This window comes from Pagrus major, chromosome 2 (genome assembly GCF_040436345.1).
Source record: "Pagrus major chromosome 2, Pma_NU_1.0".
In the NCBI taxonomy this organism is placed as follows: Eukaryota; Metazoa; Chordata; class Actinopteri; order Spariformes; family Sparidae; genus Pagrus; species Pagrus major.
Genome location: NC_133216.1, coordinates 30,078,835 through 30,217,335, shown reverse-complemented (window position 1 = coordinate 30,217,335; position 138,501 = coordinate 30,078,835). Strand labels below are relative to the sequence as shown.

The 138,501-nt window shown below is 40.7% G+C and overlaps 3 protein-coding genes and 2 pseudogenes across 3 annotated transcripts; 2 read left to right on the top strand and 3 right to left on the bottom strand.

The window, feature by feature from the left end:
* Window positions 1-41,565: 41,565 nt before the first annotated feature.
* Window positions 41,566-55,988, top strand: pou2af2 (POU class 2 homeobox associating factor 2). The gene is made up of 5 exons (XM_073462424.1): window positions 41,566-41,575; window positions 42,622-42,722; window positions 52,255-52,294; window positions 52,522-52,826; window positions 55,554-55,988. Exons 1-5 carry the CDS (start codon window positions 41,566-41,568, stop codon window positions 55,986-55,988), a joined length of 891 nt encoding a protein of 296 aa, XP_073318525.1.
* A 5,885-nt stretch (window positions 55,989-61,873) lies between these two features.
* Window positions 61,874-66,695, top strand: linc.pou2af1 (lnc RNA pou2af1). The gene is made up of 5 exons (XM_073495467.1): window positions 61,874-61,880; window positions 63,689-63,792; window positions 64,324-64,372; window positions 65,188-65,495; window positions 66,105-66,695. Exons 1-5 carry the CDS (start codon window positions 61,874-61,876, stop codon window positions 66,453-66,455), a joined length of 819 nt encoding a protein of 272 aa, XP_073351568.1. The 3' UTR covers window positions 66,456-66,695.
* Window positions 66,696-80,572: 13,877 nt separating this feature from the next.
* LOC141016468 (POU domain class 2-associating factor 1) lies at window positions 80,573-99,719 on the bottom strand. The gene is made up of 5 exons (XM_073490856.1): window positions 99,652-99,719; window positions 88,832-88,959; window positions 83,438-83,477; window positions 83,046-83,338; window positions 80,573-82,829 (listed from the first exon to the last, which is right to left on the bottom strand). The coding sequence occupies exons 1-5, from the start codon at window positions 99,665-99,667 to the stop codon at window positions 82,395-82,397; spliced, it is 912 nt and encodes a 303-aa protein (XP_073346957.1). The 5' UTR covers window positions 99,668-99,719; the 3' UTR covers window positions 80,573-82,394.
* A 22,560-nt stretch (window positions 99,720-122,279) lies between these two features.
* Window positions 122,280-124,910, bottom strand: LOC141020397 (uncharacterized; annotated as a pseudogene).
* An 8,748-nt stretch (window positions 124,911-133,658) lies between these two features.
* Window positions 133,659-136,253, bottom strand: LOC141020390 (uncharacterized; annotated as a pseudogene).
* Window positions 136,254-138,501: the final 2,248 nt, after the last annotated feature.

The following is a 138,501-nucleotide window of genomic DNA, read 5'->3' as shown; positions in this document are numbered from 1 at the left end:
TCCTCTGCATTTTTGTTGATGAAATTTGAGTTCTTTCTTTTGTCTGATTTGATGATGACTGCCGCCAGAGCCAACTACTGTGTTTTTCTTGCAGTTATAATAAAAACCACAGTCAGTGTCTCTGTAAACACAGACGGCATCAGTGCCTGTGTGGCTGAGGCACAAGCACACCATCAGAATATGTTCAGAACAGAAACTGGCTGGATGGAGCGGCTGAATATTTACAGTTTGGTAGTCAAGAGTAACAGAGGAGACGTTACGTGGATAGTAGATTGTTTCCTCATGTTTACATATTTGGTGAGTCAGTACCTGTGGCTCTCACCCTCAAAGGTAACAAGGCTGAAACAACAGCATATTAAATGGTTTCAGATGAACGGACCAGCTTTAAGGCTGCAGTATACTCAGAATGCCTGCTCACTTCACACATGCAAAAGGTACGTACATTTTTAGAATGGTGGCAATTTCAAAACTTGTTTTTCTTCACCAGATCACAAGTCATAAACACAGGAGAGAAAATTATTTTAATCAGAAAATGTCTCACTTGCCCGTCAGGGCTTCTGTACTTAGGGTATAAGGGTATAAATTGTTTTTTTTAATTCTTCAGAATAACTAGTGTCAAAGATTAAAATTCACAATTTGTCCTCCAGCAAAACCTTGGAAAAAATATGAAAATTTAATGACGTCTCCTGCAATAACTTACAGATCTCAACCTATAATCCAAAAATTCTAAGAAATATTTTTAAAGCGACATTCATCGCACAAACAACTGTGAGGAAATGTTCAGATGAGAGATGATCAACATGTCAGGCTCTGGTATAAATCTGTGTTTCGTTATCAACTTTCTTTTTATATTCCTGGAAATGTTTAGTGAAGAGTTGGCACAGATAGGTGGATGACCCTGTGGTTTTGGGTTGATGATGGGTAACATGAAGCTAATCTGTTCCATTTCACAGAGCCAGACTTTTGTTGATTTTAGTCTCCTCATCAGAGAAAATTCACCCCTCTACCTCGACTTGTGTTTTTTCAACGATGAAGGCAATCGAGGACAAAATGTGTTCATTTTAAAGTTTTTTTATCAGAAAAATGTATTTAATTTCAGAAAAGGCAGGTGGATGAATATGAATTACTGGGTGATGGAAGCCATCATTCACTCCCCCTTCTCCCTGCATGCCTCCACTACTACCCTCTTGCGTAACGCTGGGCTCTTACTTTGTGCCTTGTAAACTTTTACTGCAGAGCCAAAAATGTGTTTGCAGATGCATTTATGACTTGTTTACATTTTGGGCTTATCTGTTGGACGTGCACGGCCGGAGGGGGATTTTAGACAAACTGGAAACAGCAGTTTGCGAGGAGAGTGATAATGCTGGGGTAAGCCTGTCTGCCAGGAAAAATAAAACACACTGCATGACTAATACACATGTCATACATTCCCAATCAATGGAGGGGTTGGATTCAATGGAATATTCCACAAATCACATCCTTGCCAGGTTCATTAGGCTTTTGTATCCACAGAAAATAATAGTTAGACATTCAAAGTCTGTACTTGAAGAAGTGACCCAGGACCTGGGTAATGCTGCTGGCCGTTCTTGTGTCTGACGTCTTGCAGTTATGTAAAAATTGAATACATTTGCTCCCTTATTTTCCAAGTTTCAGGGACAGCGATGACAGGCGTCTGAAAAGTGTAGACCCTGGTTTCTCCCTTTTCCACAGCTCAGCTCATATCTGTCCACCAGTAGCTCTACTGTACCAAATACCTGCTAATAGAAGCAATAAGACATTCAGTTCATCCACCTACAGTATTATGTCAATTTCCATTCGTTTCTAATGAGCTCCTCAGACTTTATTATGATTCTTTCCACTACAGCTCAAAAGTTAATGTGCTCTCTAGTGTTGGAAAAACCTCAATTTAGCCAGACATGGAACATCCAGCCTTCATTCCAGTGTAAATTCCACTGAATCACGTGACGTCCCACAGTGCTGCGGGTGGAGGAAGGAAAAGGAGGTAAACATTTGAGAGGGTTGTCCAGAGGGCCCGTAGCAATTAACCAATGGTTCATACTGTGTCCTGCTGCTCCACCCTGTTTTTATAGCTTTTAATGACTGATAACCACACACATCCAACCACTCTGCTGCTGCTGAAGGCTCGTGCGATCACTGTTAGGAAAGCTATCCGACTGTCCAAATTGTCTCCGAGCCCATATTAACATTTCACTAGCCAAACCACAGCTTGTGTTGTATCACTTTCATTAGACAGGACTATGCATCAAAGTAATTTGCTTTGTCTTTTGGATTTCTAGTACCTCAAACGTCAGACTGACATCGACAGTAATGCCAACGCTCTGAGGACTATATTCCTAATTAAAACTGAGATCGAGCTTTCCTTGCTCACCGTCTGTGCACCGTGTCTGATCATGGTGTTCCAGACACTTCGCTCTGCCATACTAAATCATTTCTGAGTTGTTTTGACCAACGTGTCTGCAATCGGGTCATTACTGTGATGTTTTCACACTGCACCTCCCATCAATCAAGCAGCGATTCGGTTCTGTGATGCCTCTTTGTATCCTGTGTCTAGTATCAGCATTCATATTTGCACACCTCATGATTTTCGGTCATTGCCAACGCAGGTAGCAGCATGGAGTAAGCATGGAAATCATCACGCGGATGAGTTTGCGTCCTTTCACAGACAGGCAATTAATGTTCACTTTAGCTCTAGCCTTAGTCTTAGCAGTGCTGTATGGATGGCTGTTGGTTTGTCAGTTGGTCGGTCCACCAGTTTGGTCCAGACTGAAATAACTAATAATGAACATTACATACAGACATTCATGGTCTCCAGAGGGTGAATCCTACTGACTTTGGTGGACCCCTGACTTGTCCGTGCACACCACCAGCAGGTTGACAAGGTTTTGATTCATAGTGAAATGTCTTGACAGCTCTTGAATGGATTGCCATGACATTTGGAACAGATATTCATGGTGCCCGGAGAATGAATGATAATGATCCTTTGACTTTTCAACCAGTGCCACCAGCAGGTCAAAGCTTTTCCAATAAAATATCTCAGCATCTCACTGATGACCAGATGATGCATCCCATTGACTTAAAGGATCCCGTGACTTTGTGATTTTGAGTGAATTGTTTTGATGACTATCAGATGTGTGTCATGACATTTGGTACAGATTTCATGTCCACCACAGGATTATTTGTAATAACTTTCCGTGTTCAGTTTTTCCTCTAGCACCACTTAAAAACTTTGGTTTAATACTTAATACCTAGTCTCATTTGTATTTTGTGTTGGGTGCTAATTAGCAAATGTTAGATGGTGAACATGGTGAACATTACGTCTTGATTCCACCAGGCATGTCTCTATGATGTTGTCCTCCACAGGGCTTCATACCTCACCGGGAGCGTTTCAGAAGCGGTTGTTGTATCAGCATTAATAGCTTCACAGGTCCACTAATATGGCAGACTCAACTGTCACCACAATCTTCAAAACCTCAACCAAGTATTTTAGTTGCCTCATCTGAACCACTTCATCATCAGTTAATCATGATCTCTTGCTAACCTTAAAGCTGCCGTAAGCACTGCTTTTTAAGCTAACTTCCTGTCTGTTTTGCAGTTAACAACTCCCTCCCTCCTCTCTACGTCACCACATGAACAGGGAGCGGTGATCACCAGACATGGCAGCAGACTGATTGGATAAAGTGGCCAGGGATACCAGAAAATCTCTTCTCTCTTTTACTGCATGAGCAGGAGGAGGAGATGCATGGGTTACTGACCAAACACTGTAACAGTGATTACTGTTGGAATGTAGAGCTGTCAACACTTAGTTTAACAACAAGATAACACTTACAGCAGCTTAGTTTCCTTGCACATGTACTGTAGAAAGTAGTAGGCTTAATTTGAAAAATATTTTTTCAGAATCGTCCAATATGAGTGTCCTTGTCTGGTGATGGGGTTGCAGTGGTCTTTCTCTGTGAGCTGTCACTGCACCTCCTCCAAACAGAAGCACGTAGCACTGCAAAACGATTTCTTTATGCAAGGGAAAGACAAAATGGCTTGCATTTGCAACGGTGTAAAAGCTTTCAATTACTGTTGAGTGACAGTAAGCAGTAAAACATATTTATTTACATGAAAAGGTTCCAGACTTTGACTTGAAAAATTCTGTTTCCAAACTTTATCCGCCCACCTGTCTATCCCTCGGCCAGGAGCACATTTTCCAACAATATCAGCAAGCCTTCCAGTCAGTTACATAATAAAATCAAACTCTAATGCATGTCTTGGTCACTGTACAGCACGGTTGCAACCTTGACTTCCTATTTAAGTCCTGGGAAGGTGGCCTCCTGCCCTGATACTCATATGATTTTTATGAAAGGAGAACGGTCTCACACACGGAGCCATCAGAGCGGCGGCCCTGCTGTGTGATTCAGTGGCTGCTGCCTGCAGGCACGCTGCATATTTCTGCTTTAACTTATGTGACACGGATTTATTGTTTTAAAAGAATCAATTTGAAGCTGCTCTGCATGGAGCCTTTGTTGTAATTGACCCATACGACCAGGCTGTAAGTCTTTGTGTGGCTCTCGGGGCTTGACTGTTGTTTTTTTAAGGAAAATAGTTCCATGTGTTTCAGTGTTTTTACATAAGTCTTGGCAGACAGGAGCAGTTAGTCTGCAACATTAACTCTCCCAGCCTGTACTAGCTTCACTGTAGCTTTCATACTGGCCATTGTTCGTCCATTATTTGATCTTTTTTATGTTAAATCTGCTCTTTGTGTAGTAAATATTGTAAATAAATGAGTGATAACATAACCTAAGTGATACAGAAGTGTGCATGGTGACTGATATTAATGTGTTTCATCTCTAGTATTGTCAGCAATTCTTCAAAGCAACAGTCAACATCAAAACTGAAAAAGCAAATTTTTTGGCCAGTTGGGGCCAGCGCAACAAGTTCAGCCTCAACGTCTACATGCTGACATGGTGAACGTGTCAGCAAGCAAACTGTCTGTTTAGCAGCCAAATGCTCCGCTATGTTCACCAGCTAGATGCTAGCTTTTCTGTCAGCCTGTGGTGCTGAACAGGTTGTGTTGGGTTAAACAGCTGCCTGCTGCAGGTGAAAACTGATGAGAGTGAATCACAACAGTTTAAGGGACTCTATGTGAACATTTGTTACATGTATTAATGACTTTATTGGCTGTATGTGAGTGGACTGTAACATAATGTGAAAAAACGAGACCTTCCCGTCTCTCGGTTGTTTATACAAGCCTGTGGACGATGTGTTGAAGCTGTTTAATGCTGCTGGACTGTGGATTTCTTTGTGAAGGACTCGGGTCTGACTTCCCACGACAGTCCAAAGGATGTGACTTTCTGAACGTTCTCGAGTGCCTTGTCTCAGTGCCTCTTTCCTCTCTGCTAACAGAGAGCAACAGTAGCTAATGTTAGTTTAGACATGGAGTCTGCCAATGTTAGTTAATGAGCGGCTTCCAGCTGGTTACACCCCGCCTTTCCGAAACCCCACTGTTCCGAAAAAAGACTTCCATTCTTCGTAATGGCGGGGTTTCCCATTTTTTCTAAAGACCCCGCTATTCCGAAAAGGCTATTGGGGAACCCCTGACCCTAACCCTATTGGGAAGTACTTGGAACTTGTAAGTCGGATTCGGAACAGCGGTGTTTCGGAGTGGGGGTGTTTCGGAATGGAAGGCTGTCCCCCTCCCAGCTCAACACAGAAGTTCAACATTACATTGGAATTCGTTTTTAGTGTGATTTGCCCATTTGCACAAACGCTGCACATGAGTCAGAACAGTATCAGCACTCAAAGCTAAAGTAACCTGAACCAGAGACAGTAACACCTGGCTGTAACATGCTACACAAGACATATAACTTAGCAAGCAGCTAATATCACTGACTCTTCAACAGCAAGTCCAGCTGTCTGTCTGCAGCCTTTTATTTAGAGAAGCTGTCGCCAACGACTCAAAGCCAGTCTGAGATTTACTCTTGTCTCTTTTTCTCTCTCTGTTCCTCCATCAACTTCCTCTTTGGTCTCTTCACCTCTGTCATGATGTCTGTAGAGGCTCCTGAGTCTGATTCCTGCTCCAGTTCTGGTACACATTCCAGCCCTGGACCTCCATCTCCAGAGGGCCCTAAACTTCTGTGATGGTGGTGTGAACACTCCCTGATGGTGCTCTGAGCAGACTCAGCTAGCAGAGCTAACTTGTAGCCACAGTACGCAGCAGTTACAGGAAACTCAGTAAATCACAGAGAGTTGAGGCAGAGCAGCTGGAAAACATGAGAGCAACACCTGAAAACATTTTTCATAAAATATGATCCAGTTGTACCAAAATCACTAATAGTTGGTGCTGTGTGAGACGTAGTGCTATTAAGCAAAATGCTACCTGAAGTTACATAGTGCAGAAACAAGCAACAGAGTCCATTCACCCTGTGAGAAGTCTCTGTAACATTACAAATTATTTTAACATCTACATAATGTTGTTACCAACATAAAGGTATTGAGCCAGAAAACCAAAATATTTAGCGGAAATACACTAAAATGCTCGGTTAGTGTCACTTCTTTCATTTTACACACAGTCGTTTGGTCCACGTTAGTAGCAACACAGATTAGAGCATCTTGAAACATTGTTTAAAGATATAATATATAACATTTCTGTGTTAAAACCTCTAAAACCAACTAGAACTTCATTATATATTTTCTTGAGCTGTGTTCTTACATTATCACAAATGTTTCCAACAATGTTCAACTCAGAAATCTACAGGTTAACTCAAAATAACGGTCCGTTTGGTTTGGTCACCTGTTGCTATAACTTCAGGAGAGAGTCAGAGAGGAAGGAAGTCGGAGAATGAGACGAAACATAACGTGAAAAAAACTTTTAATACAAAGACATCTATGATGTCTCCGTCATGTTGGTCAGGGTGTTCTTTTCCATTTCTCCGTTTTGTCCTTCAGGCTGACAGAATATCGTCTAGTGTAATACCAAACTCTGCAGAGAAACCTGAAAACAGACATTAATGCTGTGATAAATGCCAAGGCTGGTGACTCTTACTGAGTACAGTGACAGCACGGCTGCAGTGTTGGAGAGGGCTTCAGCTTCATATGATACACTGGACGTCACTGCTGCTGCATCCGTCTTTGTTCAGCAGCTGTTTGGCAATTCAAGCGTCTTAAATGTCAGATATCTTTGGATCATTACGGTGATGTTCTTCCATCGTAGAGTAAGACATGCTTTATGAGGATGTCTAATAGCACTCCTAGGTACTTACGTAAGCTTGATTTATTAAGGAGGCATTTGGCTCTCAGGGCTCTCGGTTGGTGTAAAGTTCTGCTGTCACTGTACAGTACAGCGTGGTCAGCAGGACTGGGTCTTTAAAACAAAATTCATTTGAGTCAGGGCATCAACTTTATATGAAAGCGTGTGTTGAGTGTTTGGGTGACTTGCAGGGCCCCTTCGTCTCACTGCGGTGCATTCCTTCAGACTGCTGCCTTATATGGTCGCCCGGTTACAGGCTCATTGTCTGCCTGCCTGCCTGCCTGCCTGCTCCTTCACTTCGTACTCTACACTGTACAGGTTCACACAGTGAAAAGCATCAACATAAGAGCAGGGCAACACTTGGACAGGCTGCATGCTGCTCTATCTGTCAGTTATTGTTCCAGAAGCCTGCACAGAGTCAGGCCAGTGAAGCTGAACTGGAAGCGACGCTCTGTTTTGACGACTCTGGGTGTTCATTTGCAAATGTGTCACCAGGCATACACCAGATCTTCTCCTCATAAGGATGGGTCAAATGATTCTGCAGGCATGAGTAAACTTTGGCTAAAGCTTTATTTGGGTTTATGTGTGTATTTGTATGTGTGTCTACTCTACCCTAGCTCACTAGATATTTGTACAGGCCTACGTCAGGGCGCCTACAGTCTGAGTTAAAGTTGCTCTACAGACAGTCTCAGTGGAAACTCTGGAGAATGTCAGCAGTCTTTGTTAGTCTGTTGATTAATCTCATTCATCCTGACACATAATATCAAACTGTAAAGAAACCAATCACTGAGCATTAACCCAAATAGTTCAATCATTTACCTTAAAGATGGCCGTGCTGTGAGGATCCCGGCATTTAATGTAGACACTTACCAGTGTTGGATTTATAATGATAATATCTGTATTTCAGCTTAAAAAATGACATTGTGGCAGATATTAATGATCCTTTTTAGCATAAACACATAAGAGAAATGAACATTTTGATAGGGATTCTCCACACGTGAATTCAACTCAGCTCTTATTATTAAACCCATTGTATTCCTTTCTCCTGGTGTATGGGTACCTAATATGTTATGGGAAGGTTGTTATGGGAGAATATGTGAGGGCCTTTATTGAACAGTGACCTCCTGTCATGAGTAAAGTCTTTTACACCGATGCATGAGGGCAAACCCCATTTTTCCAGTATGGTGCTTGTTATCTACTGTGTAAGAAGAGCCTTTTCCAGTAAAACCTTCCCAACCTGCTCTGGAGTATCACTTACACTGAAGGAAAGAGTTGACATTTATACAGAATCATTTTATGGCCCAGCACTCTTTGTCCCAGCAGTGTACTCCATTAGTGCTAATGCTCCTGAACAGACGCTATGAGCTGGATCTGTGAGGGGAGGAGGCATGTGGTATCACACACTGACTACAGTAGGATATGCAGATGGCCTTTAGTGACCCACACAGACCTATCTAAAGATGGATTTTTAATTTCAAAGTCATTTCTGCCAGCAGAGTCCCCAGGAAGCTAACTGACATGGCGATATAAGACAGGCCTGTAGAGTATGAAGTCACCACACACTCTGAACGGTCACTTTTCTATGAATGCTCTTCATAGTTTGAGTAATGCAGTGCAAAGCTGCCTATTTTCCACAAGCCTGGTAGAGGTATTGCGTATTCTGAATAGAGTTAACTGATCTTGATCTTTCACTTATCCTGGCTGCCCACATAAAATGTGCAGTTTTTCAACCTTTTTCCATTCATTGACTTTTTTAATGGAGCACCCCGTCTATTTAAAACATGACCGTAGACACCAAGATGAGCTGACGGCTCAACTGAGTCTGCCTTGAGACATATGAGTGTGTGGCCACCTTATAGAGTACATATATATTATATATTAAGCATTATTATTTATTTTGGACACTTGGGGCCAAATACTCTGCATGTTAGCAAACAAATGGTAATGTATACACTCAGAAGGCAGAGAGCAACGTGAGCATCATTTGGAGTGAGTTGTTTTTTGGGTTGTTTTTTTTGCAACCTGATGAATTTAAATCTAATGTTCACTCTCCTTGTAGCTTTGCTTTTGTCTTCATTGACTCCTGTGGGAAATATCTTGCCAGATGCTTCACTATGAGCATCTGTCTGGTGTTGAGCAGGAAGTGTTTAGTGGGTTTATTGGAGCTTTTATGCTGACGACAGCTCCTTGCAGTGAAAATGTTTGTTAAGAGTGATTAGATTGAACCAAAATAGGAAAGTTGTGGGAAGTAAAAACCAAAACACTGAGCTGAAACAGAGAGCTATGTGATAATTCTATGTTGATTTGTCACTGAGCAACACCTTTCATACTACACAAGGTCATTTAAGCCATTATTAAAGAGGAAATAGACAACTTTTCAACTTTCCCTGTGGTGTTACTGTTTGTGCCACTGTTGCAAAGACAGCGTTAGCAACATTGCTATAGCTAGTAACAGAGTGTCAACGGGGGAACCAAATTTTACACTGGAGCACACCGGAGCGCTCTCCATCCAGTGAATGTCTGTCCGTTCACTCTTGTTTTACCTCGGTTTCTATCACTCTCCCTCTTCACCTTCTTTGCCTCCTCCATCAGCGGGCTTCTTTTTCTTTTGCAGTGTAGAGTTTCCATAGTTATTACAGTTGTTCCACTGTTACCTGGAGATCGTGACCAGGGAAAACAATACCTCTTCCTGTTTTGGTTGAGCAATGGCAGACAAGCATCCTTAGCACTGCAATTTGTCCCTTATAATGCATGAAAAATTCATCCGAGTGTCAGATTGAAAAGTGAAAGTGAGGTTTATATTGAACCGATCTGTACGAGGATGGTGTCATTTCTCTACAGACATCATCTGTGACATCAGTATTTACTGCAGAGTAGGTTAAAGCTACTGACTGGGGAAAACAATGACTCTTCCTCTTCAGAATCAGTATCAGAAATATTTTATTGATCCCAGAGGGCAGATGATTATGGCAGACGCTGCTCCTTCATGCCGAATAATTTGATTTTGTTTCTCAGGAAAAATTCCAGCCTGGTGACAGACTGAATATCAGAGTGAAAACGAGGTTTCTATTGAACCAATATATATGTGGATGGTGTCATTTCTCTACAGCCATCACACTGTGACATCAGTATTTACTGCAGAATGATAAGATAAAACATAAAAATTGTCTATTGCCAGTTTAACATAAAATGATTGGTTAGTGCAGCTTGAAGGTCTTTTTGTTGTTGCTCAAGTGAACAGCAGCACAGAGAGTTAAAGTTTTAAGAGTCCAGACAAGAAACAAATCCTGATGTGAAACATATTCATGTTTCTTTCTCCAAACTTCTTTGGCTTGTGATCCCTTAAAATGAAGCAATGTCTGTGTTGTATCCCTTTTCCTTACATGTGGACATGAGTTGTGAGCAGTTATGCCAAACATTCATTTTCCATTCTCAGATTTTAAAGGAATTTTAGAGGCCCAGAAAAGGTCAAAGTATCCAACAATTTCATCAGAAACAAAACAAAAAACAAAAACACACAGTTTTGTGTAATTCTGTGTCACAGAATGATGAGTTTATGTGTGTTATCCCTTTAATCATCTGTGTGCCATGTATTTATCCCCGGGGAACCACAGCCTCATAATGTTTGAATGCAGAAGAGAATCTTTATACGTTACAAACACATAAGGAAGAGGAATGTGACATTCCTCTCTCTGTAAATTAAAGGACATGGACAGGAGCCAACATTCCCCATTCTTGGTATAGTTTATTTTCTCCCAACATGTAAAAGCAGTGCATTGACAAAACATTGGTCAGCTTTGAGAAAACATGATGTGTTCATTGATTTACTGGATGAAGAGCTAGTATATAGGAATGGAAAGGCATACACAGAGTTTTGTTATAACTTAAAAACATTCATGGTGAGTGAAATCAGTTAGCTTAACTGTATTTTGGAGAGTATGAATCACATGTTTTCACTACAAGACAAAGCTGGCATGTGTCTGCACATGTGGGTATAAATCTCATGTATTAAATCACGTCCTCACTATGCAAAAGAAAAAGGCAATGACATTTATTTTCTCTCTCTGGCAACCTCCTCCGAAAAACATCATAGTTATGGAGATGCTCAGCATTTGAATAACTAATTCAGTAACCAGAGGGCGGCATTGATCATTTTTGTTAACTTTCCAGCAGCTGGGCCTCCAAATACAAAATTAAATCAAGGACCAAAGCTAAAAAGTCAAAAATAAAGGTAATGAAAACTGGATCCTGTTGTCACCGGTGAGGAGAAGCAAGTTTCCGACGGTGTGTGGGTAGCAAATAACATACAGTAACATAAGCTGAAGAGGAAAGGCTGTAGGCTGTAGTATAAAATGTGAGTATAAAAGTTTCACTGTTTCACTTCATGCCCTTTCAAGCCATCTGCTCACGTGGAAACACCATTAAATTCTTGCCTCATCTCGGTGATCAGGCCACTTGGTGTGAATAGAGAGCACACAAACAACAAACACACCTGAATATGCATCGGAGATCAGCCTGCAGGGATGTTCCAGATGTTCCTGCTGAGTAACACTGAGACCCTGCCATGTCTCAGGAGGCTTACTGATCAATACCAGTAACTCAGTGACTACTTGTCCAGGCTTGTAGAGATTTCCAGCTCTCAGAAACTCCCTCTGATTCAGTTTGAAGTAAAAAAATATACTGTACTGATTGAAGTCATCCAAGACATAGACGTTTGTGTATTACATATAAATATCTCATTTTCATTATTTTATTGTAAGTATGAACACTATTGCCTTTCCTCAGAAGTGTTGCAGCTACAGTATGAGTGTAAAGCCTCGATCTTGCTGAACTGACATCAGCTGTAAAGAAGTCCAATAAACAAGACAGACAGACAGTCAGACAGGTAGTAAACACACCTCCATGTTAGGACTATCCTCTCACTTGTTCAAACGCCTAAAAGGCCTCTCTATACCATTATCCACCAAAAACCTCGAGTGGCCATGTGAGTTATGAGCATTAACATTATAAAGCCACAGAAAGCCTGAAGGGAGGAGGTCCGACTGCATGACTGGGTCTGAAAGCCTGTGATTGTGAAGACAGTGACCCTGCTGCACTCACTCATACTCCATAGTTTACACTGTATACTTCGTTTGGACCTCATTTAGTTTCTATCCTTCCTATTTCAACTTTGACTGGGTCTACTTTTTGTCGGGGTGCACACACAGTTTTCCTTTGCGATCCAGGGTTTGTGGTGTGTCCACTTTCCTTTCCTTACTTTACATCACATTCATTTGGCAGATATATTTTTGTCCAAAGCATTCACAGTTTCCCAACTCAAGGACACTTTGACGCCTACACAGGTGGTGTTGGGGAGCAAAACACCAACCCTACAGCTTATACGTGGACAAAGTCTACCATCCCAACTGCTGGTGATCAGTTTTAACCATCTCGCCATATTTCCAGATGACAGCAATTATCCTGGTGAGTGCAGTGATTATATCTGATAATAATGATGGTTAAACATATAAACACCAGATTCAAGTAGTAATGAGCCTGAATTATGTTTGAAAAGGTCACATCATGGAACAAAAAATAGAAATAGGATGAGATCTTCTCTCTGTTTTTTTTCATGTCCTAATTTTCCTGAGAACAGAAGAGAGTGGGTTAATAAGCTTTTATTAAACTTACTGTAAATGGCATCACAACAGGCTTCCACTGAAGACAATAAAATCCATTATAGCCTATTTCACTAGAGTGGAACCTGTTAGCATTTTTCTCTGATCAGCAGAGGTTTCCAGTGCAGCGATGAAATCGATGACTCACTACTGAGCTATTCAAAGTCATTTCCAAGAATGTGTTATTCTTGTAACAATATTGGGATGAGGTTCTTGGCTGTGCTGCTTTCAAAATCGTCTTTGTGATCCATTGTTTTCCGCTGTTGCTAAGGACACTATCTCTGCTTGACACATGAGTCTGACGTCAAACAATGGTCTCATCTTCCCAAATAATCTTCCCAGAGATCTCAAAGGTGCTGCCTGGATCGTCTATCCAGCACAGACAAAGTGTATGACACAGCCAGGGCCTGTTTTTTCACTCGGCATCATCATCACCATCATTTCATTCACATTATGTGACGTGTTTACTTGCACAAGCTGTGAGTGATTCAACCTGTTCCCATATGTGCTGAAAGGAGGCCCTTACGATGACAGATTTGTGACATTAGGCACGTGCTGGAGGTATTAAAAGCATGCTTTCACTTTTTCCCTCATTAGCGTGCAGCCATTGTCTGCATTTCATTTTGAGACAAGGTTGAAATTTATATCAGACAAACAGGACCAATATTTGGAGCACATGAGGGATTTCTTTAAGTGATGCAGTGATTTCCAACCCACCAACCAACCATCAGAAAAGGGCCTGGAGCAGTTTTTTCCATTCTTTCATGGCAAAGTCTTTCCATTGCATTTCTGGGAAGTCATGGAAAAGCCGACCTGACAGCAGTGACAGTAAAACGCCTGTGACACCTGTGACATTTTCCAGTAGTCCTGGTGTCAGCCAGCATATGTGGCCAATTTGTGGAGGCCAGAACCTGCATGAGTTTCATGAGCTTCAGGGAACATGGAGGGATACTTTTCACCATGATATCCTTCTAGGAATGTATAAGGAGCTGCCCTGCATACTCATCACATGACTGAGTGAAACAAAACCTAAAGTGAATGACTTTGGATCCCTCTGTTGATTTTCCAGATGAATCTAATTCATCTTAATCAGCTTTAAAGATTGAATGGAACAAATCCATCATATCTTTAACGATGCAAAATCTGAAATGTTCATCTCATTTCTGTACATGTATTCAGATATTTTTCATATCTTTTTCCCATTCACATGAACGGGCAGTAACTTTTTGTTCATCTTTTAACTCTTCAATGTCCTCACACGTCTAAAAGTCGAAATGATCATTTCAAAACATTATTCAAACGTTAAACCCGTGTCCACCTCTTGTACTTTATCAGATTATTTCATCTTTTACAGGTCTTTCATATTTTTCATCAATTGCAGTTTAAGCTTCAGTCCTTCTTATTCTTTCTTTTTTTTTTTTTACATTGGTTTGTATATCATGGATTCAAACCTAGAGCAAACTTAAAGACTTCACCTTACTGACACTTTAAAGGAGACATATGTTAACTTTCACGCTCATCATGTTATCTTGGGTTACTACTAGAACAGGTTTACATGCTTTAGTGTTCAAAAAACACATCAGTTCTCATCCTGTCCAGTGCTGCAGCTCTGTGTTCACCCTCTGTCTGAATCGCTCTGTTTTAGCGCCTGTCTCTTTAAGGCCCGCCCTCCTGAATACCCAGTCTGCTCTGATTTGTCAGCTCAAACACGCCTGAGCCAGCACCGCTAACAACAACAAAGCAGCTGTGCTAAATCAATTCTAACATGGCAAACTTGCTGCTAGGCATAAATTATGCAAATGTGTGACATGGTGATGTAGTGTGATGTCACAAAGTCACAGAATTAAAGGCGGGACTACTGACGAGGTGCTCTGGGGCAGTGTTTTCTGTGGGAGAGAGGAGCTTCTGTTGGTGTGGTCTTTGACCTTTTTAACCTTCTCTTTAACCTGCACAAGAACAAATAACACACTGAAGGAAAGGACAAAACCAAAAAGCATAGTAAGTCTGCTTTGACTATTTACAGCACGCAGACTTCGACTACCTCGCCACGTCAACTTTGGAAGAAACGTTCAACTTCTTTCAGCCTACACATAAACTGGAATTAAAATACCTTTAGTGCTTCAGTGTAACTGACACTTTTAAAAGAACAATACACCCAAAAATGAAAATTCAGTCATTATCTTAAAGATTAGATTATCTTAAAAATGGTTTTATATGATGGTGATGACAATTTTAGCACAATTCTTACCGTAGATTTTACAACTGAGAGGAGTGTTTCAGCTCTGCTGCTACTGCATTTATTTTTAAGGTCAAACATCATGAAATGAGTCATGACTTCATACCACCTTAAATTCATCTGTTACAGAAAAAAGCTGAAAAGCTATTGAGAAGCTGGACCGCTGTAAAAAGAGGTGGTTTTGAATTTGTGGACTTTATCTGTGCAGTCCTAATTTTACTGATTGGAGGAATTAAGTGTGAAGATTATCAAAAAAAATGTTCATTCATCATCACAGCAAAACAGCATTGCATCATTCTCCTAAACAACTGAAGTAGCTGGGGACTTGTTTTAAAACGGACAAACAACCTTAAAAAAAAATCAAATGGCTCCGTACAGCTCGTCCAACGTAATCCAAGTCTGTGGAAGCCCCGAGATCCCACACTGATTTGAAAATACAATAAACCCTTTTCTGAAGCTGAAATCTTCACTGTAGCTGCTAAGATAAAAGTGTTAGCATACACTTGGTCTGGAGAGATCGACTGTGTGTACAGGGTTTAAATAATGTCTAGTGAAATCGATATGGGATCTCAGGTCTTCAGGGAAACCAGTTGTTAAGGAGAATGGTGTTTTACTGTGAAACTCCAGAAATGTTTTGTGGACTACGAAACTTCACCTGACTTTCCATCAGCATGGAGGGAGGAGATGATGACTGAGTTTATATTTTTGGGTTGGCTGCTCCTTTAAGTGCTTAAACAGCATCTCCTATTCAGCATCTCAGCGAACACATAACATTTTAAATATTGTAAAACGTTTACGATGTTTGCACCTGCAATTTTCAGTCTAGGCAAAAAAGTAGCCTTTAGTTTTCACACTGAACTTTGTTCAAAATATGCAGACGGTGTTATTCTACTTTTATATTCATTCATAGCTGTAATGTTGCAATTATAACTTTTTTTTCCCAGGTCACATAGATAGTGGAGGTATGTCGAAGGGGCTTTCTGAAACTATTTACAAGCAGATTTATAGGTCCTATAATGAGCACAATGAAAGTTTATGTTCCTAACAGCACTATGGAACGTGTTCAAGAGGGATGCAGTTGTGCAGCGGTGGGCAGGTAATTTAATGGAAGCTATCTTGTGTTTTTGAGCAAACAGTACTGTGGTTTTCCTCGCTGTGAAAGCAGCACCTCCTAATGATTTGTGGGAGAGAGGTGGAGGACACAGAGAACAGTGGAAAAGGGCTGAGCCGCAGCCGCGATATATTTCAAGAATAAAAACTGTTTGAAAGAATGAAAGGATGATTTTCTGTGGAATGAAAGGCTTCCTTTCGCCAAGACAGCTGTCTTCTAAGTGCTCACACTGCAAATGTTTTACATAATATGAGCCATTTTGAAAGTTTTCCATATCGCAAATAATTCACTGCTCTGACATTTTAGTATGTTTGTACCTGGGTTTATCTGTCAGCAGATGTACCTCATAAATAACACACTTTTTTTACTCCTCACGTGTCAGTCTGCGTTGGCTGTCGGACATTGAACTCACATAGTCGTAGTTGCAGAAAATGCACACTGTGTCATCCTTTGGCAGTCTTGAGTAAAAAAAAAGAAAAAAAAGAAGAAGACTTGTAAGTTTGCTCAAATTGATCCATCAATCAGCCTGTCTGCAGAGAGCTCTGCTTGTTGTCCTGGCTGATAAGTGCAGGGGGGAGGAGGAGGGGGAGCCAGTCTGCGTCTGGATCCCTCCTCATCTCAGGAATGCGTTCAGGTTCCTCTCCAAAAGTGCTGACGTCAGGAGTGGCCTTGGATTAAAAACAGCCGGTTTATAATAAAAGTGACGAGCAGACAGGCTGTGTTATACAGCTGATCTACTTAAAAGCTCAACTAAGGTATGTCCACTATGGCACAGCCATTTTTACGGTTTGAGAACATTCAAGTTTACCCTTTAATTGACTCTTTGTGTAAGTTTGTGATGAGTTAATGTTTTTGTAGGCCTGAATCAATGTCCTCATAAGTCAGTGTGTTTTATAGCAGCTTTAGATGGAGGGGAGCGATGTGATAGAAGATAGTTGCTGTTGTTACTGAGAAGTTTGGATTTTTCTGAAGAAACTGTCCATTAAATGTACTTGAAATGAGTAATTTAGTGATGTCCACTACATTGCACTGTTGATGTCTGCACTCCCACCCACTAATAAATGTGTCATTTCCCTTTTACTTCTATTTTCCGTCTAGTCGCCTTTCCCAGAATTCCTCAAGACCCCAGAGAACGACTGGGGCTCAGTTAACAGTTTTCTACTGAAAGGATGAGGCTGATGATATTTTGCATTTTTCTTATCATCAATACATAATTGCTATCCCATGAAAATAACACAATCCTCAATGAATTGCTCCTGACAAGCTGATACATCTTCTTCCTCTGTCTCAGATAGCTCAATTGTTGTCCAAAGCCGCCCGACCTCATCTGAAGAATGACAACTGTGAAATCAACTTATTGCGACCCATATTTATGTTTATTGTTAGGTGGCGACCTCTAATGGCCGTAGTAAGTATTACGGCAGCAGAAGGGGAGCAGTCATGTTGTTTTTGAGAGTCACTGGCAAGCGACCTATTCAGTGATTTCTTTGTGTCGTCAAAAAATGACTAAAAACACGTCAGTGACATCAGCAATGCTGTTGCACTGAGGGACACGTGAACATGAACATAGTTTATTTTTTACACTTTTTAAAGATAAAACTAATTGAGAGTTATATCTTCTGTAGCAGCAAATGTGCCTCGTACATACCGGATTGGAAAATTGTTGAAGACTTTTAATTAGAGTTGTTGACAATAAGAAAAAATATCCTGAAGGTTTGATAACCAAATGCCTGGACACAGAGTGGTTCTCAATGAAAATAACTGATAGTGAGTCACGTTGGTAATCTCATATAACAGGACTTTTTAAAAACAACACAAATTGAATTCGATTTAATTGCAATGTGATTGGTGTGTGTCATTGCAGTGTGTTGGCAGGTGTCGGAGGCAAATATCTCAAGCAGATAAAACCAAAACTGTATGGCAGGATATCATTAGTCATAAGTGAGAAAATGTTTTCTTAACTTTGGCCACTTTGTGTAATAAACACAATTAACTTGATTTCATTTTCACTTCCTCAATGTCTGCCACTGAAATTACGCATTTTCAATAGAACATAGGTATTGCAGGAATAATGACACCAACAACTGTCACACAGAGTGAGTGGGCAGGATATTGCCATGGTAATAATCTCATGTCCTTGAATGATCCAAACAAATAAAGAAGGGGATGATAGACTCGTATGACTCCCGCATGAGTGTATGTGTGATCACTCCTCGGTCTACTTAAAGCTGCAGCAGTCAATACTTTTAAAGCAATAATGGGACCAGAAAACTATGTGTGAAAGGTATCGTTGGAAGTAACAAACCCACAGAGAATTATCACTCAACTCTGTAGTTACAGAGCTCTGCGGACTGTTTTCACCTCTTTGAGCTCATTGATTTGGTTTCAATAGGTTTGGTTTATTGCAGGGGTGCCCAAACTCGGAGGGCCAAAACTGAAACTTCATAGTGAGCCTCAGCCAAAGGCAAACACCAACTGTATTGTATTGTATTGTTAAGATGTAAAATGGTATAGGATCCCAAGTTCCCTTGTTAACCCCAGTTAATGTGAGGGGTGAAAAGATCCAGTCTTAAACCTCCCAAACTGCTCCAGACTCGTCAGGGAGTCGCTAAACTCTGTGGAGTGTTAACATCACTGCAGAGTGTTAACGTCACTGTTAACATCACTGTTAACGTTACTGCAGAGTGTTAACGTCACTGTTAACATCACTGTTAACATTACTGCAGAGTGTTAACGGCACTGTTAATGTCACTGTGAAGTGTTATCGTCACTTAACATTACTGAAGAGTGTTAACATCACCGTTAACATTACTGCTGAGTGTTAACGTTACTGTTAACATTACTGCTGAGTGTTAATGTCACTGTTAACGTCCCTGCAGAGTGTTAATGTCACTGTTAACATTGCTGCTGAGTGTTAACGCCACTGCAGTGTTAACGTCATTGAAGTGTTAACGTCACTTAACATTACTGCAGAGTGTTAACGTCACTTAACATTACTGCAGAGTGTTAACGTCACTGTTAACATTACTGCAGAGTGTTAACGTTACTGTTAACATTACTGTAGAGTGTTAACGTTACTGTTAACATTACTGCTGAGTGTTAACGTCACTGTTAACATTACTGCAGAGTGTTAACGTTACTGTTAACATTACTGCAGAGTGTTAACGTTACTGTTAACATTACTGCAGAGTGTTAACGTTACTGTTAACATTACTGCTGAGTGTTAACGTTACTGTTAACATTACTGCTGAGTGTTAAGGTCACTGTTAACATTACTGCTGAGTGTTAATGTCACTGTTAACGTCCCTGCAGAGTGTTAATGTCACTGTTAACATTACTGCAGAGTGTTAATGTCACTGTTAGCATTACTGTAGAGTGTTAACGTCACTACAGAGTGTTAACGTCCCTGCAGAGTGTTAACGTCACTGTTAACATTACTGCAGAGTGTCAACGTCACTGTTAACATTACTGTAGAGTGTTAAAGTCACTGTTAACATCACTGTAGAGTGTTAATGTCACTACAGAGTGTTAACGTCCCTGCAGAGTGTTAACGTCACTGTTAACATTACTGCAGAGTGTCAACGTCACTGTTAACATTACTGTAGAGTGTTAAAGTCACTGTTAACATCACTGTAGAGTGTTAACGTCACTGTTAACATTACTGTAGAATGTTAACGTCACTGTTAACATTACTGTAGAGTGTTAACGTCACTACAGAGTGTTAATGTCACTGTTAACGTCCCTGCAGAGTGTTAATGTTACTGTTAACATTACTGCAGTGTTAACGTCACTGTTAACATTACTGTAGAGTGTTAACGTCACTACAGTGTGTTAACGTTACTGCAGTGTTAACGTCACTGTTAACATTACTGTAGTATGTTAACGTCACTACAGAGTGTTAACGTCACTGCAGTGTTAACGTCACTGTTAACATTACTGCAGAGTGTTAATGTCACTGTTAACGTCCCTGCAGAGTGTTAACGTCACTGTTAACATTACTGCAGAGTGTTAACGTCACTGTTAACATTACTGCAGAGTGTTAACGTCACTACAGAGTGTTAATGTCACTGTTAACGTCCCTGCAGAGTGTTAATGTCACTGTTAACATTACTGTAGAGTGTTAACGTCATTGTTAGCATTACTGTAGAGTGTTAACGCCACTGCAGTGTTAACGTCACCGAAGTGTTAACGTCACTTAACATTACTGCAGAGTGTTAACGTCACTGTTAACATTACTGCAGAGTGTTAACGCTACTGTTAACATTACTGTAGAGTGTTAACGTTACTGTTAACATTACTGCTGAGTGTTAACATCACTGTTAACATTACTGCAGAGTGTTGACGTTACTGTTAACATTACTGCAGAGTGTTAACGTTACTGTTAACATTACTGCTGAGTATTAACGTTACTGTTAACATTACTGCTGAGTGTTAAGGTCACTGTTAACATTACTGCTGAGTGTTAATGTCACTGTTAACGTCCCTGCAGAGTGTTAATGTCACTGTTAACATTACTGCAGAGTGTTAACGTCACTGTTAGCATTACTGTAGAGTGTTAACGTCACTACAGAGTGTTAACGTCCCTGCAGAGTGTTAACGTCACTGTTAACATTACTGCAGAGTGTCAACGTCACTGTTAACATTACTGTAGAGTGTTAAAGTCACTGTTAACATCACTGTAGAGTGTTAACGTCACTACAGAGTGTTAACGTCCCTGCAGAGTGTTAACGTCACTGTTAACATTACTGCAGAGTGTCAACGTCACTGTTAACATTACTGTGGAATGTTAATGTCACTGTTAACATTACTGTAGAGTGTTAACGTCACTACAGAGTGTTAATGTCACTGTTAACGTCCCTGCAGAGTGTTAATGTTACTGTTAACATTACTGCAGTGTTAACGTCACTGTTAACATTACTGTAGAGTGTTAACGTCACTACAGTGTGTTAACGTTACTGCAGTGTTAACGTCACTGTTAACATTACTGTAGTATGTTAACGTCACTACAGAGTGTTAACGTCACTGCAGTGTTAACGTCACTGTTAACATTACTGCAGAGTGTTAATGTCACTGTTAACGTCCCTGCAGAGTGTTAACGTCACTGTTAACATTACTGTAGAGTGTTAACGTCACTACAGAGTGTTAATGTCACTGTTAACGTCCCTGCAGAGTGTTAATGTTACTGTTAACATTACTGCAGTGTTAACGTCACTGTTAACATTACTGTAGAGTGTTAACGTCACTACAGTGTGTTAACGTTACTGCAGTGTTAACGTCACTGTTAACATTACTGTAGTATGTTAACGTCACTACAGAGTGTTAACGTCACTGCAGTGTTAACGTCACTGTTAACATTACTGCAGAGTGTTAATGTCACTGTTAACGTCCCTGCAGAGTGTTAATGTTACTGTTAACATTACTGCAGTGTTAACGTCACTGTTAACATCACTGTAGAGTGTTAACGTCACTGTTAACATTACTGTAGAATGTTAACGTCACTGTTAACATTACTGTAGAGTGTTAACGTCACTACAGAGTGTTAATGTCACTGTTAACGTCCCTGCAGAGTGTTAATGTTACTGTTAACATTACTGCAGTGTTAACGTCACTGTTAACATTACTGTAGAGTGTTAACGTCACTACAGTGTGTTAACGTTACTGCAGTGTTAACGTCACTGTTAACATTACTGTAGTATGTTAACGTCACTACAGAGTGTTAACGTCACTGCAGTGTTAACGTCACTGTTAACATTACTGTAGTATGTTAACGTCACTACAGAGTGTTAACGTTACTGCAGTGTTAACGTCACTGTTAACATTACTGTAGTATGTTAACGTCACTACAGAGTGTTAACGTCACTGCAGTGTTAACGTCACTGTTAACATTACTGCAGAGTGTTAATGTCACTGTTAACGTCCCTGCAGAGTGTTAACGTCACTGTTAACATTACTGCAGTGTTAACGTCACTGTTAACATTACTGCAGAGTGTTAACGTCACTACAGAGTGTTAATGTCACTGTTAACGTCCCTGCAGAGTGTTAATGTTACTGTTAACATTACTGCAGTGTTAACGTCACTGTTAACATTACTGTAGAGTGTTAATGTCACTACAGTGTGTTAACGTTACTGCAGTGTTAACGTCACTGTTAACATTACTGCAGAGTGTTAACGTCACTGTTAACATTACTGCAGAGTGTTAACATCACTGTTAACGTTACTGCAGTGTTAACGTCACTGTTAACATTACTGTAGTGTTAATGTCACTACAGTGTGTTAACGTTACTGCAGTGTTTACGTCACTGTTAACATTACTGTAGAGTGTTAACAACACTGCAGTGTTAACGTCACTTAACATTATTGCAGTGTTTACGTCACTGTTAACATTACTGTAGAGTGTTAATGTCACTGTTAATGTTACTGCAGAGTGTTAATGTCACTGTTTACGTTACTGTAGAGTGTTAATGTCACTGTTAATGTTACTGCAGAGTGTTAATGTCACTGTTAACGTTACTGCAGAGTGTTGATGTCACTGTTAACATTACTGCTGAGTGTTAACGTCCTGTTAAGATTACTGCTGAGTGTTAACGTCACTTAATATTACTGCAGAGTGCTATTGTCACTGTTACCATTACTGCTGAGTGTTAACGTCACTGTTAACGTTACTGCAGTGTTAACATCACTGTTAACATTACTGTACAGTGTTAATGTCACTACAGTGTGTTAACATTACTGCAGTGTTTACATCACTGTTAACATTACTGTAGAGTGTTAACGTCACTGCAGAGTGTTAACGTCACTGCAGTGTTAATGTCACTGTTAAAATTACTGTAGAGTGTTAACGTCACTACAGAGTGTTAACGTCACTGCAGTGTTAATGTCACTATTAACATTACTGTAGAGTGTTAACGTCACTACAGAGTGTTAACGTCACTGCAGAGTGTTAACGTCACTGTTAACATTACTGCAGAGTGTTATGATTATGAAAAACAATAATTCAGGATCCCACATATTTATAGAGCATTTTTAACTCACAATTTCTTTTTTAAAATGACATAAAAAGTGATTTATGTTATATATTTTCTTAAGGTTTACATTTTTTTCACTAGAAACATCTGCCGGGCCAAATTGAAATTTTGGGGGGAAATCGTCACCTTATGGCCCCACCTTTGGCAGGCCTGGTTTATTGTTTTCAGTGAAAAAGCTTTGAGAAACCCACCGTAGGCTACCTGCTTAGATAGACTTAGAGCATTTAGCAGCTGATGAACCAGATATGTTCATCAGATGTTGATGGAAACCAATATAGAGCTGAAAGCAGTGTGTGTAAATGTACAACTGTGTGTTAACAGGGTTATGTGTCAGGTTGTTTCTACTGACCCCAAGTGGCCAAAAACTCTGTACTTGCAGGTTTAAGCAATTAAAAGGCTAATGCTTTCACAAGTCAAGTTTTCATTAAATGTGTGAATATGTCTGGTTCTCTTAAAACTGAGCCTTTAAGGTGGCAGAACGAAGGAACAACGTAATTTTTTATGTCAGTAGCTTATTAACATTGATTTAAAGTAATCTTAAACTTTTCTCGGTTTGCTGAACTCTTTTTACATCCATACATTTGCTTCTGTTCAAGTAGGATTGAAGCAAAGAGCAGCTCTTTCACTCTTAGCAGCATGTTGGGAGCATTTCAATCAATTCACTGATGATATCATCTCTGAGAGCTGAGCAGCCAAACTGCCCCACCCGCTTAACACACACACATGCACACACGCACACACACACACAAACTGCTGTTATTTAAGTAAACAGGTCTAACACACACTGTACCAACCACAACTCTGGACCACAAAAGCACCTGTTGAGGAGCACTTGCAGGTCCACACAGGTGAGTAAACCAAACACACATATCTGGGCCCTGAGGGACGGCTCTGTACATACAGGAGTGATTCAAGCAAACTTTGGGTTCTGTTTTTCTTTTAATCCTTCGTGTCAGGTCATGCGAAGAGAAAAGTCGATTGACAGGCCCACCTCTCTGCGCTCATGCACAACAAATGAATTGAAGTTGTCAAGCCTGCTTCTGTCAGCCAAAAAGTTATGAAATACAGTCATTATGGGCCTTTATGTTTTCATTCATGAGGTCAGTTTGGAAAGCAAACAGACGATGTGCAGCGTATTGAAAAGTCACAGTTATCTAAGCTTGTGAATAAGGAGAGGGTTAATGATGCCTGCTGCAGTGAAAAGAGAAATACTTAGTGTACTGCGACTGAATCAACATTTGAGCTTCTTCAATCAAGAGTGCAGACAGCCAACGCCTGCCCCCACTGTGCAGACTCCTTACCTTACATAAGTCAGGGCCTGAAGACACATCTGGAAATCAACTCGTCCAACAACAGGCCTCAGAGTGCCCATGGCAAAAGGTTTCACAAATGGACCACACGTTGCACATCAATGTGGTTTGCACATATTCTTTTTCAATCTTGCAGGCCTCACTTCATATGTCATAGCTTTCCACATTTGATTTCTCGCCTGGCCAGCTGCTCTGCATAGCATCAAATGAACAGAACCTCATCTACAGACACGGAGCTGCTGACGACAGACTATTAGCTTCAATATTACCTCAGGTGTTCCAGCACTTAACATTCACAATTGCACACGAAGAGTGAAATCAAGACTTAAACATCTTCCCAGATGACTTCAGATAGTTATGTAATATTGGTAGTAGTAAAGATATCCCGGAAACAGTGAATAAAGGTAAAGAATGGGAGAGCTGCGACTGCTGGTCAAAAATGTTTTTGGGAAACTGAACCCCACATGGCTCCCAATGGCTCAGCGTGATGCTTTGGTTAGAAAGCACTGTATCGCTCCTTATAAGCAGGTCGGCACCTTGCGTAGCAGCCTCTGCCATCAGTGTTCGAATGTAGTATAGGTGAATGTGTGTATGTTGCATTTTAAAGTGATTTGGTCGGTGTAAATGCAAGTGAAAGTCCATTAGAACAAATGTTGAAAGCAATGTCCAAAAGATTGGACAACGAGCATGGCTGCATACCTGTCCATAACATCTGACATTTTAAAAAAAATCCCTATGCGAGAATCAAATGAGCACAGAGAAGATTTATGTTTTTCCTCTCTTTTGGGGGCAGCATAAATAGTTCAGAAACAGTGGCGTATTAGCATCTTATAAAGTTGCTCTGGCAAACGTTTTCACGAGCAGAGAAATATTAGCATTTAACTGGAGTCATGTTCATGTCCAGACTGTCGATTTAAGTACAAGTCCCTGTTGAAAGATCTGTCTGACCGTTAAACAGCTACATTTCTATTGTGTTTCTACATTGTCTTTGTTGCTGGGCTCATCTCACATAGCCAGACCTGTCTCCACAGACCTGTCTGTCTTCACAGACCTGTCTTCACAGACCTGTCTCCACAGACCTGTCAGCGCAGAAGAAAGGTCTGGCTGCATCGTTATCATTTTTCTTTGGGGAAAAAAATGCTTTGCTTTATTTGTATCTCTTTAAACTAGTTACAATGTGTTTGGGTGATGATAAGCCCAGGATGCACTGATGGTGTTCCTGCAGAACAGTTTTGGCGGAACTTGTTTTGCACGTGGGGAGGTGAGCCCTGGCATTTAAATGGCTAAATCCGTGCAAAAGAAAAGGTAAGAGTTGCTTGCTTGTTTAGGCCCGTACCATGAGCGAACATGTTAGTGTTAAAGTAAATGGCCATTCACCAACATGTAAGCTGCTAGCTCAGAGGTTTTTGTTTCACTTAGAAATGCAGAATTTGAAAACAGTAACAAGCAGATGGTGCAGGGAGATGAAAAAGGCTGACTGAAATAGTCAGCCAATGGCAGACTTCTACGAATACTATCTATCCAGTGAATCAGACTAGTGTTGGGCAGATAGTGAACAGCTTTTCACCTGAAAACAGACACCTGGTGCGTCTATAAATGAGTTTTATGACAGCAAAATTTTCATTTTACAGGGCGCAAAACCAAAACAATGTGCTAAAAGGCACTAAAATGCTTACTAGAACTGAAAAACTCAGATGGGTGATATGCTGTAGCATGCACATGCTTACACCTGGAGTACTATTTTTCCACAAATAAAGCAGAATAATTTTAAAGGTGGGGCTTCAAATAGTCAAAAATACATAGAGCTATCACAGAACTATGGAGCACTCCAGTCCGACAAAGACCTTGTGATCAGCTCATTAGTGAGGCTTCTTCACTTCTTTTCTATGTCTTCTCCGTCTGAGTGGACATTAGCGCAGGTTAACAGATCACGCTTGGCTTTGTTTTCAGGATCCACTCAAACACTGGACACTGGGTGGTCTGACAGATTAATGCACACACTATTCATACTACAGTCAGACCTCACAGCACTGTGAGTGTGTGTGTGTGTGTGTGTGTGTGCGTGTGTGTGTGTGCGCATCAGAACTTCAAAGCTCTACGTTCAGGGTGTGCAATTCCATTCAAGGAGACTGAAGCCGTCAAAGCTGCTTTGCCACAGAAACTAGGTGAAAGAGGCACACATTCACACATCAAGTGAAAAGGCAATTGATGGTGTGTGAGCGCACAGTGTACAGCCCTTCTACCCATCTGTTTCCCTCCCGCCCTTGTCCTCTTTCTTACTCACACAAGCACACACACCCAACACAATACACACCACCTCTCGCCCTTGAACACATTCCTACAGTTCTTATATTCATTCTGCTTGTGTCTTTTTGCTGAACCTGCAGCGTCTGCTGACGTCTAGCCACACCACATGCTGACCTCTGGGCCCGGCAGCACAGTGGCCTGTCTGTGAACTGAGGGCAGCTTCTGTCTGTGAGCTGGTGCACGGCTGGTACTGTACAGTGTGATCCAGACTGGAGGAGTCACGGGTTGAATGTAAATGTTTGCTTCTGCTCTTAATCCCCTAATTAGGCCAAATTGGGTGTAGGAGAATGTGACTGACCACAGGAATCTTCATGAGATGAGCAAAGTGTTCTAACACACGTGAGAAATGTATGGAGGGAGGACAGATTAGCATAGATACGAGAGGTCATGTTTCTTAATAGGGTGACGTTAAGACAGATTATAGGGAGAGTGGCTGTTGCATCTGAAAGCTGTATTTAACAAGTTTTGGTCACTAGGGAGCAGAAAAACTGACTGACAGCCTTAACTTATTATAACCTTATCGTGTTTTTATGAGTCGAGTGTTGGCACCAAATAAACTAGTCCTACAAAGCAGCATTGCGGTTTTATTTCTGTCCACCTGACACATGACAGTCCAGTACTCTCTCTGTTTAGCTTTGGCCTCTACCACCTCCTGAGAAAAGTATCTCGCTCTTTAGCTGCTAATTGCTCCACTGTGTTCACCAGCTAGTGTGTTTATCTGCCATGTGTTGCTATACAGGTAGTGAATAGTTGGCTTGTTTGAGCTTGTTTACTACCCAAGTAGATTTTTTTATTAGGGGTTGGTGACGGCAGTAAGGTCTCACCAACTCTCCATTTACAACCACTGCTCAGACTCAACCAGTCAGTCTATGTGCAGACCAGAGCCAGAACAAGTAGCTTAGAGGCTAAAAGTTGTTGAGTTGGGCAGCAGCCCTCAGGGGGTTTCACTTTGCCTGTTCATTTCATTCAGTTTTATTTAAAAAGATACTGTTGAGTGAAGCAGTAAAGTTACTTCTTGTCTGCAGAGTTCTGAACCAAGTTAAACAATATTCATACTGGCAATTTTAGTTCTTATTCTGGGGAGTGCGTGCACACAGCACTCCACTTGCAGAGGTCGTGCACCTGACCAGTTGCTGCATTCAGTGGGTGTGACTCACTTTTGAGAGACTGAGGTCAAACTGCTCTTGTTCGCCTAAAGTATCTCCTAAGATGGCTGCCAGGACTGGCCTGAAAAGGACTTTGATTTAATTCAAGACCGACCGGGTCAAATCGAAGACTCTTCCAAACCAAAAACCATGAGAAATTTAATTTGAGTAAATCTAGTTTAAAAAGCCATTTTAATCCAAAATTATACTTTACCCAGCGTTGCTCCCTGATATGTCACTTACAAAGCAGCTGGGAAGGGAAGCAGTTGTTCCTTCTGATAAAGCTTCTCTTTACCAGACGAACCAACAGCTCCTCATCCTTGATACCCTCTTTCTAAAACCTTGGTGTTGAAAACACTGTTAATAAAGCATTAATTACACCGTTGTGTCACATGTCCAAGTTTGTGTTTGAGTGTGGAATGGTCTCAACATTGCCTCCTGTGGCAACATTGAGAACTGCAACTGCAGCAGTAAGTGTTTTCTGCTCTCCAGCCACAGGGGGCGATGGGAGTTTATGTCCCATGTGTGGTTAGAGGTTTTTGATTTTTACTTTAAGACTCGTGAATATATTGTTTTCAGGTATTTAAAAGGTTATTTTCAGTGTCAGTTTGGTTAGGTTAAGACAACAAAACTACCTTGTTAGGCTTAGGGTTGTTTAGATTGGCTGGACTCCCAGCCTCTGCGACTAAACCATTGCAACGTATCCAGAAGCAGCGCACCTCGTTTTCAATCTACCCAAATTCTCCCATGTGACCCCCCTCCTCTATGACCTCCACTGGCTTACTGTTGCAGCCCAGATCCGATTCAAGACGATGGTCCTGGCCTTCAAGGCCGTCAACAGAACTGCACCCATCTACCTCCAAACACTGGTCAGACCACACGCTGTTCTGGCGCCTCAGTGGTGGAACGAACTCCCAACCAATGTCAGGACAGCAGAGTCACTCCCCATCCTCCGCAAAAGACTCAAGACTCACTTGTTCAGCCTTCACCTCGACCCCGCATAGCATGAACGTATATGAGCTTGTATGTTCTTACCTTTAGCACTTAAATCATAGCACTTATGTACTTAAGGTATCCTTGATAAATAGCAGCTACTATGCTCAGATGAGGGCTTGAAAATTGTTTCTATTTTTTCATTCTTACTTTATCAATGGTGATATGTTGTGGTGTCTTTCTTGTGACAAATGTACTTATTGTAAGTCGCTTTGGACAAAAGTGTCTGGTAAATGCTGTAAAATGTAAATGTAAATGTAAATAATAAGTCAATGTTCACTTTTGGTTTCACATGGAACATAAACAGCGATGATCATCTCTGGCTGAAGTTAGAAGTGATGAGACTCTCAGTGCGAGCCGATGAGAACGCGCAGCAGGCATAGCGCTCTGTGTAATGCAGGCTGTATGGTGCTGGCCCGGGCGAAATACCAAGTTTTAGGGAGTCCCACACATGATATAACAATGACTTACTCGGATGAGTAGCACCAAGGTGAGATTTAGGCTTTATCAGAAGTGTTTTGTAGCACCCAGTTACTGTTTTACAGGAGAGAAGGCTTCAAGGTCTTATTAACTTTCCCACCTCCAGTGAAGAGCAGCACAGCCTTCCTATGGGAAGAATACAGGGCCAGCCTTAACCCAAGTCTAGGAAAACCACACCAGAGGATTTTAACTTTAAAGTAACTAAATGCCCACTGAAAACACTTCTGCAGAGGTGGATCCTTTTAGACTGAATGACGTGCATGTTGTCTATGTCATGCTCCAGACTCTTCCTCTTGACGTCTGAAAGTATTGTGCAATGTTTTATTATGTCTTGCTCGACCGATGCAGCTGCACTTGGACGGCAGAAGGTTTGAACACACTGGACTTGCGTTTACCGCCTCAGGTAGCTGCTTTGCTTTTGTGATTAAATTGCTTCAGAGTTCAAATCCTTTTCCGTGAAATGTTGACATTACTTTGCCTCCACTTATTGTCACCACAAAGGCTTCCATGGAGGAAATAAAGTACAAACAGGCAGTAGCTCATAGTAGGGGTGGGGGATATCTGCACGTCATACTCGTCTCCATCGTGTAATCTCACCATATCTAATGGCATGGTGCAGCATTATTAATATTACCTCAGCAGGTTGATAAGGAGTGTCTGGTTTACCTCATATTTCCATCTCTTGCTTCATCCACTGAGGTCTCTGCCTAATGTGTCCTGCTCACTCTCACTCGTGCATTTTAAAAGAGAAATTGTTTATAAAGTGCTGAAGAGAAGGATTAGATTCCCTTCAACTTAATATGTTTCCATGTGCTTGTCCAAGAGTTGGGTACTGTAATATATCAGTACTTTTATGTAAGAGTACACCGCCTGTCTTTGGTTGCTGCAGTTCATTGGTTTTGTTTCATGAGTACATTTCCATTTTACTGTAATGTGACAGAATGTGTTATTGGTTGAGAAGTGCGACTTTAGCTAATCAGGGCTTGCTGACTCGTGTCTGTGGAGTCGGATCAGTGGCTCAATATGTCTGCACTTTTGATAAGACTGACGGGAGGATTCTTTCTCTTCCCCATATTTGGTGAAATTGGTCCCGTAGCCAGCGACAAGTTTAAATAAAAAACGCACAGATGGAAGATGACGTAGATCTTCATATTCTCCCCAAATGATCGAGCGTGGAAACAATAACACACGCTAGATCAAGTATTTCTCCAGGGGACAGATTCATGTGAGTTGTCCTTCTTGCGCCAAAGTGATGTGAATATCTGTGCAGGCAGGGCTTGAATAAACATTTATATTACCCCACTCAGCAAAACACATCTTCCAGACTCTCTGAAGAATTTAGAGTATTTCTCTCGAGTGTGACGAGGCACTATAATTTCCAAGAAAAAGCAAGTGGCCAGGGCTCAGAGACATACCAAAAATTTACAAGCTGGAATTTAGGTTTATGAGAATAATCCCTATATGTGCATGATACGCACAGGAACCCAGGAAGAATCCTCTCCAATACAGCTTCCTCCTCTGTCCGAGACAGAATACTCAGTCGTCTGGAAAATTCCTCTCAGCAGTCCAAGAGCATGTCCAGTGATAAGAAACATGTTATTCCTGATGGTGACGGAGAGAAAAACAGTTTGGGATTTGTCTTAAGAGGCTGAAAATCCAAAATGAGTTACAAAGTTTACTAAAAGTCACAGATATTTCTAATGTGGTTTAACTTTTCAGGTCCAAACTCTGAACAGACACACATTAAATTGACAGACGTCCTCTGGTCAGGTTTAGTCCAGACTGTTGCCTTCATAGGTGGTCAAGGACTGTTTTTTTTCTGATTGCACAATAGGAAAGTAATATTTTTAAATTTTCAGAAAGAAGTCAGACTTTTGGAGACAGACAGCAGGACTGTTGCTCCTCAACTTCAACTCATTCTTATGTAACAGGTAGCAGTGGAAAAAATGGGAGGACACTCGTAGGAGCATCTCTTTCTAACACGGGACTTAAGAATGTTGACAGTCTGATTCATATGATATAGGATTTGTGAAGGTGATATTAATATATCTGGAAAACCTTATCAATCCTTTCAGTTTGTATATCCCACTGGAGGAAAATGTGCTGAGACTGTTGATTTATCTAAAAGCAATGTAAAAATGTTCAGTTACAAGTTTCCCTCATAGTGATAAACCCATAGTTACAGCACTCAGGAGTATTTTAGCTCCTTTCAACTCATTGTTTTAGTTTTCCTGCCTAAAGGAGTGGTTGTGTGGACACTGAGTGCTGGAGCTTGATAGTGTGTGGGGGGTTATGTTATGCTACAGATCAACAGTAAAATTTCATGTTATTCTTATAATTTTATATTGATAAAATGAATTGAATTTGTATGATTAGTTAATATTAGTTAATAGTTGTAGTACAGGGCCTGGTATAATTGAAGCATTATAGCTGCAATATGTAAGAATTGGCCAGCTGTCAAATTCATACTCACAACAAACAGAGGGCAGCATATCACCAGAGTAACCAAAAACTGCTACTTACTGTAGCTGACATTAGCTAGTTAGCTCAGTTAGCCGTGCAGCTAGCGATCTGGACTGGGAGCTCGGAGAACTGGGGAAGTGTTGGAATTTACAACACTAGCACATGAGTTGTGGACCCGAGCTGGTTAGCACGCTAACCTCAGTAGATGCCTCTGCAACACAATACATAGACGTCCTAACGTCAAAACTGATATTTCTTTGCATCGTGTCGATAATTTCATTTAAACTAAAATTCTAACATGCTGCGCCTTTAAGCTGCATTTTAATGTCGCAGCATGTCATGGTGGAGTTGGCAGCTCTTACCTTTGGACAGAGCCATGCTTGTCATGTCCCCATGTTTAATGCTAAGCTAGCATTAAACAGCGGCACATTTTGTACACAGGCCTGGTATGCAGGGTATGGAGTGTTATCAAAATGGGCAACTTTGCCAACCATATTTGCTTCACATTACCAACTTAATTGTCATGATGTGTCAGTGTTGAGTTGTGTCGTGTCAGCACTGGAGAAAGGCCTGGCTGCATCATCATTCTGCTACAGGGGTAAAAGAGGTGACGTGTTTGTATGTCTTTAAAAACAATCACATTCGTCTCAGGTGGCACATCGCCAATGCAGTAATGGTGGCCCTGCAATATAGTGCTGGGGGATGGGGGGCATGTTCTGGTGGAAGATTTGCATGTGTGGAGGTGAGTCCTGCATTGAAATGGCTGAATCCCCACAAAAGAAAAGGTAACAGCTGCTAGCTTGTTTGGTTTGCAATGATAGCGGCTGAGTTGGTGTTAGGATAACTTGCCATTTTAGGGTGTAGGTTGCTAGCTCAGAGGTTGTTTTGTTGTTAGTCTGCCTGAAATAGGCAGCCAGTGGCAGGCTTAGACCCATAATCTAGAACGTCTGCTGCCCCCAAGTGGCAATGATTGCTGGTACAGCTGTTGTATTCAACGGTTCTTGCTGATTTATTGTGTTAAAGCCCTATCATCACATGTGGACCATCATTAGACATATAAATGGTCATACTTGGTGTTATTATTAGCATCAGAGGCAGTAGGAATATGATAATAATAACAGTAGCAGCACAAGCAGCGGCAGCTCTAGTCGTGGCAGCAGTTGTATGAGTAGACAGAGACTGGCTGATGTCCAGTTTCCAATAAAAAGCTGAGCCTGATATATCATCCTGACCTGTGCACAGTGTGTTCTTTGTTGACGGTGGAGACTAACAGCAGCACAGGAGATGTGAGATCAGACCCAGCCTGTGATAAATCATGACTCAGCAGTGTAGCATGATAAGCAAAAGCTGTTAGGACAAGCCCAGATGACAGAGAGATGAGAGAAACTGTATTTCTGCTCCTCCTACCTGTCTTCATGTCTATCTATGGACTGTCCCATCTAATGTGTCATCTGTTCCATTTACCTGACAGTCATATAATTGATTTTACCTTATTGTCCTGTGTTTATGTGTATTTCAGTCCACCGTTCACCTGCATGTTGCTGCTGTTTCAGACTGTTTACTGTAGTTAGTTGTCTCTTACTGCCCTCTAGTGGATGAACTGCAGAGTGCTTCAGCTGTTATGACTGAAGGAAACCACTGGAGGTCAGCTTAGACACACACAAGACTATCATTAACACTCACACATACTGTGCATTCAGTCATAACTTTACACTGGAGGGTAATCTGTAATAATTCCATTTCTATTTCTATTTCTATTTCTCATTTGTTCTGGAACCCTTCGGCTGGAGTCCATTGAGGCTGCTCCAATATGGAAGGAGTGGCTGGAGAATAAGCTGGGGGAAATCCCAGACAAGGTTAGAACCTGTCTGAAGTGGGAAAGAAACCGGGATTGGGTAGCCACTTCACCAGATTATGTGATGACTGAGGGGTTGGAAGGAGAAGCATTTTGAGATTTTCTGAACTGCAAATAATGTGCGAGCGGCTCGTATGGGCTTAGGTGCATGTCTAATTTGAAGTACATTATGGGAATTGGATTGCCTGTTTGGATGGTTTTGCATCGTTCAAGTGTGTAGACTGGACAGTCTTCTGAGATGCAGTGAAGGTCAAACATGAAGGGATGGAGATGAGGATTAGATTTAGCAGACGGTGTGGTGAACTCTGAGCACCAAAGGAAACCAAAGAAAGCAGATGCAACATCGATTCCAGTGCATCGGCTAGATGGTGAAGTAGGAGGCTGGAACGTAGGGTATTGAGGCAGCGGAACAAGAGACCAGGACTCGATGGAAGACAGCGAGGGGTTGAAGTTGGCGACTGGCACTGGAAGCATTTAAAGAGTGTTGAAAACTGGTTGAGCATGGAAGAAGACGGGGTACCTGTAATAAGTTTGGCGAAGAAATGTATTCCACTAAAGGTACACTTTGATGGTGGGGATGCAGGAATCTGCACTGAGGCATGCTGCAGCCGGATCCATTGAAGTTTTTGCAGATGGATCGACCTTCTAACTGCAGCACTGGTCTACCTTTTTGTCCATGCCTTGGGGTAAGGGTATGGAGGTGACAAAGCTTGTGGCTTTTGGAATAACATCTGGTGATGGAGTAGTGGAAGAGAGGCGAGTGAAAGGGGAAGCTGAGTTTGAGTTTGTGGTTTTATTTTAGAGGGGGTGGTTCGTGCAGTGGCGGGGTGAGCAAGGGGACCAGTTCAGAGTCAGGTTATCATCAAACTCCTGTCCAAGAGCTGCCTTCATGTCTGTCGAACGGTCTTGGTTGAGAAGTTTGGTCGAGGGAGGAAAGAGTAGTTCAGCTAGGTCAATGTATTTACAGGTGAGGATTTGTTGTAGAAGGTGTGCCAAGACGGGAGAGGGTTGAGGAGGAGGTTGCTAGATGGAGGGATCTCTGAAGCCAAAGAAAACCAAATGTTTCTTGTCTGCGCAATAAATGCGTAGGAGGAATTGTAGATGGGGCATTAAAGGATGGTTGGTGGGCTGTGGAGAGAAAAACTTGGGAGACAGGCTCTGACCTGCTAGGTGCCAACCCAGTGGCAGTAAGAAGCGGGAGAGGTTGCTGTAGAGGGGAAGGGAATTGACAACTCAGTGCCAGAAATTAGAGAATCCCTGTGTTCCAGTGCCCATACTACCATACTTTACTATGCCAGAAAAGATTTTAGTATGTCTCAATATGAAGTATGTGAAATGTAGTATGCCAAACATACTGGAAGAGTCAGCATACAGCTGAAAGGAGGGACAAAAGGAATTACGGAGGAGTGGATGCCGCTGACCGTGTGGTTGGATGCTGCTATTCAGGAGTCTTGTTTTCTGGACTGGAGGACGTGGTGAGCAGGGTTTCTGGAGAAACCGTGGTACTGTTGTTTTCCAGGCCTTGTTGCAGGCCCTAAAGGAGGTCCATGTTGGAGCGATCCATGGGTGAGTCCAAGTTTTTTAATGACTTGAGACTGCGATGTGGTTTTCTTACAAGCGATAGGGTTAGGGTTAGGAGAAACGAGAACAGACAGGTATGAAGCGGGGAGTGATTGAGGTGTGGCCCTGCTGCTGAATTTCAGATAAAACTTGATCTCCATTGATGGCATGTTTGTGCAACATTAAACACTACAGTAGCAGGATCTGTGAGGTCATCACTTTTAAGTTACAGACACACTAACAGAGTTTGCATACTCTCAATTGATCATGTCTCTGATCAGCCTATCACCTTTAATCACTAATTTGAATATTGTTAGGGTTGCTCTATCAGTGAAACGTATTATGTTTGTGTGCAGTTGTTGATCTTTGGGAGCCATCGAACCACAGAGGGGCACTGCAGTTGTGATTCGAGCATTCAACTCATGATACACTGTGTGGCTTGCTGTCATTTACCACGAACGTGTGATGAAATTCAAGCTTCTTGTGCTCATGTAAAGCAAGTTTAGCAATCATATCAACATGTTGTCTTTCAGCAACACCAACTGGTGCCAGCAGTCACATTGCAATGCCAGTTTGTCCGCCTGCAGTTTCCCTCAATTATTTTGATGCTCTGTTAAAAACAAAAGTGCAGTTTTGAGAACAGGTGACACAAGCTCCCATTAGCAAAACGACAAAATGCTGTGTTCTCCAAACTCTTCATACAATGCTCCAAGTCACATACTGCTGTGTAAAAATAAAAAACAAAACCTCAGTTGACTTAGTGCTGATGCTGATACCCTGAACTGTAAATGAAATCTGAATATTTTATTTTTGCTGCTTCGAATCTTTTCCCTGATTTCAGGACATCAAGTTTTATCGTCATCACACCTTCTGTCCTATTCTTTCAGGTCAGACACTGACATGACAACAGCAATGTCAGTGTCCAAAGTAAAATTTCAGTGTGTGCGACCTGGACGTGACTGTTTGTGTACACCGTGGCTGCTTTTTCTACTCCTCACTTCCTTTTGTTTATTTTTTTAAATCAAACACCAGGTAACCATCCCTGTCTTTTTACATCTGACTCCATTCTGATTATAGAGTCATTTTTATCTTTAAAAATCTGAACTTCTGCAAATCATGTTTTTTATGTGAAGATTGAGTGAAATCAAACTGATAGAACTGATATAATAACCCGAAATGATTAAGATCACTGCATTTTCAGTCTCAGAGAGCAGTTGCATCAAATCCGTGGAGAAAAACTGAAATGAACATAAAAAAAATAGATTAAAATGTCAAGAAACAGCTCTGTCCAGGATGCCCAGAGTCAACCCATGGGCAACCCATGGGCAACACAAAAGCATGGGTGCATGCCACTGGTGCCATTTGACCGTGTTTTTTGGTGGTTAAAAAAATACTGAATGCAAATGCAATTGGGCTTTTAAAAAAAAATCCAAAAGTTTAAAACATTTAAAGCATGTAAATTCATATTGTTGATATTAATTTATGTCTTTATTTCATAAGGTACTTAAGAGTATATACTCCCCACAGTACAGTCAGCCTTTGTGTTGCCAGGGATACCAAAGTGTAAACAGAAGGTAAACCACCAAAAGTCAACAGAGGAATTTCCCTGGAAAAAGATGACAGAGAAATTGAACCTCATTTACAATATCAAATGTACGAGCGTGACGGTCAGTCACCAGTGTGTCACATTAATTGATGTAAAATGTAGAGACATTGTGAGATCACATGTGGAGTGACATTACTCAGCCCCATGGTTTCACTGACAGAATGAGACAGTGTTCAGTGCAGCTCAGTCTGATCTTTTCCTTCCTCTTCTGTCCCAGGTGTCCGTTGAAGAGGAGACCTGTGCATCCCTCTTATCTCTGAGTCATTAACTGATAAAAACTCCACACAGCTCTCAGCACACATAACATCACCAGGTTACACAAGAACAGGGAGCCACAATACTGCTATTGACCAGGAAGTAAGCTCTCCTAGCCTAGTTCACAGTAAACACAGGCGGGACTCAAAGGTGCCCTGTTGAGTTGGAAACACTGTGGTGGACACTGCTGGTTGTTCCAGTAAAATCCCCTTCATTTTCCCTCTCTAGTATGAAAATGAGGTTCTCCTTAACTCACTGCACACAATGCTGAAGTAAACATGCCAGGACTCAAATATTTTACATTGTTTACTTTTAATATACACTTCTCACAATTAGTCAGGGATATTTTAGTATTTCACTTGATTGTTTATTCTGTGACATATCTGAATTTTTATTTGGTGTTTTGTGAATATTTTTGGTCCCCAAAAATAATGCAACACATTTCATTGGACTGTTATTGCATATCCATGCATTTGCTTTTATGCATCCATATCCTAATATCCCTAACTAATTATGAGTACTGTATTTTTGTTTATTTCTCACAAGATCATACAGCTGCACACTTCATACATATGCCACAGATAGTCTATGTTGTGTGTCTGACAGCTTAATAGTTTCTCAGGGGTTTGCCTTTTCCTTTAATAATTTGGTTAGCATTGTGTTTGGAAATGTGTAAGACAGCCTGATTTACCTCATATTTGTGCATCCATTCATCCATCCTATTCTCTAGTCAGCTGAGATATGTAATCTCTGCAGCAAGTTTTGGCTCAGCCCCAGGTCTCCTTAGAGTTGGACGTGCCCAGAAAACCTGCAAAGGGAGTCACCCAGGAAGCATTGTATTCAGATGCCCAAACCACCTCAGCTGGATCCCTTTGACATGAAGGAGCCGTGGTTCTACTCCAAGATCCTGAGCTCCCGATTCTCTCCAGGGAAGAATCGGCACCTTAATGTGTGTCCGTGTGATTCTGGGAACTCCAGGTACACTGTGAAGTCTGACTTTACTTAAGAAAATCGAGGAAACCTCAAAATTAACAAGTAAAATATTCATAATTTCAAGTTGTGAAAACGTTTTAGCTCCTACAACTTAAATGTAATAGTCTACTTTACTTTGTAATCATGAGGTAATCTGTTTCCTGAAATTTTTTTAAAGTAAAGTCAGCTTTTGACTGAAGAGTGACCCCATTTGAATCAGCAACAAAAGGGATGGAGCACCGCCCTTCTGGAGTCAGACCTGAGAGGGAGGCTATAGCCTGGTGGCTGAGGGTTAATCCATGGGGCTTGGCTGGGCACAACCCAACAACATGGAGCCTCCACCCTGCAGGCATTTGGTTTGGCTGCAATGAAAGCTCGGTGGAAGGCAAAGTCGGGGACCTGGACACTGTCAACACTACTATTGATATGATGGAGAAAGTTTTAATGTACCACTCCCTCAAAACTGAAAAAACTGAAAACAAAATTTCAAACATGCAGGTTTCACATTTACAGGCTTATCAACATGTTATTAATGATGCATCATGTTTCAAATACTGTCTATCATTCTGTCTGTCCTCTGAAACAGCACCTGTCGTACTCTCTCTGCGCAGAGCATTTCTTTTTATATCTTTACCCCATCAATGTATTGGAGAGGAGACCCAGGGTTCTGTTTTCGTGGGGAGGACACATAAAGATACCATAATGAACACCTGTAGCTTTGGTGTAGAGGCCTGCCTTTGTACAGGGTCCAGAGTTTTGTGCTACACCCCTGGCGCCATGGTCACTGCGTCGGGAGTGAAGCAAACATTTGGTAATTGTGTGGCCAGGCTCTCTTGGCTACAGGGTGGGATGAGATGAAAAACAACACATTTCATATATGTGGGTGTGAAAATCATGGCCAATCACTCGTTACTTTAATTCCCTTTAAACACAAACTGTCTGTGTGTCAACAAATGTTTTTTTTGCATTCTTTTTACAAACTTATTTTGAAAATTAATATAATCACTATCACACTCTCTATCTGTCACATCATGTTGCTCATCACAGCGACACATCTACAGACATGTGACAAGTTAAAGGAAAAACCTGAATAAAAGAAACGAGGAATTCAGATGCTTCCACACATTTGCTCTGCAAGGTACAATTAAGAAATCATCAACATGTACATCAGCATGTATATATCAGGAGCAGATGGTCCTGAGGGAGTAGTTATTGCTGAGTTTTAAATGATCAACAGTTTTTCGGGGGACAGTGTGAACTGCTTTCATCACGCCTGTTGATTTACAGTAGAAGCTGTCTAGAATAACAACATGTTACAGGTAACACATATATATTATTTTACAACAGTCTGCAGATCTGCTGCTGCAACATCACTCCAGTTAGAGAATACAGAGTAAAGGCTGTCAGTATAGTAATACTGCTCGTCTCCTGTCTTACTGTAGATGACAGATATTATTATTATTATAGATATCTATTATTTTTCCTTTTCAACACCAAATGTGTTCGTAAGTGAAGCTAGGCTACATACAGAACTGCCCCTTACATACAGAACTATGATGTTCAGGCTTATTAAAATGATAAAACTATACTGTCTTCTCCTGTATTGAAAACATATTGTTTTATTGACCTGTTTTATTCTAGTCAGTCAGGTGCAAGACACCACCATCAGTACTTCCTGTTCAGTAAAGCATCAGCTGACCATGTGGAGGCTCTTGATTCATGGCCACAGATGTAAACATGTAAACAGTCTCTCACAGGTGCTGATGTTCTGAAACCTGCTCTTCAATCAGTCCATGTATTAAAACCCGACAACAGAACAAAAGACTTTTTCAGTGCTTCAACTCTGGAGTCTCAGTCACTTAGTCAAATACAAAAGACTGGCAGCTGGCTATATTAATGGTTGTCCAGTATTGATTATCGTGAACACTACCGCATATGCACAGCAATGTATTTTCTTTGTTAATTATTAAGTGATTTTAGCCTCTGATGCTCTCAGTGTATTTCCTGCAGAGAACAGAGTCATATGCATCAGTTATTGTGTGTCCTGTCAGCTCCTGAGCTCAGTGTTTCCTGCTCTCCACTTCCAGTCTGTGGCTGCGTTGTGTTACTCTTTAAATCGTTAATGTTTATGTGTCAGTTTACTTATGACAGTATTTCTGCAAGTGGTCAGTGAAAGGTCAGATCATGATGTCAGTGGGCTTTTAAATGGGAGTGTGTTAAACATGCTTTAACATTCAGGCTCTCTGTTTGTAAGTATCACACCAAACTGCATGCAAATCCAAGTGGGCATAAACTGTGCCACTGTAATGTTTAGCTACTTTATCATACAGCTATCACTGCCATTATGAAGTCATGTGAGTCAAAAGTATAACCAGGTTCAATCTTTGTAATGTCACTATCACACTGGGTAACGTATGTAAATGTTCATTGACATTCATCATATTTAATGAACAAGAGTCACGATCTGAAGACAGAACACTGTGTGGTTCAGCCAGGAAACAATTAAAAAGAGCGTCATGTTAACGCCAGACACAAATTGTTTAGCAGAGCATGCCTCCAGCTATTCTTCCTCTCCTTTAAACACAAGGTTGAGATGACTCATTTGTTTGTAGTTCGCTCAAAGTCTTTTATACAAATTTCAGCACATCAATTTGAGTAGAATATTGCACAATAATATCCTTTCATGCAAAAAATGTCTCTTTTAACAAAAAAAAGAATTGTTTTTTGGCAGGAGGTATCAAAGTCTGTCATCAACTGTCTGATTCTAGATGCCAACAGTCAAACACAGACACAGGAGGATGCTTTGGTCCACTCTGAGCTGTGCTGCTCGGGAAAGGTTTTATTTATTCCAGAGAAGCCGAAGCTCAAACTGAAACAAAAACAGACTCCATCCCACAAACCAGCTTTATGAAAACTCCTGCAGCTACAAATCAAAATTTGGAAACAGTATATCCTTTTGAATTTGGATGATGAGTGGGGGCTTAGGGAGGAGTGACATGCTGCCTCCCGGCTGCTGTGCCATGCTCCCCATGCCTCCAACCCCTAATCTTGACTGCAGATGCAAATAGTCTCAAAAACGTCCCGACCTAACATTTGCATTTAAACAAATAGATAAAGGTCATTTTGAAAAGCAGCCTCCTCATGACTGCAGTGTGAGGTGGCATGTTCCATGTGTCCCTGCCCTCCTGACAGCGTAGTTAAAGCTCCCACCGTGGCACGCCACTCCAGTATGGTGCTGCACACTGGGATCCAGCTACTGTAGGCAAATACAGCAGAGGGAGAACAGAGAGGCCTCTCTGTGCGTGTGAGTGTGCGTGTCAGACAGCTCAGCAACATCATGGACACAGGTAGGACACAGTCATTCATATACAGGCTGACAGCTGCTCCTGCTCTCAATATTATTGTCATGTTTTCATATCTAATAGAGTTTGTGCTGCAAACATCTGATAAATATACAGTTTATTTCTTTGCCTGTTTTTGGAGCAATATGCATGGAACTATATTTAGTGGGATTTTTAAGCCTGGCTATTTTTTGATGACGTGTGCTTGTTTAATCAGTAGTTTCCTTTCTGGATATTGATTTGTCAAAGGAAATAGTTTGATTTAGTAGAAATATATGAAACAACTGAATAATAAGAAATGTGTGAACAAGGACAAAGTATGATGTCTTCATGTAATTCACACAAATCAGTGTTTAATATTTGAAAGATGCTTTTAATATCGAGCACTCGTAGGTTAACTAATGCTAATTAATAAGATTCATACTTTAACATATATTTAATATGGGATTACACCTGATAGGATGATTAATTTTTTTTCCTGGCAAAGGAATACATTTTTAATTTTTTTTTTTTATCTAATCCAAAGAACATTTCATATTTTCAAGAATACCATCTGCAGAGCAAAGTGGGGGCTTATCTAAAATATCCATTCAAAAAGCTGAGATCTTTTACATAAAGTTTTTTGCATGCAATTTCCGTTTGCATAATAAAGTTTGCATTTTCATTGAGTTTATGCTTCTGCTTCCCAGGAATGTCCCCAAATCACACCTGCACACATTTGAGATTTGTGAAGACCGATTCATTAGAAACATGAGCCTCTTTTATGATGCATGCATGAATTCTCTAATTTGGATCTGACGGTACGATTCTTAATAATAACTCCTCCAGCCGTCCTTCACTGTGAGCGTTTGTAGTAAATTGCCTCTTTTTAGCAGTGCATTTGCATTGACCAAACCAAAGGCGATTTCCATGACATTTACACAGTGATCCCAAAGAGTATATAAATAAAACTGTGAAACATTCAAATGAACACACATTTGTGGGGATGGGTGAAAATTTGTATGAAGTCAAACTGTTTCTGGATTCACACACTGTTCTTTTGCTCTGTCTAGAATATTCCAAACGAGTGTACCAGGGCGTCCGAGTCAAGCACACAGTGAAAGACCTGCTGGCGGAGAAACGATCCCGACAGACAAATGGACCCAGATACAGTGTAAGCACAATCTCCTCTAAACCGCTCTGCTTTTGTCCCATCCTGTCTCTCCCCACTTCATTTTTCTCTCAAACCAAACAGCGCAGCCACAGTTGACATTCTGTTGGTGGCACAATTAAGAGGTCGCCTTTTACAAATCTCCTCTCCTTGTTTACATTTTGACTTGTTTTGTGGACCAACGATCCATGGTTGATCCATTGACCACCTGTACCTCCCCCCTCTGTCTCTGCTCCCCTCCAGCGCTCGCAAAGCCAATCTGTAAATAGCTCAGCACGGTGTGTGTGGAAAGAGACACAAAGCTGACCTCACAAAAGAACACTGGCAACAATACTCGCAGTGAGCGTCGGCCATGATCTCCAGAAAAACTCCCCTGAGGTGGAGGTGGGGTGGGAAGGCTGAGGTGGACAGGTAACATAGAGACAGAAAAAGGGCCAGTGAAGGAGGCTGCCTATGCAAAGTTTGATCCGCGCACACCTGCCAGCCGACATTGTCCTCTGCCGTGTACAGGCCACAGACAAACCTCCTATTGTTGTCTCGGAAACACACACGCCAACACTCTCACACAGTCAGAGAAGTCAGGCTATGCTTTAGACGCCTGCATGCACGAGCAAGACTGGCTTTTCATTTCCCACAAACCGCCTGTCAAAAGCCTTTTACAGGACACCATTCACTGTTTGTTTTCTGTTTAGCATCGGCATGGCCAGTCTATAGATATGCAGGCTGCTAACGACTCGCGTAATGACGGGATTGTGTGAGAGACAAAAGAGAAGATATCAGCAGATGCCACAAAGAGAGACAGGTCAAAAAAAAAACCTTCTCTGATACAACTTTCAACTTGGACTTTTATTCCGTTGAGTAATTGTGGTGCATGTAGCAAAGAGATCACAACCGCTGGGGGGGGGGTTCAGAGTGGGAGGACACAGAGAACAGGAACCCTTGCTGGTCACAGAGTTTTATTTAAACACATTTTGCAGAGGCAGAGCTGCTCTGAAAGATGAAATATACATGTGGTTTAGTTCAGCCAAACAAACACAGTCTCAGGGTACATTTCTATTTTTGTATTTAGTGATCAGGCACAGCTTTTACACCTCCCAGCTGAAAACTACGAGACTATCACACTCTTCAGGTTCAAAGTGATGTTAGGAAACAGGTCGGGTCAGAGCTAGCTGGTTAGCATGCCAACTGATATCTCTGCAATGCAGTACATAGACATCTTTGACATGTCAACACTGTTATGTCTTCACATTCTGCAGATGATGTTAATTCATTTATCGAACAGTTTAAATTCTGGCCATACAAGTCGCCCCTTTAAAGGATAGGAGTAGCAATAATCTGTGTTCTGTGCTACAGAGCTCTGTTGTTGTCCAGAAACTACAGCTACATAAATTGCTCCTGTACAACGACCAAAACAGTTTCAACTTTGGCAGAAAACCTGTTCATAGAGGACCCCATCACTTGTACAACCCAATCACTGGAAGAAATGTTAGCTAAGTACGTTTCTACTAAACCACAGATAAGTTCAAACTGAACATTTCTTCATGTTGCTTCTTTACGTTTGTTTAGGTTGAATTTTCTATTTTGCTCTTGTCACAACTCTATGCTTATGATCTGGTAAGGTTTAAGCACAAAACCCACTTGGTTGGGTTAGGCAAACATCAGGGTTTGGCTTTAAAAATACCTGTTGCAGATGGTCTCTCTACTACTTAAAATACACCTGGTTTTGACACCACAAAAATGGATGGAAATGTCTCCAGATGTCCTTAAAAATATCAATTGGTGTGACTCGACCTCCGATCGTCCATTTGACAGCCTTATTGGCTGGTAGTAACACCACCACTTTCCCCTCCTAAATGGCTAATAGGAATAAATTGTGAATGTGATATGACATATCTGTGGTTTGCAGAAATATAACTGCTAACATTATATCCTGCAGAATTGGTTGCACTTGTACTTGAACTGAAAATGGTTTTCATGGTAGTTTATTTTGACTCAGTCCCAAGCTACAGACAGGGTGGAGACTTCATGAAGTATTGTGAGACAGGCTGACACATTATTGGTTTTAGTATTTTCAGTGGATTTGTTGACAATGCCTTTTTTACGCCAAAATTACTGGGTATATGCTTTTTCTTTTAAAAATGCAGGTAAACCTGCTAAAAATAGGTGATTGACTCCATTGTCAGGAGACAAGTTAGCCTTTCGACGTCACAAACGCTTTTTAGATATATTTTACTTTATTTCTCTTTCACACTCAGTGCTCACTAAACCAGTTTGAGGGCTGCTTGAACAGAGACAGATGGAAAAGTATTCACGCACCAACGTCCTTCACTATAACTTGTGTCATAGCATCGCACTGGAAAAGGGCAAAAATGAACATGTCCACCCAGTTGTCATGTTTCCATCACAGCTGATCGGAGCCAGAGGCCGATAACTAACTGTGTACCCTTTCCCACTGAAGACAAAAGCCAGGTGTCAGTGGGTGTTTGTGGGTTTCTTGTCTTGTGTGAACGGGTATAAGGGAAAAATTGATTACCATAAGCTGTATTCTTTAAATCAGCCTAAAAATATGATGTATTATTACAACTTGCATTATTTGACTGGGGCTGGGGTGGACACTGATGTTGTAAAAGCAGAACACATTGTCCAAACCGGACTATAAACTATGACCTGCAACATGTGGAGGCAGAAGTATGTTGAGGAGACCAGTGTCTCTTTCATGAGTCAGTGAGTCCACAGAGGACACGATAACAACGGTCTCCTGTCTCCTGCTCATCCAAATAACAAGCTTTCTAACTGTTGAAGCAAAGGTGTTGAAAGTTTGGTTCACTTTTATTTGAACTTATAAAAATCCAAAATTCCAAATTTTAAAAATTTAATTTGCATCCACAATGTTGACATTTATATTTGATATTGTCTCAAAATTAAGACTTATTCAGAACAAAATGAGGAATCCAGCATTAAAGCATAACTATGTAACTTTTGAAAGAAATATCCCATTCATACATACATTACAAATTAAAAGTTGAATGCATTAGTTAAGCGACACCTTTGCTCACTTCAATACACAGTCAGATTTGGTCTGGTATGACCAGTAGCTTGTGGTGGCTAATGTTAGCAAATCTGACTCCACTGAGTCAGTTCACTGACTTTATGATCCATGATCTTCTTATGATACTCTTACACTATGTTTTAGCATCAACCATTCTCCTGCCACCTGTCACCACAGTTCGGCTAAAGTGACATAAGTCTCACTTTAAGGCAATTTAACTGCTGTGGTTTCCATGAAAAATGAATACACTTTGTTATAACTATCATTGATTAATCCTACATTTATAGTCAATCAAATTCAAAAAACATTTCATTGTGTGTTAACAGTGAAATAACTTTTAACTACATTTAATTAACTACAAATTTACCATTTATTAATGATGGTTATTATAAAGTTCTTACCTACATTTTGAAGTAAATACGTGATTTATTAGTAAATATATAATGTAATATAATATAATATAATATAATATTTGTAAGTATTTTCACATTTCCAATGGAAGCCATACCTCCATCACACTGGGTTATATGTGGAGGTATCTGGTCTGCAGCTCAGCACCTTTACAATACGAGCGTTCCTTGTGTGTCTATAAATGACGCATGAGGCTCTAATGAAGCACAGAGACACACAGTAACTAAAGCCATGCATGTCCTTATGTTAGCTAATGCCGCCTTTTATCTGTGGGGATAAAAGGCCATTGAGAGTGACGAGCAAACTCTGACCACAGAGTCGTCCTGCTCATGTTGGAACACGGAGAGCCGCGGTGAAAATATAAAGATCTGACATCATCTGCTCCTCTTTTCTCACAACATTTCTACTGAGGCGCTGTGCCCAAACATGCTGCTATTACATACATGAAAAACCCCAGAAAAATAAGGGTAACTTTCAAATAAAATCTCGAAGAATTCGTACATGATAGATATAAAGTTAATAAAGGAACAGCAGTGAAGCACTGAGACTCGTTATCACACTCATAAATATTGTGAGATTATTTTTAAAGCATTAGCATACAACAGGTATTGGAATTACGAGAATATGTGAATGTTTTGCATAGGAAGGATCATCTTCTGGGAAATAATGTCAAATAAATCTATCATTATAATCCTCCACCACAAACATACACAAACACACACACACTGCCTGACGGTCGGAGCTTGAGCAAGCTGATTTCCATACGCAGCCTTCAGAGATGCACCGAGCCGTACCTGAGCCACATGAGGAAGTCTTGGCACTGGCAAATCACATTCAAATTCTGGCCTCAAAATTTGCTTGCCTCCCAGCCAACACAGGCTTAATATCAACTCTTTCATGTTGGCAATATGCAAAGAAGAGAGCCTATCCTGTCAAACCCCGTCTGTGTGTCCCTGCACTCTGAGTCTGCACGAAGCTGTAACTGCTGTCAGAGTAGAAACACACAGATGTATCCATGTTGTTGGTCAGCAAATCTATGCCTAAAACATTAAATAATAATTACATATCAGTTATGCCAATATTCGTAGGTGAACTAGCAAACAATAACAGGATCACAGGCTAGTAAACCATGACTAAGGGGAAATAAACTCTTTGGTTCTGCACCTGTAAAATCGTGCTGTGCAGACGAACTTTGTTCAAATAGAGATCCAAAGTTTTAAAGATCCCAGATATGAAACATCAGCTCCAACTTTTTTTTCAACAACTTGATGATCTCAAAAGAATTTCTATCTGGACTTGAGTTCTCAGTAGTTTTGTAAACTTCATCAGATGTTTTTTGAGCTTTTGGCCCTGCATGCACATCCTTTGTGCTTGTTTGAATGTTTCCTTCTATTTAGCCCTCTTCATTTTTTCAATATTACATTGGGAATAATATGGGAAAATATACATTAGTACTTCAATTTAATACAATCATTTAATTTATATTGTTACAATTACTTTATTGTAAAATAAATACAGATTTTGCAAATACACTTTTCTACCCTTTTCTATAAATCTACTGTGAGTTTATACATTTAAACAAAAGGAATCCACTGTTATTTCTTAATTTTGCACTTGTACTGTGTAAATACACAGAGAAATAAAGTAATTTTTCTGATGGAGAGTCCTGAGCTGAACCGTGTGGTGTGAATACATGTAAGGTTAACGTCACACTTATGTTATTAGCCTCAAATATTTATTAGCTATCTAATGTAGCAAACAAGCCCGTTGTCACAACAGAGTACGCTGTTTATTTACCTTCCAGCTCACTAACAAGCATGAGGTCAATACTGAACAGACTCCATGTGTTAACATGAGTTACCATTATCATTATTATTATTATTATTATTATTATTATTATTACCATTTTTGTGCTGTCTTACAGTTTTTACCATTAGTGAGGTATTTTTTCTTTCTTGCAGCTGTAAATTAGCACCATGGAACTGGCTTCTCTCCCCTGTGCTGAATGTCATGAGAGGGTTGACACTGAAAGCTACTTCTCGCAGATGCTGATGATGATATCCAGCTCTGTAACAGAGAGATCATCTGGATCAATAGTACATTAATAAAAAATAGTTTGTCGGTAGATCAACCAGAATCTACCTGTTTTTTTAGTATGCATTTTTAGTGCATTTAATGAGAATTGAAAAATGTAAACATTTAAAATACATAATGAGACTTCATTCAATGAACTTTCCTTATTCTAGTTCCTACTACTACTAAAATCTGTACTTTGACAGGCACATGTTGTCGATTGATTTAATAATTCTATGAAATAATAATAATAATAATAATGTTGAAAGGTAACAACCTTCAGATTATAGACTTTGAATGTATTTATGCAGTATTTACTTGATTTTGTTACATAGAGAGAGAGAGATGTTTTCTAACAATGAAAATGTGTAAGTCTACTAGAATTTGGCCAATTATGAAAAATACATACAAGGAAATTATCTACAGTAATTCATTGTGAAAATTAATAGTATTTTACTATAATTTTCTTTTTTACTTTTATATACAGTGTACTTCCTTCCTTCTTCCACTCCACTACATGTCAGAGAGGAATGTTCTTTTCTTCTCTACATTTATCTGACAGCTGTGGTTACTAATAACTTTTCAGATGAATTATTTACATATAAAATACATGACATGCTTATAAAATACAACACATAGTTAAAGATGAGAACCTCGTCTTTGTGACTTGTGTCTAGTTGTGGCTCGCTGTCACAAGTTTCCATCAGCTGTGAGCAGTTCCACCAGAGACATTTCTGCTCTAAACTTCTCACAGGGCTGCATTTAAACAACTGTTTTCATACCCATCATGATCCTATCACCTGTTACCAATGAACCTGTTCACCTGTGGAATGTTCCCAACAGGTGTTTTTGGAGCGTTCCAACTCTTGGCCCCGTCCCAACTTGTTTGAAACAAGTTGCTGGCATCAAACTCCCAATCAACATGTATTTACAGAAATCATTTGAGTTGATGAGGTAAAATATTAAATATATCTGTATGTCTTTGTACTGTTTTCAAAATGTCAAAAATAATATGATAAAAATCTCAGACAGGCTGCCTTGCCAGCGGGAAGTGGGAATGGGGTCAATAGGCGATCTTTCGGATGTAACTGCGTTTAAAACCCTGTGTAGACCTGCTAATTTTGGTGGAACAGCAGTATAACACTGACACATACCTTCAATTAAATAAGGGATTTTTTGTCCACTTGGTGGCAGCAGAAACAAGTTGTGAACAAAACATTGCCATACCATCACCTTTATAAGTTAATATGGCAAATGTGTTGCTAATTTACACATCCAGCAGATACACAAAGCAACATTAGCATCCATTCTGGGTCAAACAGCTAAAGAATAAGGTTAAAATCACAACAATGCTCCATTTAGCTGAGGGGAGCTGCAGATTCACGGGATAATTCTCTGTAGGTTCATCACTACGAGCTACTCCTTTATCATCTTCAACTGAAACATGCAACATGCAAAAAAGTCTAGTAGAGCCGCACGCTTAAATTATTTTATCCCCCCTTCAAGTTAGCCCGGTGCTAAACCAGAAGTTAACAGGCTCGGTTGGCAATCCAGGTATTTTCACAGCCGGGAAGTCGAGCTTTTTTGACTTCAAAACACCACTGAGCAGCTTTCATAGGAATGAACGGGGCTCCACCTCCAACACTGTGTCCAGTAATAAACTGTCCCTGAATAGACCACATCCCAAATTCCTTCCGTATTTATGTGCCACCGCCGGATGTTGATAACGCGTCATCACTTCTAAACGTAAGACTTTACCCGGGTCTTATGTTTAGATCAAAGCTGAGCCGAGGTGATAAAAACCTGTGTCTACTGCAGAGTCAACTGACCTGGGTGTAAATGCAGAGTGTACACATTCCCATTGCGCACAAAAGCCCGATCTTAGTAGGTTTAAGTGGGATGTTTGACCGGTGGAAAAGGTGTATAAATGATGTAGAAACCTGTCTGCACTGAAGTGAGACAGTGTGCTGTCCTACAGGAGAAGTGTCCCAACATGTTTGGCCTGTGTGACCCCGTAAAGCAAACCAATGTCTACCTGCAACCTGTCATTACTGGAAGGAGTGACTTTTTCTTTGTTTTATTCAAATATTTGAGAGTTTTGGAGAAGTAAAATGATCCAAGAGGCACAGAGGTAGAGCAGACAGAGTTTATGCTGCATTTTGTCTTTCCTGTCCTCCTGATCGTCTGACAACTCCTCAGATGAATCGTCCGGCCCTGCGTGAGCTTGGTTAAAGTCTCACTTGTTTCATGCGAGGCTTCACGTGGCTCTGAGTCTGTGTCACAGTATCAGGGAACTCTTCTTCTAACTGTCAACACATTTTTATCCACTTCTCTTCTTCAGACCACTAAATGCTGTATGTTGTGGTTTTTACCACATCTCTGTGCTGTCATCACCAGACTATATGTTTCTCTTTGATACATAAACATTTGACTGCTTCTACCTGATTCATAGATATTGATTTTTATGTTCTCTCTTTGTCTTGTATATATCTTGTATTTTTCTTGTCGTTTTACCTTTCACTGGCAGGCGGTGTTAGCTTGAAAAGTGCTCAACAAATAATAATAATGATAATAACAATAACAATAATATCATCATAAGAGTGCTCTTTCTGCCAATTTGACAAAAAGAATGACAGACTTGGGATTATAGGAGCCTCAAAAAGAAATAGGGTATACATCTACAAACTCTAATATTGTGATATTTCCTGTCCCAGTACCCTGACGGGGTAATGTTCAGAGGCTGTAAGGATGTAAGTCATCCTCTCTGATAGTGATGCATTAATTATTACTCTTTCTGTTATATTTTCTCTGTTATAAATACTTATTCCTGGGCATATACTCTTATTTCTTGTTATTGCTGATTAGTTTTTTTTTCTTTGCCTCCTGTGTGGATCACCGGCTGAAGTCCACACATCTCTGTATGTCCCTATTTATGTTCAACTTCATAACAAGAGAGCAACATAATGAGAGAGCATAGTCGCAGATTTTCTTCTGGCATTTCATGTTTATTATAACTGCTTTTCATTTAAATTAAACTGTGAAGAAAATCCTGTTGCTTATTGGTGAATGGAGGCTTCCTGAAGGACTTTTAGAGATTTAAAGGAGACCTATTATGCTTTATTAGTTTTTTTGTTCCTCTCCTGCAGTGTTATACAGCTGTGTTGTGCATGTAAAAGGGGCTTTAAAGAGACAGAGGGTGAGCACAGAGCTGCAGCACTGGACAGGACCAGACAACTCATGTGTGTCTTGAGCATTAAAGCATGCAAACCTGTTCTAGACACACACTGTAGAAGTATTATTTTCTGTTTTATTTCTAGAAGTTGGATGTACTATGAAAATATAGTAACACCTTATAATAACCATCATTAATAAATGGTTAATTTTTATAAAGCATTTCATTGTGTGTTTACAGTAAAATAAAGAATAACAAAAGTTTAACTATAAATGTAACATTTATTAATGATGCCTACTACAAAGTGAAAACATTATTATTTAATTATATGTATTGTATTAACATTTTGTATCCAGATGTAAATGTATGGGTACTGTGTGTACATAAAGTGTAGATATATAACAATGAGGGAGACACTTGTTCTGAGCAAATACAGGTTGATTACATGTAAAACTCTTGCATATGTAAAATGTGTTTGCTTCTTAAAAAGTAGGTGATGGAAATTGTTGGTCAGTTAATAAAAGCTGAGAAATTCCACTAAATCATTAAATAGTAAAAGTCTAATTTACACAACAGCTGGAAGCTTTTCTGTCCCACTTGTTCTCAAAATGGTAGAGACACAAACAACAGGATGAGCTCTGTTGTTTTATTGCGAAGGGCTGTAAAGAGCATGGAGTGCGTCAAGTGAATTTGACTGAAGCAACAGTCAAAACACAATCTGATGTGTGAAAGAAATAATCCTTTCACTCTGGTCGTCACTCCTTCAAGTCCTCACCTTCAGTCATAATGAAAATGTTGTCCTGACTCATCCCAGTGTTTCTCTGCCACAGGGAGGATCCACCACCCCGCCGTCATTTGTCCAGATGCCAGGTGAGAGCCACCAGATCAAACACCTCTCACTCTTCACTGCCTGCAAGATAAACCTGTCAGCACACATTCAGGCAGCACTCTTATTATCACTTATTAATACTCAGACAACAGTTAGCTCTTTGACTCAGTTGAGGTATGTAAACAACAGAGCTGCTAACTGCTGCTGCCACCATGAAGACGAGGATGTGATTGTTCTCAGTCTCAAAGCTACATAATGTTTTCTGCAGGGTCTCACATGCTGCCCAGCTACTACAGCATGAGGCGTCCCTTCATCTCAGACTCGGACTTCTGCCCGTCCACCAAGCAGTTCTCCCCTGACGTCTATTCGTCCACACTGGGTGGTAAACCTCTGGGCTGTGAGCCCTCCACCATGACCAGCTACTCCTCCCTCATCGACAGCTACTACCCAGAGACCTTTGGTGATTACCGCAGCGCCGCCGCCTTCTCCAGCTCTGGAGGATCCTTCCTGCCTTCCTCGGCCCTCTCATCCCTGCTGCCTCCTTTTGGTGGAGAGTCCTCGCATCTGTTTCTGGTAGGATGGGATCCTATAAAAGGAACATGAGTATTGAGTGAATCCACGTTCATAATCGTCATTAGGGATTAAGTTAGAATTAAAAATCAATGATATTTTCATGGAAAACTGATGCTGTTTAAACTGATTTTAGGTGCAATAATGTTTCACTGTCTGGTTATTATAATTCCTAGGTAGAGAGAACATTAGGAAAAAAGTCCTATACGTATGTCAGGAACTTCAGGATACATGAGCGTCATGAGTTAAGGTAAAACATGTCGGCCTGTGCAGTGGGTCATTCTCTCTCTTAAATAAGGGTTTGAAATCTGTCTCAGAACTGAAATCATGACCATATGTTAACACTGAAACAGCTTATAATGACAGTAATCATCCCACCTGTTCTAACTGGCCATCAGACATCTCTTCATAATGAGGCCACTGTCCTTCTTTTTTTGAAAAATGTATTTGAAAGTTTACCCGAAGCTAAGATAAAGATTGAGCCAGATCAACAAGGGAAACACAAGCAGGAAGTTCTACACTAGGCTTTGGACGATTTCCACTTGACTTGTCAAACCAATCACCAGAATAGATGTTGGCGACGTATGTTTCTGCAAACCACACATATATTGAAAATACATTTCTTGTGCTTATGGTCTGGTTAGATAGGCAAAAACACCACGTGATCACGGTTCGGCTTAAAATACCCGTTTTAGTCACCACAAGGTTCACAAGGTGAATTCTTCTGGTCTATCTACACCACCAGCTCCTCTCCCTCCAGCTGATATTAAAGTCAGCTCGTAAACATGTGATGTGAGTGGGATATGACACGTATTGTAGAAATGTAGTATGGTACTCTGACACATATAAATGTGAATGTATCAGTACATGTAGTTTGCAGAAATGTTAACGGCCAACATTTTAAGCAGGAGTCTGTACTGGACCTCTCCACCTCAGACTGCTGAAGCCTCATTGTACAAATGACAAATGTACAGATCAACATCTGACTGTTGATTTAACATTAACTTGAAATGTGGGGACCTTTCCTTTAAATCTAGAGCATGCTGGGAAAGGCTCCAACGGTTTTAACAATGCTAGCTTGTAAAGTAAAACGCTGTTTTCAGGAGATTATCAAGTGCAGTTTTGAAACTTTGGATGGTTTACTCCTGAAATCTGAACCATTTGACTGCAGCGCACATCTCTGGTGTTATACACAGCTCTTTGTGATGTATCACTTCACATCTCTGTCTCCATTCTATTCATCAGTGTGTTTGAATATATACTATATCATTTTCTTCCTAACAGGAAATGTGGGGCAAATAGAGCGAGGTATGACATGTAACAACCATCCATGGTCACAGTCAAACAAGTGATGTTGCAGTTAATTGGCTCGCACCTTCACCAACAACTGTTGGTCACACAAGTCTGACAGCAGGTCTTTATACACCGCACATCAGTGGTAAATGTCAGGCTTTGGTGACAGAGATACTCCATTTTACACTAATAACAGATAGATGCCAACACTACAGTGTTCACCAACCAGCTGCTTTGTCATTCTGTGCCCATCCTCCAGCTCTGGGGACAGAAGCAGAGTGCTCCTGCTGAGTGGAAAGTTTGTCTTCCTTCAGGAGGCAGACACTTATGCAGACGTAGAGTTTGAAACACGTCAGCTATCAGCTTTGATTTAGGAGCCTGCTGGTCTAATAAAGGACAGTGTTGACTTCTTCCAGCCTGATGCAGTGTTGGTGAATGGAGTTTCTCTGCAGAGTTTAAAGAGATGAAAAACTTAATGCTTTAAAATGACTACAAGTCTTCAGAGCCAGATTAAATGGATTATATTTACATACACATTCAATAAACAAACAAAATGACCTTTCTGCCACATTAATATTATTATTATTATTATGCTCAATTATTTAGTTGTAAGTGTATTTTAGCCTACCTATTTATATTCTGGTATTCATTCTCATTTGATAAATCATGTATTTATGATTATATTATAGACATTACATTTAATTTATATGCATTTTACATTTCATTTGAATATATGCATTCAGATCATCATTCATTCAGATTTAGAAGTTTAGATAGAAAACTTAGATTAACAGACTCGTTCTCCTGACTTTCAGAGAGTGAAACCACTGAAATACTATTAACCAGACACTGACAGTGTTTATGAAATTAATTAAAAATTATTTTTGTATATTTTTTATATATGTTAAACATTATTTTGTGTAGGCTGTTGATGTTATTTTCCCCTCGGCCTGGGCCCCCTCCTAGTGTCTGCCTGTGCCTCCATCCAGCCCACGTTTTAACAAACCCTAACCCTTTCACATTATATACACACGTATTAATGTTCTTATGCAGACTTATTTATGTCTTTGTCATCAGTGTTGATTAATTCAGTTCTATCCATTTTTCCTTTACAGTATTGTCACTGCAAACAATCATCTGCTCACCTCTCCTGTTTTAGGTATTAAAACCTGGACAGACTAAATCAAAACCTGGATAGCAACAAGGTTAATTCAGAACATAACAACTGTTTAAGATCGTGAATTCTGAATCATAATCAAATGCAGCATGAATGCCCTTAATTGCCCTTCTCTAGGCATTCTGGGAAACGTAGGAAATCAGACAATGAAAATTACATCACATTCTGTTCTGACATGAAGAGAAGACGTGTGCTTCCTTCAGTCAGTAGAGGACATGTATGAGTGACTGATCCTCTCCTCTCTTGTCTTCCTGCCTCAGAGAGACTCATGGGAGCAGACAGTTCCAGAGTCAGTATCGCAGGTGGATGCTCTGTGTCCTGACGGCCTGGCCTCCGTCAGTGTCCCTCCCTCCATGCCCAGCCCGGAGCCCCCAGGAAGCCCCTCCCAGTACCGTTCGCCCAGCCGCGGCTCCTCCATGGGCCCCGTCTCCAGCAGCCAGCCCTACACCCTGCACTCTCTGGAAGATGCCCACTACCACCCCTTAACCACCAGCAGCACCTACCAGGTGCCCTCCACTTCCTTCCCCTGCCCTCCATACATGAGCAGCTCTGTCAGCGACCTGGTGTCCAAGATGGTGACAGAGGAGACGGCTGACGGCCACGCCAGCCTCACCTCCAACACCGAGGCTCACTGCTGGGCCAAAGAAGATGGAGTGAGCTCCTGGTCACCCTACGAGATCAGGAGAGCCTACTGACTGGAGGAGGGAGCTGAGGCTCAGATGGTGGAGGTTTCACAGACAATTTACCCAGTGAGCTTAACAAGCACTTGACAGTACAGAGAAAAGTCACTCAGTCAAACAGCTGTGAGGTGATTTGTTGATAGGACAATCTCAATGCATTTACACAGAGAGGATCCAAGTTTGAATATGTTGGTAGGAGTGAGGGAGCCTATGTTGACCAAGGTGTCCATATTACAGCCTGAGCTGGTGGGAAATTCCTGCATGTTTTTCTTTTTTTATGTGCGTCTTTTGTTTTTATTCGTATGACAAAGAGTGATCAGAGTGGACACATCACAAGACTTAAAGCTGAAGATTTCAATGATGTGCTGAAGTTAATAAAATAGTACAGTCACTTTCACAGTGTATAATGTGTATGATACAAGGCCTTGTGCTTGTTATAAGAAACTATGTGAACATATGACATGAGCACTTGCAGGGAACTTGGACAGTGGCCGGTGGGTACAGGATTGTGGAGTAGCTGAAGGTGTGCACTACATCTGTTCACATGTTTGTGTTTGGGTCAAAATAAAAACATACATGTAGCATTTAAAAACGGTGTGAGGCTGATCTTTAGGCTGAGTTCAGGTACTGTGAGACAGGTATGTGTTGCCGATCATCAAAAGTGCTCTTGAACAGTTGCTACGACACAATGGTTTCAGATTGGTTAGAAGTTCAGAGGCTCATAACATTATACCTCTAATTGACAACTGACTGTTATCAGCCAGCCCAGTCACCAGGTTATAATGTTAACAAACCACAGATACGTCCATGGTTGACACTTCGATCACATTCACATTACATGATTATTGACCACTTTTCACTTCAAGAGGTGGAGTGGATGGTGATGGTGTTATTAAAACCAACACAGCTGCCAAACGGCCGACTGCAGTTCAAGTCACAACACTGGACATTTTTGAGGACACCTTGGCCCATCTCCATCCGTGATCGTGGCAACCAGAGCAGGTATTTTAAGTCAAACCATGATGTTTTCTGAACCCTAACCAAGTGGTTTTTGTGCCTAAACCTAACCAGAGCATAGGCACAGTTTTGTGACGAGAGAGAGATAGAAAATCAAGTTGGAACATAAAGAAACATTCGCTTAGCTAACATTTATTCTGGGTTGTATGAGCATGCCTGAAGTCACACACCACATCCATTTCCTGCTGCGATCCCCACCCTTGGTCCCAACACTGTACTCTATAACCCTCAGTCTTACAGTTACTCAGGGCCAGACAGACTCATAGGTTCGCTGGTAATCTTGGCCAACTCATTTTTAAGCTAAGTTGAAGGAAGTGGTATCATGTGAAACTAAACAAGCTCAGGTATCAGTTGGTGCCAACCATATCAGGTTATCTTCATGGGAAGAGGGATAAATAACACTCCAGAGTTAGGTGTCCAGAAATCGTGCTCACACATATGTGAATGCAAATCACCTGCTGGTGCTGGGTGTGGGCAGGATGTGAGGCACGCAGAACTGGCTACGACTGTGACGGTCAAAGTTAAGTTTTTTGTCCCTTTGCATGCATAGAAAGGAAGTGAACGGGAGGCGAATGATGATTTTGCGTTAATGTGGCGGCGACATTGGGCTTAATTTTGGCGAGGCAAAAACTGGCACGGTCATTTTCAAAGACGTCCGACTCACGTCAAGATATGTGAGTGAAAATGGACTCCATAAGTGTCTCCCTTTTAGAGACACTTTATGCTAACTCCATGCTGTGTAAATGTGTTGTTTTCGTCTATTCTAAATGTGGTGTATTTAAATGTTTGTGCACACTGGAGTCACTACGTAGTCTTGGAATTGCATAGTTGGGAATGACTGGAAGGTTGAGACCCTCAGTCAGCCCAATTGCATTCATGTAGGATTGTAGCCATTTCATTGTAGTGCAACAAGCTGTCCCACATAAACTGAACATGCTGCCTGAGTGAGAGACGAGGTCACGGTGTGTTTGAAGGTGTGTCGCTTCTAAAGGATTGTGTACTCCATTGTAACTCCAATGTAATAATGTTGAGAAGGGCTAAAATGATTTATAGAAACATGAAGTGATTTAACAGCCTATTTGTAAGTCTCCTGGAGCATCTGCCAATAGGTGTCGCACATGACCTGAATTAGTGTCAGAATAACCAATGAGCACAGGATAAGCCTGAGTCAGCTGGAGCACTTTAACACTCTGGGCTGTGCTTGAGAAATTATGAAATTTAGTAGCATGACAGAGGTGTGTATAATTAAGTGAAGTTAAACAATAAAACAATGAGAGTCTGATGATAGTCCTCTCTGCAGGGGGTCCACAACGCTTCACTTTCACCATATAACACTTAGTGAATGGTTTATAACACACTATTACTTACTATATTTTATTGGTAAATGGATGTAAGGATATGTTTTGTGTTCAATAATGTAAACAATAATGTAAACAACTACAAAAAATGAGTAAAGCTGCCTGAAACTTTGAAGACAAAAGACGTAGAGCGAACAGTAAGACATAAAGGCTCCTATAAAACTCTGTTAACAGTGTCTGGTGAAGTGAGTCAACATGTTCAATGCTTTTCACTTAAGTGAGGTGCAGCGTGCTGCTTCAGTTACACATCGGTTTTCATGGGTTAATACGGTACGAATCAATATAAAAATGTGTGTTAAGCATTAATGGTACAAAATGTAAGAATTTTAGTTGAAAACATTGAAACATTGACTAAAATGATCAACAGAACGTGAATAACAATTTGACGTTATGACATCTGTGTAAGGTGTTGCAGAGATATGGACTGAAGTTAGCATGCTAACCAGCTAGCCCCGGCCCATCCTGCTTTAAAGCTCCAGCGCTAGCGAACACATCTCCAGTCTGAGCTCCCACTCCTGACCTCTAGCTGCACGGTTAACTGAGCTAACTAGCTAATTGCAGCTACAGTTAGCAGTTACTCCAGTGATATGCTGTCCCCTATATGTTTTATATATGAATTCAACAGGTAGACAGTTCTTACGTACATTACATAGTTCAGCTGAAACCATTCAAGGGGGACTTTGAATTTTGGGGAAGAAATTCAGACTCAGAATGTGTATATTTACACTATTAATGAGGCGATAATACAAACTCAGAAATATGTATTTTTTCCATCAGTGAATAAACAAGCTGTTCTCAGAGGAAAATAAGGTCCCAGAACACTGAAGCTAGAAATGTGGCTGAGTCTGCCACATATAAACAAAGTAAAACAGTATAAACTGTGTTGTCCTTTAAGGTCAGTTTGTTTATTCAGTTTATTCAGTCATGAAAACAAAGAGAGTTTGATTATTTAGTTTGTTTAGGCAGAAAAGAAATCAGCCAATGAGGATCTTTCTCTGCTCATTAACATTTATTCAACAAAACTACAGAGTGCTGCTTTAAATTAAATGAATAATGATGTGATAGAAGGTTAAAGACTTTATGAATAGCAGATACAGAATTTATACAATTTAACAGTGTGTTACAGTGTGTTATAGTGTGTTACAGTGTGTTATAGTGTGATACAGAGTGTTACAATTTGTTACAGTGTGCTATCAAACATCCATTTACTGTCCATACAGCAGTTCTGAACACTTCATGGGAGGAGTTATAGTTAATCACAAAGACATTAATAAACCCAAAAATCCTTACATCTGCCCACAGCGACTATAATGTGTTATTAACTGTTTAGTAATGGTTTGTATAAACTGTTTATAAATGCTCAATATGGGGGCTTAAGTAAAACATTGGCCAAAAGGCTTTTAGACATGATGATCAGACCAGTGAGAAGATCAGACTGGTTCAGATTTACTGTCGGGGACACTTTAACTGTTATATTCAGCTCATGTGGAGTAGTGACGGTATAAATATTCTTCAGCCCTTTTTTGAATGAATGAATGAAAATACTTCTGTTCAGCGAATGCCATGTGCCAAAGAGTACATTCAGCCTATTTATGCTTTTAGGTGATTTAATAATTGGCCCATGAAAGGGTTGAATTATACAACACTGTTTTAAGTGAGGAACTGATCCCAGTGCTGCTCTTTTGGAGGAATTGCATGAATTTGACTCAGAAATCAACTGAGGCAAACTGATTAGAAAAGCGTTTTACTGTATACTTGGATATATTTGTGTGTGTGTGTGTGTGTGTGTGTGTGTGTGTGTGTGTGTGTGTGTGTGTGTGTGTGTGTGTGTGTCTACAACACACCACATCCCAAAATGTATATGAAATGTAATAAACACACAATAACTTAATTATTGGCCACTACTAATACACACAAACTGAAGGCAGGGCAGCTGGGAGGTAGTTGTGATTTCTGGCCACTAGGTGGAGCCCCGACACCGCTGCTGCAGCAGAGGAAGAGGAGCTGCTGTGCCGCAAAACGACGGAGAAAATCCATGAATGTACTGAAAGGGCAGAGCACAGGGATGAAGACGTTGTATGTCTGTGAAGTAGTGAAGAGGGAACTTTATGAGAAGTGCTTGAGATGACCGAAGAAAGGATTTTTAAATGGGCAAATATATCAAACACAAATATATGATACCTAACTGTAACTTTAAATGTTCTTTATGGATTAAAGATGCCTTCATCAGGACTACTATCACTGCAACAGATAACATAACAATAATCATATAGTTGCAGTCAGAATTATTACAACAGTCATGATCATTGCAGTAATAATTATGTTTAATGACTAATGTTTAATGACCAGTTTGAGAGACCAAGTTGCTCCAGATGTTTACAGCTGGCTCAACAGAACACACGCCATTCAACATGTTTGCTTTTTATTTGTATTACTTCTAATAATTTAGTTACTTATCACGTGCGACCACTTTCTGCAGAGAGTTCATGTTTATCGCAGCAGTTTCACTCAGGCTGCTGTGAAGATATAGTTTCTGTGTGGTGCAAAGAGAGAGCCACCACAGTTCTGAATGGAACTTTCTATAAATGACGTTTCAAACTAATAAATGCGTTTCGACTTGAATCAGCGGAGGTCCGTTTGGATGGAAGCGGTTTGGAGATGAATCAAGAAGTTACATCTAAATATGAAAAGAAGCTGTCAACCTGTGGATCTACACTGTCAAGATTTTCATGATTCTGGATTAAATGTATGTTTTTAGTCATTAAAAATAAATCAAATCAAATATCAAAAGTGCTCAGTGCTGCTGGGTGTTCACCTGCAGCCCTCAGCAGGTGAGTGCGCTCAGAGCACTTGCTGCAGTGAGCTGGAGGCCTGCGATGCCAAAGATGGCTGCTGCCCTTTGCCACGCCCACTTCTGTCCCACTATTATATGTTTTTTCCTGAAATAAAGCTTAAAAATATGTTTGGATATATTGTCTGCATGTAGAGTGGCCGCAGTACACGCGTGTCCGCCGATATAAAGTGGATTTCGGTGTTTAAGTTGCGCACAAGAAGCACCCAATGCTGTAGTGCTTAATGAGGGGGTGTGATGCTCAGATATTGCAAAAGGAGGATAAAATTAATAAAAGTATGATTTCTTTTTGGTCAAAGTGTGAAATTATGTTACAATACATTAAAGTGGAGCTTATACAATGTCCATATGTAGTGATTTTTATTGAAAAATCGATATAATTCAGTTGCCTCTGAATATTCAAATTGAAAGTAACGCGCAATCAAATCATTGTCAAATCATTGAGTTCTAGGGGTTTTAAATAGTAGGCATGGAGGGAGAAAATCTCAAACTAATATGTCCCCAGCTATATTACAATATTGTTGTATGCTGTGACCCTGCTGTAAGACATTTGTGTCGAGATTTTTGGAGACTTTTGAACAAATTTCATTCTTGGCCATTTTGCTTAGGCAGAAAAGGACGTTGTGGAGTCCCACAGGTCTTCTCCAGGGAGCCTCTCTTCATCTCTGCCCATCATGTCTGGTGAGTTTCACATTGGATTTTCATCTGGAAAACGATTTTGTTGCATTTGTATCCTGTTAGAGAGAAAAGAGAAAAAAAATTGGAAATGTTTAGTGACAAAATTAAAAGTACACAATAGCCACGTGCAGAATGAGGAGGATTTTCCTGAAGCTATCCATTTTATAACAAATTGAAATAATATATAAGCTGACCTACAGTAAAATTAAACTTCAGGTGATAAATCTTTGTACTTTATGCCACCTGTCTTCAAGTTGAAGTGTGGATCAGGAGAGTCGTTTTAGTCTTAACAGCTTTATCGACATGTAGGGATTAATCATATGTTTAATTTCTATCACGGCTGTCTGTTAACACACGGACATATAGATAATCTCCTGCGTTTTATTGTTAAGGATTAATAACTACTATGCGACATTTCAGTCGGAGCCTCTCTGCCCGGAATGCTTGTGCGTAACAGGACGTTAGGAGTAACCGTGTTAGAGTGGGATGTGTCTGCTGTGTGATTTTGGCCCATTTGCCACATTTAAGACAAATCATGAAGTAGCATTTAGCCGTATGAATATTTATCAGATGAGGTTTCGCAGCCCATGCTTCTTCACCTTATCAAATCGCATTTTTCCAAACGGCTCGCCACTCCTGAGTGCATTAAATTACGCCTTTAGGCCTAAATTACGTGCAACTCTGCGAGGCGTTCTTTCCCCGGCTCCTTAATCAGACTTTATCTATAGGAAAACACGGCCAGGTATTCCCTGAATAAACGCTACAGCATTTCCTTCGGTTTGATTTATAAACTGCTCTCGCTGTTTTCCGTAAATCAACAGTCTGATCGAACTGGAGCCAGAGTGAATTTTACTAAATGAGCGGACAACGCGGCGCTGAAGTGCGTAAAGAGTAAACAGTTTGTCAGGAATAGTTGCAGCGCTGCTTTCACCGAAACAAACTTCACTGAGGGGTCGATTCTTCTACACAACTGTGGCTCAAACGAACAACTTCAGCGCGATCACGAAGAAAAGTGTGAAGTTGAAGTTACCGATCGACTTACAGACTCTTTTCTGCTCTTTGTTCGTGCGTTTTAAGCGGGTTGCCCCGAGCGCCTTTATCCGACTTTAGCAAACAATCTAACACGTATTCCAACCTCTAGATCCACACAAGCTCACATTTTCATCACTCGTCCTATCGTCCATGCATCTGCGATCAGAAATATATACTCACATTAACGCATTTTGTGCCGCTTTCCTTTGTTCCTGGTCTGTGCGCGGTGGCTTAGCAGCGCGGATCACACACAGGCTGCAGTTAGGGAGGCTGCTGACGGCGCAATAGGATATGCTGAGCCGTGTGGTGCCGTAAAGAGAGAGCCCTAACCGGCTGCACAGGAGGCTCCGGGGTCGGGGCGAGGAGGAGAAAATAGCCGGAGCCACAGCGCGCACTGACAGCTAAAAAATGCGCATTACGCACCGCGGATTCGGACAAAACTTTACACTTTAAAGCGTTATACATAGTTTAATATGCAGTTCACTTTTTTTTTTATTAGATTATGATATATGTGTGTTACAAACATTTTCTACCACAATAAAGCACATTCATTATGACCACATAATCGTCTCGTGAAGAGATTGCAGCTTCTTGGGAATCATTTTGTATGATTTTTTTGTGTTTGAGGGAAGAAAGCACATTGTGGAGTTAAACTGAAGGAGGAGGAGGCAGAGGTTTAGGAGGGGGCAGTGTGGCGTGGAGAGGAGTCGGTGTGTGCTATTGTCTGCTCCATGGAGGTGTTTGATAAACATGAGTGACATGCTGTTCTCTGCCTGCAGCAGATAAGCCGAGGGTGTACCAGGGCGTCCGAGTGAAGACCACAGTCAAGGAGCTGCTGCAGAGGCACAGAGCCCGGGAGGCCAGCAGTAAAAAAGTGAAAACGGTAACTTTCCCTCCCTCACTGTCCACACCATACATCCTCACTGTCCACACCATACATCCTCACTGTCCACACCATACATCCTCACTGTCCACACCATACATCCTCACTGTCCACACCATACATCCTCACTGTCCACACCATACATCCTCACTGTCCACACCATACATCCTCACTGTCACCCTGCCTGTTCCACTGTCAGACAGAGCAGGAGAGGGAAAATCACTCACTGAGTAAAGTCATAATCTGCCTCTGTCAATGGCTGACTACACTTCCAGTAGAAAACACCCAAAACCATAAAGCACGCGCGCGCACGCACACACAGGCTCTCTCTCTCTCTCTCTCTCTCTCTCTCTCTCTCTCTCTCTCTCTCTCTCTCTCTCACACACACACACACACACACACACACACACACACACACACACATTTGCAAGGAGAACATGCCAAATATCAGAAGAAAAAAACGTTTCTTTCAAGTTCATGTCCGAATGTTACGAATATCTGATAATCCCTCCTTCCCCCTCCTGTGAACAGATATCCCAGGCTTGCGTGGAGCTTCAGGATCTTTACGCGTCTTTTCCAAGTAAGTTTCCCTACACAGCAGCAGCGTCCAACTCCAGTGTCTAATGTTGAATAAAAAAACTGAAGCTCTAAATCTACTGCAGCATTTAAATCCCACCTGTGCTGAAGCATTCACAGGCTACACCTACACTGGCACCTACAAAAACGCTCCACAATGATCCAAATGCAAAATGCAGCCATAAACTTTAAAAACCCGCTCTGGTTACAGCGAGTGAAACTAAAGCTGACATATTGTTGTTGGAATCATGTAAAAGAAGCAAAGTCAAAGCACACCGCAGTCCTTGATGACAGCAACAACCTGACCTGAACCCCGCACACCAGGACCAAATACTCACATGAAGTCAGTCCTGACCAGCTGGTCAGAAAAGTAAATCTAGTCAACTATTGACAGCTCCATTCCAAAAGTGCAGGGCCCCCTCTTATAAACTAAGGCTAGGCTACATTCAAATGTGTTGGCTGATGATGGTGTCATGACATCACTCTCAACTTATAGGCTTATTTAAATATCTTCCTGCGGTGTGTTAACATGCAGAGACACCAACCTGCAGCTTTTTAAATGGACTTGAAGATATTTTCCCCGTTCACATAAATTCTCCATGTCGGCAGATCAGGCCTAGAAAATATTAACAACTTTTCATCTGAAATGCAACAAAAGTCCTGAGCTGATGTGTGTACACACTCTGGAGCTCAGCCGAGATGTAGATGAGTGTATATAACAGGCATGTGATCCTTATCCTGCAGCCTTGTGCTGCGAGATTCTCCTTTATTTACTGTGTGGATATTTTTTAATGGAGCTTTTCTATTTGATTCCGCCAGACTGTGTGGACCCTCCTACTGCCATTCCTCCAGCGGACGCGAGCAGCTGTGGCGCGCGAGCCCAGCACCTGCGCGTCGCCTCGTTCTCCTGCCCCGACGGCTCGTGCAACATCCCGATGCAGGAGAGCAACTTCCACGACATCCAGCCGCAGTTCGGGGACGTGATGTTGCCGAGCAACGGCTACAGTGGCAGCAGCAACAACAACAGCAGCATCGGCGGCGGCTACAGCACCTCCCTGCCTCCACCTGCCACCCTACCGCTGCCCTTGTGCCATGGACTCTCCTCTGATGCGGACTACTATGGGATGGTAGGTCTGACAGCGTTTTTAAGAAGTCTGCATTTCAGCTCATTTATAGAAGAAATATGTAGAAAGATGACACCCATCATCATCTGCAGGGTCTTTTTGAGTATTCGGCACTATAATCTATCATTCCATGATTATTGCAATACAATTTTAATATATAGGCGAAAATCTGTAGTTTAAACAGGTGTATTTCTTAAAAATGTATGTTTGGTAATCAGCATGAATGCTGAATAGAAGACACTTGGTCTCACAGGAATAACTGCTTTTTAACACCTCAGACAACCTTAAATTGTGTTGTTTTTGAATAGAGGTTTGGTCCAGCTGTTGCTCCTGAGCAGAAATCTGTGTTGTGGCTGGAATTCAGCGTGCACCAATTATATTTGTGTTGCTTTTTTTTTCTTTTTCTTTTTTACATTTAGAGCAGCTATTACTTACAAGAAGCCTAAATACAATAAAATATGATAAAAGAACAGTGATATTTCAGTAGCTTTAATAAAGGAATAATAAGCCTGATTTATTCACATTGGAGAACTCAAACAAGGACCACATTAATGTCAGTCAACTCCTGCTCAACATAATCCTCACCATGCACCATGTCTTCCTCTCCTCCAGGCTCCCTGCTCCTCACCAGAGTCACTGAAGTTCTGCAACCCCGTGGATCACAACAGCTACTCGCCGCAGGACTCTTTTTCTTCGTCCTCTTCCTCCTGCTACGACTCACCCACCAGGATGCAGTCCAGCTACCACAGCTTCCCCTCAGAGCACTTCCACTATCAGCACTGCAACCTCCAGGACTGTTACTGCCTGCCCCACTGTTGGCCGGGCCAGCAGGAGAGCTTCTCTGCCGCTGAATACGCACCTTACTATAACCCCACAGACTATCCATACGCCTGTCCCGTGGAAGAGAACTATTTCAAAAGGGATTTGCAGATGAGCTCCGAAATGTGTTACAACATACTATGATGAGACCTTGAGCAGTATTTTGTTGTCTTTTGTCTGTAAATATATTTTCAAGTGAGGCCGTTGTCACACTTTGCATTTCAGTGTGTTCTCTGACTTGCTCTTATTTTGGTGGAGTGTGCATGATGAATGCTAAATGTACTGAGAGGCTGATATTTTTGTATCAATTACTTTTTTTACTGCCTAGATTTATTTTCATACACATAAGTTGTTGCTGAACTTAATAAAAATCTGTTAAACTCATCAGTTTGCTCAAATTCATTTGTCTATATTGGCCGATGAAGCTTTCACACTTTAAAAGCCGACAAACGTATAGTGTCAAAGGGAGTTTTCTAAAATTCAGTCATTACCTCCTCACCTTCATGCTGCTGTAAAAGTGTGTTAAGTCAACAGCATTGCAGCATTCTCCTTAACAACTGAAGTAGCCAGGGACTACCACAGTACCACTACAACCAAAAATCTTACATCAAGGGTGTTAGTAACGTCTCTTCAAATCAATTCAGGATCTCAGTTTGGGGCTTCTGGAAACTTGGATCACAGCAGATGAGCTGTAAGGAGCCATTTGATGTTTTTTTGGTTGTTTTTTCTGTGGACTACGAAACTTCACCTGACTTTCCATCAGCATGGAGGGAGGAGATGATGACTGAGATTCACTTTTTGGCTGAACATTTAGTCTTGGTCGAGTTCATCAGTATCGGGGCCAGTTGGTTCACATTTTGTTCATTGAACAAGCTGTTACAGTTCTTAACTATGTTGCTTAACATCTCCATTTACACCATCACAAGAAACTGCAAAAATGTGGGAGGAGGATGAAAAAAAACAAGGCAGACTGATAACATGTTGGGGCTGAACTGGGCGGTAATGCAACACTTTGCACTGAAGTGAAGGAATCCTGAAAGATTTGAGGGAAGTTCACTAAAACCTCAGGCAACAAAAAGTGCACAGAGAACTGGTTTTTATTAGGATGTTACATTTAAATCAAGTTGACATGCATCTATATATGCATCATAAACAGTTTTGGGTTGGAGGTTATGTAACAGGATCACAGAGCAGCACATGACACACATACAATACTGGAGAAATACCTCAAGGAAACTTATGTAATGACCACATCTGTCTTCATCTTTGAAGACCTGACTGTCAACTGCCTCAAGTGTGAAAATTGACCTTCAGTAAGTGTTTCTCTTATTGTGTTAATTGTTATATCATCAAAATTATTACAGGAGGACAAATATACATATAAAGCAACCATATTGCTTTCTGGAATGACCATAACAATCACTGAGGATGCTGAGGAGGTCTCTTCAGTAATATTTCTGCAAATCTGGCAGGTTTACATACATTTTATTATTACACACATAGTACACATGTTGGATTTTTATTTTTATTTTTTTTAAAAAGGTTGATTATGCCAAAAGTGAACTGTTTTGCACTTATAAACAATAAATAGATAGATAAATAAATAAATAAATGGTGTTTAACATCACATCACATATACGGTTGAGAAACTTCGAAACAAGACTTGGAGTTTAATGTTGGGAGGTAAAATTCCCAGAAAATGTACTACAACAGTTACATTAATAATCAAAATTTGCCTTTTTAAATACAGAGTTTGGTTGATGGCTGGCAAAAACCTTTTAAAGGGTAACAATGCCTGTTCTCCACATTAAAGTGTGTTAACAGGTCTTATGGATTACTACTACATTAGTATAAAGTCTTTTTTGTCTCCAGATGAAGCTGCATGTAATCTGATAAACTGCCTCAGAGGCTAAGTTGCATTGTGGGTAATGTAGACACCAGGTTTTTAATCACAGTGGCATCACTGGAGGTTTATCAGATTACATGCAGCTTCCTATGGAGCCTTTACACTACTTTTTTCACATATGCAGTGGGTGAAAAAAACTTGGGTGGGTTTCTGAGTAGAGATTTTTTTTTTTTACTGATTAGTCACATATCTCAAACATTAACCCCATATATGGTGGATCTGCAGCACCAAATTCAACAATTTATTCCATAGATTTAAATATGACAGCATTAAACAGTTCAGGCAGCTGAGGTTTGTTCTATAAATGATGAAATGGATCATGGTTTCACACACACAACAGGGCTCCACTGTTAAACTGTTGTAAGGTTGAAGCACGATTTAAAGGAGACATGATATGGTTTTTAGTTTTTGTCCTTTCCTTCAGTAGTCCCGCCTTTAATTCTGTGACTTTGTGACATCACACTACATCACCATGTCACATATTTGCATAATGTATGCCTAGCAGCTAGTTTGCCATGTTAGAATTAATTTAGCACAGCTGCTTTGTTGTTGTTAGGGGTGCTGGTGCTCGTGTGTGAGCTGACCAATCAGAGTAGACTGGGTATTCAGGAGGGCGGGCCTTAAAGAGACAGGCAGAGGGTGAATACAGAGCTGCAGCAATGGACAGGATGAGAACTGATGTGTTTTTTAAGCACTAAAGCATGTAAACCTGTTCTAGTAGTGATCCAAAATAAAATTCTGAACCTGAAAATGAGCAGAATATGTCTCCTTTAAACCTTATTAGCTGAACAGACAAATACATAAACATTATAGAGGGAGCTGCTCGGAGAGACACTGACTTATTCATTTGTTCTAGCTTTGACTGTGAGAGAAATAGATGAATTGTAAAGGACAGTATGGAATTCACACACTGTCAAATGAAAAATGTATTCACTATTGATATTATTAAGAATATCAGAGTTGTTGAAAGTTGAATATTTATCCGATGTGCTTGTTTGATCAGTTGTATGTGTATTCTTTTATTTACTTGTCATTTTCACCTTTATTGTATTACATTTGCACATGACAGGGTGACAGGCGTCCCTGTCCCCTTACGTTATGTACTTTGCTCATGAGGGCGCGTCATGGAATATAGAGATGTCTCAAACAAAGTTTAAAAGAAAACTAAGACATTATAAAATCAAGATGAGTCCATCAGGATGGTCTGAGTATTGATTGAAAGCACAAAAACCAACTAATGTGAATTACTACAGTATATGACCTTATTAATGAAGCTTTGTACAGAATTCACATACTACATGTTTCTTCACACAAAAGAAGATTCTGTGGGAGCAAAATAAACAGTGACGATTATAATCTTACACATATTTAATGTACCTCCAAGCCATAAACTTGACATGTTGCTGCAGCAGGAACGCACCGTCATTTACCACAACGTTGTATCAGTGATGATAGATGTTCTCCTATTGATATGGATACACTCTCAATTCATTCTTACCATAGCAACACAGTGTGTGTGTGTATGTATCTGTGTATGCGTACACTTTCTATGATGATAATAAGCAGAAATCAGAAATTCCTTTGTTAGTCCCGCAAACAGGGACATTTGTGAATGCATTATAATGTGTGTATACCACCGTACAATTATAGTTGTGAGCACTAATGAATATTCATCATGTTTAAAAACAATGCTTATAACTATAATTTTACAGCTCTATAAGTGCATTACAAGGTATTATTAAAGCTGATGTTCTTAATGCGTTATAATGCATTATAGATATGGTCTTCATAGAAAGTGTAGCCAAAAAATACATCTATACCGATATTAGGATGTAAAGAAATTCCATTATGGATATGCTTTTTTCCACATCAATTCCTCAAATGTGTTTATCAAACACTTGACAAAGATTTGTAATGGATATTTTTAATAAACTTTATTGTTCAAAATGACATTGGTGCACTAAAACAGCAAACTTCACCAGGAATGTAATTATTATAAATCACCCTGAGCATCTTTTTCTTCATTATAATCTCTTTAAAAAAGTGAATTAAAAAAAGTTTCATATGGGGGCGTAACAGACAACATGTACGCTGATACTGATGCATCTGTGAAAGGCCAACATTGATCTATAATATCAGTTGTGCTCTAAAAATGACTGATGAGGAATGGAGTTGAAATTCAAAAACAGACATTTCAGCGAGTGCCCGGAGCCCCAGGTCAGACTGGCTACACTGCTTGGTACTAATAGCAGTTCCAGAGACAAACTAGTCTGGAATTAGTTTGTCCCCCCACCCCCCACCCTAGGTGAGGAGGCAGCCAGGAGCCACCACACCTATCTTATCTTATTGTGTGTAAGGAGCGTAGCAAATCACACCATAGGCCTGTTATTCACTGCATGTTGTGGCATGATCCGTAATCAGTGAGAGGAATAATTTGAAATGGAGAGTGAAATGAATACTGTGTGTGTATTACAATCTGCAGCTTTTTTCACCGCATCCTCATTTTTTCCAGAATGTTCTCACATGCACACTGTACCATGTAGTGCTCATGCTATTGTTGTTTTTAATGATACCAAACTGCATGTAGAAAGTGATCATCTCCTGATGCTTATCTGAGCTGAAACAGTTTCAGTTTAAACCTGATGGAGTGATGTGGTTCCATACTTAACTAAAGTCTCAAAAACTGCTAACAACAGCTTCTTCTAACCTTTTTCTCCCCTTTGAGCCTAAATGTAAGAGCCGGAATCCCCTGCAAGGCACACAGAGATGCACACATGTAAGTGAAAGGGTTGGGGAATGTGGCGCTGACTGATCAGCAGCTTGAATCAAGATGTGATCCACCCTTACCTGATCTGTCTGCTGCCCCTCACTCTCACATATACAGGACCAACATTCCCCGTTTACCTCCAGGGTCACTGCAGCCGCATTGCTAAGACTTCAGTGGAGAAAAAATAAACAGTCTGTGGCACGTAGTAGAGCGCATACCTCCGCCTAGGTCCAACACCCCCCTTTAATTCATTCGAGCCTAATCCAATATCAAACATTATAGCCCCGTGTCACTCTACATTAACCTTGACCATAAAAAAAGCCCACCAGATCTAAGGTCCACATCAAATTATAGATACCAGTCATCTAAACACATCAAATGTTTTTCATCAAGATCCATGCATTATGAAATTGATGACAATTAACACCTAACTTGCAATGTAACAGAAAATGAGAAAAAATTGTGACTTGACGTCCTCTGTGTTTCAGACAATCATTTAACCATGTGTGTTCTGATTGTTTACACCAGGATCGTTTGCCTGATCATTTTTTCTCCATTAATTGATAACAAGTGCTGAGAATACGTCAACATAGCAACAAAAAAAAAGATGTATGACAGGACAAGACCGTACTGTCCTCCCCCTTTTCATAGGTGGAAAATCTGGTGTTTCATTAGCCCCGTATCATCGCAGTTTATAAAAAGTTTAAGTGGTGCATACAATAAATACATTATGTTTGCAATTAATCAAAGGATACTGTCATAATTTGTACAAGTTTGTCTATAAACAAAGATGAGGATCAAACCTACAGTCCTTGTTTTGTGCAAAAATGTAAATAAAGTTCTTTGAAGCTAATATCACACTTCAACAGACTGAGTTAGTGAAGCCAGGGGAGTCTCTTCCAGAGTCAGTCTTTTGGTACAGAATTCCCACTTTGTGTTTCCACAGACAGACCGAGCTGCAGTGAAGGGACAGTAACACAAACCAGGGTCAAATGATCTCATTTTGGCTGGTTCTTAAGAAAAATACCACATTAAAATAGACTCAGAGATACATTTCAAAGTACACTGTTTCCTTAAAACCAGCTCTTATCTTGGCATGCTTTACTCAGAAACTTGGCTGTGGGCATTGTTTTAATATCATAACTCATCATCAGATAGATAAAGAAGCAGAACAACTATGTGAAATATTTTTTAAATCATGAATCAAGTTATGAAAGCTGTAGCTTGATTAGATTAGGTTCTTCAACTGTAAGTGCCAGGTGTGTACTGGACCCTTGGTAACAGAACCTCTGTGCCAACAGATTATTGGACAGGCTTCCAGTGAATTTAACCCAGGTCACGGTCAAGTCTGAACAAAACAAAACAGAACAGAGAAAACAGAAAATCTAAAGAAACTTTCCTGACCGCACTTCACACCTAGCTCTCATTCCTGAAACTAGAGGCATTGTGTCAACGTTAAACACTAAGGGATTAGCATGTTTAATTGTGCATGTGTGTGTGTCTGTGTGCGTGCGTGTGTGTGATCCTGTTGGCAACCTCCTGACATACTACTGCTAAACCAGCACTTGTGGAAATCCCCCTGCAGAGGCTTGGCAAGACCTGATCAACGCCCACACTCAGGCCTCAGCAGAGCTCTAGTCAGCTTTATTTTGCTGGTATTGACGTTTCAGCATGCCGATAAAGACAACTGCCAACTTACATGTGAGTGTGTCTAAAAAATGTTCAGGCTTTATGTAGCAGGAAAATATTAGAAAAGGTCAAGAATGAACTTTGAATGGTTGCAGGCGCAAGTCCTAAAAGAGCTGTGGATGAAGTCATCATCACAATGAATAAACCTTGAATCTATCTCCATGACAGCGGAGGAACTCCAGTTGATGATGCAGACTGCTGAAAGCTCTAAAAAACTAGTAAATGGTCAAATTGTTTCAGAAAATCACATTTTTCACAACATAGGTGTTTAGCTATCCAGGTGTTAAGCTCTCACATATGTCACCCACTGATAATATAATAAGTGGTGAGAATGAGTGGACTAACTCAAGTTATTATACTGTAAAACTACTGTATATATCATAACCCTGAATTCTTAAACTAGCAAACTGTATCCGACTGGCTGTGGGTCAAAAGAGGGCCCGAGTTTCTCTTCAAAGAATCTTGCCAACATGACAACAGAGTAGCTCAATTCTCAGACAGCCAACACTTCTGTGTGAAGCACATTTTTCTCTGCAGATCTGTGATTCGCATACTTGCGTGAGTTGAAAAGATTTAACTTTCAACAAAAAATGTATGTATGAGTATGTGTGTGTGGCTTTGCTGAGCATTATGTGGGGACTACAGGACAGAGTGGGAAGAGGCAGAGCTGTCTCTGATGCCCAGAGCTCGCCAGCTAGAGTCAGAGAGTCAGACCATCTGGAGGAATAAACGGTGGCTAGTGGCTGAACGAGCACAGCGCTGGCTGCCCATATAAGTGTGAGACATTACAAATACAGTCCCACTCAATTATCTTTTTCATTGGACATATTGTATAGTAGAGAAGGTTAGGGTGAGATGATGACTCATGACAAAGCTCTCAGTACAACCAGCTGAGCCACCATTAGGCTCCTGCTGTACACATGTCATCAAAGAGCACAATACACAATAGCAGTTTGATTAGGGACAACACACAATCAGACTGGATGTTGTTCACACTGTACACCTCTACCAGACTCCTTTGAAGTTTTATGATCACATTCACTGAATCAGTTCCTTTGTGTCTAGACACAGGGCTGCTTTTGTCTTTGTTAATGTTTAAGCAACACAAGCAATAATTTTCTATTCAATCCCAACAACTATCCTCCAACATCCAACATTTCTCAATCTTGGCGCAGCATTCAACTTTGGCACCCTGAGTAAAATGTTATCAGGGCTGGAGAAGGGGAATGATGAATAGGGTAAATAACATCACTGTATTTCACAATAACTGATAAGTGAGCCTTTCACCTGCGTGCAGTCGTGTCACAGGGTGTTTCTTTATTGAGTGAATCAGAGGCTGTTTATATTCATTCACTTTTTCTGCAGAAAACCCCAACACGCACCCAGCGAGATTACAGAAACACTGAGCTGTGCCAGGAATGTCTTATTTACACATCAAACAGAAGGTAAATGGAGGGTGAACACACCTGATTTGTGATAGCACTGTTTCTATTTGTGAAGCAGCTCAGTCAACATTATTAAAATCATAGTTTTCATGTAAATAAATTGCTGCAAAAGGAACGATAAAGTGATTGTATTCAGTTCGTCATAGCTCCTCTGTTTCTCTGTTTAAGTGAAACCGTCTGCAAGGGAAGTGATGCTTCTTACATTTCTGGTTTATTTACTCACCTGGCCTGATCACTGATAGCCAGTGTGGCAGAGCAGATCGGAGATATTAGACATTTATAAGAAACATTCCAGGAAACATCAGTCTGAACCAGACACGTATTTTGCAATATACATAAACTAATGTAAATAACATCAGCGTACTACATCATATATGTATGTATACATGTATGTCATATGTGACACTATGTAAGAATGCAATAACATACAGGATCCTTTGGAGTGACTCCTGTTATTTGTGGCCTGCTATCTTGATCTGTGGCATTGTGGACTGTTTAGGGATATCCTTCACATGAAGTGAGCAGGAGGAACAGGCCTTGGCATGACTGCTGTGGCTCCAGTGCCACTCCTGCTCTTCAAGTCATGCCTCCTGCAAACTCTGTTTTTGTTCACAGATGAAAACCCAAGATAAATCACATGAGCGTGGAGCAAAAGCAATAATGAGAGCAGACAAAGAAAGAAATAAAGGAAGTGCACTGGGTCATATCGCACATTGGTGTATTAATGATTCAACAATACTGTTGATATGTTGATGAAGGTTCTCACTCATCCAGGTCATAGTTAATGTAAGTGCTGTATCGTAGGCATCTGGACTTGTTTCAAACAAGTGAAACGAGTCCAGTTGCCTACGATACAGCACTTAGAAATACTTTTTATAAAAGAACCTGCTTTTAGACTGACAACCAGTACCATAAACTTTCATCATTAGTAAGCTGGACGATCATTGTTTTATTTTTTCATTGAATTTGGGTCCTCGGTGTTGAACAAACCTAACAATGTTGTTATACATGCAGTACATTAGATTAGATTAGATTAGATGTACTTAGAGCGCGTTTGGCAGTTTACATGCAGCTTCTGCCACTCAGCTTGTAAAAGTACTGACATTTATTACTCACTCAGTTCTTGAAGTGAAAAACAGTGTTTGATATGATTTAATAGAACAGGACTTAAAATATTAACAGACCACTTCAGCAACTTCAGAAGGAAAATATGCGTGAGTAGAAGTGTTGACAAAGTGACTCACAGTGTTTTTCTCCTGAGTCACTACCATAAATATCATCTCTATGGCATTATTATCAAATATAATGTATTATTGTAATTTCGATCAATGTAACTTTGTTTGGGATGGAAGTATGTCCCACTAAAACAAAACACTAACCCTAACCTCCATGATGACAGCCTTCACAATGTTTTCCCAGGATGTTGAGGCCCTCCCTTAAAGAGAGGCCTTTCACCTTTAATTCTTCCATCTGATATTAACGTCACCATACGTGGATCATTATGACATTTTAGGAATACACTGCAGTGACGGAGGGATAAATGGGGGTTAATAGGGGCCCAACAGATCCTTTTTGCCTCAGGGCCCTTCAGCAGGCCGACCCAGCCATGAAGACAACAATGACTATTTAAATAGTCAGGTCAAGGTCTAGAATCAAGCATAAGGCAGATATATCTGTCTAAATTTGGATTGCTAGTTTTAAAAAACTTAATTTGCCCAGTTATCACTGAATTACAAATGTTCAAAATTTCACTTTTTCAAGCACTGAGGATTTTGTCCACATCCATGAGAACCCCACAAAAGTGCTCTGAATCATTTTAAGCATGTAGTCGACATTCGTGTGACACATTCAAAAGCTCTAATGGCTTGATTGAAAATTCATGATTTGTAAAATGGAATCACCTTCATATGTTTTTATTAATTTTAAAGCAAAGCTTATTAATTTTGTTTTTCTTGTCCAAATGTGTCATCCCTGAAGCAGAGTAAGGGTTTCAGGGACAACTACACCTACTTCCAAGGTACATGGAGAAGGGAAAGAAGGGGTCTAAAGAGACTGACGCGTTACTTGCACAAATTTGATCGTGGGTTTATTCATTTTTCATCGTGTCTACCCGCGCAAGTAATGCGATTAAAAATAACCACGAACATGCAGCACCCAGCTGGACACATCGGTATGAACCCAAAACAAAGAGATTTCGCTGTGATCTGCCTGCAATAAATGGATCACAAGGAGACTGAATATATGAATATGAATCATAATGACACGTCTAATCGCATTTATCATTGACTTTGTATGTAATCTAGTCACGCGAATAATTCCTGTTGCATTTGGTCTGAACACATCATAACGGTGAAGTTGTTCTATATGCTGTAATTGGTGCTGGAGCCTTTTCACCTCTATGTGACATCCTATGTGATGATGGCAAGTGGAAGCCTCCGCTGACCTCACTGGATTTTAAGTCCATAATTATTCCACTGCTTGATTCATCCAGGAACTGTTCATGCAAATGATAAATAAAATTACAATATTCACGTCTTTGCTCACTGGCAGCTTTGAAAAAACTCCCTATCATTCAAAGAAGGCTCATTCAGTTAAAAAAGACATCTATGGTTTATAACTAATGGCTTTATCAATGATGAGTTGATCATTGACTAAGACTTTAATGATCAGTTTTGAAGTTCCTTTGACTCTTTGGACTGTTTGACAATGCATTTATCAACAACTTATTAACATGTATAACTGCAGACTTTATGAAATCATTCATGGATTAAATCCTCTTTATGAACGACTTACTAACACGTGTACTGTAACTGCAGACTTGACAGCTTATTAGAAAATGAAAAACACTTAATAAATAAAAAATTTAAAAAACAGCATAATTTCCAAAAAGGATTAACATGTGCCAAAGGCAACCCAAAAGTTGATCAGAAGTTGATCAAAAAACTGATCTATAAAGCATTAGGAAATAATTTCTTTTAAATTATTATAAAGGGTGGATTATTGGAAAGTGGTACTTAGATACAAGTTTGTAATAGCAGCGATTGAGCAACAATAGAATGAGTTTGAAAGACCTCCATCGGTACAAGCTGTGGAATTTGTGTTCTCTGCCTCCTTGGAGTGGCAGATTTATGTCTCCCTGGGGGGCAACCTTTCCTTGATAAGTTCTAGTAAGTGCTCCATGTGTCCCGCCCCGTGTGCTGCAGAGGGTGCTGCACAGGCATGTTTCTGCAATGCCTCTAGGCCCAAAGATGCAGCTCTTTAAAGGGCTTCTGTGATTAACACTTGAGGCTCTCGTCAGAAATCACATTGACTCTGCCTTTGAGATAAAATAAACTGTTAGGCTGCTGCGCTGAAAGGAGGAGAAAGACCCGACTGAGCAACTACTGGCAATTATAAGCAAAGTGTCACACATGACATTACCTTTCAACACTGTTTATGTTCCTGAAGCACCCTCAGGACATGTGAACATAAGCTATGTCAGCAAATCAGCAGAAGACCAACTGCCCCTTCTTTGATCCACAGGGGAGCTGAATCAAGACCAACACATGTTGGTTGAGTCATCAGATAAATCATTTGCCAAGAAGCAAAGAAAGCAGATGGATGATGAGGGTTACATTTGAAAAAGTTTTTATCAAGTAAGCGTTTGCATATTATGCTCATGCTGAGTTCACAGCGGATCTTGAGTTATAGTTACATTCAAGCCGATTTAAAAAAATGAACTGAAGAAAGCTGAACTCCTGGAATTCATAAAATACATTCATACATGAGAATTGTGCGGTATATCACGTTTCAGCTGCACCACTCACATGTCTTTCATTTTGATTTATTGTCTCGTTACTGTCCCTGTTGACTCCCATTGGAGTGTCACCTTTACTCTCCACATTTGTTTTCACAATGTTTAATCCTGCATGAGAAAACAGAGCCAAAGACAACTTCTCTTCACATCCCATCATGTGAGCGTGCTGGGCACATTTTCTCCCCTGTGATAAGATCTCAGGTGCCTTCAGGCGTGGGATTTGACAGATGAGTTGAAACCCCTTCCACAATGTCAGTTTCCCCTGGGGGAAAACCCCTGAGACTCAGAGGCCTTCACTGCCAAGATCAAGCCCAAGCACTGGGCCAAAGTCCTTGTCCTAAAGTACAGCATTAGACGGGTTGATGCACTCTGTTGCACGTCAGAAAATTAAAATTAAACTAGCTCGCATATTTCAGCTTGAACAACAGCCCAAATAAGGTCAATTTAGTCAGAGGCACTTCCTTAAGTTTAAAACTGCACCAAGCAGGTTAGCATACTGACAGCTCCACATGGCAGCAGGATAACTGCAGCTGAAACATTTGAACTTTATTTTAAGTAGATTTTTTCCCCCAATCCTTTTGTCTGGTGTAACTTATCTTTATCATACACTGATTTGTGATACTCTCTCCCCTCTTCATGAAACACTCCTGCACTGTACTGCTGTATCTCTAAATTAAACTGTCATGTGCTGAGCACTATATTTCTTATGGAAATGTAATGTATTGGATCTCTCTTTCCTTTGGCTGGAGAAATACTATAGTGACCATATATGATGTCTTATTGATCAGAGCTTGAGAGGTCTCTCTGTATGAAACTTGAGCCCTGTGTGTGACCAAGAGTCAAAAATGATTTTTTTGTTAATGTAAGTATGGTAACCTACAGAAAGTACGTAGGTGATGTGATTGAACTCAGTAGGGTAATTATTCTAATACAAAGCAAGATCTTTTTCCAAACCTAATCAAGTCATTTCTGTGCCTAAACCTCACCAAACCCTGTCCATTCACAACATTAATAACCATCCAAAAGTCAAAATATGTCAATAATGTCAGCAAGCCTTATTTTGAAAGTCTAACCAGACGTTGATTTATCACTGCTAAGCTGGCTGTGGAGCCCTGCACATATAAAACTGGTGCTATAGAGGCAGGTAGAGCATCATAGTCTGAAGCTTAAGGCCACAGACCAAACTGCTGTATTTCATGAGCTGGGAGTGAGAATGACTCTGAGAAACTCACTGGGGCAGGGCTTCTCTCACACACAGAGTCTCGTTTCATCCGTCTCTGTTTAGTTCTGTATGATGCGACATGAATTTGGAGGCAGTAAAGACGTTGACTATGCTAAAGCACTTTTTCAACCTTATATATGGCTCTACAGAAATGTCTGTTTTTCAATAGATGGCTAAAAGCTAGGAATCATACTCTGCACAACAGTCAGGTTCAGGTTAGAGTGAGGTTATGATGTTACCTGACTCTGTTGTCCACAGCAGCCCAATATTCAATCAGATAAATCAATACAGATTGTCCCTTCTTCCTACATCTTATCACATTATAAATACTCTTGAGGTTAAGTCAATCCTTAATTTTACATGTGGGAGCTGAGCACCTCTTAAGGTCTGACCCTAGAATCTCCCCTGATCTCGCCTGATGCAGTCTGACTTTGAAGTCAGTTTGAAGACCTTACATGGGCTCACTGGCCCTGGTTGACAGTGAACTTTTCAAATTGTTGTTTCTGACAGAATACAGAGTGTTTTACAGAAAACCTCCTCCTTTCATTTAAGAAAACACCGTGTTGTATATTTCAGAGGGCACAGACAGAAACTGTCAAACGGTGCCTCACTTACTTCTTAATTCGACTGCCTTTGGTCAACTTTCTGCTACAATAATGAGCCCAGCTCTTCTTCTGTGTTGATATAAATCATCAGCTAAAGTAAAAAAGAAAAACAGCAGTGCAGGACACACAATTGTCCTCCAGGCTTTTAGAGTTAGAGTTTTACAGTTTGAGGAGAATCCATCTATGTCAATCTGGAACGACCGTCTTTGAACAGAGGAGGAGGCCTAAGACATTACTTATCACCCACCTACAATGCTGTACTGAGTTCTCTCCCCAGACAGCTTCACAACCATTCACACCTGGGCTCACCTAGTCCTAGCATCCCACATGAAGGCTGGTTGGGTCAACGACCCACAAGTGGCCCTAACGACTCTGAAACTCAGTGCTAACACGTGTCCATAATGACTCTGTAAGGACACTCCCACAGAGTTTAAAAGCCTGCAACTCCTCCAGTTAGTTAGAACTGAAGAAGCCTCTTGGATGAGAGGTGAAACGTCTTCAACAAACCAAAACAAGTCCAGTTACCTACGATACAGCACTTAGAATAACAATGACCTGGATGACTGAGAACCTTCATCATCATCCTCCAGGCTTTTGTTAACTGACAGTGTTATTTACAGGTTATATAACTAAGGTAAACACCTGAAGGCTATGAGGAGATGGACAGCACTTCACGATAACTGCGCCTCAGAAAACTCTGACAGAACTGCCTCAGACAACAACAACAACAGCAACAATTGCATCCTTTCCTGGTGTTAAATGAAAGTTTTTGCTGCAAACAGGAATTAACTTCTGACATGAATTTAAATCAAATATGGGTCATGAAAATCATCGTATTTAACACATTTAATAACAGTCTTAAAAAATCCAGCAGACCCGTTAGTTAGAGCAGCAGAATTACATTACATACATTAGCATGAAATAATACTAAAACTACATTCTGCAAAAATAAAAACAGATGCTGCTTTCCCTTCGCTGCATCCCAGGCATATTTAAAAAAAACATTTGACAGGAGAAAGTATTCTGGCTGTCGTCGCAGGAAAAGTGTGAAAAAAATGTGTAATTAAGAAAATTAAAGTTAATGGATTGTGGCAACTTTGGTCTTATTTTACAAGTTTTGGCCATCACTTCTTATCTATTATAATAACAATGTACTGACTAAATGAGCTGTCAAGATCCACGAACATGGCACCATTTAACCTCATATATTTAGCATTTGGTGGATAAACGTATTAATTAACAGTTTATAACAGATGTATGTGTTTATTGATGTATTTTATAACAACTAACTCCTCAATAAGTAACGGCTACGGTACAGATAATAACACAATATAGTACAATACAGGTGTAATAATATCAAATATGCTCTCATAGGAAAGATTATAATTGTTGACTGTACCTTAATATACAGTAAAAACTATCCTTACATCATTTGTTGTTGTTTTTTTTGCTTTTTTTTGACAGATTTCTGTGATAGGGTCCCTACACAAGATCAGGTCTTAAAGCTGGGGTTGATAACATTGTAGAAACCAGCAAGAGAATCTCAGTTTTGTAATATCAAAGTAAAAAAATCCCTCCATCCTGGACTCAGAGCCACTCCTCTAAAACACATGAACACGCTCTCACTACACCGACTCCCTCTTCCCTGTAGCTCTTGCTGGTCAATACAGAGGTGTGTTAGTTAGTTTGCTACGTTCAATGAGCCCTTTTAGCTTTTTTGGTGTAATACATAAACAACTCTGTGTAATGCGACAAAAAAGCCATCACAAACAGGCTCCGCCACAGTTACTGCTCTCTGCTGTGGCTGTGTGCTCTGCGGGTTAGCCGCTAAATGAATCTGTTTTTTGGCTCAGGGGCTGTATGCTTTGTGCTAACTGGGTTACTGCTGGACAACAGGCTCAGAGGCTGTGTACTGTGAGCACAGAGCATTGTTGCCATCACAAACTGTACCCAACTCCCTCATGTCTCACTCATGTAGAAGGACACCTAACATTATCATTATGACATTATAACATGTCTGTTCTTCGTACTCACTGCCATCAAGCTAGAATGTTAGCATCGGGAAATTTTGGCTGCACTCTTTTATTCCTTGCGACTAGCCTGCTTAGCTTTAGCAATTTTTCCACGCTGAGCCAAAGAGAAATGTCTCTGGTCAAGTCTTGTGTGCAGGTAGAGTGCATGCAGGTAGGCAGGTACTAGGCAGACAAGCAGGTAGGCTGTCCAGTCATTTCATCCAATCTAAATGAAATGAGTCAACGGCCTTATTAGAGGCCTGTGACAGCCACAGGCACCAGACCTGTGTAACTGATTGCTATCAGGATGTTAAAAGATTTTCTGACCCTAAATCCCAGCTTTAAAATCCAGTTTTCCTTGTGCTTGTGCTGATCAAAGTGTCACAAAGTCATTGTCAAAGAGACGACCCGAGGGCCCTTGAGGCCCCTGACTGCATGGGATTCACAGGAGGTTATCCAGTTTACCTGGTTATTATGCCTGCTTTGATCTCAGCGATTACTTTGGCGAGTTCAGCGCTATCACAATCTATAGAAATTATGGCCACAGCTGCAAAATGAAGACCTAAGTTGTAATGAACTCAAATTATCTCTGAAAAACAAACATACTGCTCTTTACAGAGAGAACACGCACGCACATATTTTCAGACATTTGAAATGAAGAGTGAGCTGCTGTATGAGTCTTTGTCCTGCTCGCTACTATCATCCTTTTGAGCCTCCAGAAGTTTATCAAGGAGGCTCGGCGATTCCGCCTCTACCCCTGGATCTTCATCCAGAGCCTGGCCTTGTGGTCCAGGGTCCAGCTGGTGGTCTGAACGCTCCGGGAGGTCCAGTATCTGTGGCTGAGGATCTACTCCCTGGGCCTCCAGCTGAGGAATCATGGTGGTCAAAGACATGGACAATGGCATGTGGACCAGAGGTGACCCGGGCAGGGCTGCAGAGCCGGGGGCAAACTGGACCCCTGGGCTGGGCATGGTGGATATGGTGGTGAGGGGCTGGGCCCAGGGGAGGTAGGTCAGCCCTGAGTCTGGGAGCTCCATCTGAGGGATGGAGGCTGGTGCGGGGGCCACAGGTATGGTCTGAAACAACAACAAATATGAAACATGTTGTTGACATGGTTTCTGCCTACACAATGCAAACAACAAACTTATCAGGAGTTCAGTTATAGGTCCAGCAGGGAAACTATGGCTGATGTGGTGAGGAAGAAGGAGCTTTTCTCTAAAATGATTTTCTCAGGACATACGCTCTCAACAAGACTTTTCAGGAAAAGCCTGGCCTGGTAAAAGTCTACTCACCCCAAAGTTCGTGAGCAGCGGTGCGTGTGTGTAGGTCAGCATGGTGTAGCTGGGACACAGAGTCTGCATGTACACATCAGCAGTGAGGGTGGGGGTGGCTGAGTAGGCCAGAGTCTGAGCTGGACGGTCCTGCTGGTTGTAGTCACATGAAGACCAGGGTGTCACAGCATGCTGCAGGCCAGCGCTGGTTGCAGGGGCTGCAGCTTTCCATCCCACACACTGCAGCCCTCCATCACTGACTGCAGTCGACGACTCGGGTGGGGAGCCACCGGCAACATCAGAGCCGAAGATGCCTGAATTTCAAAGAGACAGGCAGAGACACATGCTTACTTACAGGAATCAATCTGGGAAACATGTCTGGTAACTGTCATATGTCAGGAATGAACAAGTACCTTGTGCGTATGATGACTGGTTGTTATGTGCGACCACATCCTAGAACAAAACACAGAGCAACAATCAAAAAGGTGAGTTGAGCATGTCAGTAATTTGCAGTGGAACCATATGCTGCAGTAATGTTGATATATAAATATGTGGTATTTACACTTGTACTGATCAAGTCCAGGTGTGAGCAGCAGCTGAGTGTGTGTGTGTGTGTGTGTGTGTGTGTGTGTGTGTGTATTAGTTAGTGTTTTAACATACAGGTATGGTCTTGAACAGGTTTTGTGCCCAATCAGCCTTTTCAAATTGATTCATGTGAGACTAAATCAGGATTTTGTAAGGTTTTATAAATCTGAAAAATAGGATTACACAAAATTCAAATTCAAGAAAACTTGATCGGTCTTTAAAAGTCAGTTGTTTGTTATTCTGTCTTCTTTGTCTTGGGGCAGAGCTGGTTTAAATGGTCTGACTCATGAATTTATTGCTATTCGTGACAGCCTACATTTATGTTTCAGTGGAAATGGATCTCCTTAATTACACATCTGTGATCCACAAAATTTGATGTTAGATCAACACACACGTCTCCCACAAACCATAATTTGCCGGACCCTCCAAACTGCAAGTTAATAATTGATCAGATTGCGTAAGTGGATATCATGTTCCCAGAAGGCACAACGGACACACTTGTCTTACAGCAGCAGGAGTTGTTCAAAGAGAGAGGGTGGAGTTCGGCTGCACCCACAGAAGTAGATAAGAATGACTATCATTACATTTAAAGAAAGCAGTGTATAAAAGTTATATCAAGTTCAAGATTAAACTCTCAAAACCTCTTAAAGGACAGGTTCACGAGTCCATCTTAATACAATGCTCATTTAGTTGTTTCTCTTGTTTCTTCAGTGCTTCCTGCAAGGTGGGATCCGTTCTTAAAAAGGAACAGTTCACCCAAGAAATGAAGTTTTGTAGTTCACAAATCTCTCTGGAGCTTCACAGCCAAACAGTGTTGCAGCATTCTACTGCACAACTGAGGGGATGTGAAAACATTAAATGGTTCCACACAGCTCGTCTGGCATAATCCAAGTCTCCAGAAGCCAAAATTGATGCACACCGGCGCTCGTGCACCCACTTTAGAAGGGGTGCAGGCTAACAGCTTTAGCTTAGCAGCTACAGCAAAGATTTCAGTTTGAAGATACATTCTTTTCAAAGCAGTTTGGGATATTCACACTTTTACTTATGTAAATGTACATATTAGCAAAATGTACTTAACGTATCAAAAGGAACTCATTATGTAGAATGGCCCCTTCCAGTATTCAGGCTTTGTCACTAACTAATGCATATGAGAGCATGTAAATGTTGTAGTTTATCAATGTAGAGGCAATTTTAGATTTCTATACTACTGTGATCTTTGCAGTTTTTACAACTCTTTGATACAGTAATTGATACAGAGTGATACAGTAAGTACCTAATGCAATATTTCCATCTGAAATGTAGTAGAGTAGAAGCAGAAAGTAGCATAAAATGGAAAATACGCAGGTAAAGTACACGTTTCACCACTGTTCAGTGCACAGAACCATATGCTTCTACATCTGTATGCACATGTGAAGACGTGTGTTTGCTCTGTGGCTCTTATGACGGTGAGTGTGTAATACAGTAGAGACTGTAATGAGAAGAGAGTAAGAGGGAATGAGGGAGGCAGCAGGGACATTACTGACAGCTGGTGTCAGTGTTGCGTGACATGAGCAGCAGTGAAAGACTGCATCCCACTGCCTGCAGTCAGCCAGCAGGGCATGTGCTGTCAGATACCTGAGGCACTGAGGAGCTGGTTAGTGTTACAGCTTTGACAGCAGGTGGAGAGTTACTGCGCTCCATCATTACACCGAGACATTATCTTTTTTTAAGAGCTGAGGGTGTTAGGACTTGAAATATAAGTAAGTATGAAGAGTGAAAGAACTCTGGGACAGAAATGGTTGCAGCTGTACACAAGTTCAGAAGCCGTTCCTTGCTGCACCCTGCCGGAGGCTGGGGCTGGATCCAGTTTTGATAACATCAATAAACATCATACCAATTTTTATAAAGTCGGTGCTGAGTCCTGGGTGTGTTGATTAACTGAGTGCACTTCCTCATGGCTCTGTGTCAAATACAAATATCTCAAACCAAAGCTCTCTGTTTGAACAATGATCCTGTTGCCTTCAGCAGCACAGGGAGGAGATGGTTGGGTCAAACGAACTCAGAACTTTTAACGAGGAGGCCGCTGTCCAGTGTGAAAACGAGAGTCACTTGTCTTGTTTTAACTTACATAGTGAAGTTTTGTCAGCTGCAGTTACATATGTAATGTAGGTACGTTCGTAACGTAACATAAGTAACATAGTTATTTAACCCAATCGATTATATTTTCCTAAACCTAATCTCTGTTGGAGAAGCTCCAGAAGCTACAGTGGCCCTCACAGATAAGAAACTTATTTTCTAAAGATGGACTTGTCATTACTTTGACTGCCTTTGGCGCACTCCCAGCCCTGAATATCTTAGTTAGTTATCACTCCATGTGTTGTCTCACTGTGACAGACAAGGAATAAACCTAACGCGACATTACCACCAGCTCTCTATGAGGCTACAGTGTGCTAACATTTAACGTGAAACGAGGCAGCATTTCTTTTCAGTGAAACTAACATACTGTTAATAAACACTGTACATTATGTAGGTTGTGTGCCATTAACAGCAGGGGGAAATATTTACTACAGTCAGTTTTAATCAGGGGTGAGGAGCTATATGTTTCAGTACTGAAGCTCACCTAAGACGCACTCATGCATGCGTCCACACGCATGACTAACCGTGGGATTATTTATTCATCAAGCTTAGTTTTCACCTGATCCTTTTCTTTTATGGGCGCTAACAGGCTTCCATATGTATCACTGTGAACCTGGTGTAAAGCCTGGCACAGACACTGCAGGAGTGGCTGACAACAGACAGCCTGACTGCAGCAGGTAGGCTGAGACTTTATTCACAGCTGCTGCTGTTCACTCTAACTTTTGTCATCATGTTTTTCACACAGTGAATATTTTTACCTCTGAAAATGTCAGAGTAGAAACTCCTGAATGACTGTGATCAGAGGACATGTCACGTTTTAAATGAATATATGTTAATAATGTGTTGACTCAGGTCTAAACACAGCTGCTGCTTCTGTTCCTGTGCTGTCACTCTTAGTTTCTTGTGTTGAGTGTGTAGATCGTGAAGTTCAGCCCCTCGGCCCTCACACAGAGTGACTGACAGGATGATACTGAACGTGTTAAAGAAACGTGTTACAGGTCACATCATGTAACAAGCTGGACATACAGAGCTGTTCAGCTTTGATGATGACAAGATGCAACCTTTGTTCAAACATGCAACACAACTAAGTAGATTCATCAATTCATCACTTTGATATTTTAACATTCAGCCAGATTATACAAACTGAACACTTATTTCCTCACTTGGCGATAACCGGCAGCACTTCACCCGTGGTTGTAATCTTTGACGTTACTCTGAGCTGTCCAGCAGAAAGCAGGACACTTAGAGAGTCAGTCTGCAAACATTTCTCTGTCATCAGAGATTTCCATCTTGGAAATGCAACTCCAATGTTTATTCTTGTTTTATGCTGTCGCTTGTCCCGATTTCGTTTAGCGGCTAAGAGTTTTCGCTTCTTCACGCTTTTGTGATTTTCTTGTACAAAATAAGTATGATCACCCATCCCTTATCAGATTGTGGTTTCAAACTTGGTTTCAAACTTCTCACAATACAAATAGTTTGGCAGGAAACAGCACTTGTTCGTCTTCAACCGGTGCGATTCTGGCGGCCACGCACTACATTTAAAAATGCAAAAGGCCCTCACTAGTAACAGGTTTGTCCATTCTGGGTTACTGTAGAAACATGGCTGTGACACATGGCGACCTCCATGGAGAGAGACCCGCTCCCTGTGTAGATATAAACGGCTCATTCTAAGGTAATGAAAACACAAGGACTCTTATTTTTGAGTGATTACACACTAATTAAAACATACTTATGAATATTATATTCCATTTCCATTTCCATTTCTACACACTGGACCTTTAAACACAGAGACACACCCTGAGGACCATGTGAAAAGTACACAAGAGAAGTGAAATCGGCTCATAGAAAATGGAGTACGCCGAGGTCAAAGAAGCCTTGAATGATATCCAATCTGAGTTTTAAAAGCATTTTTTGTAGTAACATCTTATAAATTCCATTGTGCAACCTATCAGAAAATAAGTACACTCAGTATCACATGATGCTTCATGTTTTTCTCTCTTATCAAAGGATGTTAATGAGTGCGTGTGTGTGTGTGTGTGTGTGTGTGTGTGTGTGTGTGTGTGTGTGTGTGTGTGTGTGTGTGTGTGTGTGTGTGTGTGTGATAAATAGCAAGAGGGAGGGCTATTTGGCAAGGCTGCAGCTTATTTTGCATAGGGCTGTGTGCCCAGCCCTGGAGCCATGCAGGGAATGGCTGTAACTGTCATGGAAAAACACCTGGATTATATAAGGACAAAATCCCCCCTTCGCTCTGGGATACTGCTAGCATCCCGATGGCTCCACAGCTCTTGAATATGCCATCTATAATTTGTTGAATTATTAGGTTGGAAAAATTGCTACCCCCCAAGAACAATGTTGATCCATCCTGTTTCAGCTTCACTTTTAGAAACATTACAGAGAGCATCTGCAGGTTCAGCCACGTGTCGTGCGTCTGTTTTGATCTGTGTCCTAAAGCATAGAGATCATTTACTCTATTCATCAACATGGCTGTTCTGATGAGTGTAGAATGTTGGCCCTCCTGAAAAAATGGTGACAAAATGCTCTCACAAATGCAGCATGTTAATTAGGTGTTATTCAGCTGTGCATTTAAGAGAAAACTGGCAAAACTGTTCACATGTTGCTGTGGAAACTATTCAAGGATTTAAAAGTAACTCTGCTCCTTTGCTCCTTTTCATATTCTTTCACAGACTCTACATCAGTATCTCAGTATCTGAAAAATTTCACAAAGTGCATGTTTGAAATGTTGATTAGTCTGACAGCACATAATCCTGAGCAATCATTGCGCCATACTGTAACAGTAATTCCTCTGCTTCTTATTTGTTTAATGACTAACGGTGCTGTGATGAAGGCACAGGGAAGAATGCGGTTGCAGTGTTTGCACTTTGGAGAGTGATTTCTTTGGAAAGGGTGGAGAGCACATGTACACTGCCCAAACCTGAGGGAAAACTTTGTTTTGTTGTGTAGAAAATGTGTCAGAATGTAAATGCATTCCTCAGAATAATTTTAATATGTTATGTTTTACACCTCACTTAAAATGCCACAATACTGCAGAACAAAATGTTTTAATCATCCAACATGCATGTTAATGTCACATATCATGGTGTCCTCACCACAGTAGGGGGCGCTGTCTTGGCGCTGTGTAGCTCCAGACTTCTCTTCCTCCTCAGCAGCTCTTTGACTGGGTCTCTGACTCGAACACCCTGGTATGGTTTGGGTCTGGTTAGTGCTGATGGTGGCGCTAGAGAGGCCAGAAGCAGACAGAGAGAGACAGACACACATGACTTGATTTCCCTTCAGCTGTCTCGAGTGGTCATGGATGGTGGATCAGTGGGGTCACTAAGGTGCATGTGCTCTGACTGTCAGTACTGACACTGAGAAGAGTTTAACTCATTGTGTTTATCTGTGTAATAGTATTATAAGATTTGACATGAGAAGAGTCAGATATTCAGAGTATACACGTGTCTCACATTGCAGCACAGTAAGTATGTGACTGTATGTTTCATCATAATGAGTTAATATACAGTTACTTTATATCACAATAAATGTACTAATTACCTGTCCACCACATTTTAAAACCCCAGCTGCTTCAGTTTTTTAGGAGAATGCTGCACCGCTCTTTTGCTGTGTATCAAATTGAACTCAATCATAGCTACCAGCCACCTAAATACACTGGTTTTTCATCCAGATCCATGCATTATTCCCTGAGAAATGAATAAGAATGTTGAAAATTCTACCCTATCTCATGATGTTAAAGACAGTGACAAAACATTTCTGGATCTGTCCCTTTATCCTCCTTGTCTCCAAAAGTTAATGTGGTCTGTTCTGTGCTGAGACTCATCCTCCATACAAGTTTGGTGAAAATCTGTTTGGTAGTTTTTGTGTAATGCGGCTGACAAGCCAACCAACAACAAGAACAAACAGACACGGGTGAAAATATTTTAGGGGTGAGAAACTAATTAAATAAGATATAAAATGATGTCTACAACACTTAGAGTGTTCTTAACCTAGATGTTATTGTATTTTTTTAATGTTTAATGCATAAATTTGATATTTGATATACGGTCGCATCACTAGTCTCTATTCAAGGCATAAGCATCCTTGGTAGACTTTATGTTTGTGCATTTTACTGCCTAATCATGACTTTTCTTGAAAAGCATCATAATATTTTATTAAGGCTTATAGCAACTCTGCATGTATTATAACGGTTTATGTATATATGTATGCATTATAGATATAAGCGTAAATTCTAAAATGGAAAAATAAAAAGTAACACCTAATTTTACAGGTCAGTTCATTTCATGGTTAGTAGGTACATAAGTAACATATTTCAAATTTCTCTGAAATTACCCCCAAATTACCACAACATGATATAATTATAATTGTGCTATTTTCAAATAAGCAGTGAATAAATAGCAGCTTCTTTCTTTAAGACATGTATTGATGCCGTGAATGTTGTAAGCAAACATCATGCCATTTTAATTTCCAACTAGTCTCTGTCTAACTTCCCCTCAGCAGGCCTCTGAGTTCAACTGAGTTGTTGCAGATTCATATCAATTGATTTTCCCATTCAACTTCTGCCGGTCAATAAATTGAAGCACATTTTTAACCATTTACATTCTCACCAATTTCTGTCACATCAGCAGGTTGGTCCAACTTTCTTTATAGTTAGCCTAAAAAAAATGCTAATTACCGACAAATACAACTTCATAATCAGGAATCAAGTGAAAGAGTTTGACAGTGAAAGAGAGAATGAGTCAGATTGTTGATTTGGTGAGAATGTAACTGGTGAGAATGATACCTCAGTTTACTGACGTGCAGACGTTAGACAGAAATGAGTCAGAAATCAGTTGGAGGTTATCTGGAAATGTATTAAATAAACCAACAAGTATCTAGTAACTGCTTGCTGAAAATAGTACAGTATTATTATTAAATATTTCTGTGGTAATTTCAAAGACATTTAAGAAAACTTATTTTCATTGAATATCTCACTGATGAACATGGGATGTCAGCGTCGTCTGGAGCCACACTGACAGACACTTCAGGCTGAAAGGTCTCCCAATGCATCCATATTTTTACAGCCAATGACTTCCTGCAAGTCAAGGCATGAGGTGAAATCTGAGCCAACGGACAGGGCCTCTGCTAAAGAAACTCAAAGTAACAGTACTGTACACGTGAAACTGCAGAAAATGCCATCAGGCAGTACAACCCGCGGCAACAGAGGCATTGAGGGTAATGGCATTTCGCCCCCACAGCAGCGCAGCAGTGTGCAGACTGACACCTGTCTGCAGGTGGAGGCTGATCTACGTACACAAAGGCTGCAGGTCGAGTTGATCATTGTTATTTTTCCACGGAAGTCTTTGTGAAACCATGCTGTCTAAGGCTGCAGGGTTTATCATTAGTCTGTTATAGGAAGAATGAATCCTTCAACAACTTGTGGGTTTGATTGTTTTACTCTTCCTATATCTCACAATGTTCTTTTATTGAGTTCTGTTTCTGCTGCTCTTCATTTGCGTTGTTTTTTCTTTCTTTTCTTCAACCTTGTTTAGAAAAGTGCTGTATAAATAATGTTTGTTATCATATTATATTGTATATTCCTCATCCATAAATTAGATCGCATGTCTAACCATCTGATGCCCAGGTGCAGGAGTCTGTTTACAATGGACAGAATTTCTCTGGTCCCTGCCTCAGTGACGCAGTCATATGGAAAACCTGTGTAGACATCTGAAAAAAGGCTGAAAGAGGGAGTCAAATGACACCTCAGGCACTAATAAAATGATTCTGCACCGAGCCTTGTCTTCATTCTGACTTCCACCTTCCTCCTCCTTCACTTTTTAAGGGGAGACATGTACACATGTTACACATGCATCATGTTTGATTACCAGTGTTGAATTTGTCCAAGAGTTTCGCCCATTGTACATTGAATTGAACAAGGGGAAGTGAGTAGACACCTAAACAACACCTGTGTTTACATGGCACTGGGACTATTTTAAATAATCTTGATTTATTATTTATTGGCTCAGACAGCAGAACGTTGCATACTTACCATAACATTTTGGAACTACAGACCATGGTTATAGTTTTTATTAATGAAATACACTGTATTTGGAACATTTGTTTTGTCTTTATTTGCTCATCTAAGCTATAATATATGTTTGTATTGTGATATTTAAATCGATAGAGAGGCAGACCCCTCCTCTTCTGGTGGACCACCATGGGACCTTATTTCAGAAACATTATGTCTGTTAGTGAATGGCGAGAGACAAATCCCCCACATTTTTTGATCCTGTTTGAATTGTGCCATGAATTACACATATGACGTTCGTCCATTTTAAAGATAATTTTTCAACTGGAGACAGTCACTGTTTGCCAGAAAACTGTTGAAGTATAAGAAAACACATAATTATAAAGGCTACACACTCAACAGTCGCGTAAGTGAAATTTTTTTGTTTAAAACTCACTGACAACCATAAGCAGAACATTTGTAGAGCTGGTCCTGTATATCCCAACAAACATGTAACGTCAGGAAGATGTTCAGATCATGTCTTTTTAACGTCCGTCAGTCCGGGCCCACTTTCGTATGTCTCATGGATGTTCAGAACGGGGCGTCTGACAAGCACCCCTTTTGGACGTCTGTGGACGTGCGACACAGGTTCAATATCTAAATGTCTGGCTAGTGAACCACTTCTGGGCGTCTGACTGGGACCTGTCTTGGATGTAGGTGGACATATTTACGTCTTTCTAGAGAACTTATGGATGTTCAAAACATGTTTAGCATCCGAACGTCTGACTGGACGTCCTCTTGAACATGGGTCAAATATCAGAATGTCTGGTTAGGGACCCTTTTGGACGTCTGTTTACGTGCAAAACAGGTTAAATACCCGAACGTCAAGCTAGGACTCTTTTTGGATGTTTGTGGATGTGCGAGAAAACTAAATATCTTGATGTCTATCCAAGACCCATTTGGACGTCTACAGACATCTAACACGTCGTATTGCCATTATTGTAAACTCAAATACGTTTTTTAACAAACTGTCATGTGAAATACATGTTAAATAAAGATACATAATTAAATCACAGTGAAAATGGCAATTATGAAATAAAATGGCTATTTGATATTATGATATTATTTCAAAGTTGAGGGTTGCAAAGGGGCACACTTCTGGGGAAATGTCCAGAAAATTTCCCAAGGAATCAGGCATATATGTCCAATTTCAATAAAAAATTCTACGTTATACAACCCTGATTCTGAAAAAAGAAAAAGAAAAAAAAAGTTGGGACGCTGCGTAAAACATTAATGAAATAGAAAGTGATAAACTGTGACTTTCACTGTGATTCATGGAACAATAAAAAACGGGATCAAAAACGTATTTGTTTCTTGCCACTGTCTATTGTATGCATTTTTTCCACATTAGGCTGGAGCAAACAGGAAGAGACAGGACTTTACCTCTCAATAAACTAACAAGTTAACTATGATCAAGGTTTCTAAAGCCCCAAATGTACAATTACATGTTCTACTTTCAGTTTCTTTTCTTCTGCCGTAAATGAACTTATCACATCTTTGCTGAGATCGAGTGAAACAGCTACAGTCTTCTGGGGTCTTTCTGGTCATAAATCTATTGATAAGTACTGGAGGGTCATCAAATTAAGAAAAAATCTGTGGCATTTTTTTTTTTTTTGCAATCCACCCAAATGTTATTACAGTATTTCACTAGTTTAAATTGCAAGGTCAGTTCTTTGTAGATTATTTGGTTAATACTAGTTCTGACATACAAATATTTTGCCCTCAGTCTTGTTCAGAGTATCTTGATTCCAACATAAACATGTCACCTGAGTTTCTTAAAGGATAAAGAAACTGCACACTGCTGAAGGCCTTTTACTGTATATAACTCACGTAAAGCCTCATTGACAACAAGCCACTGTTGTGGGTTCTGACTTTAATTGCTGAGACTTGAGCAGTTCCTGTCTTCTCCGACGTTGAAATGAAAATTATCCTCTTGTCTAATGTCACACACATCAATCCTGAAGTGACAAATTGCATAATAATAAAGGGTCAAAAGTTCAATAGTTAGACAGTTCTCTGCTTACAAGCCGTGTGCAGGTATGAGCCCCACTGGCGTTGTAGTCCAAATCTCAAGTCAGACTGGAGGGGAGTGTAAATATGCCATGGTGTTTGCTAAGATCAATGCTGGGAAACCTCTGCAACAGAAGAGGGGCACTATGTAGTTTATGTAGTCTGAGAACAAGCTGTTCTCAGAGGAAAATAAGGTCCCAGAACACTGTTTGAAGCTAGAAAAGTGTCAGGGTCTGCCACATATAAACAAAGTTAAACAGTATAAATTGTGTTGTCCTTTAAGGTCACTTTGTTTATTCAGTTTATTCAGTCATATAAACAAAGAGAGTTTGTTTATTTTGTTTATTTAGGCCGAAAAAAATCAGCCAATGAAAATCTTTCTCTGCTCATTAACATTTCTTCAATAAAACTACAGAGTGCTCCTTGAATAAAATGAATGAAAGCACCAATCCTAGAAATTTGTCTTTTGGTGGATTTTGCACCATCCTGTGGTGATTACATCAAGTAGTTTTAATAATTATTACAAAGCTTCTTTAATTGCAAAGTGTGCATTACTCACAGTACTGCGGTGGTGGTGGCATACAGTTAAGCCAGTGGTAAGCCTGTAGTGGTGTACAGTTACCTGGCTGAGAGAGCCCAAACTAAACACTCATAAACATTCAGCTTTGTGTGTTTATGGTTTAAAATATTAATACACTGTTGTCAGATAAAACACATTCCAAATTTACTGAAACATCCACATATTGCTGTCTATTTAAGGTAGACCACAGGGAACACATCTTGCTTCTGAGCAACAAAACCACCAGAACATCACTGGTACCATCTACAGAGCATCAGTGACATCAGTGAAGTGAGATGTCTGCACAGAGCCCAAAGACACTGTTCACAGTTTGTGACACTGACATTAACAACACATTGGTAACATGACTGAACTACAGCATGTCAAACATCCTTAGTTGTTTATGTCTTATCTTCTGTATTGTGAGTGTCAATTTCCCTGAAAGGCTAATTTTTAACATTTATTCATTAAGGCTCTTTTATATATAAATACATTCTTTACTGGATCTTTTTTTGCTGCACCCGAAAGCAACATGAGAAATCTGGTTACTTCAAAGAACCAGAACTACTGCTAACACCTGGTGAATAAGATGAATGAATCAGGTGATAGATAGATAGAAGATATGTGAAGTGAAAATATAAAATCATTTTAGAAAACAGTGCAAATTTCTCTAATATGCCTATTTCGTTAGGAGAATAAGATCAGAGGATCATGTCTGTGTGAAGCGCAGCACATAAAGGCCAGTTCATAAGTAGCCTGAGATAGCACAAAGACAAGGGGAACAGCTAACCTTCAGTTCACACAGATTGAAATGATCCACCTTCAGAGATCACAACTAGAAGTTTAATTTAAAGTTCACAGTCCCAAGAAATGAAAGAGTTCATGTTCATCTCTTCTTTATCACTGTTATCAGTAACAAAGTAACAAAATTACAACTCACTGTTGGCTGGAGTTAGTTAATATATATGACATTAACATTTCACAGGGACTCATCCACTCACTGGTCTGTCTTTAAACTATTCCAACTCTAACTTAACACCTTGCATATGGATCAGTTTTTTGCAGTGTGTAGTACAGTGTGATAGGAAGTTTAGGTCTGGTGATATTGAGGTCATGAGACAGCGATGCAGTTATTAGTAGTAGTGGTACCCAGTTTTAACCACCCTGTATCATGGTCCAGGACAGGAAGGCTCTACAGCGGGTGATTAAAACCACCAGAACATCACTGGTTTTCACATCAGTGAAGTGAGATGTCTGCAAAGAGCCCAAAGATACTAAAAGACAACACCCACCCAGCCACAGTCTGTTCACCCTGCTGCCATCTGACAACACATACAGAAGTATCTGCTGCTGTACCACCAGACTACAGAGCAGCTTCACTCCTCAGGCTGCGAGACTCCTCAGCTCATCATCAACACTCCATAAAATTGTTTTGTTTTGTATTGATTCTCCTATGTAGCGTAAAGGATCTTATACTAAATTTTGTTTAGCAACCTGGTTTGTAATATCAGTAATAAATTAACCTCGAACCTTCAACCTGTGATTGCCTGAAGGTGTCCTGACAGTAGTCCAGATTCCTATCTGCAACTGATTGATCTGCCTCTATCTGTCAGACAAGTTAATTGTTCCTCTCCAGACAAACAAAACGCTGTGTCGATGTGCCCTGTGTAGACAGGTCCATGATGCTTAACAGAAACAGAGACTGGAAACACAGCTGACACTCCGCTAAGCCTCCAGCTACTGTTGCCATGCCTTTAAACCTCTCTGTTCTCACAATAGTATTTACAATACTGGCAGTACATGTATTGCTCAGAATTCTTAGTGAAATTTTTATTTATAAAACAATGGGTGTCAATGATTGCAGACCAGTAAGTGTATGAAATGAGTCTCCACTTCCTCCCGCTGTACAAAAATGAAGCTAAAATATCCTTGATACTGGCACTGCCATCTTACACTGGTGATGTCATGTGGAGCCAGAGTCTGGGCTCATACAGGAAGGCTACATCCAGCAACAAGCTGGGTTGTTTCAGCTCAAGCGTAAACTTTCCAAAACTCAAGAACTGATATGACTGCTTACTTTGATATAGCAGCATGCAGCACCAGCTGGAGAAATTCTAAAGCTATATTCTGAACAGGGTTCACAAATGTAGGTGGCTAATAAAATGCTTGTACAACTGTAGGTGGAAAACTAGTTAGCTGACATGCTAATAAAGTGAAGCAGAAATAAGTCCTTAAAGCTGAAAATAAGTTAGCCAAAGTCAATGAGTTGATGAAGGTTCTCAGTCATCCAGGTCATTGTTATTCTAAGTGCTGTATCGTAGGCAACTGGACTTATTTCAGTTTCTTGAAGACGTTTCACCTCTCATCCAAGAGGTTTCTTCAGTTCTAACTAACTGGAGGGGAGTTGCAGGCTTTTAAACTCTGTGTGGGAGTGTCCTTAAAAAGTAGTTAAGGACACATGTTAGCTCTGAGTTTCAGAGTTGTTAGGGCCACTTGTGGGTCGCTTACCCAACCTGTCTTCAAAGTCAATGAGTTTATAAATTTGGGTTTCTCATTAGATGTCTGACATAAGAAATGTGGCTAAAACAAGCTTCAGAGATTTTCATGTTTTGTCTACAACATAAAATATGTCAGTTTATATCCCACATTTGAATCATAAAGTGTTTACCCATCTTAAAAACTTACCTACAGAGGTTGTCGGGGACATTAAACATCATCACAGTGAGCATGGAGACTCATCTACTCACTAGTACGTCTTTACAGGCCCACTTCAGTTACAAACTATTCTAACTCTAACTTTACAACTTGTACATTGATCAATTTACAGTGAAGTGTGTATAGTAGGCCTGTAGTGTAGGCCTAGTAGGAGCTAAGTGGTGGTGACGTTCAAGTCATGCCTCGATTTATAGCCAAATGTTAGCTTTTCAATTCTGGCAATGCCATTTACACGTAAAAATATCATAAAAGCAGCGTTCATCTGTGAAGATTATCTTACACTATTGTGAAGTATGAGGACGACACTACCATCATCACACTGCTCAATGTCAGCAAAACCAATGAGCTGATCGTTGATTTTAGAAAAAAGGAGGCAAAGACACACCTCCCTGTCTACATCAGTGGGGCTAAGGTGAAGCAGGTGAACAGTTTTAGGTCCCTTGGAATCAACATCACTGAGAACCTATCTTGGGTTAGGGTTAGGGTCATAACACATCACCACCCTGGTTAAAAAATCACAGAAAAGGCTTTTGCTTCCTACAGAAACTTAGGAAGGCTACATTCAACTTTTGCAGAGGAGCAACAGAAAGCATCCTGACTGGAAACATCACAAACTGGCATGGTTCATCACGGCCCAGGACAGGAAGGCTCTACAGGGGGTGATTAAAACCACCAGAACATCACTGGTACCATCTACAGAGCATCAGTGTCATCAGTGAAGTGAGATGTCTGCACAGAGCCTAAAGATACTAAAAGACAACACCCACCCAGCCACAGTCTGTTCACCCTACTGCCATCTGACAACACATACAGAAGTATCTGCTGCTGAATTGACCTAGTAACCTTGAACAAAACATTTAGGTATCTGGATAAGGTTAGGTAGGTTTCTGCATAATCTAAAATCCAGTGCAAAAATCCTACAGACCTTTTGTTGAGGGAACTGGGACGATGATAACTTCCGGCCTAACTTAGCCGTCAAAAATACATCATCCCTGCAGCTCTGTATGTTTGCAGCTACAACAGAACAGATAAACACAGTATTTATTGGAGTTGTGTTTTGGGGAAGGGGTCTGGTGAACATCAATAGTTTTGACTCGGTCCACTCCCAAAAATCTACTCAAACTCTGTTGGTAGATATGCTATTTATAAGATTACAAGATATTTCTTTTTGGACAGTGTGCAGCCACATTTTTAATGTGATCGAATACTGACTAACTGTAGAGGTACTGTACAGAGGGGCTGGTGTGCCATCTTGGATATGGCTGTTGAAAAGATATGAGAGCAACTGTAGTATTGCAGGAGGTCCAGAAGAGAAGTTGTCACACAGCCAACAGTAACAAGGTTTCCAGGCAAAGGACTGCAGGAGTGTGAGGAGTGCTTATTACGGTTAGTGATTTACAACAGCAAGGGTGCAGCTGTGGTGCCTTTAAATTAAATCAGTTTATGAGTCCTCATTTGAAATAAAGACTTCTGCGTAGCTGCTGACAAGCAACTCTATTTCGTTCATCAGGTTACACAGATAGAGCCTGGGGCTGAGAAAATGTATCAAAACTAAAGATTACTTTTTTTTATTACAGATCCATAACTCTGGAATTTATTACCCACATTACAAAGAAAGTGTGTTACAAAGACTGTACTGGAAATATTGGATATAATATTTGTTTATATCTATTTTAAAGGTCTTTTATTGTGAAATAGTTTGCCTGATATGCAGGAGGCCTTGTGCCAAAAACACATATTTTTGAACAAAAACTGAACAGGAGATGTTGCTGTCTTTTATTTCTTTCTGTTTAAACAATCACACATGAACACGCACACACGACAAACACTGTGGCACGTGCACAACCTCAACCAACAAAAAAGAGGAAGCCCCACAGCTGTGCTGTAGTTTACTGCGGAGGAGGCCCACCACCATTTTGCATATCAAGATATGAAGCCCAATAGCAAAACACCGCCAACTTCCAAATGACCACCTTCCTCTTTCCGAAAGCGTCTGACACAACAGCTTATTAAATACTATTCTCTTGTTCTGTTCAAAGTTTTCCAAAACTTGAATTTCTAAGTCAGTTTTCACCCATCAGTGTGGGTTTTACATTTTTAATTAGCAGACAGTCATATTAATTATGAAAATGAATTACAATTGGTCCAAAACAAACAATTGGAAAATTCAAACAAGTTCAGTTAAATCAAACTGTCTCTTCCAGCAACACACCTGATTTATAATATTCAACCAGATTATTATTCTAAATTGAAATGGCTAAAAAAGAGCAATTACACTTCACAAAGTTGTGTATGTATTGCTAGGCTACTGTAGTGAATTGCATCACTGTATATTCAAAATGTATTTACACACATAATGTTCATATTATTGTGATTACCTCCTCTAAATGACAAGACAATGCAATGTAGACAGAGTGGACACTTCAGTATTTGTTGTCAGTTACACTTTCAAACAATTCAAGCAGATTTAAAATGATTATTCAAATCAATAGAATATTTACAAGTAATACAGGACAATGTGCATGAAATGAGGATTTTACAGATAGCATCATGTAAATAAAATAGTAATTATACATTGTACTTACATTTCTCCCAGTGCATACTGCTTATCTGGATTATATCATGTAGTTAAACTGAAGAAAATCAAAGTGGCCGGTTGACTGACGGGCTTTATAACAACCTGAAGATGGCTCAGAACCCCCCTGGGATGTCCCAGCTTCTCTCACCACAAATCTCCCTCATGCGTCTAGTCTCAGTGTTGATGCTATTTAAGTTGAATCATAACTACTAACATAAAATGTTTAAGCAAAAAGGCCCCAGTGATGCCAAAATGACACAGAAATGATTGTGAATGAACAGTAAGAATGACTTGTATCATCCAAACGCACCACAGACAAATAAAGGAAAATCTATTAAAACACCATTGATGCAAATAATGTGTGTCAGACATCTCAGCCCTCCTTCTCAAACACAGAATTTCAGTTAGTCTGAGAGTTTTAGATGTTAGACTTTGTGACTAATACCTAATTTCTATTGAGTGCACTCATAAATAACAGAATGCAATTTGGTACATTTACTACTTTGGTACTTAAATTAGTAATTCATCACAATCTGTTTCAGATTTAAAGAAATATGTCAACAAGTTGGGAAGAAACACAGAGATTTATAGCGATCTTCTCATCTAAAAAGCAAATGTGCTTAAGTACAGAGCTGGGGTCAAGACATGCCTAGCTTAGCATTAAGACTGGATACAGGGGGAAACAGCTAGCCTGACTCTGTCAAAAGTTGAAATTACCTATGGAAGATAACGTTCATTGAACATGCGGATGTTTTTTGGTGAACCATGAACTAAACCTATCTGTTTGCAACAAGTGTTAATGATGCTCTCACATCGTTTCACAACACTGATTGGATTTGATTTTTTGGATTGGATTTTGGATTATTTCAGAAAATACAAACACAAGTCTATGCTGCTGCGAAACAGCTTTGTTCAGCAGGATAATCAAATGAACACCACTTTTATGCTTTTTGAAGTGTTAATGCAATCACCAGAAGTAAAAAGCAAACGTTTGGCTAAAAATAAACTATTTCTATAAAAATATTATCTTAAAACTACAGATACTTCCTGAACACTTTATCACCCCACCCCCCACCATGGCAGTCACACCTCCTCTACATTAGTGCTCAACACCGGAACCCTCCAGGGCTGTGTGCTCAGCCCCCTCCTGTTCACACTGTACACCCATGACTGCACTCCCAGATATCAAGAGAACTCTACTGTGAAGTACAAGAATGACACCACCATCATCAGCTGCTGTGACACTCCTCAATTCATCCTCCACACCATATAAAATACTTTTTTGGGTTTTTTTTTTGTCTTTTTCTGTGATGTAGCTAAAAAGGACTCAAACTCAATTTTGTTTTGCAACCCTGCTGCTGTTGTTAAAGGATAAATAAATGTGACCTTGAAGCTTGAACCTTGTTAGTGAGGTTAAAGGTGAAGTGGGGGAGGTGCATGGGGTAGTATGAGCTACAGGCAAGCTGCGGTGGACCTGTCAAATCTGTTAGAAAACATCAGCCAGGTCCCGGTGTCTGTCAAGCAGTGATCCTCCCTCCTCCTCAAACCTCGTGATTTTCCTTATGCCGGTCCAGACCTGCTTCACACCATCCTGCTGCAGCTGCTGTTCCAGTTTGTGCCTTCGTTTCCCCTGTTACCTTCCCTGAAAGCCTTTTATTTATGGTTAACAGGGCTTTCAGGTTGCAGGTAACCCAAGGTTTCAGGAAACACTGAATTTCTCTGCTGGGTACGTTATTATTGACACAGAATTTGATGTAATCAGTGCCTCAATCTGTAAGTCCTTTAATATCCTCCCCATATAACTCACAGAAAACATCCCAGTCTGTTAATTCCAGACAGCACTGCCCACACTAAAACAAATGATTCCACACTAGAGAATGATAAAGCACGTAAAAGTACTTAAAAACACTGTGTAAAGCACACAAACTACACCCAACTGCACTCCAACTGCACTCCACTGGCACCATGATAGAGTACTACAAGGTACAAGGTAAATTTATTGTCATTTGGAAATCACAAGCATTGTATTGTGTGTCCTTTGTGCTACATCTTTTTTAGAAAAAGGAGTTTCAATGATGAGTTGAGGAGTGAAGCTGCTCTGTAGTCTGGTGGTACAGCAGCAGATACTTCTGTATCTGTTGTCAGATGGCAGCAGGGTGAACAGGCTGTGGCTGGGTGGGTGTTGTCTTTTAGTATCTTTGGGCTCTTTGCAGACATCTCACTTCACTGATGTGAAAACCAGTGATGTTCTGGTGGTTTTAATCACCCGCTGTAGAGCCTTCCTGTCCTGGACCATGATACAGGGTGGTTAAAACTGGGTACCACTACTACTAATAACTGCATCGCTGTCTCATGACCTCAATATCACCAGACCTAAACTTCCTATCACACTGTACTACACACTGCAAAAAACTGATCCATATGCAAGGTGTTAAGTTAGAGTTGGAATAGTTTAAAGACAGACCAGTGAGTGGATGAGTCCCTGTGAAATGTTAATGTCATATATATTAACTAACTCCAGCCAACAGTGAGTTGTAATTTTGTTACTTAGTTACTGATAACAGTGATAAAGAAGAGATGAACATGAACTCTTTCATTTCTTGGGACTGTGAACTTTAAATTAAACTTCTAGTTGTGATCTCTGAAGGTGGATCATTTCAATCTGTGTGAACTGAAGGTTAGCTGTTCCCCTTGTCTTTGTGCTATCTCAGGCTACTTATGAACTGGCCTTTATGTGCTGCGCTTCACACAGACATGATCCTCTGATCTTATTCTCCTAACGAAATAGGCATATTAGAGAAATTTGCACTGTTTTCTAAAATGATTTTATATTTTCACTTCACGTATCTTCTAATCTATCTATCACCTGATTCATTCATCTTATTCACCAGGTGTTAGCAATAGTTCTGGTTCTTTGAAGTAACCAGATTTCTCATGTTGCTTTCGGGTGCAGCAAAAAAAGATCCAGTAAAGAATGTATTTACATATAAAAGAGCCTTAATGAATAAATGTTAAAAATTAGCCTTTCAGGGAAATTGACACTTAGACTCACAATACAGAAGATAAGACATAAACAACTAAGGATGTTTGAAATGCTGTAGTTCGGTCATGTTGCCAATGTGTTGCTAATGTCAGTGTTACAAACTCAGGTCTGATCACATGAGCTGATGCTCAAAAGAGAGAAATGAAATGAACTGCTAATATGAGTTAGGACTTGTTCTGGAAGTGCGTCGTACATAATCAGCACCATTTTGAAATCAATCCTGAATTTCTGTTCCCCAGAGGAGAGCAGTGATATGAGCCCTAAGCCGGATCTGTCTGCCTGCCATGTGTGGCTGTGTCATTTTAAACAAGAGGGTCATACCGATGCTGACCTGTCAAGGCATGTGAGTAGCATAATCAGAACATCTTGCTAAGAGGTTTTAATTTGGCAAAATATCTCGGTAAGTCAACATCTTGTCGCGATTCACACACACCAAAGCACCTACTGCAGAGTCCAACAGTACTTTCTGATCGGCCAATCAGAGGGCAGAAGAAAAGGGTTTTCTAAGGTAAACACATATCAACATCCTCTCCCACTTCAGAGGTTATTAAGAGGAGGATCTGTTGCCCCGGTGCGCTGGCCAAAGTACAGCTCTCTCAACTACCTCCAACACCTGCAGAGCTCTGCGGCCAGAGCAGGGAGACCTCGCTGCAGGTGATGTTGACTCAGTGTGCAGGTGTTTAGTGTCCTTATGCAAAAGTTGGTTTCACTGTCAGTCGCGGTTAAAGGAGCTATTTGTAAGAAAAAAATATTTTTGAGTCTCACTCCCAACTCGTCAAAAACTGACGCTTTGGGATAGCAGCCGACCCCCCCTACAATCCCAAAGCCTTGGGAATTTTTCTTAAAAATAAAATGGGATCTTTAAAATACTCTTTGAAACTTTTGGGCCATCACTCGTAAACTGTGTTCACAAAATTGAGGCTTCAACTAAACATGTTTTCACTGTTAGAGAGAAGTAAGTGGTGAAACTGTAGCCCTCCTGCTGGTACCAAATCAGACTAACAACTGACTGTGTTCAACATCTGAGTGAACAAAGAAGACAGGACAACACAGGCTTACAGTGAGGACAAAAACAACTATAAAACAAGATAACAGTTCAAAACAGAAAATTCAAGGTCATAATTATTGATGTACATGTGAATTAGGATACGATTTTACTTTGCTGTAAAAACTCCTATTTAGGCTCAATTACATTTCCAATTTTTAGCTCTACCATTTCCAATAATCAGCTGTGGTGATTTCTGTTGTGTTACTGTGGCAACTCTGGTATTATCATGATGTAATTTACCAATCCAGTCATCAGATACAAAAGAACACTGCTAATGAACCACTGGCCACTAACGTTGCATCATAAGATAACATTAGCAACCCGTGCTCCTGCACTGATATCAGAGGAGCAGTACCAACTGCAGCAACTTCACTGCTGGACTTTAGTTACATTATAGGCTTCATATGTCATCAAATGCAATATTGAAATACGTCAAAATGCAGGAGTACATTGCAAAAACCAGCAAAAACAATGTAAGGTTAGCTATATACTGAGTCACACCACTTCTAGGCAGTCTTCAGTACATTGTCAGTGTTTAGATAAATCTATGCATACTCTTTGAAATAATAATAAAAGTAATAGTGTTACTCTTGTAGGCAATGGCACACAAAGGTAGTTAAGAAGAGAGTAATAAAAAACAAACGTGCACACACACAGAACCACAAGGACAGAAAGCACAGTGTATTTTCACTCTAACATTATGCACCCCTCACACTTTTTACTGAGCCCCAGGCCAGACAGGCTTAATCCAGTCCTGCTTGTCACAATCTGCTTTTTAACAGTAAAAGCTTCATGACCTTTCTGTTATGTATCATTATTGTAAAGGTTGATGTGTGACTCTCACACAACAGCACAGCCGATCCTTTAGCTTAAGGCTAAAATGACCAAAAAGACACCACTGTTACTGATTTCTGAAACAACAGAAGGATTTAAGATCATCTGTTTGTGTTTGTTGGCCTGCAGAGGCAATCAGCTTTCACGATTTTAGCTCAACAGTCAGAAAAATAAAATAAAAGTCCTTTCACTGAATCTGTATTTTGTCTATATAAATGTATTGTTTGCCTAATTTCCATACACTGTATAAAAAGGTGCTTCAACAAGTTGCATATTTAGCATGAAACATCTAAAAAGAAATCTTGCAGAGTGTGTTTAGATCGAGTGGGGTGTTGTGTTTCCAGTCATTTTATTGTGGTTAACTTCCTCTTTCCGAGAACCGGAAAGAGGCTTTTAAGACAGCTAACTTCAGACAGTGGTGGAAGAAGAACTCAGATCTTGTTCTTCAGTGAAGTTTAGAAATACTCCTCCAAGTAAAAGTCCTGCATTCATAATTTTACTAAAATCAGGGGTTGGTAAGCTTTTCTAGAAGCATTTTGTTACATTTTTAACCACAACACAGAAAACAAACTAGATTGATTTGGAAGATACTAGTTTAAGATTTATATCACATGTTCATCACTCAGTTTACGAAACATCATATTTGCATTCACCAGTATGTTATGGAAGACTAACAGCTGACATTTTTACCAGAGATCTTTGAATTTGACTGACTTCATGTCTTCTTATCAGGGTTAACATAGCCTCTGAAATACTTTCAGCTCATCGTCATCATGCTATGTTCTGTTCAGGCAGACTGCAAAGACAGATTGTTATGAGCTTCTTCAGTTCAAACAGTGACATGTAACGGCCTCGGGTCAGATCTCTCCTGCTGTGGTCAAAGTCAGTCACACGAAACAGAAGCGACAGTTTGATGTTCAATCCAACTTGTGAAACAGGTTGCAACTGTGCAGCTCGTCAGCATTTTCCTTCCTTCTGCAGGATTTTTATTCTCATCTAAGGATATCAATTAAGTTGACTATGAAATGACTATCAGTGCATCCTGCTTCTAAAATCTTTACTCAAGACAAGAAAAATGTTGTCACCATCATCAAGTGAACAGCTGTGAAAAATCTGCAGACTAAATTCAATCTTGTGCTAATGTTGAGCCTGAAACTTCCTGTACTCGCCGGGTTGGAGGGAAACACCTGCATGTACTTCAAGCTTCACTGACCAGCAACGCACAAAAACCACAAGCAGAAACTCAGACACGTCTGCATGTTTCAGTGCCTGAATGAATGTTTTTCATATTCACATATACACACTGTATGTACTGTATGTAAATGTCCCATACTTTGTCAGTGATGATCAGTTGAAACTAGTTGTCAGATGATGAGTAAGCAAACAACTGCCAACACAGACACACACACTTACATTTTTTATCTTTTAACTTCAGATGATACAATCAACAACCCTAGCGTTAACCCTGCTAACCCTAACGTCATTCATGCTATCCTGCAACGTTCCTCATCAGAGCAGAGAAAAATCCCACACTCACATCTTCACACCAGGCTTCATGGCAGCTCCAACACGTCCGTCCCTGCACTGTGTCACCACACTTTGGTGCACTGCTGGACTTTGAATGGGCGCAGTGAGTGATGCAAAGTGTGGCTTAATGTTGTGACTGATGCAAAGAGGTTTTCAAAAAGAGGGGAGAGCTCAGGCTTGTGATTGTTAGTAATGAGGTGTTCACTCAGGTACACTGGAGATCAAATAACTGAAGTGCAGGAGGTCAGTTACAGTGCAGATACTGGTCTCAGAGTGTGTGAAAGAGAGAGAGCTAAAAAAGAAAAGAAAAAGGGAGCGAAAGAGAAGGATGGAGCCATCTGTCCATGAAGACAACAGTTATTTCTCATGTGAGTCTCATTCGTCAGTTTGGCCTGTGGGCTGGGTCTCAGCACTGATACTATCTATCTCCACTGCTTTCACTACAAGGACTCAGGCGGCTGTCACCATCTGTAGATTCACTACTGACCCAGACGATAACAGTGGATTCATGTCAGACGCCTCACAAGTGAATCCCATTAGGTCCTGATCAAAACATCACGACAGGCCAACACTCCCATTCTAATTATATAATGACTAGTTTTTTAAAAAGAGCACAATAGAGAAGACAAAAGGCAGGTCTTAAGTCTTTAAACAGTAAACACGTCAGGTCAGATAGCATCTTACTGTATGAAGAGGAGAAGCTGCCTGGGGCACCTCTGCAGACGACACTACAGTACACACACATTCCTCTAGAGGTCCCTAAGGGCTGACCTGCTGTCACGTCACCTGTTTTAAAGAGTATAGAACAGTGACTCTGTTCATTCACTTAGAAAGCCATCATAAACGAGAGTTAGATATGGATTGTACTCGAGACATGGCTAAATGAGACAGACAATGCAGACTCATTTGGGGACAAACATTCAACTAAAAACAATCTCAGTAACTCCTGGAAAGCACAGACGTGATATTTAAAGGTGGAAGTTTCATCGCTCAGGACTTGCCAACAGGTGAACCTTTGGCAAGGGCCCAAAACTTGTTTTCTTCACACTCTCTGTCAGGGCAGAGGAGCTGATGAGGGCATGGAAAACTAAAGTGCTGCATTCAGACCCTGCATAATGATAACAACACCGATGATAGTAATGATAATGATAATGATAATGATGATGATGATGATGATGATAATAATAATAATAATAATAATAATAATAATAATAATAATATAGCTACAAGCAGTGATGTGCTTGTCTCAACTCAGGGCAGGGGAGCTCTATAATATAACGGTTGGCCTTAAAAGTCATTGAAATAATTTTAAAAGCAATCCTGTATTAAACTGGTAGGTAATGAAGGGAGGCAAGAATTGGGGTAATGTGAGTCCTACTATTGGTCGTAGTGAATGAAGGCAGCAACAATGTGGAGCCACTGAGGACCGATTGATGGATGTAAGTTCACTGGGATATTCAAGGTGTGAGAATACAAAGGCATGAATAACAGACAGCTGATTTAAGCATGTTAATATTTCTGAGGTTGAATTTAATGAGACTGTTGACATGTGGTTCAAATCTTAGTTGTGAATTGAATGTGATGGTTGTGATCAGGGCCAAAGATTATTTCCTCTGTCTTAGTTTATGTTATCCAACTAAAGCAAAATAATGCAACAGTGCACAGTGTACAGTGTACATGCACAGTATAACATGTTATCAGCTGGAAATGTCATGTTCCTACTTAAATGCAAATGTTAAAAGACAAAACACAAAAAATAGAAACGTGAAAAGAGTGTCAAGGACACAACCCCCTACATTTCTTTACTTCTCCCACTGAATACAACACATTATACCATGGTCTGGATGAATACTCGATTCTGATTGGCTGGAAGCTGTGAATTAATTTTTGATATAGGCACCCCTCTGGACCTCCTCAAGTAGTCCCAGTGAAAGTGCCTGTTTACTGTTCTAAATCAATGCGCTATATCCTGTATATCTACAATGAGTGGCATCTGCATCAGCTGGCTGCAGACACCTCAACGCTTCAAATAAATTACATTAAAAAATATCTTCTTTACAACACGAGGTGTAGTCCCTCAGTGCATCATCCTCTGAACACCACAGGGTGGCGCTGTAACACACAAGCTGCAACAAGAAGCCTCCACTCAGGGCTGTAGAAAAAGTGGGTAAACTGAGTGTCCACTGGCTGAACTGTCCATAACAAGTAATGGACAACTTATAAAAAGGCGAGTGAGTAAAAAGGTTTGATTTAAAAGGCTGGTAAAGTGACTTTATGTGTTGACAGCTGCTCGCTGTCCCTCTGAACACACTGTATGAGGAGATCCTCCCACATCCTGTTCACGGTTCCACTCTCCACTGCAGGCTGCAGCCAGACACACACTCATTTGTTCTCAACCTTTTTATTACACAGTTTGTTTAACACGCCGTGAAATTATATTTACTGTTTGTCGACCATACGCAACGTTATTTACTTTGAATCTTGCTAGCATGATGTTAGCTTTCTGGCTAACAGCTGAGCCAAAGGGTTCAATGAGGTGAGCGGAGTTTATGCCCTTTTGCTAAGTCGTATCTGAGGTCCGTCCTATTTACTGGAGCAGTGAACAACGTTTCCATTACATGTGAACCTGATTGGATTGTAATGATTGTTTTAGCTATTAGTCAAACTCTCAGGTGTTGCCAGGGAAATATTTTGATCACCGAATCTGCGGATAATACCCTTCCGTCCATAATCCGGAGTTAATGAACTTCATGGAGGCCGTCCAACGGGCGGGCCTCCACATCTTGCATTGATTCCTGATAATGGACACCTCGTTGGGCATTATCCTTTACACAATGATGACACCAGTCTTCATTTTCTCTGCTCTGAATTACAGGTCAGTCTTTATGTTAGCTGGTGGTTAGCTGACGATTGTTTTTGAGTAACATTAACCAGTGGAGCATTGTTGTTCTGCTTAGCTGGCAGGGTGATTTTAGCAGAAGTCTGTCTATTTTTAACCCTTTCTCCCGCTGTGCTCCCGGTTGGTCATTGCTTCTGCTAATATCCCGATTTTATAGTTATAACGATCGAATGGGTGTTTCTCAGTTTCTGTGTGGGATGTGTGTCCTTGTACCTGGCAACCCAACCCAGAGGCAGAGGTGAGTGTATGCAAACAGCCCTGCCTGATGTGTGTCAGTCATCCCTGCGCACACTTTGCCACTGAAAATGGACCAAACAGCCTCTGAGAAGAAGAATACGTTTTCAACATTTGCCTCCTGTCTCACCTGCTTGTCCTCACACTGCCGACTTAAACAGCCAGCTGTGTGAAAAGTCGTTCAAAGTCGGCTTCTGTCAAATTCAAGTTCAAATCAGCTGTACTGACGTCAATGTTCAAGTAACATTATTGCCAAAGTTAAGAAACATAATATTAAATTATTATGATGTGTGGGTGTGTGTGTGTGTGTGTGTGTGTGTGTGATGCCATTTCCATGTAAATTTGCTATTGAAGCACTGTGACAAGCACCAAAGACAAAGGGGAGGAATGCGATGGTAGATAGTAGTGGCAGTAACAGCAGATAATCAGCCAGTGAGGGTGAAAGTGTGTGTGTGTGTGTGTGTGTGTGTGTGTGTGTGTGTGTGTGTGTGTGTGTGTGTGTGTGTGTGTGTGTGCCTGGCTCCAGCAGTGCTTGGTCTTGACCTGTGTGAACATGCAAAGTCTTAAAGGGCCTGAAACACGCCTCAACCTGCAGAGCAAATAAACGTGCTGTGGGGGGTGGCTTCACTTTCACCTCTCACACACTGACTCTATCTCTATCTTTCTCTCTGTCGTGCACACACCAAACAGGCCAGTTACATGTCAGTCCTGGCCGCCACTTGTGCAGAGGATCCAGACTTAAGCTCAGAGGGCCTGAAACAAACAATTATCGAGGAAAAAAGCTGCAAAGTGCTTGCACAGCTGCTCCTGATGAATAAGTGGTCAAACAGTGAGAGGGGACGAAACACTCTCCAGGAGCTAGAGTTAGGATTCTGTCGTCACACTCCCAGTGTAAGGGTGCAAGTTCATAAGTTCACATGGCTACATCAGAAGTGAAGAAGGAAAACAGCGCTTCACGCAGCAAAGAACGATATAAAACACATCTGGAAAGTCCCTTCAGTTGATAGTTCAGGTTAATATTTACCTAACTCAGTGAAATGACTTACGTAAAGAGAGATATTAAAAATCTGATAGCTAGTTTTTGATCCAAGGTCCTTCAATCATTCATGGACTGTGTTGAGTTTCCTCTGACAAAAAGCAGCACATTATAACAGAACAGTGTAGCACGAAATGATGAAATAAAATGTGATTCTGCTGTTAAAGTAAAAAAACAAAAACGTTTTCTGATCTGGAATTAAACTCGTCTGAACAAGTCAACACGTGGCATTCACTCAGTGATTCACTGCATCTACCAATAAAACATCAGCACATCCCTCCAGAGATCATGATCATGGTGGAGATGTAACACCTTCTGTGCAATGTAACCAAGTACATTTATTCAAGTACTGTACTTAAGCACAATTTTGAGGTCCTTGTTTTTTACTTGAGTATTTCCATTTTCTGCTACTTTATACGTCCACTCCACTACATTTAATGACCAACTTTGGTTACTAGTTACTTTACAGACAGCATGCTGCATCAGAGCCAAAGAAGCTCATTTTAAAATGAGTTTGTTTCAGAAAAATGCTGAATATCGGCCAGGTGGGTAATACTGTACAATATATACATACATGTAAATACATTTTAATGTGCTTTTACTTGTACTTTTGATACATAATTACATTTCATATCAGTTACTTTCACACTTTTACAAAAAATACTATTTGTATGGCTGACTTTCACTGGCAAGACTTTATAATACCCATCATTAATACCTGATGAATCAATAATGAATTAAACTTTAGTTAATAGTTATTTAACTGTGAACAAACCATGAAATACTTTATAAAGCATTTATTAATCAGTTGTAGAGGTTCATAAACATCAGATTCCTCTTAATAATGGCCGTCCAAATAACGTTTATAGATGAACTACACAGTAATTATTAAGAATAATAGACATCAGTTAAACTTTACAATAAACAATTGTTTACTAAATAGTTTATAAAACATTGCATTTGTTTAACAGTCAAAAACTAATCACTAGTTTAAATAACTATACATTTACTATTTATTAATTATAGTTAAACAGTTTCACCCTTTTACTTTAACCAAAGTCACATTTTAACACATTTTTTTATTTTTTACTTTTACTTGAGTGTGACTTTTTGGTATTTTAGAAGACTCCCTTCAGTACACACTGAAGTCCTGGAAGTCGCTGCTGGAAAGATGGCCCTTATATAACACTGGGCTGTCTCTGTAGACTGGCAGACTGCGAGAAGTTAACTAGCAGTAGTTGATGATTAAATGATCTTTGGTCAAAAATCCTTCCGGCCGCATCAGAATTGGTTCCACAATGTAGGGAGAAGATCATAAAGAAAGCTGTTTGATGGTGGACGGTCGGACACCCTGACAGAAACAGGACCTTTAGACTTATAAAGAGGACACACAATTATAACCATGGCTGTGATGAGGAGAACAATAAGGCAAGAAGAAAGAAGAAGCTGGCAAGGATTTTGAAATAAGATTGGAAGAACACCAGTCAGAGAAGTTGGGGGGGTATGGTAAAGAAAATGGGGGGTGATCAAAAGGAGTATCCAGTCTTTGAATCTGAAGGAGAAGTAGCAGTAACAGTGTCGGAAATGATGGTAAAAGCATTCGTTCAAATGGTTCAGGAAATTTGACTGAGGAAGGAAGAGGAAGAGGAAGAGAAATGACAAGAGAGACAACATTTAGGGAAACAGGAAAGAAGTAGGGTTATGGAGGATCAACCAATCAATTATCCCTTCACTTTACAGTAGACAAAATGAAAAGAGCTATTTGTAAATCAGGCAATACATCGCCAGATATGGTGAGGCATCTTAGTAATGGGGCATCAAGCAAACTCTTGGGCCTTTATAACAGAGTGTGGGGGGTTTGGAAAGAGCCTATAAGAAGAAGGATCCATCTAAGCCCTCTAATTCTAGGCCTATAGGCCTTACATGGAACATCTGTAAGATCAACAACTGTTACTGAAACAAGAAGATTACTGACACATTTTCAAAGTGGGTTTAGGAGAGAAAGAGGACATTTGTTCTACTCCTCCTACTTTGTCTTATCATTTGTTTAAAAAATGAAATTAGAAAAGCACAAATTAATAGAGAAACAATTATAACTACTTTTTTATGTTGAGAAAGGATGCGATGATGTGGAAAGAGGGATCTCTGATGAAGTTAAAGCTGATAGTAGGGAGAGTGTTCAGTTGGATAAAGGAATTTATGGTATGTAGAACTATCAAGGTTGGGATAGAAAATGAGGGGAGTGTAACAAGCCCACTCATTTTTTCAATATTGAGCAACAAAGCGTTTTCTCAAATTCAACCAGAGATAGGCAGATCACATTTTGCAGATGATGGAGCACTGTGGAAAAGGGGAAGGAATATTTTGCATAGTCACGGGAAGATGCAAGAAGCCATCCAAAAAGCTGAACAGTGTAATCAGGTTCTTAGGAATACTTTTCAATGCAAAGTTAATATAGACTGATGATATGATTGAAATAGTTTGAAAGTGTCAGAAGGTTCTGAATATCATGAGGAGTCTAAGTATAAGCTCAAGCGCTGGGACAGTGTTGCGGAGCAGTAAACTACAGGTCCTTGCCGGAGAGATGCCAATAGATATTAGAAGGAATCAGATAATGGTCAACTACTGGGTTAATCAACGCCCCACAGAAGTGCTATTAGAGAAGTGCTGGGAGCAAGGCAGAGGACAATGATCAGTGACATCAAGATGAGCCCAACAGTAGTAATCCCAGAAACGGAGCCCTGGATACATACAACACCACACACAGACTTTCACTTGCTGGAGCTCCAGAGGGCAGGGGGAGGGAAAGCTGACCTGAGAACATGAAACAACAGGGTTGTTGCTGATACAGGTCCAGACAGGAAAGTTGTTGGAGTGAAGTGAACTCCAAATTACCTGGGAGTGCGTTCAGGAAACACGTTCTGTGTCAGTTCTTCAGAGACAGAGATCCTACGGGTCGCCCCCCCCCCAAGTAAATTACAGACACATCCAACAAGTCATGGTGACTGGGTGTAAGTGGGTTCCAGCACATGCAGGTCTAAGAGGACACAAAGAAGTGGACGAATTAGCAAAACAAGCATTGCATTGGAGACAGCACAAATCGTACAAGTCCCATGAAGGAAATCAGAGGTCAAGGTAATAGTTTGGAGTGAAAGTGAAACAAGGGGAAGGTTTGTGTACAGTTTAATCACCAGTAAGAAACACAGGTAGGTTTACAGCAGAATAAGGCTGGGTCAAGGGGTCAAGGTCAAGGTAAACTTTATTATCCCCAGGGGGTATTTCATCTTACAGCCAGCAGTGAATAAAAATGACAATTGTCACTCACACACTGAAATTCACTTAGTAAATAGTGGCAGCAGGGACAAATGAGTTTTTAGATCTGTTGCTCCTTCATCTAGGCAGAGTATATCTGCGACCAGCTTGTACTCAGAGAACAGAGGTGACTGCAGTCGGTAAGGATAGATTGGCTAAACAGGATCAATTAGTAGGAATTCATCTCTGGTCCACACTCTGGAGCAGCAGGTGGCTGCAGTCCATGCTGGTTGCCAACCAACGTGAGAAAAACAACAAACAGAAGAAGATGTACTGTGATTTGGGAGGTAGTTGGTTTTGGCTCGGGGCAAGCCCCCAGGAAATGTGCCCGGGTTTGAAGCCAGTTTTTGTAGTGGCAAACTGAGTAATTACAACGTCACGTGATGCACTGCGGCCCAATAATACTTTTTTTCCACAAGCTAACATTGTGAAAGAAGTGTCTGTAAAATGGTAGATACATTTTTTTAGCCTCACAACCCCAGCCAAAGGACCTGTTTGACTGCCTTAATTTGAGCCATTATGTCAAATAAAATTGGAAAGTCTTGAGCCGCGCTATTAAATTATTTTAAACAGGAAGTCAGCCGGCTCAGTCGGCGGGAGTCTCTAGTTTGCACGCTCTATGGGCCGCACAACACGGAAGATACGGGTATTTTTATCGCCGGGAGGTCGAGCTTTTTTGGCTTCAAAACGCAGCTGAGTAGCTTTCATAGGAATGAATAGGGCTCCACCTCCATCGCTGTGTCCAGTAATAACAGGTCCATGGCTCGGGGACAGTTAAAGCTGCTGTAAGCGTTGATGTCTTTTTAGCTATCTTGCTCTCTGTTTTGCAGTTAGCTCGGCAGCTCTGTCTGCCTCTTTCTTTTCTTCAAGTGTTTGATATTATAAGCCGTCACCAGGGGTGCTGGAATTAGCTTTTCCTGTTCCACCATTGCTGCTGTATGTATCAGAGCAGGAGGATCCTGAATACTCCAGTCTGGCAGCCATATTCAGGAAGTTCTGGAACTTCCCTTTTTGGTTTCTAAGCAAGACCATGGGTAACTGTGCCAGGTGCTTTTACAGTTTATCTTAGTTAAACATCAGCCTCTCTCAGATCTGCCCTGGCCAATTTATCACTCACAGGCAGGGAGCAGACGGACAGGTTGTCCTCACACCGTGTGGACTTGTCACACTATCTTATTGTTAGTGAGTGTGAGTGAAACTGAACTGGGGGGAAATAATTTTAATGACACATCGGCACTCATCACTGCCACTTATGAAGTGGTTAATTAACAGGTTAGATCAGGTCGGATGAGGAGGCAGCTTTGAACTAAAAAGACTAATCTGGTGTCCTTTGTCAGTGACTCATAGCTCAGGTACTTATCATGAGTTCAGTGGGTGTGAGACGTTTGGGCATGACTGATCTAAATCTAAAAAGCAGTTTTTAACATGATGCATTTTTCATATTATCACTGATTAAACTCCAGAAACGTACATACAAGGCATTCTCTGTTTTCCCCCTGAAGCCCATAAACTTTGACTGTTACTGGGTGCTTGTAGTGTTATTTTTCAGAGAACGTTTCCAGGTTACATATTCAGAGATTAGACATTGCGCAACAGCTTTGCTGTCAACCATCTCACAACTGAAGAATGAGAAAATCCTGTTTTTTATTAATGTTTTGTGATAACAGTTACCAAGAGGAATGAAACCAGTATCTACAAGGACGGAGTTTTAGGGAGCTACACAGAAACTCATTTATTGAACACTGCCTGCAGCTACACAAGTGAGGGCTTGTACAGTTTCTACAGTAGGAAACAAAGTAAACAATGGCTTTATACTACACACACACACACACAGTGTGTCCTGCACTTCATATTATTTGTGGGCACAGTGGTGCACACAATGTTCTCTTTACCGCTAAGGGCTGTTATCACATTTGTTTGACTAATGGACGAACATTTCTATAGTGATTTTCCAGTCTACTGACCGCTCAAAGCACTTTACAACACTTTCACATGCACACACTGATGGCAGAGGCTGCCATGCAAGGTCCCCACCTGCTCATCAGGAGCAATTTGGGGTTCAGTGTCTTGCTCAAGGATACTTAGACAAGGGGAATCGGACCAGTGACCTTCCAATTACTGCATTACTCCTGAGTCACAGCTGTCCCAATGTCAGTCAAATCTCATGTTTTATTGTGCGGTAGGGATGTCGGAAGGGGCAAAAAAACTATTTAATAGGATTTAACTTTTAACTTGTTAACTTTAACTTTCAATCTATGTGCACCAATGGAGAGACAGACAGTAACAGCTCTTCGTTTTTCTGCTGAAGTAAAAAAAAAAAATGAAGGTGAACTGCTTCAGAGTAAAGAATAAATAAAGGAATACATAACTTGACTGTCCACAAAAAAGGTTCGAGAGTCCAGACCCAGCTGTGAAGAGGTGTTTCAATCTTATACACTGCTGCTACCTGCTGGTAGAACCTCATAACTACAAATCATGGAAACAAAGAGCTTGTAAAAGATCCTTCAACACTAGATGGCGCCAGAGGGCCAGACACAAAAACCCACCAGCTCCAAAACACTAGCAATCACTTAAAATGGAGCTTGAACAGGATGATGCAAGAGAGGCTGAAAGTTTGGTTAAAGCAGTCAGCAGAGAGCTCATTTCATGGTGCGTGAAGCCTCACATGATCAGTCCAATGAAAAGCTGTTTGGAGATGGATTAAAAACCAGTTCATACCCCCCAAAACAGACTTTTAACTGATTTTTGAAGTGGAGGGTGCTCTGTTTTTTATTTTCAATTTGACCTCTCATCATTTAGGTTCTATCTTCCATCCTCCTGCCTTTTTTATAGTTCAGCTCCATTGGATCAGAAAAAGAAAGAAAAGGGATAGAAAGAAATTAATAATAATCATAATAACAATAACGACAACAACAACAATAATAATGATGATCTAGTCGCATGAAACTTAAATGCTACTTTGCTGTAAGAGTGGCTCATTTTTCTTGATTTTTTTTTTTTATTAATGATGGACTAAACATGACTAGGGTAAGATACCTCCTTAAAAATGATGGCAGACAGCCATACAGCAGGCAACAGATACATGCTATCTGCCCGATACAGTGAAAACTGGAATTCATCCATGACAAAGACAGTGCCTGAGCCTTTTCATGCAGATGAGCTTCCTTAAGATGGTTTCTTACAGTTGGCGCAGAAATGATTTTCTGTCCAGTTGGCTGGTCTCAGACCATCTTGCAGATGAACATGCCAGATGTGGAGGTCATGGGTTGATGTGGTTACATGTCGTCTGCAGTTGTGAGGCCAGTTAGATATACTGCCAAAATCTTAGAAATGACACTGATGATGCTCTGGTGGACTTCTTTATTACTTTATTCATATTTTATATTGCTAATGCATTTCATCAAATGGTGACAATATGTTCCAAGTTCATTGGTAAAATGTAACTCAAGTGTTTAGAAAAGTTATTCTACTCCACTACAGTTCAGAGGGAAATATTGTAATTTTACTTTTTTTACTACATATATTTTTTGGCTGCTGTAGTTGCTTATTACTTTGCTTACTACATAAAAAAAAACTTGCATGTATGATGCTATAAAATACAACACATTGTTAGAGACTAGTGGTTTCCAAACCTTTTTGGCTTGTGACTCCTGACAACAAAACCGTGTCTGGTCCCCTTGTCATATTTCAGATGTCTATGAGTGGTTAGCAGGCCCACCAACCAGACATTTCCCCTTAACTTCTCACATGGTCTCATTTATATTACTGTTTGATGCCCAAAGAGGTTAAACTATTTAGTATTAATTATCATTAAATTGGGTTTGCCACCAACACAAAGCGTTAGTTAGATTTAGGAACGAGACTCAAAAAGCAACTTTCTTAAAAAGTGGATCTTTAAAGGGTTGGTAAGTTGTTCTAGAAGCATCTTTTGTGGTGTTTGTAGAAAACCTCTTCACATCAATAAATCAAATGTTGCAGACCATCCAATCGTATCCTTGGGCCTGTATGAAATAACTGGATAGGCTGTCCGTCTATGCTCACAGTACACAGCCTCTAGCCTGTTGTTCAGCAGCTAACACAGTTACACAAAGTACACAGCCTCTGAGCCTGTCATTCAGCAGCTAACAGTTACACAAAGCACACAGCCTCTGAGCCAGAGAACAGAGGCGCTGCAGCAGCAACAGACACATTCAGCGGCTAACATTAGCACAAAGTACAGACCTACAGCAGTAAGGAGTAACTGTCACGCCTGGCAGCCTTTCCAAACTTAGTTGTGTTCGTGATGGGTATGTTGCTTGTGTTTGTATGATTGAGGTATTGAACAGAGTTGTTGATTTATGTATTTATTAGACTAAAAAGGCAAAGAGACCTGGTTGAACTTAGCAAAATTGTTGCTAACACATATCTCCCAGCTGGCCAGTGAGAGATACGGGGCTTTCTGTGCCGTCAGATGTGTGTTCATGTGTTTCTGTGGCTCTGAAGGGAGGAGGGTCCGTGTATCATCTGATCATTCAATTATTTCATTTAATCTGGCAAATGAAAAACGAAAATACAAGTCAATATTTTGTTTTTCTGTATGCACCAAACATTGAAAACTGGTGTTTGTTTTCCTATTATCAGCCCAAAACGGAAAATATAATAAACAAGGAAACCAAAACGAAATAATAAACCTGATTGACATTTTCCATTATTGTTATTCCATTTCCCACGGTACATTTCCGTGTATCTTTTGGTCATTCGATTTTCCTTTCAGAAACGGGTATTAAAAAAAAAAAAAAATAGTGGTTATTTGTGGTGATTTTCGTTTTAAAATACAAAAATTAAAATGAAATACAAGGCGTTTTTCTTTTTCATGGTCAAAAAGGGATGAGCAAAATTTAAAAAATGATTCGATTTTCATTTTCTATTTCATATAACAAAAAATAAAATCACTAGAAAACAGAAACGGAAAAAAAGGCCTGTTTTTTCATATTCTGAGACCGGATGTTGTCATTTACAGGACGGTGTTGTGTAGAAGAAACAGTAGACGGGTAATCTACTGTGACACATGGACATGGAGCAGTACGTCGTTTTCCGAAACAATAAAAGAGTGTGTCTCAGGGAAGAAGACAAGACTGCAGAAAAACTTAGTCGCATATTTCAGGTAAAAAAACAAAAAAGCTCTGCTCCAGGGCGTCAGTCTGTGATGCTAGCCTGTTAGCCTGTTAGCCTAACGTTAACCCTTTAGTGGAGCTCGTTCGATAGAAGTCCCTCGTCGTGGGCGATTATCACTTAAATACTGTAGATATGTAACTAACGCCATTTAGACATTTAGCATTTGGAGAATTTTCTCTCTCAGTATTCACTGAAGAATATTCATTGAGAAAGGTTTGTAACGTTAAGTGAACACTTTGTTGACAGGTCTCAACTCGTACTCTGTACTTGACTAACGATGCAAATGTGGCCCTGTTTCCAGGACCATCTGGAGTGTTCAGCTCATTCGACCTTACTGCAAGAGCCCATTATGAGGTTAACGGTAAGGAGGAGGACACATCATCTGCTTCAAATAACAGGGGCCAATCTTTTGCATTCACCATTGCTAGGATTATGAATTCCCTGTGTGTCATAGCAATTATTTTAATATGATATTCTTCCAGATCAGTGTACCTTGCTGAGGTGGTTGGTGGGAGGTTGAGTCCCAGCAGAATGGTGGTGGTCCGGTTTTTAGAATGTGAGGCTACCCTTCAGGGGATTATCGGAAAAGTGCAAGATGCCATTGGAAGTCATGACCCCATGGTATTGACTGATGCACAGAGTAATGCAATTTTGGAGTCCAAAGGAACAACAGGTGGGTAACATTAATTTTGTTTTACTTTTAAGTCTTTACTTTGATTGAAAATTAGATGGCACATGATTACTCATGACTGAACCAACCACTTAAGTTGTAATGGTTTTTCCTAGTTTCCACCTCCACTCCAAAGGGTCACACTACTGGAAACAAAATGCGCAAAAGATTCTTGCTGTACAAGAACGGGACTTCCTGGAGTTGCATGGCAAAAAAAGGAGGAGACTGAGGTAATCTTCAGCAATCATATTACTGTTATTTGTCCAAACGTTGAAATGCATTGTGTTTTTTTTACTTAGACGTATCCTTACCTTTGCTGTTCAGACTATTAAAAAAAACTTTTTTTCAAATCAGCACCTGTTTGCCTACCCTTTGGACATTACTGCTTCTGTATATACAGTGGCTTCTATAATGTTTGGGACAAAGATTTATTTGGCTCTCAGATACCCTGAGAGCCTGTCAACTTTAAAAAACATATTCCCATAATCAGGGATAGAAATTGAGCTCGCGCCCACCCCCTTTGCTGTTTTGTTGTGTGTGAGACAAGTGTCTTGTTTTGAATGAATGAATTTCATAAGAAGCTTCCCTGACTTGGCCAAGTTACATTCATAAATAAAAACCCTTGCTTTTGTTATTTTGTTGTTTTTTTCCTCCCCTTTTCTAATCATTCAAACAAAAGGTTAGGCTTCCTCCCCACCACCGCTACCAAAATTGCTAAAACACAACCAGTACATATTATGTTTTTTCCTTGTAACAGCCGAAAAGATGAAGAAGCTGCAGGCATTGGAGAGGTCACTGAGAAAGTAGAAGAGCTTGTACTGGCATCACAGAGCCTACCAGATGTCACTGCAGCAATCAGAGAGCTCACCAATGTGGCTGCCACTCAAAGAGTCATACTGAGTCCTTCCCAGCTACAGACCATCAAGCAAGGGTTCTGCTGTGTTGTTTGTATGAGTAAGTATGCAATAGATAGTAATTGTCCCACATGTAAAATAATTTTGGATCCATTTTATTTGGTGTGTGCCAGAATTTGAGATTTCCAAATACACATACATTTTTACATTCTCTAACCAAGGTCAGCTGTGTCTCATCCACAACAATTAATTACATGTACTGATGCAAACCTTTGTGTAATAGCCAATGGTGTAATGATTCAATAAAAAATAAATGTTTAAAAGCATTAAAGTTGTAAACTTGTTTAGTAAAAAGAACACCATCATCCAATACATCAAGAACACTTTAAGGACAGATGGGGATACACACACACAGAATGACAAGTTTTTCTCATTTTGTTTTTTAGAGTTCATCGAGGAGCCAGTCTTCACACAGTGTTGCCAAAGCATTATTGGCTGCAAAATGTGTGGAACAGTGGCAGGAGACCTCTGTGCACTGTGCAAAATGTAGAGATAACACAGCAGGCAACGACATATTTGAAGTTAATGGTCTGTCAGAGGCATTTTCTGTTCTGAGATCCCTTTTTGAAGAGGAGTAAGATTTTGCACTTTTATACTCACAAATATGCATATTGTGTTTGCGTTTGTTTGTCAATTCAAAAATGTGGGTCAGAGTTCTTGTTCTATTGATGTGAATTTCTTAAAATGTTTGGGCTAGGTGATGTCATATTGGGGTGAAGAAGGAAGTTGAAAATGTGACCACTGTTCTTATTGACATCACTGTTTAGTTATATTAACATTTGTCTTTACCAAACACCCATTGCCACCAACTTATAGTTCTTGTTACTCATTTACATTCTGTAAGTTCAAACAGAGCAAATGGCCTTTCACACATTGCGCTGAGTTGTGGTTATGAGGTAGAGCAATGCCTCTTTGGAGCAAAGTCGTTGTTCACTGCTCTAGAGAACAAGTCTGAAATGTCTGAATATTTCTCTGCAAACTGATTCTCGTCCTGTTCACTTGAAAATGGATCAACTCCAAAAGCAGAATGTGTTGTCAGCAGTGTTGGGGAAGTTACTTTTAAAAAGTAGTGTTTGCTCGTTACTCGTTACTTCTTAAAAAAGTAATCCCTTACTTTACTTAGTTACCCTCTATGGAAAGTAGTTACTCATTACTTTTACGTTACTTTTATGGTGCTCGACTTTGGGCAGAACCCCATCTCATTTCCTAAATGTGTATAGGCCTACATAAAGTTCTACTATGGAGGACATAACAGGTATTTCTTTTGTGCTCTTTATTATGAAAAATGTCACAGAGCACTTGACCCTAACCCTTTGACGATGAACAAAGCGACAAGTTTATCCAACTCTTGTTTAGATACCTGTTGAAAATGAAGTTTTAGCTGCTTATGTGGCCTTGGACTCAACATATCATCATTTCTCTGGGGATCTTGAGCGACAAGCTTCATGTTAGCATGTTTTGCTTTCAAATGCTTGGTGAGGTTGGCTGTTGAGTTTACGGCAGTGGACAAAAGTTGCTGGCCAGGGCACAGTGTACACCTCACACTCAAATTCTTCCCCTTATTTTCAATCAGTTCGAAATAATGGGAATACCTCCATCCCTCAAAAGTCACCGTTGGTTGTTGTGGTTGCTCCGCCGCGCTTGCCATGATGACTGACTGCTCTCTGCATGCTATTGCTAGTACCAGCCTCAGTGTGGAATGAGAGCCCGCGACTATTGCGCAAGCGCGCAGCTGAGGCAGTGTCGCTGTCAAATCTGTCCCTGGGAAAAGTAACGTTGTGCCCAACTGAAAAAGGAACTATGTTTCGTTACCATATTTTCAGTAGTAACGCATTACACTACTTTTTACCCGAAAAAAGTAGTTACGTTACTGTAACTGTTACTGTACATTTGGTATACCTTTACCTGTAAAATAAAGAACATACTGTTGGTCTCAAAACTTGTGAATGCCCGTTGTAATTATTTTAATCTTCGCAACACTGGTTTATATCACCTGGAATTCAGTGAGCATTCCATGCGTCCACCATCCTTGTAAGACCAATCTGGCACAACTGGCCAGTCAGGTTGGACACACAGTATCTCACAAGGTTGTTGTCCATGTCTAGTTCCTCTTGATCCACCAACTGCAGAAGGGCTGTCTTCAGTGGATAATTGACATGATTGTTGACCTCAGGCCAGACTCGTTCAACTATATGGTTCTGAAATTGCGACAAAGATTTGTCATAAGTCAATTCGTTCTGGTGGGTTAATGAAAAATATATATGTTACGATCCATTAAGGAAAAATGCAGAATTCAAAGTAAATCTTTAAATTTACCAACTCAGCAGTCATTATGCATATTTACCAGGAAATCTGCATATTGACCACCTAAATGGGTGTTATGCGCATTGCCCGCCTAACTAGTAAATTGAGTTTTACCAGGAATTCTGCTTAAGGACCATTTTCCCAAACGGACTGTAACAAAAACAATGCTCATCATGTAACTACAATATAAAGTTTGAATAAACTCCAGTGTGCTTCCACAGTTGTTTAATGTTGAGCTGTAACCAGATTAAAAAAAGAAAGCTGTTCTTGGCCAAGGTTAATGTTATGTTTATTGACATGTTTACCCTAACATTTAGAAAACCTAGCAATAGTAAAGAAAATGTATATAATGTATCCAAGAAAACAGTATGCTGCTGAAGCAAACCCAATAAAAGTAATAATAATAAAAGCAGGCATACAACAAGTACTGTGTTACTGAAGCAACCACACAAACTATTGAACTGTACCCTTGTGGATAAAGTCTGTAAATAAGGCCTTCTCTCCTGATTATGGCGATGAGATGACAGCTGCTCCTGCATGAAGAGCGTCAAATAAAACTCCTTGCCATGATCTACTCGCACCTGGTCCCACATACCATAGGCAAGTACTGCAGGCCTACTGGATGAAAGAGTCAGTTTTAATTTGTGCAAAACTTTTCAAACTTAACCGTTCCAAATCAGTTATTCTCAGTATAATATGGTTCATAAAAATGTAGATGTCCAGCAATTATCATTTAGTCACATTCTATTAGGAAGGCAGTAGCCATGTGTATGCAATATGTACAACTATTTCAAAGGTTTAAGGGATAGTCTGGTATTTATTTGGGAACAATATATGTTGTTATTTTGCCTCTCTTTTTTCTCCAATGTCTGAAAGGCATAATATAAATTGATAGGTGGTTTCAGGTCAATGAATAAAAAATAATGTCTGCAAATGACCATCGCAAAATAAATCCTTTTACTGTAAAGCAGCCTTTAAAACCAGAAAGAGACTACACTTATGTCATATCATGGTTATTATGATATCCAAAATCCCAGACCATATCTAGTCTCATATCACAATGTTGATATAATATTGATATATTGGCCAACAAACACTGTCTTGAAGAAATGACAGATTATCCCTTTAGTGTCCACAACAAAACATAGGCTATTACCTGAAAACATCTTCATAGATGGCAAGGTTGTTTTTTATAGGCATTGTAGAATGAGCAACAGCCTTTTTGCTGAAGCCATCAATGGCTAAAACATGGGTGACCCCAAACATAGCCAGTTTTTCATTTTGGTCCATATGAACCTTGTGACCCATGTAGTCAGCTTGATATGGTATGGGGTTGAGATTGCGGGCACCCTAAAAGAGAGAGGAAAACAATGTAAATATTTAATTGTATACAAAATCCCATTAGTCCTATATACACTGCATTGGTTGCAGGTTTTCTAAATGTGACAATGCCTAATTGTATTGTCCCTCTCAAATAAATGAATAAAATAAAAATAATGGCATTTTGTCTGGTTATACTATTATAGTTTAGAGACAGTAACATACCTGACGTCTTGCTTCATGGTAAGGCTGATGCATAGTTCTGAGCACTGATCCAATTTGTGTCTCTGCAGCATGCACTCCTTTCATGGCGAGATACCCCTTTATCATCCTTCTTCCATATGAAGGTCCCGTCTAGAAAATAACAAATTAACATGATTTCCATATTCCAAAATCATATCAGGTGATATATGTTTATCATGAAATTAATGCAGTGTGTGTGCATGTGGGTGTTTGTGTTATGGGATTTGTCAGTGCTGTGAGGTTTATGTTTACTGTGATTACTTACAAATAGCCTATGGTAGGCTGAGGCTATTTATTTCTATTTATTTACTATTTGTTATTTATAATCATGATAAACTGGCATAAAAAAATGCCAGTTGAACTTGCTAAGAGATCCCTTTAGAGATGCGGGACATAGACATCTATGCATGTACTCTCTCTCTCTCTCACACACACACACACACACACACACACACACACACACACACACACACACATACACACAAGTAGCAAAAGGGGAGATAGCAGGTTCATACCTCAGTTATAGCTTTTGCCACCTCTAACTCCAAATGTGCGTCGGGGAGTCCCATCAAGCTTGAGCCATTTTCAGCACAAAATCTTCTCACATTTCTTGCAGAAAATCCTCTTGTGCCCCCACTTTCCTGTGATATGCGCACAGACATTTCTGTGGATGACAGGCCTTGTTTCGCCATGTCCAAAATCACATCAGGGTAGGATTCCAAAGCCATTTTAGCCTGGCAACACTGGCACACTGGCAATTTTACATTTGGTGCTGGCGCTCTTGCCTTGTAAATGACAACATCCAGTCTCAGAATATGAAAAAAACAGGCCTTTTTTTCCGTTTCTGTTTTCTAGTGATTTTATTTTTTGTTATATGAAATAGAAAATTGAAAATCGAATCATTTTTAAAATTTTGCCCATCCTTTTTGACCATGAAAAAGACAAAACGCCTTGTATTTCAATTTTAAATTTTGTATTTTAAAACGAAAATCAAATAACCACTCATTTTTTGTTTTGTAATACTCATTTCTGAAAGGAAAATCGAATGACCAAAAGATACACGGACCCACGGTCCGCACATGCACACTGTATAGTCTGGTATCTCTGGTCACTAAATCATCTTCATCTTCATCTTCATCTTCATCTTCATCTGCTTTGTCCGGGGTCGGGTCATGGTGGCAGCAGGCTCAGTAGGGGGGCTCCAGACCTCCTTCTCCCCAGCAACACTTTCCAGCTCCTCCCAGGAGGATTCGGAGGCGTTCCCAGGCCAGATGAGATATATAATCTCTCCAGCGGGGTTCTGGTCTGCCCGGGGTCTCCTCCCAGTTGGACGTGCCCCGGAAAACCTCCATAGGGAGGCGCCCAGGAGGCATCCTGATCAGATGCCCGAACCACCTCAACTGGCTCCTCTCGACACGAAGGAGCAGCGGCTCTACTCCGAGCTCCCTCCAGATGTCTGAGCTCCTCACCCTATCCCTAAGGCTGAGCCCAGCCACCCTACGGAGGAAAATCATTTCAGCCACTTGTATCCACGATCTTGTTCTTTCGGTCACTACCCACAGCTCGTGGCCATAGGTGAGGGTTGGAACATAGATGGACCGGTAAATCGAGAGCTTCGCCTTGTGGCTCAGCTCCCTCTTCACCACGACGTCCTGGGTACATACGTCCGCAATACTGCAGATGCCGCACCAAGTTGTCTGTCCACCTCATGCATCCATTCTCCCATCACTCTTGAACAAGACCCCCGAGATACTTAAACTCCTTCGCTTGGGTCAGGAGCTCACTCCCCAACTGGAGGGGGGCAATCCACCGTTTTCCGGCAGAGAACCATGGCCTCAGACTTAGAGGTGCTGACCCTCATCCCGACCGCTTCACACTCAGCTGCAAACCGCCCCCAATGCCTGCTGGAGGTCACGGGCTGAGGAAGCCAACAGAACCAGGTCATCTGCAAAAAGCAAAGATGCAATTCTGAGGGTTCCCATACCAGACACTCTCCTCACCACGGCTGCGCCTTGAGATCCTGTCCATGAATATCACAAACAGGATCGGAGACAAGGGGCAGCCCTGGCGGAGTCCAACACCCACTGGAAACGTATTCGACTTTGTGCCGAGTATACGGACACAACTCTCACTTTGGTCGTACAAGGACCGGATAGCTCATACCAACGGCCCCGGTACCCTATACTCCCTCAGTACCCCCCACAGTACTCCCCCGGGGGACCCGGTCGTAGGCCTTCTCCATGTCTACAGAACACATGAAGACTGGATGGGCAAACTCCCATGACCCCCCCCAGCAAGCCTGCAAGGGTAAAGAGCTGATCCACTGTTCCGCGGCCCTCCGGTCCCCCCTTTTTGAAAATAGGGACCACCACCCCGGTCTGCCACTCCAGAGGTACCGTCCCTGACCTCCACGCGACACTGAAAAGACGTGTCAGCCATGACAGCCCAACAATGTCCAGAGCCTTCAGCATCTCGGGGCGAATCTCATCCACCCCTGGCGCCTTGCCACTGGGGAGCTTCTTGACTACCTCAGTGACCTCTGCCAGGAATATGGACGAGTCTTCCCCCGAGTTTTCAAGCTCTGCCTCAGTTTCAGAGGACGTGTTAGCCGGTTCAGGAGGTCCTCAAAGTGTTCCTTCCACCGCCCGACGATATTCCCAGTCCAGTTCAGCAGGTCCCCTCCCCAACTGAAAACAGCCTGGGCTGAGGCCCACTTCCCTTTTCTGAGTCGCCGAATGGTTTGCCAGAACTTCCTTGAGGCCGACCGAAAGTCCTTCTCCATAGCCTCACCAAACTCCTACCACACCCGGGTTTTTGCTTCGGTGACCGCCGAAGCTGCAACCCTCCTGGCCTCCCGGTACCAGTCTGCTGTTTCAGGAGACCCCTGGGCCAGCCAAGCCCGAAAGGCCTCCTTCTTCAGCTTGACGGCTTCCTTCACCGCTGGTGAAGGAAGGGATGAGCGAAAAGTTCTTCCAGAGGTGGGAGTTGAAGACCTGATGGACCGGGGCCTCCACCAGACGTTCCCAGTTCACCCTCACTACTCGTTTGGGTTTCCCAGGTCTGTCCGGCAGCCTCCCCCGCCACCTGATCCAACTTACCACCAGGTGGTGATCAGTTGACAACTCCGCTCCTCTCTTCACCTGAGTGTCCAAGACATATGGCCGCAGGTCCGATGATACCACCACAAAGTCTATCATCGACCTTTGGCCTGAGGTGGCCTGGTACCAGGTACACTTATGAGCCACCCTTTGCTCGAACATGGTGTTCGTTATGGCCAATCCATGACTAGCACAGAAGTCCAATAACAAAACCCCCTTCGGGTTCAGATCGGGCAGGCCGCTCCTCCCATTCACCCCCCTCCAAGTTTCCCCATCGTCACCCACATGAGCGTTAAAGTCCCCCAGAAGAACTATGGAGTCCCCAGGTGGAGCCCCTTCCAGGACCCCACCCAAGTAATCCAAGAAGGCCAGGTATTCTGAGCTGCTGTTCGGTGCATACGCACAAACAACAGTCAGAGCCTTCCCCCTAGCAACCTGCAGTCACATGGAGGCGACCCTCTCTTCCCTCGGGGAGAACTCCAACACAGCAGCGCTCAGCCGGGAGCTTGTGAGTATGGGTTGCTAAAATATTTCAGGTAGTATGGTCTTCAAACATTGCTTAATGTTTACACACAATAATATGTAACATTAGCCAGCTAACTAATGCTAGTTTGCTAGCATTAAGTTTTACATTTACAGAATGTGTGACATTGGGTGAGCTTAGACAGCTAGTTAAGTGCAAAGTTATGGGATACGAACAGCCTCCCATCTCCTCCCTTAACTCCATTCAACCAAGTTTATTAGGTCCACCAAGATAAATCTAATTCTGTCTAATGCAACAGTCCTTCTATAATTCATACCTTCATATAGGTTATTATGTTCAGTTTGTGTTGAAACTGTTTTAGAGAGGTGTACAGGGAAAAATTACTGGAGCACACTGACTTGTGTTTTAGAGAGGTATAGATATGGTCATTTTTTAGGTTGCTGTTAGTGGTGCTGTTGAACTGTGTTGTGTACTGACAGGTGTTTCTATTATTTTGTCCACCCCATTTATATCAGTGGCTAGGCTCAATGACAGAAACACCTCTGTATAATGCAGTACAGTTCATTATCACCATAAACTGCATCCTCCAAAGTGATCGAATACAGTTAAAACAATGCTAATCTTTGAACAAAAACTAAACATTATTATTATTATTACATTATTATATATACTTTTACATTATAACTAGTCATGATTTATTGCAGGACTGTCGTATTGGATCACATTAATTTTAGCTAGGTGAACCTAATAAACTGGCTGCTGACTGTAGTGCTGTACCTATGTTTATAAGAGAATAATGGATACAGTAAATTCTATTACCCAGGTTTTGCCTACTTAAGAAAACTGTTTACTGTTACTGTTTTTAAGGTAACCAGCCAGAGTCTGTACCTCACTGGTGACACTAATGTGGCAGTGTTCCCCAGAGCGGATGGCTACTTCAGTTCCTGAACTGTTAACGTCGCTGCCTCGGGGCCACCTCCTACTCCTTCCTCCAGCAGCCAGTTTCGCTTCCCCAGGTCGGCTAGCTCATCAAGTCCCTCAATGCCACCCAAGGCCCAATCCCTGAAATACTTTACAAGGTAAGCTAATTTTCTTTTTAAATTTCTATGCCCCTGTCAATAGAAGGTAAATGTTTTATATACTCTTGTATGTTCATCATTATGAATGACCCTAAATGTAGTTGTTCTGAATTCCAGGACTGTCAGCCTGGGTGAATTTCAGAGTGGAAAACTTCCTCCTGCTCAGATTCACTGAGCAGGAGACCAGTGTCCCATCCATGATTGCCAAAGTAAATGAGGCCTTAGGAAACAACGAACCACTCATCCTGACAGACCACAATGGAGTAGAAATTTTGGACTCAGAAGGAACAAGAGGTGCGTCATTTGAGCAACTTTATTTACCTTGTCAGTTTTCTTGAAGATTTACTTTGACAGTGGCAAGAACGTTAATGTTGCTTCACAATTAGGTATCAAATATATTGTGGGCTTTGAATTGCTGCATCGACATTTATGAAGTCAAACTGCAGCCATAAACAATGTCAAACTTTTACTGCCATTTCAGATCAAACTAAATTAATATGCATTCACGTCAGTCTCAAGAATTAGCCCTTATTCATACATTATACATTTTCTACTCATTTAGGCTCCTTTTACTGGAAGCAGAATTCTCGAAAAATCATGGCTGTACCAGAGGCTGACTTCCAAGCTGTGCAACAAAAGAAGCGGAGAATCTCATAAGTTGGATTGCTAGTGGCTTGTTACAACTCCTCAATTTTTCTTCCTGACATCAGTCACTGTAAAAGGCTAAGCATGGCCTCAAATGGTATAGGTAAATAGGTTGTTTTTTACTGGCATAGTTGCATTTGCAACAATTTTTTTGCTTGGACTTTGATTATGATTACATTAACTGATAGACTTTGCTACGCATGAATTAGTTTGACAGATCAATGGAAGTTGCAATGGTAGAGTTATTTCATTTAGAATGCTGGATTTGGAATATTATGACTGTAACACTGGCAACAGGACTAACAAGTGGAACAGGACTAAACAAATGGTTACAATGATTGCATGATTACTGGTTAGGATTTTGTTGAGCCAAGTAGGTTATAACATGTATATTTTGCATGTTTTTCAGTTGACGAGATGATAACGGCCTCGATGCAGTGTATGATACAATTGAAGAAGTGGTCCTGGCAGCACAAGGACGTCAGGAGGTGTCAACTACAATCAGGGAGCTGACACAGTTGGCCAGTTCCAACCGCAGAACAACAGTGTCCCTGACAGAGGCCGAAGCAGCAGCTGTTAAAGATGCCTTTGCCTGTATTGTCTACAAGGGTAAATAAAAAAAAACGTTTTTTCTTCTATAGGCAGATGTCAGTGCAATTTATGTACCCATGTCCATGAAGAAAATGGCCCCCGACACCATAAATAATGTAACCACTTATGCAATTACTGTATTTTTTTACAAGTGTTTTCTGAATCAAATTTGCAGGTCCAGTGGTTGAGCCCATGGTTTCATCATGTTGCCATAGCCTTGTTTGCTGCAGGAGCTGCACCGAACAGTGGCAGCAAAATTCTGCACTTTGCCCAAAATGTCGGGCAGATGAATTTGATGTCAACACACAAAAACTCACCGGCCTCTCTGATGCATTGGCTGCACTGGGAAACATACTCTGGCAGTAATAATGTACAGTATGTAGTTGTGCTGTTCTTCATTGTTCACTTTTTTTCTACTTGAATAATGTTTTAACGTATGCATTCAAAGCACTTTTGACTTTTAAAGATGTTTGTGCATCTTCATATTGTGTTATTTTGTTTTGATAAAATCATCTTTCAGTGCTGTAAGAGCCAAACTACCTCATATTTGCACTATTTTATGTTGTATATTACTGTTTTACGAATACAAACATTGGGAATTTTATACAGTAAGACTCCGTTATGTTGCTGTTCTGTTCTTTGCTGTAAGAGCCAAAACTACCTCATATTTGCAGTATTTTATGTTATATATTTTCTTACTGTTTTACAAATACAAACATTGGGAATTTTATACAGTAAGGACTCAGTTATGTTGCTGTGCTGTTCTTTGTGTTCCAGCTGAGTCTCTCTAAATAAAACAGTTCAAAGAAATACAACTTTATTTGCCAAATTATTCAACTGACAACTTAGGGGCATGGCAAATTTGTAACATATTAATCAATAACCACATTCAAGTTTTTCAATAAGTAAATAATAGACCAATGGGCTGCTTATCCAGCTACTCAGGAACACCACAGGCTGTGAGAAAGCACAACTAAAACAGTTTATTTTTTCAGACATCTCTTGCAGTCACATACATTAGGCAGATTAAAGCATCTTGGAAAGGAGTATAGTCATTGTTTACCACATGATTAAAAAGAAGAGAGATGTCAGGATAGTTCTCTGAAAAGCTCTGTTCTGCATGGCATTTGTCCTCTTCAGATGAAAATGGATCAGCTCCAAAAGCAGACTCCCAAGTCAGTGAGGATCCCAAGTCTTGCTCATACATGTTTGCCACAGTAGAAGCACATGGCAGCAGCTCCTCAGAGACTTTAGCTAGGCAGCCGCCTGCTGCCAGTTCATTTGGGTATTCCATGACCTAAGACATGGTATCAAAGCAATACTGGTTAGGTTAGGTTGGATGGATTGGGAATGGAAAAAAATGATCAATATTTCTAAAGTGTTGTAAATTATCAGTTAAGCATACCCTGGATCTTGTGTGCATTCCATGACTGCACCACTCTGTCAAGTCCAATTTGGCTTACTTGACATATCAGATTTGAGATGCAGAATCTTGTGAGGTTGTCCTCCATGTTCACAATCTCTTGGTCCAGCAGGTGCACCAGAGCCTGTTTCAGTGGATAGTTCACGCGGTTGTTCACCTCTGGCCACAACCTCTCCACTAGAAGGTTCTGTTGATCAAAAGTCCAAATGATGTTTTTAGGTGAAAGGGAAATACAACAGCAGAAAATGTAACAATACATTATTGATTTTTTTTTTTATCAGAATCATCCTTATTTTCTAAGTATGTGCCACACATAGGAGTTTGATTCCATTTTTATAGATTTTTAGATGGTGGCGTCTCCACCCCTCGCCTTCCAGCATTGCACACAGCTGCTGAGGGCTGTGTTACTAGCAGGTTGATGCTGCTTTGAATGCTAATAACTGTTTTTTTTTGTGTGTGTTTCTCTGTTTAGTGTTCAAAGGATTATTGAAGGATTCAACTGTGTTGTTGAGGTAGGGTTCCAGTCCCTCTTCAAGCTCAGTTGTGTGTTTTGTTACTAAACTAATAACCTTGTTGGTGAAGGTTGCGCACCTGCCCCCTCTCCCAACTTGGCTTTGTGTTTCAAAGAGTTGGCGTTCCCGTCCCAGCGGCGTCACACTTTGTTTTGTTTTTTTGGCTATCTCTCCACCTGGTTCCAGATGGAGCATGCCTGTGGCAGTTGTATGGCATCCCTGGAGCCTGAGGATGGCCATGACCGGTGTGTGTCCTGTCTTGGCGTGGATCACCTGCGGGAGGCCATCACCAATGAAGCCTGCATAAATTGTAGCATCATGCCGAGGTTAGTAAGGCTGGGCAGGCTGGCCCAAATGGATCCACTATCCTGCCTGCCTTCATTCCAGTCTGAGGGGGTGGATTCCTGTTGGGATGCTGCACAGAAGCGGTTTGCCACACGGGATGGGGATGGTGTCCCCGCAGGAAAACGGTGGAGGAAGGCAGACAACCAGCTCTCCTTTTAAGGTCGACCGTCTGGCTGCTGATATGGAGCAAAAGAAGGCACTTCTTAGCCTGCAGCCTGCTGGTAGGATGACACATGCTGCTGTTGCGGCTACTCAGGGGTCACCGCTGCCAGTGGACGATGCTATCGCCATTGCAGCTTCATCCAGCCAGTTTAATGATTCCCAGGTCGGGTTAACGACTCCGACTGCAGCGGGCTCCTCACATTCTTCAGCCTCGGATTCCCGGCGAGGATCTGATGACTCCTCCATGGGGGCAATCATCCGGGCTGCCCTGGCACACCTGCAGCTTGACGCTCCGAGTCAGGGAAAGGCTCCTAGCACTTTCTACAGGCGCAGCCCCCCACCGGCGAAGACTATGGTGCCGCACTCTCCTGATTTTTTGAAGGAGCTGCATTCCTGCTGGGGAGACATGCGAGCCCTCACCAGGCCAGAGTCGGATGAGCGAGCCTTAGCTGCCATGGAGGGTGCTGAGGCAGTTGGTCTTCTCCACATGCCAGCGGTGGAACCTGCAATTGCTGCCTTGATTGTATCTCCGGATGAGGCAATGAAGTCAGACCCCAGGTGCCCTTCAGTGCTTAAAGCACCACCTCTGGCGGTCATCCGGGACTCATAGAACCGTAGTTACAACTGTAACTTTCGTTTTATAACAACTCGAAAATGTGGCAAGATGTTGTTTTATGTTGCATCATTGTTCTCAGCTCACAGGGGTTTTATAAGAGCTAGAAAATGTTGATGTTTTTGTGACAGGCTTTTCTATGGAACACCACACTGGTTTAAAGTGTATTTGCTGTTGTCATTTTCATGTAGAGTATCCCAAAGCTGGACTCACTGTGTGTGCCTCTGTTCCGTCATTGTTCTCTCTGTATACAAGCAGTACTTGTTTTTCAGCAAAATAAATATTTTGTCCATTTTGTAATATGGACACGATGACAATAAACAAAATGGAACGGCATTGATTTTTTTAATGGTAAAAAATAGACAGTTGATATTTTTATAGTAACATTTTGCTCAAGAGTATACTTCTACCCTATAGTCTTATAGTAGTGACTGCATAATGGCAGAGTCCATAGTTCCACTATGTCTACTTAAACAGAACTTAAAGATCTCCTCCAGACATGTATTAAGACATAATATAAGAAATTAGGAACATCTCTTTGTTACATCAATGAGGTAGATCAAGGCCTCTTTGAATGGAGCATAGTTGTAATTGACAGCATTGTCAAAAACAACTGAAAGGTCGGGGTGATGCTGTGCAAAGAGCTGCTCTGCTCTCACTTTGTCTGCCTCAGACAGAAAGGGGTCACTTCCGAATGAAGATATTCTGGTGAGGGATGATCCCATGTCCCTGTCGTATATGTCAGCTGCAGCTGTGGCATCTGGTAGAAGATCTGTTGTGATCGTTCTTGGTGTTCCAGTCCCTGCCAGGTGATTTGGTATCCCTTTCCCTTTAACAACACAAAAACATGTTGTGATGTTCAAGTGTAAAACACTTCTAGAATCTGTGACAGTGAATAACTTGTATGGGATATGTAACATACCTGGGATCCTGTGAGCATTCCATGACTGCACAAATCTGTTTATACCAATCTGGCACATCTGGCAGGTCAGATTGGATGTGCAGAACCTTGTCAGGCTGTCCTCCATGTTTATTGCTTCCTGATCTTGTAGCTGTACCAGGGCCTCCTTTAGTGGGTAATTCACTCGATTATTGATTTCTGGCCACATCCTTTCCACTATGTGATTCTGTAAAAAAAAAAAGGAAAAAAAGGAAAAGGTGGGTAGAGGTCTGTTAACATAGTAACATAGTAACATAGTGAACTAGAGGAAAGTTAGTGTTTCCCCTAGAATTTTTTTCAGGCCCGGTGGTACGCACCAAAAAAAACCAACCTAATCATGACTGATAATGCACACAAAAAAAGCCTGATCATGACCGATAATGCACCAAAAAAAAAAACTAAATATGACTGATATAATATATTATGACATTATTAAATTGTAATTACTCATTATGTAGTGGAGTAGAAGTATAAAGTAGCAGAAAATGGATATACTCAAGTAAAGTAGGTACCTCAAACTTGTACTTAAGTGCAATACATGGCTTAACCTTCGTATTGTCCTCCCGGGTCAAATTGACCCCATCTGTATTGACTGTTCCTTCTTTCCTCCCTTCCTTCCTTCTGTCCCTCTTTCCTTCCTTCTGTCCTCCCTCCATCCTCCTTCTTTCCTTCCTTCTGTCCCTCTTTCCTCCTTCCTTCCTTCCGCCTCCCTCTATCCTCTTTCTTTCCCCCTTCCTTCTTCCCCTCCATCCCTCTTTCATCTCTCCTTTCTTTCCTTCCTCCCTTCTTTCTTTCCTCCCTCCCTCCATCCTCTCTTCCTTTCCTCCTTTCTTTCCTCCTTCCTTCCTCTCTTCCTTCTTTCCTTTCTTCCTTCCTTCTTTCCTCTGTCCTTTTTTCCTTTCTTCCCTCTTTCCTTCCTTTCTCCCTCCCTCCCTCTGTCCTCCTTCCTTCCTCCCTCCTTTCTTTACACTCTTCCTTCCTCCATCCTTCTTTCCTTCCTTCCTCTTTTCCTTTCTCCCTCCCTCCCTCCTTTCTTTACACCTTTCCTTTCTTCCTCCGTCCTTCCTTCCTTCCTTGACCTGAGTTAATATACTTTGTTACTTTTCACCACTGGTAATGTAGGTGGATGGCTTGCAGATGGTTAACATTACCCTTGTTGACTGAGTTTGGAGGTATGGCTCTCTTTGCTGGTTGTGTCTATATTCTGACAGCCTCTCTTGCATGTACAGGCAGAGGTAAAACTCTTTTCCATGATCCACACGAAGTTGATCCCACATTCCATAATGTGTTACTGCAGGTCTACATGAACAAGTATGAAACACTTAATTATTGGTATTATTACATATATTATTTTATATATTTTCTTTCAAACAGAACATACAGCACTGACCTGCACACTTCTTTGTAGATGGCTAGGTTGTTTTTTACTGGCATAGTTGCATTTGCAACAATTTTCTTGCTATAGCCATCTACAGCAATCACATGAGTCACTCCAAACATGACCAGCTTTTCATTTTGGTCCATGTGTAATTTGTGTCCCATATACTCCACATTATTTGGGATTGGGTTAAAGTTACGGGTACCCTATGCAAGCAAGAAAATATATTAATGACTTTGGTCAGCATTAGATGAAGTCTAGGTATTATTAGGCATACATGTGAATGGCATACACAACCCTAAAATTAAAAAATTTAGGACTACTTAATAACATACTTGACGCCGTTCTTCATGGTAAGGGGCATGGGCTGCTCTCAGAGCTCTTCCAATTCAGATTCCCCTGCATGTATCCCAACTGAGGACAGGCAACCTGTCATCATTTTACGGCCATAAGTAGATCCAGTCTGTTAAAAACACACACACATGCACGCACACACACACACACACACACACACACACACACACACACACACTTGTTTGTCTACATGCTACAGCAAATAGTACATGTTTTTTTTTACTGTCGTTTGTAAATAGTATATAGACCTACCTCATTTACTGCACGAGAGACTGCAATTTCAAGGTCTGAGTCTGAAGTATGTCCTTTTCTCCGCATGTTATGTTTGGCAAGTAGTCTCCAGATACTGATTTCAGAGCTTCCCTGCTGGACACCCATTTCTCGCAACTTTTCTGAGATCTCATGATACGTCACTCCATTCATAAACATGTCATTAATTAGAGACATGTATGGCTCGAGTGAGGCCATTACAACGTGGGACTCCAGTGGTCTACTGGGACTGGACCATAGACTGTACACAGTCAATGGACTGGACCGTGGGACTTTTGGCGCTCAGACCGGTGTGTTGTTGCTCACCATGGATACCGAGCGACTATATATTGTGCATGCGCAAAGCGTGGCCACACAGCAGTAATGTACCGTGGGAAATGGTATAACAATAACGGAAAATGTAAATTAGATTTATTATTTCATTTTGGTTTCCTTGTTTATTATATTTTCAGTTTTAGGCTGAAAATAGGAAAACAAACACCAGTTTTCAATATTTGGTGCATACAGAAAAACAGAAAAACGAAATATTGGCTTGATTTTTCGTTTTTCGTTTGCCAGATTAAATGGAATAATTGAATGATCAGATGATACACGGACCCCAACCCACAGTGTCAGTATTAAAACAAGCTGTATCCATTATTACAGAGTAGAACAAAGGGTTCCAAGAGTGTATAATTAACTTAATGACTGCTCCACTGCTCCTCTCTCATGTGGGGTCCCACAGGGCTCTGTGCTTGGCCCTCTTTTATTTTCTCTCTATCTACTTCCACTTAGTTCCATTCTCAGGAAACATGACATTTCTTTTCACTGTTATGCAGATGACAGTCAGATCTATGTCCCCCTTAAAAAGTCTGACTCCTACTCTGTTAAGCCACTGCGTTTACACGACCTTAAAGCTTCGATGGCTTTAAATTTTCTAAATTCTAATGAAAAAAAGACAGAAGTCATGGTCTTTGGTGGTACTTCTGTGACCCCCCTAGTTGACCTGGGTTCTTTGGCACATTATCACAAGCCAATTGTGAACAATCTGGGGGTAAAAGTGGACGCAGACCTTAAATTTGACAGCCAGATTAAAGCTGTGGTGAAGTCGAGCTTTTTCCAGTTGAGGCAGCTGGCAAAAATTAAACCAGTCCTTCAGAGACAGCACTTTGAGACAGTAATCCACGCCTTTGTGACCACTCGGCTGGATTACTGTAATGCACTTTATATGGGGGTTAGTGGGTCTTCCATTACTTGTCTTCAACTGGTACAAAATGCTGCTGCACGTCTTTTAACTGGCACAAGCAAGTATGAGCACATTTCACCTATTTTAGCTTCACTCCACTGGCTGCCCGTCCATTTAAGGATTCATTTTTAAACTCTGTTATTTGCTTTTAAAGCCTTGAATGGCCTTGCCACACCTTACCTCTCTGAGCTGCTGCACCCCTACACTCCCAGCCGCTCTCTCAGGTCAGCTGACCAGCTGCTCCTGACAGTGCCTAAAGCTAGGCTTAAGCTCAGAGGGGAGCGAGCATTTGCCGTTACAGCTCCAAAACTTTGGAATGGATTGCCGCTGCACATTAGACAGGCCTCCTCACTGTCTCATTTTAAAACTCTTCTTAAAACCCACCTCTTTTCTTTGGCTTTTGACACCATGTAGGGTGTTGAGTTTATGATTTTATGTGTATACGTACATATTTTTATCTTGTGCGGGCAGTGCATTTTATTTATTTTATTTTATTACTTTTATCTTTCTATTGTGTACTTCATCTTTGTATTGTGCTTCTATTGTGTTATCTATTTATTGTGTTTTATCTTGTTGTGCAGCACTTTGGAAAACCTTGTGTTTGTTAAAATCGTGCTATATAAATAAAGTGGATTAGATTGGATTGGATTAATGAGCCTTCACCAATTGTTCACGTTTTCCTCTCTAAAGGACTTCCCTGGCACACTAGTCAGTTGTAAAGTCAAAAATGTATGTAATTTTCTCTTGTCAGTCTGCCAGGTGCTGCAGGCAGAATGCTGAGTATGTTAGTCATGATAAGTGTTCTGCTTTTGTCAACGTGACTGGTCTAACCAAGGTGTTGTCTCTCCCTGAGCAATAATTCCTCATATTTAGGGTGTTGCAGAGCCCACTCTCTGAGGGAGACCGGGTTGCTGATAGTCATTTTCGAATTTTCAATAAAAATATAGAAAATAAGAAAACAAGATTTTTTTTTTAATTCCTTTTGAAGTGTGGAAGTGTTCAAACAACTCTTGGCATTTTCCAACACAACTATCTCTCAGTCTTTCTCTGCAGCTGCCAAAAGTGACCATATATATATATATATATAGAGAGAGAGAGAGAGAGAGAGAGAGAGAGAGAGAGAGTCGAGAAGAGCTCAGTCTGACTGTGGCAGACAAGCCTTTCTCCCTTTTGTCTTTAATAGAGAGCCAAAGTCCCACC

Coding starts and splice junctions, on each gene's coding strand:
- pou2af2 (XM_073462424.1), top strand. Junction 42,723..52,254: donor CAAATGGACCCAGATACAGT/GTAAGCACAATC, acceptor TCTCTGCCACAG/GGAGGATCCACCACCCCGCC. Junction 52,827..55,553: donor AGTCCTCGCATCTGTTTCTG/GTAGGATGGGAT, acceptor TTCCTGCCTCAG/AGAGACTCATGGGAGCAGAC.
- linc.pou2af1 (XM_073495467.1), top strand. Junction 64,373..65,187: donor TCTTTACGCGTCTTTTCCAA/GTAAGTTTCCCT, acceptor TGATTCCGCCAG/ACTGTGTGGACCCTCCTACT. Junction 65,496..66,104: donor ATGCGGACTACTATGGGATG/GTAGGTCTGACA, acceptor CCTCTCCTCCAG/GCTCCCTGCTCCTCACCAGA.
- LOC141016468 (XM_073490856.1), bottom strand. Junction 83,339..83,437: donor CCAGTCATCATACGCACAAG/GTACTTGTTCAT, acceptor TTTGAAATTCAG/GCATCTTCGGCTCTGATGTT. Junction 82,830..83,045: donor CGCTGCTCACGAACTTTGGG/GTGAGTAGACTT, acceptor TTGTTGTTTCAG/ACCATACCTGTGGCCCCCGC.